The sequence below is a fragment of the Antennarius striatus genome, chromosome 9 (assembly GCF_040054535.1).
Source record: "Antennarius striatus isolate MH-2024 chromosome 9, ASM4005453v1, whole genome shotgun sequence".
Lineage (NCBI taxonomy): Eukaryota > Metazoa > Chordata > Actinopteri > Lophiiformes > Antennariidae > Antennarius > Antennarius striatus.
The window spans coordinates 7,632,501-7,762,500 of record NC_090784.1 but is presented as its reverse complement, the minus strand read 5'-3'; the positions used below and the strand labels follow the sequence as shown (position 1 = coordinate 7,762,500).

General features: G+C 40.2%; 2 protein-coding genes and 1 long non-coding RNA gene across 6 annotated transcripts; 1 reads left to right on the top strand and 2 right to left on the bottom strand.

The window, feature by feature from the left end:
* Positions 1–43,808: 43,808 nt before the first annotated feature.
* Positions 43,809–64,720, bottom strand: LOC137601131 (uncharacterized). The gene is made up of 3 exons (XR_011037034.1): positions 64,566–64,720; positions 55,089–55,141; positions 43,809–46,244 (listed from the first exon to the last, which is right to left on the bottom strand). It is a non-coding gene; the product is annotated as an uncharacterized lncRNA (long non-coding RNA).
* A 7,567-nt stretch (positions 64,721–72,287) lies between these two features.
* LOC137601130 (trafficking kinesin-binding protein 1-like) lies at positions 72,288–105,311 on the top strand. 4 transcript variants are annotated; one of them, XM_068323159.1, is made up of 16 exons: positions 72,288–72,469; positions 80,203–80,397; positions 93,903–93,979; positions 94,779–94,895; positions 95,003–95,103; positions 95,434–95,542; positions 95,932–96,010; positions 96,136–96,266; positions 96,391–96,465; positions 96,738–96,875; positions 96,961–97,037; positions 97,154–97,390; positions 97,591–97,919; positions 99,185–99,655; positions 100,821–100,923; positions 102,195–105,311. In XM_068323159.1, the coding sequence occupies exons 3-16, from the start codon at positions 93,929–93,931 to the stop codon at positions 103,198–103,200; spliced, it is 3,024 nt and encodes a 1,007-aa protein (XP_068179260.1). In that variant the 5' UTR covers positions 72,288–72,469; positions 80,203–80,397; positions 93,903–93,928; the 3' UTR covers positions 103,201–105,311. The 4 variants fall into 4 exon arrangements, with proteins under 4 accessions (XP_068179260.1, XP_068179258.1, XP_068179259.1 ...); XM_068323157.1 differs by lacking the exon at positions 72,288–72,469 and adding an exon at positions 77,353–77,471; XM_068323158.1 differs by lacking the exons at positions 72,288–72,469; positions 80,203–80,397 and adding an exon at positions 84,928–85,647.
* LOC137601902 (piggyBac transposable element-derived protein 4-like) lies at positions 81,508–83,159 on the bottom strand. The gene is made up of 2 exons (XM_068324380.1): positions 82,959–83,159; positions 81,508–82,596 (listed from the first exon to the last, which is right to left on the bottom strand). Exons 1-2 carry the CDS (start codon positions 82,997–82,999, stop codon positions 81,864–81,866), a joined length of 774 nt encoding a protein of 257 aa, XP_068180481.1. The 5' UTR covers positions 83,000–83,159; the 3' UTR covers positions 81,508–81,863.
* Positions 105,312–130,000: the final 24,689 nt, after the last annotated feature.

The following is a 130,000-nucleotide window of genomic DNA, read 5'->3' as shown; positions in this document are numbered from 1 at the left end:
GCTGAGAGTTCATACCTGCAGTGTGGAGCAGATCACAGCATGAATTTGTTTCGGGATGTTGCAAAGTAGTTCCAAGACGGCTGACCTTCCTCTCAGCATTCTCTTCCTCATTCAAGTGGACCAGTGCAGCTTCTGTGAGTACGCTCATCACCACCTCTATTTGACCTGTGGAGAAGAAGAATCACTGGATTACCTTGATGTCATCAGGTAAATAGCTACTTAGATTTAAAATAATCTGAGATTAAACATTGACATGTGACATCACAGCTGATCCTTACACAAGCTCCCTGTCTCCATCAGTATTACTAACTACAAAGTGTGTATCCAAAGACATAGAGGGAGCTGCTGCTGGAAACATCCAATTTGTGTCAATGTGGATAGGTTGTAACCTCTGTCATAGCAAAATGACAGAACAGCGCCTTCATTTAAAAAAAAAAAAAAGAAACTGAAATTGAAGAAACCAGAAATGAGATGAACACCTTTACAGACCCCACTAAGTATACATGAAATGTAATTTATTTTTGTTTAATTATTAAGATATAGATTAACCATACCCACTATGAAGTCTGTTACATATGGAAGTAAGCCTATAGGCTTCTTTTAGTGGGGGGGGGGGAGTAAGTTACAAAAAATATTAATTTGCGAACAAGCTGATTTATGGATTCATTTGAAGTCAGATCATAGAATGTAAGAAATCAAACCAGCCTATTTCTACATTTTCTTTCAACTAAAATTCTCCCACCTACATGTATGTAATATATTAAGTGCAGCATACTCGACTCTGGTAAGAGTAATTGCTTGTAGCTGCAGGCTCTGGTTGAAATCCAAAGCGGATCAATAGCTCTAACACAGGACGGAAAACACTCTCCTTCTCAGGTTGATTAGTATTTCACTGTCACAGATTCACCAAGCAGAAAAAAAAAAACCCCCATGAATTTGACATTTAACTATTTCAGCAACTGGAGATGTGTGAGTTGACTTCATTTATCAACACGCACAACTCCACAGAGCGGCATCACAAATGGACAACACAATTTAGATGCTCGTCTTAAAAATACAATTTGGTCTGTTTGTCCCATACAATAACGTCCCAGGAAGAACATGTAGCTAAGACTTACTGAGTCGTGAATAAATACCTCTAATCGACGTACAAAAGCATGTTCTACTAATGAAATCAACACGACAGGATATTTTCTCTGCTGCTTGAGTCGTGTTGCTGTTATTGAAGGATTCTCTTCCTGAGGTGTTCTCGTCATCTCTGTCCACGCAGACAGATTCAGGCCTGATCAGAGCCACGTGACGCATGTCCAAAGTTAGACTTCTCTCTACACAAAAAGCAAGTGTTAAATAAAAATGAATTAAATAAACCACATTCCTCACTGGGGAGGACTGTGGTGTTATTTTCTGTTCCAATAGATCTTTATTTAGAATGTGGATGTAGCGTGTGGGTTTATTTTTGTGAGTAAAGGTACAACAATGCAGACACTAGAAAGCAATTAAACTAGCCTGCTGTCAGAGGGATGCACTGTTCACTGTCAAGATGCCTTATAACTAAATAAACAGATTGCTCTACTTTGGGCTGTTCAGTCAAACAAAGACCTGTTTTTGCTGTTAATGTGATCTGACAACTCAACTGACTCATACGAAAACTGTTATAGTCGCTCATGGATATGTTCATAATGTTATTCTAATAAGAGCAGCTGCCATCACTATCACATTATCAAATCACACAATAACCCAACCTACAAAAACATCTCTGAACTTCTCCCATATTGATCAATCCAACATGATTTATAGCAGCAAAATTTATCAAAACTAAAATGACTCTGATGTTGTGCTGAAAAAGCATGAAGCATGTACGTGTAAATAAGTTCTTATGAGTGTTCTATACTGGGTAGACATACTGACCGCTAAGACTATAAATGACATTGTCTAACTGGCTGTTAGTTGAGTTGTAGTTTAGTTTTAACTGCATTCACAACACAACAAAACAACACTAAACATTCTACTGACTTTGACATGGTGCTTATTTAAAAAACGGAGCAGCAAAGGATCAAAATATATTCAATCACTCTGCAAAGGTATTTCAAATGATTTCAATTAAAAGTATTTGGATCTTGTCATGGCCAGATGACACTGGCTGTTGACATCCAATCGCAGGCCAGACACACAACTCAGCAGGATTATTTTACGGGATAACCCATGATGAGTCAATGAGAAGACAACATACAGAAACAGTAATATACTCATCGATGTTGCACCACCATTTGGTTATGAAGACCACAGTAATAATAATAATATTCAACCAAGTCAACAACACAAGCGAAGCGGAGCCTGTGCTGATTGGTAAATAGCAGGTAGCTGATTAAATCCCTTGTTGTATGGAGACCCTAACACAACTTCACTCTGCAATTTAGAAATCAGCACATTTTCAAAACACATAGAAACACAACACATACAATATCAACAAGCTTGACCTGTCATGTAAACTCAAATAAAGACTTACAAACCATCAGGGGTTTGGACACATTCTGGGAATGCAAACAGTTCACAAAATATAAAATTGTAAAGAGAAATGTGAGCACTTACAACCTAGGCCCTTTTATTCACAAAACTGAGAACAAATAACATGAAAATGTTTAATGTGTACATTCTAAAGCTATGTTTGCAACTGAGGACCACAGTTATTACCAACGCAGACTGCTTAGAGATGACGTAACCACTGTCGCATTAGGAATATCATCAGTAACATAAAGAAGAAGAAACATAAGGTCCTGCTCCGGCCTCCAGTCAGACTTGACTTCAGATTGTTAAGAAGCAAACTGACCTGAACTCTTCTGATTTTTTCCTCCATGTTGACCTGTGAAAGTGACAGAGGTTTACTGGTGATGTGAGAGCAGAGCAATCTGATCTCAGTGTGTTTGAATTATTATAATATGGTTATGCTCTGTGTGTGTGCATGTGTAACTGAGTAACTGAATTGTTATCAAAAAGGAAAACAAACCTAACTAGTCAAATTTAAAAATGTCGAATATCATTTTAAGACCAGGGGCAATAATCTATGAGTGAAAACATTGGGCCTTTGTCCTATTTTGGAGTAAGACTGTAGGTTTAAAATAGACACCGTATAATGCTTTTCAGAATTGTCTATTTATAAACCATTGCAAATTGAGGTCTGTGGGGAATCAACAGGATGGATGGTTCAGAGCGTGGCAGCATTACAAGAGTAGGAAAGATTTCTGAGAAAAAACTCTCTCCTTAACCGAAAACACAATGAATTGATATAGTTTCTGGTTTAAATTATGGAATTTTATCAGATAATGCAGTTGGTTAACATTCTTTAAACAAAGTGAGCTAGGGCATGGTCTCACCATCCACTTGGCAAAGGTTCTTGGTTAAAAATCTGTGTGCAATAGGATCCATGCTCTATATTGATGTGATTCTACGTATATTTTCAATACAGTACGCCCTCATTCTTTGTGATTAATGCGTTCCAGGAACCACACACGATTAACAAATTCCGCGATTGAGCACCAAACTATTTATCTTGTTATTTACGGTATTTTAAACGTTGATGAACCCTCTCCATACTGATATTAAACCACCTTCTATCTGTATTACCTTCTCCCACACTCTTATCGACTGTTTAAAGCACTTTTGTGTCTCACGTAAGTCCCAGACTCACGGAACATAGCGCACTTCTGGATGCCGTCAGCCAATAGAATGCACGTACGGTATCATGTGACTGCCTACCAAAAATCTGCGAGCGTTGATGCGCGAATGCGCGAGAGCAAACTGTGCATCCATCCACTCAACCAATCTGTCTTTGATGAACTCTACCGCTGAGGGAGGCAATCACTACAGCTTCTGTCTTCAGAGTTCAGCCTTTAGTCTGATGGAACATACAAAAGCACATCCAGCCTGTTAGCAGGAAATCTGTCACTACTGTCTACAGTATTTAGACAGAACCAAAAATAGACTTGCTGGACTTATGACAGGACTTCTTTTTGTCCCTGTGTGTGAAACTATATAATTAATTTACATAACTATCCTGGAAATGCAACACAAACGGTAGAAATATCAAATATTTACTAAAATAATTTATTAAACTAATGATGTGTACTAAAAATAATAATAAGGAAGACAGAGCATTGTGACACCAGTGATGCCACAGGACATTTTTAGTGATCAGACACATATATACTCAATGTGGAAGAAGAATTACAGAATTCCTTACGTACTGTTTTCTATATTTAATGGCTATTTTCGATGCATATTAAAAGAAAGAAGGTAACATTGGCACAGAGGTAGTTCGATTCCTGTGAAACTTTCATATAGGTCAAAAGAAACACCAACGATAGGTGGCGGATAAATCCCGAGAAGTGTTCTGAAGACACGTGGAGCTCCAGACGACAACTAAATTACAGGGACAATCACACCTTAATTTCCTGACAACTTGCTCACAAGTCAGTCGAACAATAAACACGAGTCTTTCTCAAGATCCTGCTCTGAGCGTTTGTGTCTAAATACTCCCGATGCATCTATTTCCTTATGAAAAACACACAGTGTGCTAGTCAGTGTAACGCCTAATGTTTAAACCCTTAGATTCACTGTCACCACAGAAGCTCTTGGGTTCATATCCTTACATAATCATCTTACCACAGGACTTTCTACATTCTGCCTCTACATTTTCATAAATCAAAAGTGAGCCATCTACTCATGTGAGATTATAAGAACTTTGTTTAGAAGTGTCTTTTATTTCTCATTTAAATTAATCCCACCCTCATACTTCTACCTTTACCTTGATCAAACTGTCAAACACTTCAACCTCATACTTTTTACTTCGATAATCTCATCCCTCTGCCCCATCTCCTCACCCACATGCACCACACACTCTCTCTGGGAATCTCATGCTGCCTCCCTATCACCTCTGTGCTAGCTTTTTACTTCCTATTTTGCTTTCCTGGCTCTATCCTCCTCTTCCTTTCTCTTTTTATGTTTTTTTTCTGTTTTTATGTTCTCCCTCCATATCTATGCCTTTTTCTCTTTTTGCTCCCTCTGTCTTCATTCCCCAGGGGGTATTATCTCAGTCGGAGGCAAATCTGCCCATTATAAACCTCATCTCCTCTCTCTCTCTTTCTCTCTCTCTCTCTCTCTCACACACACACACACACACACACACACACACACACACACGCGCGCGCGCGCACACACACACGCACACGCACAAGTAAACAGGGGGATAACCACAAATACATTCACACAAGCACATAAAACACCTTCCTATTCTGCTCTTCTTCACTGTCTATTCCGTTGCTTCCCAACACACACACACACACACACACACACACACACACACACACACACACACACACACACACACACACACACACACACACACACAAACACACCTACACACTCACACACTACCCTTCCCCTCCTCTCTCTGTCACACCTTAAAAAGCCAATTATACACACTTCCTCCCTTCTCCTCTTCTCTTCTCTCCTCCTCTCCCTCTCCCTCCTTTCGTGCTATTGCCACACTGATCTGGAGTGAACTGCAACTAAGAGAAAGACTAAGGGGAGAGAGAAGGATAGAGGAAGACCCCAAAATAGAAGATGGGGAAGAAGATGGGGAGAAGGGAAGAAAAAGGCAAATCGAAATTTTTTTTTTTTAAAAAGGTGAGTAGATGAAGACAATTAAATGGAAAATACACAGTATAGAAGAAAATGGAAGGACAAGAGGAAAAGAACAAGTTCATATAATGAAAAGGGACAGAAAGAAGAAGGAGAGGAGAGATGAGATAGCGTTAATTGCCCGGCGAGTATTAGTGCTGGGCTGACAGTTTCTTGTTGGGAGCAGAGCTGATTGGATGATAATGATGCTGACTACTGAACTGCCATACTGCTGACCCAATGGAACTACAGGGAGAGTAAGGGGTGATGGTGGAGGTGGACTTGGGATGAGGAGGAAAGGAAGAATGACAAAATAATGATTGAAAGAAAGACACAAAAGAAGTTAAAGCGCTAAACAGAAATTGAGAAGTAAGTAGTTTTGGTTTGCATTTTGATTGGCAATGAGAACCGTAATTACTATGTTGAACTGTGGGCCTGGAACACACACACACACACACACACACACACACACACACACACACACACACACACACACACACACACACACACACACACACACACACACACACACACACACACACACACACACACACACACTGTACACTATGGGCCCCATTACTCCGTTCTTCTGGTTAATTCTTCTGGTCTTTAATCACAAACTAACTCTTTGGTGCTGAAATGACATAAAAAGGACCTGGATTCCACTGGAGTCAACTGACTGGAAATTTTAATGCAGCTGAGATTCACCACAGGTAAAGAAAGAAACCCATTGACCTGCCTGTATGCACACACAAACAAGGCCAGATTGTTGACAAAAAAACAAGCATTATATTACAGGGTTGCCAGGCTAGGAAAAAGAAGATGTCAGCAAGTAACATAACAGTAACTAATGCTGGAGGACATCATTCTGACACCCCGGGTCATCGTCAGGAGGGTGTCTGGGATGTAACTCACACATTAATATTACTGTAAGAGACTGTACACAAAAGAAAAAAATAAAGAAGAACATCATTTTTCAAAACGGAACCATTAAATTTGTGTCCCGACTACATGCAGACATACGGCCCCGTGTTGATTTGGTGGCTCCAGGTCCAACATTGTGTCCTCATTCAGCATGTCAGCATTTTGAACAATGAAAACCCAAAGGCGAGCACACAAACCTGAATCCAAAATCAGAAACTTCAGTTCTGTTTCTGTTTATGAAACTATCTTTTAGTTCACCACATATGTCTCATATGCTTTGTAGTAAGACAACTAGGGGTTTTAGGTCTTCAGCTCAATGAAGCCCAACAAGCCCTGAAAGCTCTACCCCTGAAGGCTGCACCACAAATGCATTAAGGGAACCTGATTCTATGTGACAAAGCCAGACTAGCTGTGAAGTTATCCCTGTGGACAAACCCCAGGAGCTGTTCTAAACAGCTTCTATTGGGGCACGATTACAAATCTGTTGCTAGGACACACCACATAGCGTAGAGGGTCAATAGCAGCTTTGTGAGTCACACATCACAGACGTCAACAGAAAAGAATATTAAAAAATTATTTGATTAAAGACTGATTGTTTACATTGATCAACATATTTTTGTGTCAAAATGGACATTTTTGTCCTTTTCCGTACAGCTGTGGACACGGCTGAACAGCCATGAGTGGAGTCAGTTCAATAGAGTGCAGCTATCTTTCCGACGTCATCAAGACAGTTACTTGAAATATTCATTTTCAAATGGTCCTTTTGGTGTTCCTGCAGGACAGTGTTCCACTGTGTGATGTATAACATCTGACAGGTGCTAATTTCCATTGTCAGATGCACAAAGATGTTTCTAAATGTGTTCACTTGGGATACAGAGACAGCAAAGTAATCATGGGATATACTAAGAATTGTTTTCTGCAGCATTTAGCCAGAACATTTTTAAATAAATGAACTCAGTCTACTAGAACATGTTGTAGCTGTTACTTTGATAATAGACTGGCTTTGAAGAGAAACATAGAACAAGACTGTTCCCTCCACTTTTCCTTGTTTCTCTTATTTGTTCAAATCTCCCTTTTCCAGTTCCTTCCCTTCCCTTATTTTTAGTCTTTTCTCTACCTTACAAAACTTCTTCTATAAAAAAGTAATTCCCTTCTCCTCTTTCCTGCCCTCATTTCATTATTTGATCTTCTGTGAGACACACCAGCTCTGCCTGAGGGGTCTGTGAGCATCAGTGTCATCATGTGCAGTCGCCTGAGGCTAAGGACAATGACATCAGTTTACATCTAGAACAACCTGTTTGTCACTGACAGCAACTTCATTCATTTTGATCAGTTTCGAAAAATTTAATGTTAAAATACTTTTGAGGACATCGGTGCATCCACGGGATTGGAGAGGTATCCACAAAACTGTGTAAGGAAAACATTTGACTTCAATCCATTCTACTTACGTACATGTCTGCTTCCTCAGGCACAGCGAACAACCAGTTTGTGAACCACAGTCTAACCAGCGTCCCAAAGTCCTTTCATGTCTGAAACAAAACTACTTCATCATCTAGACAAATACAATTAGGTGAGCTTCTCCGTGACAGGCTGATCACAAATAAAATGTGTAATCAATCCAGATCACAGTGTTTTAGGCGCCATAAATCAATCCAAATGTGAGCAATACTGACAGCATTAATGGATCCTGACATGACTGCTTCAGACTGGAGTAAACAATCAGGAGAGAAGTTAATTAGGCTCTTGGATAAGTGTGTTTAACATTCTGCATCAGCTAGTCAGGGCTGGACAGGCAACTATGCAGAAGACTGATTATTGGGAGTATGTGTTAGTGTGTGTGTGTGTGTGTGTGTGTGTGTGTGTGTGTGTGTGTGTGTGTGCGTTGCGTGCGTGCGTGCGTGCGTGCATGGGTGCGTGTGTGTGTGTGTGTGTGTGTGCAGAAACCCTGAATTGTCTTAAGCTGAAGTGCAGTATTTCACTATAAATAAATTGTACTCTATGTGGTTGTGTTCATTGTGTCTACAAAAAGCGTGAGGTGAAATAAATTGTTCATGGGACACATTGCTATGCCTCGCTGATACCAGATAAGTGTATTTCTGTTGATTCCATATTCTCACTCTGCTAACCTCTTCTCCTCTCTGTGGCTGACCTGCCATTCAATTACACCATCCACCTGATAGTTCAACACCACTCTACTAGTTTACATAAATACATCCACGACAGCTAGAGCCAGTGAGGGAGAAAAAAGGTGAGAAGACACAGAATACAGCTATTAGAAAATACAGTAGAAGCCCAACAACATCCTACAGACTATGGTACATTTTCTCAGCTGACTGTAGGACTATATACAGCAACTGACTGATGCACTCACCAACTCTAATAATAATAATACTGCTACTACTACTGCTATTACTAGTAATAATCAATAATTATAGTAATAATAATAATATTGAATAATAACAATAACTAGGCAGAGACTGCAACATCCTGCGACACTTGTGAATTCAAAATTTTACCCTGACTTACTTTCATAGGTCAGCGTCATTTAACAAAAGGTATAAAAATGAAAATGTGACACTGACCTAGTTTTTCAAGGTCAAGTTTGTGATCCAATTTTCATCCCCTTGCCTCCCTGAATATAACGCCTTTTGTTTCGTCTTTATATCTCATCTGGTTCCTGAGATATGTGCAAAAAATGTTCAAAAGTTGAAATTTGACCTTAACCTAGTTTTTGCAAGGTCACGGTCATCATTTCATTTTCAACCCCTTTGCTGCCCGAGTAATGTGCTTTTTGTTTCATCTTTCTATCTGCAATGGTTTTGAAGATATTTGGTGGACGGACGGACGGATGAACACACACTGACAATTACAATACAGCACCGCTTCGCGGGATTTAATAATAATAATAATAATAATAATAATAATAATAATAATAATAATAATAATAATAATGATTACCGCGTGATTCTCACCAAAATGTGTTAGTAGTTGGTTGGATCTCACCGTGTTTGATCAAACTCAATAGAAGGAGAAAATGATGCATCCATCCATCTATTCATCTTCAATTGCTTATCCGGGGCCGGGTCGCAGGGGAAACAGGCTCAGGAGGGATGCCCATACTTCCCTCTCCCGAGACACGTCCTCCAGCTCTTCCCGAGGCATTCCCAGGCCAGCTGAGAGACATAGTCCCTCCAGCGTGTCCTAGGTCTTCCTCGAGATGTCCTCCCGGTAGGACATGCCCAGAACACCTCCCCAGGGAGGCGCCCAGGAGGCATCCGGAACAGATGCCCGAGCCACCTCAATTGGCTCCGCTCGAGGCGGAGTAGCAGCGGCTCTACTCCGAGCTCCTCCCTGGTGACTGAGCTCCTCACCCTACCTCTAAGGGTGCGCCCAGCCACTCTACGGAGGAAAATCATTTCAGCCGCTTGTACCCGGGATCTTGTCCTTTCGGTCATGACCCAAAGCTCATGACCATAGGTGAGGGTAGGAACATAGATTGACCGGTAAATCGAGAGCTTCGTCTTGCGACTCAGCTCCTTCTTCATCACAACAGACCTATACAGCGAACACATCACTGCAGAAACTGCAACAATCCGTCTATCTATCTGACGTTCCATCCTTCCCTCACTCGTGAACAAGACCCCAAGATACTTAAACTCCACCACTTGGGGCAAAGACTGTCCACTGACCTGAAGAGGGCAAACCACCCTTTTCTGGTTGAGAACCATGGCCTCGGATTTAGAGGTGCTGATCTTCATCCCACACTCAGCTGCAAACCGTCCCAGTGCACGCTGAAGGTCCAGGTTTGATGAGGCCAACAGCACAACATCGTCTGCAAAAAGCAGAGATGAAATCCTTTGGTCCCCAAATCGGACTCCCTCCAGATCCTGGCTGTGCTTAGAAATTGCGTCCATAAAAATTATGAACAGAACTGGTGATAGAGGAACAATAACAGAACCGGTAATAGAGAAAATAATACGCATTGGAACAGAGGTAGATGAGGGTGAGAAATTAATTTAATTTAGAGGTGATTCGTTGCACTGCTCACACAGGTCTGTATTCCCCACAGCACACATGCTGGGCTGTTTCATCTTCATTAGGGTTGGAGTTCTGCTACGACAACCCCTGTCAGGTACCAGTGGAATTAGAGATAGAAGGAAGATGAAAAGAGGAGACTTGGTGAAAAATGGAGTGAGAAGTAGTGAAGAAGGAGAAAGAAGGGCATGGGAAGAACAGGTGAGTGTTAAGGAGAAGATGAGGTGAGAGATTACATTTGGCAAATAGAAAGACTTGAGACTTGAGGTGAGAAGATTTAAACAAAAATAGAACCAGGGCAGAGAAGTGAAGGGAAGTAGGAGATAAAACAATAGTGATTTGAAATAATATGTATGAAAAATATAGAGGACATTTCCTTCTATCTCTGAAATGGGACTGAAGTTAAAAAGTAGATGTCCTTGAGGAAATACCTGGGTCAACAACCTAATTTGTCCTGTAAGTGTGCTTAAACAGTTATGCTGATACCTGGTGATAGCCACTTTTTGTTATACAGAGAAAGTAAAACCTGTTTGATTCTTGTTTGTTCTCCGATCAACATTCATTCATTCATTCTTTCATTCACTCATCCATCCATCCATCCATCCATCCATCCATCCATTCATACAATCATTCATTCATTCGAGAACTGGAGTAGGCTCCACATAGAAGACAAACAACCAGTAATGCATATATTTTTGTAAGGGCAGGTTCTAGGCACCAGTTCTCTGATATAGAATATTTTTGGTGGTGAAAGAATATGTAAAGTTCAGAGAGAAGGTTTGTAGGTTTATAACGGTAATGATATCCATTGATCATACTGATCAATGGATATCATTATCACACTGTTTAGAATCATTGTGTTCTTACTCATAGAAACATAAATACCTACTCCCAAAGGTGTTTTTCCCTTGTAATGAAAAACGAATGCCAAGATCGATGGTCTGTATTTTATACTCTGTACCCTGTAAGTTAGGCCTTCTGTGAAGATGTGGAGGTACACTGTACTGTGTGTGCAGTCCAACTGTGATGTATGGCTTCCCATTAGGTAAGTGACATCCTGACAGACGAGAGGACCATCCAGGCCAGCATTACATGACAAACTGGACCGCCGTTAAACGACCAGCCATACATCAGCAGACAGTGAATAACACACTGTACCCACCAGAGCACATCCTGCCACTATAATGGAGCAAAGATGGATGAGACAAACCATACTATATTAGTCACATACTCTTTTATGAGTGTTGGCCTTATCACAGTAACTACCCCTTGTGAATATCCAAAAACATTGACCTCTGGTCTATTGTCACATCAATTGGCTGTCAACTCTAAAGCCTGTAAAGCCTCATGGACCACACAATGATCACCATGTTTAAGGCCAGCAGGTTCATTTTAATCATCTGTGTATTACAAGGCACTGTAAAGTTCCTCACAAAAGAAGATTACACTGATGACAGACCACAACAACTTCTTTTTTAAATCATCCAAGGACATTTTAAAAATATTTGTCAAGTATTTTTTTATACTAGAAAAGGATTCTACAAGCAGTTACAGACTTTTCGTATGTGAAAACACTGTTGTGTTGTTGACCACAAATGCTTGGAGTGGAAGTGTCTAAATGATTATAGAAATTTGAAGATGTAGTTCTGCAAGGTTCAGTGTATTTAAAACTAATATCTAATGACAATGATGACCGGAGAGAGTTGTTTGGAACAGAGATTGTTTTACAACGGCAATGCGAAAATACTACTTAATTCTTGATTGATAAGCATGTTTGTGTGTGAAAAGGCTACACGCACACATTTGGCAGATAGACATATATATATACAATGAAACATAGATGGACAAACACATGTAATCACACAGCGACATTCTTGGCGAAAGGTCATACTAAATGCAGTTGTTTGAAGGTGTGTCTGGACTGTGATAATGCAGAGAGAAACAGCAGGCTGCCCTTCGCAACATTAATGTCCCCAATTTAACATCTAATTACCGCTCGGCTGGCTTCATAGCCACACTTATCTAACCAAGACCCAGGCAATTTAATTTCTGATTGTATAACTGCACTGATGGAGGGAGAGTTGTGGAGAGAGGGCACCGAGAAAGAGAGAAATGTGGGCTAATGTTAATAAATTACAGATGGTGAAAAAAGAGAATGAGGGAGAGAGAGAAAAAAATGTAAAATATAGTTAATAATGTCAAAAGAGTGAGGAAAAGAGTGAGAGAAAAACAGATGTATAGAGATGAGTGCTGACACCAATTTGAAAAGTTCATGTCAGTCTACTCTTGTCAAGGAAAGATGGGGATGAGGAGAGGTGGAGGAAGAGGATGAGGGAGAGGAGAAGGAGTAATATGACTGATAAGAGAAGTAGGGGCCATATTCAGCTCTGAGGATGAACTTTGAACTCAAGTGGGGTTGGTGGGTATGGAAGGAGAGTGTGAAATTAGTGATAAGAGGTTTGTTGAGTTATTATTGCTAAAGTATACACATTAAGTGGATGAAGTGGGGGAAAGAAAGGTGGAAAGGACAAAACAAGGTTAACCATCACAGTTGTTGTAAATTAATACTTGGGACTGAATGGATGATAAAATGGAGGATCATAAAACTGCGGCTGAGCTAAAGTGTTTGGCCACATCAATGACCTCTATGTGATTCACACATATTGATATTTTTACTGCCTCATGGAGGTGCGCCTCGCCGATAAGATGCAGTTTGTGCAGAGTCTGGTCTGCAAAATACAGTTTGCAGTATGTAGTGAATATGTTGGAATGAAAGTTACCACTGTAGTGATATGTAGGGTTCCAATCAATAAGGTCCGGTGAGAAAAACACTTTTTTACAGAATAGTGAAGGACAGAGAGAGTCAAAGAGGCTCTAGTCACAACAGCTGTGTGTCTGTTTATTTGTAAGATTATTCATTTTGTGTGTTCTCATTCCTGGAGCTGGAAAGTGATTCTGACAAGCTACAAATTCTAAAATGTGGATCACATCTACAACACATCTTCAAATTAGCAACAGGAGGTTATAAAGTTGGGCACCCAGAATATGTGTCACTAATTTTGTATGTCAAGAATGGACACAAACTTCACTGCCGCCTCTGAGTCGAGGTGAATCATGGACAGAAAAGTGTTTCTGCAGAAAATGTTGAGGTTACAGTGAAGCTGATTTTTGATGATTTGGATAAATATTTTCTCTTCTGACAGACAAATTGGGCATTTTTTCCCCTGCGTTTTCATAATTAATAAATTAATTGGTGACTTCTGAGGAAAAATATGTTTTATGAGGTTGTGTGGATTGGAGTTTAGACCTTTAAAATGTTATATGTTCATTTTGATTCAAAATGGAAATTCCCTTCAAGTCTGATCAAATTCCCTCAAGAAGTTCTTGACTTTGGTTCACAAGGCTTGGACATCACACAAACTGCTGGCAACTTGAAAACACATTGCCCCAATCACCTCCTGGTGTGAAGTGCAACAGCTACATTTGTAAGGCACATAAACAAAATATGAAGTCAACGATGTTTAAAATAAAATCAGCAATAATTATGAAAAAAAAAAAGTTGTTTTGGCTTCTTGAGACTCGTGATTCCACAGTTTGATTGATTTATGGCTGAAACAGCTGCTGGTGAGGGAAACACTTTTATGTCTACTTCTCGCTTACAGGAACAAGTTGATGCCTGTTGATTCACCCACTAATACTTTACACCTCTTCTCCTCCTCTCAACTCAATCTCCTCCATCTAAACTCAATGTCCCTGCCTCTCTCATTCTCACTTCCCCCTTCCATCCTTCCTTTCAACACTCCATCCACCTCCTGACTCTCTCATTCTCTCTCTGCAACCCTTTCTCACCTCACATTCTGTCTTTGTCAACAGCTGACAAGAAAAGACAGATGACCAACACTCACTGACAGCAGCTGTCCGAACACATCTATCAAACTATCAAACACACACATCAGTGCATGCATGAGTGAATGCACGCAGGTACACACAGAGAGAGAGACACGCACACACACACACACACACACTCTGGCAGGAGAATAATCTCACGGTTATTCTTGAGATCAGCAGATTCCCTGAGCTTTCAATAGAAGGAAACAAACACATCATTACCTCTTTTCATTTTTATGCTTCTGCAAGACATATTTTTAAATTCCTGAAGAGAAGATTTCTGCAACATTATGCAGTAAGTGAATCCTTCTTTAATGGTAGCAATAATTTTGTCTCAGTGTCACTTATTTGAAGAATCTGCAGTACAATTTTAACAATACTCTTCAGGAGAAGCTGATGTGTCAAGATATATCAGCACGATAACACACCACTTTACACATCTTAGCTGATACAGCACATAATGTCTGTCACTAACTGATTACTAGTGTAGAAAAACACCGGCTTTAAGAGAGGTGAAACAGGTCTTGTGGAATGTAGATTAGCAGCAGAGGTGCAGCCGCTGCAGACCACACATACCTGTGTGTGTGTGTGTGTGTGTGTGTGTGTGTGTGTGTGTGTGTGTGTGTGTGTGTGTGTGTGTGTGTGTGTGTGTGTGTGTGTGTGTGTGTGTGTGTAAGAGAGAGCGAAAGAGACAGTGTGAAGGAAAACAGAAATTACAGAACCAAACTGGAATGGCCTTGACATTGACACACACCACCCAGCACCTGTGTGTGATTCTGTGTGCTCATTAGAACTTTAAAACATTTCAAAACAATGACAAAGTACCAGTTTAATAAAGTGAGAATTGCTTCAATGAACAAACATTTTGTCCATGTACATTTTAGTAACTGTAAAACAAATAATGTGCAGTCAGTTAAAAGATGGAAATGTGTCAAGAACATGTAAATGATATTTATAGATCAGACATACCAGGAATGTCTGAGCCACTTGGTATCGTCTGTGTAATACAGTGTTGTCTGTACTCTGTGGTGTACCAGTATCCAGGGTTACTCTGGAAGGTGAAGTGAGGTCACACACTGTATTGTACTGCAGTGCCCTTACAATGTGTGGCTGTCTCTCTGTGTGTGATTGAAGTGAGCGACGCATTGAGTGTGTGTGTGTGTGTGTGTGTGTGTGTGTGTGTGTGTGTGTGTGTGTGTGTGTGTGTGTGTGTGTGTGTGTGTGTGTGTGTCTTCAGTCATTGATACCAGACATTTGAATGCATGTATTGGACCAGGCTCTGGAGCTTGAAGAGAATTACTGTACACCTAGATATAAACAGGCTGAAGAACATTTGGCTGTCTTATAATTAATAATTAATGCAGTGTTCTCATCAGTTTAAACTGGATCAGATCTGGAGAAGAGGGGGAGGGGAGAGAGTATTATATAGGCGATGGAAAGAAAAGGAAATGTGGCGAGAGGAGCAGAGGATAAAAGTTAAGAAGCAAAAGAGAGAGGTAGGAGAGATGGGAATGTGAGGAAAAATGAGGGTGGAAATAGAGACGAAAAATAACTCATTAGCCAACCATGAGAGAAATCACTTAAAAAGTAGATTAAAAAAGTAATAGTTAGGACTAATAAGAGGTTGTGAATTGAGAACAATAAAACATTTATGTCAACATCTGCTGGTATTTCTGTTAATGATGTGACGTTGATGTGAACACTAGTGAAGACAGTTGCTTCTCACTTGACTGTGTCTGACAAGTACTATGACATGACATGGAACCACAAGAAGCAAGTATCATAAAAACACAAAATACTCTACATGCTCCATGTTAAAATTTTAGCTGTATTGGTAACTTACTATCACATAACTAGCGTCAATAGCAAAACCACTCGCTGAGAAGAAACCACAAGAAAAAAGACCTGATCCCTTGTTCCTACGGTACGACACAAACCGGTCTACAGCTCTAAAATTATTACCTGTTTGAACCAAACATAACTTCACCAAAGAACACGAAGAACATGCATCGTCTGACCAGGCTATTTTAAAAACAGGAGGAGGTGAGCGGGTCATTCATGACCCCATTAAATCTCACACAGGAACATTTTTTTAGCTTCCTTTATCCATGACAGAGTCTGAGATATTCTAATGTCTAATGTCAGATGTGTGATCTTCACTCTCCGATGTAGACTCACGGTTGTTGAGCTATTTTAATCATCACTTTAAGCATTATATATCAGCCTGAAGGTTTCTGCAGTAGCAAGTCTTGCTACTCCAGGGTCTGCTGGTGTTGCAAAATATAAGAATACAGTATAGTGAGCAGAAGTGGCAAATTACAATAAAATCAAGTCTATGATATATTATTATTATTATTATTATTATTATTATTATTATTATTATTAATAAAAAAGATGAAAGGCACCTGAGAAATAAATCAATAAATATACCACTGATTTACAACAGTGCCTATGCATACTTCTTATGGTTTAATTTACACCGCTCTTAATCATTAGGTGGCACTAAAAATTCTTCCAATAAAACGTATTTATCTTTTTCATTCCAACAGAAACAAAAACATCATATAGGAAAACAGATTTACTATCATCAAAATACCCCTTGGCAGCAGAGATTCACAAATGAGGGCTAACATTCCTCAATGTTCCCCCCCTGTCTCTCATTTCCTCTGTCCCATCATCTGCCTTCATTCATCCTTCTCCCGGATCAGAAGCCACAGACAAAACAAAAGCAGGGAAAGAGGGAGAGCAGTGATACAGAAGACAAATCTTTAGCTGTGCAGGCAGTAGTATTTAGGATATTGCATCTGTACAGACAGTAGCATTTTGGATTCTGTATGTATACAGTCGATTAACAGGCATCAATATGTCCCTATTATTGGGGGGGGGGGTTCCCCAACTTGCAAGAGACGTATTGCTGCATATACATGATAAGAAACAAATAGCGTACGAAGTTCATCTGCAAATGATGACTCAGTTCCATGTCAAGAGAGCAGATGGTAGAAAATGACACTGTCAAAACCAGACCGGCAGTAAGACCACCACAGTGGTGAAGTGTTTCATTTTTAAAAATTCAAAATCAACATCAGTGTTGATCAGTGGTTTAATCTGGTCCAATGTTCTTTCCTTTGAGAGAAAAATTACATCAATGAAAGTAATTTCAGACTGTCCTCTGAAAATCTACTTAATATACAACAAATCTTAAAACAGGATGTGTTTTTATGCTGAAAAGAAGATACTGCACTTTATTAATTCAGTAGGCATCAACCACAGAGAACACTGACAGAAGATCAAATTACTATGGAAATGCACTGTTGAATGCTCTCTTTGATCACACACACACACACACACACACACACACACACACACACACACACACACACACACACACACACACACACACACACACACACACAGTGCAGTGTACCTACACTTCTGTTAAAAACCTAATTCAGGGACGAATTTGTAATGCATGAATTTGCATGATTACTTTTATTACCATAAAAACAACACAAATGCTGAGTGAATGTGTGTGAGGTCATTACACTGAAAGCTGGAAAAAGGAAATTACAAAGGATGTTGTCCAGCACTTAATGGTGTGCATATTAATATCAAAGTGTAAACTATGACACGACACCACATGAACCTGTCTCAAATGCTTTCTTACACCTGCTTTTTGTTTAAGAACTCCTAACTAGACGTCATCTGCACTAAAAAAATAGACTCCCAATGTTTACAGTTAATACAGAAATAACAGTATCTCTGTTTGTGTATAAACATATACATATAAAGACAGTTCTCAACATAACACAAGTTGAATTGCTCATAAGTAATTATTTATTGAATTCCAATCTACAGAATAATCGCCATTTGAGGTTATTTAAATGCCGTTACTGTAGTACTGTGATGTAACTTTTACATCTCTACCTCTACTGATTTAGTTTTATCCTCGGGGGGTGTAGAGGATAAGCCAAGCTTTAATCCACTGAAGTATTCCACCACACTGACTTGAATGACGCACTGATGCGCTTCCTGCTACACAACATTTTATGTTTGATTAATAGTAGTAGTAATAATAATAATAATAAAATAATTAATATGCATACCTATGAACATATGCAAACATGATTACTCTGTTTTATTTCCATTATTTTTTAAATGTATTTCATATACTGATTATAATCCCCTCAGGGAAATTAGTGGCACATTCTAGTTAGTTTTGAATCATGCACATACATGTGTGTAAAGGCCCTGAACACACAAACACACACACAGGGGGCCTGTTCGCATGCAATGGTGGAGTGGCGGGCAGCTAATTCGTGGTGCGCCCCAAATGAGAAGCTTGTAAGGGGAAGGGGGGCCTTGCTCGCGGGCCCCTCGGCTCCGGGTGTTGTTTTGGGCGGGAGCGGGAATCGAACCGCCGATCTTGAAACATTGGACGACTCCCTCTACCGCATGCTCTACCACTGAGCCACTGCTGCCCCCCTTTTTTATATTTTTATTTAATTATCTGTTTTGTTGTTTGGTGTTAAACAAAAATTTGACACCAAACAGCAAAACATTCAGAGTTCAACAATAGCATCAGTTAATGCTTCCAGGCAAAAACCTAACCCAAAAACATTGGTTCCTACATCATTTAGATCATCCAGGGGGACAACCTGACAACACAAAAACAACACATAATAAAATAAAATACAGGTAGAGGTTATTTCAAGTTAACTTGAATAAACATTGGTTTAAAAAATACATGGAAAAATAATCAAATTTATTTTATTTTACTCAACTCAAAGTGTTGTCCACTGCAAATCTTGGACTCTTAAAATCACTAGACAAAAATAAAAAGCAAATAATATCATGTTATTGTACAATAAATAAATAAAAACATAATCATATTAAAATAGGTATGAATAGTTTTAAAATGTAGTGTTAAGCGTCACTCACGATTCACGCATTTGTTTTACGTAAGTTTAAGGTAAGATTTTGATTCTTATAATTTCATCCTTGAGGCGAAGAAGAATAAGACTTGAAGGACCTCTCAACCAGTTTTTTAAGGTCATCCAACAACAACCAGAGTCAGCTGTTGATGATGACGATCTACTGTACGCTACTGTGGCATTTAGCATGTGACTTACCTTCAAAACTACTAGCCTTTGCTTTACCGTCCATGATAAACAGCAAAGTATCAAAGGTACGAAGCCTGATGAGCTGAGATGTTCACAGAGAAAACAACAAACGAGAACAAGAGGGGACGAGTGTTGGAGCTGCGTTCAATGAGACAATAAATCATTTGGTTCCATACTTGGTTATTTCCCATCACTGTTTGCTTAACACAGATATTCCTAAAATAGCAATAGTGATTAATTTTTAAGTTGACAAATAATATTTATGCTGAACTGTAAGGAGTAAAGAGGGTTGTGCTTATTCAAAACTTTACTATGAGAGAAGGATGCAGCAATGTAAACTATCTAAAAAAAATGAGTGTGTCCTTGTTGGGCCAGAAATAAAAGTTAATCTAAGCTGGCTGGTGGTAATTAAAGTGTCTTCCTGTGTTATTGACTATTGATACCAACAAGTCTTTGCTCCTTTGCTCTATCCCTCATCTTGTTTCTCTTGTTTCCCTCCACCCTGTCTGCTTCCTGCTGCTCTCCACTTTCATATGTCAATAGTCATTAAATACGATCTCATTGTCACACACACACACACACACACACACACACACACACACACACACACACACACACACACACACACACACACACACACACACACACACACACACACACACACACACACACACAAACACACACACACACACACACACACACACACACACAGAGGAAAACAAAAAGAGAGACATACAGAGATCTGATTAGATTCTGTTGGTTCAATAGTTGATTAGTGTCTTGCCAAATAGTTTATTAGACTGGAAAATGCAACAACACTACTTTTAAACACACCTGCTTGCTTTCTGTTGTAACAAAGAAAACCATAAATCACATCTAATTCTAAATATGTCTCAATAAGTGCAGTCAGTCAATATGTCAGAGCCCCGTAAGACGTAAACAGAATGGAAGTCAGCTAGATATTTGTTTGTATGCGTACTCACAGCACTCTGGTATGGAATGTTGGGAGCATGGTGCTGACTTGGGTGTTAGACAGAGCTGTGTGAACGAACTCCTGACACACTGATGTACTTAATAGAAAGTCAGCATCATTCAGCTCTATTTCATCAGATTCTAGGTAAAAGTAGAGGATGACCCACAGGCTGACCAGGAACCGAAGTCTTAGCGATAGTTGATTTTATTGTCTTTGAGCCAGACACCTAACCCCCTGAGCTTCACCAGAAGCTGTACACTAAGGATGACCCTGCACTCTGCATCTTACCTTGTGCAAAAACATTCGAAATTCACTGCCATATGTGCGTCTTCAAAGGTTGCACTGCATGTATCTGTCTCCTGCTCTTCACCCTTCAAATATTCAATATATATTTGTAAAGCGAAGAATGTCTTTCTGTCTGTCCATATGTGCATCTTGACAGCCTCAATGGGGCTTGGTGGTCAACTAAATGTAGCGAATAACATGCACACAGAACTTTTGAACTTCACCTTAAGAAATAAAATGCAATTGTTTACAATAATTTACTAATTATTACATTAATCAAATAATGCTAATAATAATAATAATAAGAAAAAAACACAAAAAATTCCAACATAAATACAGCCCTACAATACACCATGTGTAGACCCATGCAAAGTGAGGGTTATGGATACAGTAATCTCTACCAATAATGAGACATCAGAAAAACCGATCGATTGAACATTCGTACATTTTGAAAACCCTGCAGTCAGTGTTGAGGTAAAGTAGTTTGGAGGGCTGGTCCTCAAGAACTCTGCAAGAAGCAAAAGTAGAAGCTGAGAAACTGAATAGTACAGCAGTATTATTTTAATGGTTAAAAGTGATTTATGATATAAAATGAAAGTGTCACAAATCCATTTATATGCTAAAAATATAGATTTTTAATAAGTAAATTTGCCTTTCAACTACAGAGCTCTTAATATATTAACTTTGGTCTCTATTTAAACAGTTTAACACATTTACATCACAGTCCCTTGGAAAAGGGCAGAAAAAATAGAGAACTTCTACCCTTTATTCCAGGAAAGCTTAGAAGCTGTATAAAATGTAAATTAAAAACATATTGCAATGTGGCTGACCTGAATACTTCAAGGCTAAACAGTTGCCTTGGTAATGCATGTTCAAATCAGTATTCAAATTAACCAGGGTTTTTTTCTAAGAGGAAAGAAAAGTTGCTTTGGCTGCACTAAAAATGAGGCACTAAAAATGATCGGGAAATTTAGTACCTCTATAGCAGAGCAATCTGTAAACAAGCACACAAAATTAACCAAAAAACACACGATATGAATACACAGCATGCATGTTTGCTTTGTGTGACCCACTGCAGCTGAGAGAAGAGTTCATATCCGCATGTGTCTCTAATGACTCATAAACCAAGTAATAATCGAGTGACTATGTAAATAACAACTGCAACTGCAAGGAAAGTATCACAGCTTGTATGTTTATACCCAACAACCTCCGTCTCTGCCGAACCCCTGCGACCGACTCACCGAACCCCTAGGGTTCGATCGAACCCAGGTTAACAACCACTGTTCTCGATTCTGAAGGTACTGGGCAGATTTCATTCAACCTGGCAACACAAGCTAGCTGAATTCTGATTAGAAAGAACCTCACTAACCTAAAAATAGAACACTGACCCACTGTTGGCCTATGTCATATTATATCCAAATGTATAATTATATATTCATGCATATATTTGAATATAGTTATTTAAGGAAAATGCAATAAAATATAATTAATATTTATCATAAATATTCTCATGATTTCTGGTTATGTTAGACCAGCAGAGAAGGCCTTGCTGGCCCTGACCGCCCACCACTGCTATTTAACCTATTTACAACGTGGTCACAGGTAAACATGTAGATAATAAAGACAGTAACTCACTAAAGCATGAGGCAGGTTTCATTGGAGTCAATAGAAGTGATTTAGTTCTGTGAGACAGAGGGCTGAGCTTACATATCAGTTAAGCACTACAGCATATTATTAATATGCTGTAGTGCACTGCATCCAATAATAGTTGTTTAAATTTTTCTGACCGCCACCAGACACTAGTGTGTAGTGTTTGAATTTTGCAATGGTTATTAATTTTGTTTTTTGAGATACCATTGCTGTCTTAATACTGTCAATGTGGAAAATTGTGGTACAGTTTAACTTTTAAAGTGCAATGAAATTCAAAATATTTGTGCATAATAGTTTCATGTCTTGCCTTCAGTTCATTAAACAATTCTAAAGATTTTTTTAGTGCATGAGTGTGTGTGTTTGTCTGTGTCTCTGCGGTGCACTGGTATCACCCCTCACACCCTCAGTCAGATAGACTCCAGATCCCCGTGACCCGTGACAAAGCGGTTAGAAGATGAATGAAGGACTGTTGGTACAACAAATATTTACCAGCTGTAGTCCAATATGAGCTTTGAACTGTACAATTACTGTTTGAGATCTACAGAGACATAAAAAAAGATTATGTGGACAATCTTGCAGACAATAACAGAAAAACTTGAAATATAGCATTCAAAACACATGTCGTAATCCTGTCCGTGACAAAAGATGCTCCAGCACAAAAGGCACTGTCAGCAAAGTGTGTTTGAGCTTTCTATTCTGTGCTGTAGATGGATGTCTCCACTCGATCACATTCCGTAAAGCAGGTCAGAATTCCTGTAGAAAAAGGAAAGACAAAAAAGGAAGTAACAATAACACATGTGAAGGTTGGGATAATGTGGTTACTGTAGAGCAAAAACACATTTTACTAAAAATACTTTTAAATATATTTTTTTAGCAAAAGACATATTTTAAAACAAAGAGAATCACTGCTAAGAAAAAAATCTGTGTGTGTGTGTGTGTGTGTGTGTGTGTGTGTGTGTGTGTGTGTGTGTGTGTGTGTGTGTGTGTGTGTGTGTGTGTGTGTGTGTGTGTGTGTGTGTGTGTGTGTGTGTGTGTGTGTGTGTGTGTGTGTGTGTGTGTGTGTGTGTTCATACATCACAACTCCTGACAGAAAGAAATATGCATGTATTTCAAAAAAACAAATTGGAGTGGTTACAAAAGTAATATTTACGTGATGTTTAATTTTATCCACTATCCTTTCTCAGTTCACCTGTAAGTTATTGGGATGTTCGTTTCGACAATGGACTAATAGCACTGCTGTGGTGTGTGACTCAGCCATTAATGAAGTGATCCACCATGTTCATGTCATTGTTCAATGAAAGGTTAGGTCCTTCAGTGACAAACAGGCAGTGGTTCTAAAGAGACATTTAATTCTACACTGCAGCAGCACTGACATACAATGTTTATGTTTAGCTTTTAATGAAAAAAAAAAGATACGACTGGAACACAAACAACTATGCAAACAAATAAAACAATTATCTCAAACAATCGTATTTTATTCAACAATCGTTAATTATATTTATGTGGTAGCAAATCACACTAAAATTGAATCAAGGGGCTTTCCAGAGAGAGCAGTTATATACTTTGGTACTGATTTATAGTAACTACAAACTACTACAAAAATAATAATAAAGATATTATGAGCAACAGTAATAATTATAACAACCTACAACACAAATAGACAAAGACTCTGAGGAAGAAGTTCAGTTTTGAGTGAGATATGAGATATAAATGTCTGAAAAGAAAATCTCAATGCATCATGGGAAGTCCCCCAACAGTTTAAACCACATATGTCAAACTCAAGACCCGGGGGGCCAAATGTGGCCCTCCACATCATTTTATGTGGCCCATGAGAGCATTAAAGGTCAGAGTGTCGAAAAATAAATAGGTTAACAGTGTGCTTTGACCAAAACAACCTTTCCCACAGCGCAGTAATTAAACCCATTTTAACTCTGACAAAAACGTGAACAAAGTTAATGTTCTGACTTTTGTTTGATGTTATTTTTCTTTATTCTCTTGCATAGTTTGATCCTTGATTGATGGAGTTTTGTGCATTTTATATCCTGACAAATTGAAAAAGGATTTATGTTATCACACAGCAACAAGCAAACATATTTTATCTATGCAACTGAAACGTTTGTAACTTGAATAAGTAATAAAGTCAGAGCTATTTAACATTAAGGGGTAGTTACATTTATGTTACATTACATTGAGTTACATTTAGTTACATCTGGCCCTTTGAGGACAGCTGTTATGATGATGTGGCCCTCGGTGAAAATGAGTTTGACGCTCCTGGTCTACAATAGCATAGATAAGGACAAGACCAGAGCAGTTATGAAGTTGGTCAAAATGAAATATTTAAGTTTAGTCTTTAATGAAAAGAGGCTGTCTTCCTCCTGGATCAGTGACGACTGAACACAAACCTACACTGAAACAGCTTTTAGTGGTGCTCATGTTCATGACTTCTACACATAACTGACCGTGAGCTGCTCAAAAAAACTAGTTTAATGAAAAATATCTAAATAAAGAAATAACACAATAACATTAACAATAGTTCATATTGATGTGAATATTTTGACAGGATATTAAAAAAAAAGATTCAGGAGACTGGTGGGGAGATGCAGACAGATAGGCCCATGCTTGAGAACATTTTAAGTCTCATCAGATCGCATTCATTGACGGGCAATCAATAACATTATATTAACAAATTCAGTGCAGAGCAGAAAGGTTACTCTGGTAAATGATATTTATTACTGACACGCAAACAATATGCGTACCAACACACACTTGTACAAATTACATGAGTGTAAATGCATGGAGAGATTCAGGGAGGTCATATTTGTTAACCAATATTGATTCTCAGCATTAGAGGAATGCTGCAGAAGCGGGTGGGATTACCAATTCTGTGTTTTACCTCCTAATACTACAAAAGACACACACAGCTGGGTTAATACACATCACCTCTTTATCATTTTATTTCAAAATAGTACAGGTTATTGTACTATTAATCGCTTGATTTAAGATACTCACAATATTCTTAATGCTAAACTTTATTTCCAAACGTATAAGCCCTACAATTTCTTTTTATTCCAGTCTTGCTTAACTTAATGTTCAGTGATTTTTGGATATTTCCTCATTTTCATCTGGTTGTAACTCTGATTTTATCTCTCAAAGCAAAAAAATCTGATATGTGGCTGGGAACTCAGAAAAACTCCAAAACTCAAAAGGAGATTGGAGTCCCACTGAATATGTATTAGTTTATCAATCAAAATAAAATGTGCCTCAAACAAAATCTGGGGCTCTGGGGAAAAAAATGATTCTCTACATTATGGGGACCAAACAGCTAGTCTCTTGGTGAAAATATTATCGAGTTATGAAGACAAGACGATATCTGGGAGCATGTTCTGTATGTCCAATGGGAATTTCTAACTTGCAAAATTGCAACTTCCTGAAATTTTTACTTGCAATCCTAAATTTCCTGTGCAAAGTGCATGCGGGTATTTCACATGCTGTGCATGTAGCATGTTTAAAAGTCTCGTTCATTAATTATTTTTACTTTATATTTGACCAGTGTTTACCTAAACTTTCAATTTAAGTATGAGTGTTAAACAAAACCTGTCCAAATAACTATTTCATTTATATCTGGTTCCATCACCATTTTTTTCGATATTCTATGGCACTTCACTTAGATGGTGCTCACAAATTGTCTTTTAGTTTGCATGATATATTATACAACAGAAATGAAATAAATAATATGAATATCCTTTTATAATTCCACCAGGTATTATGCTAACGAATGCCACCTAATTGTGACAAGACCCCCTTCTTGAAGTCATCTGGAGTTTACAGAAGTTTTTGAAATGAAGTTCAACAAATATTTGAAGGATGAACCAGCCAAAATCTAGACCTGGACAGTGCAACAGCAGAGATATTCCAATGAAAGGCAATGTCATTAAGTAAAGTGATGTTAAGTGGCTTGTTGTATGTGATGTAGCAACTATTTAAATGAAGGTATTGTATTTCACAGCAAGCGTCTTAAGCAATTAAATCGAAGTCCTAATCAAAGTTGACGGAAATGTTTTTCCACCATAACCTTCACTTGTTCCTACTTCATCTCCAAAGACCTTCATACATATTTAACTGCTTCACAAAGACCCCTAACAACCCAGAGCATCTGGGGGTGGGTTATGTCTATAATACTGAAATACCACTGATGGATTTATCTTTGACATCAAAGTCATCATATTCTCCTGGTCTAAAGAACCTCAAACATAATGAATTTAGATTGACTTTTCTGAAAATATTTATCAATATAACCTACAACACAAGTACTGTGTGTCTGTTATGTCAGCTACTCTCTTGTATCTGTGCCTCCAATCACCTCTACACCTGTTTCCTCTCTGATTGCCCATTGCTATCCCTGCTGGACTTGCATTTATTCTTCCTGCCAGTTCTTCCTGACTACTAAATAGAGACAAACTTGTCACCTCTATGTCAGAGCTTTACAACACACACACACACACACACACACGCACACGCACACACACAGAAAGACTGGGGGACCACTTGTAGGTCAGTTGTGTGTGTGTGTGTGTGTGTGTGTGTGTGTGTGTGTGTGTGTGTGTGTGTGTGTGTGTGTGTGTGTGTGTGCCTGCCTCTGTTGAAAGCCATCACATTCCACTCCCAGTGGCAATCTTGACACTTCCTCAGCGAGCCCTGCGCCTGTTTATCTCATACAGACATAAACACACACACACACACACATTAAGACACACATTTTCACGCCACTGAGGAGATAATTAAACACAACGTGTCTGGGTGAGGAGCGTAGGACTGAGGGAAAGACGTGTGTTTGTGTGCGTGATTGAATCATGCCGAGTGCCCGGTGGGAGAGAGACAGGCAGGTCAACTCTGACAGCTCTAACACAGCAAACAGGGTGAGCGAACGAGAGGAGAGAGATGGAGGGAGTGTATGAGAGGGAGAAGGGGACAGATGGGCAGGGAGAAAGAGCTCAAGAGGAAGCTAGAAATGAAAATACCATTCTGTTTTGGAGTCATATGTAAGGAGGTTTGTGGTCCCCTTTGAAAGTAAAAGAAAGTCTTGAAGAATATAATTCTTGGAGACATGCAGTATTATAATTTATATGTTGTATCTACAAGAACCCCAACCATCTACTCCATGTGTTTATTATGTGTAGCAGAAAGTACGTACTTGCAGACTATGACTTTAGAACACATCTATCTACAGTCCTTACACTTGAGAGGTTTTTATTTTAAGCTTATCTCCATTATGTCCTTTATCACAAATTTCCCCACTGTGGGACAATAAAGGTCTATTATTATTATTATTATTATTATTATACACTGCATTGTAAGACATAATGTTCATCAATATTACAAGCCAAAACTTATTGTGTGAATTGTATTACTGCCAAGAAAATATTTTTTGAGTGTGTCCATTGAGAGTAATGAAATTATGTATTCAAAAAAGACTTTTTATAATGAAATATTATTATGAAGAAAGGAAAATAATGTGTTGTGTTGACAGGCCTCCAACTCTAACTGAACATAATCATAGTGCTTCATGGAAAAGATAGTCTAGCACTTCACAGATGTAAGATTTCAGAGAGCAAAAACTCAGATATAAAAAAGCCTTAAAGACAGAGAGAGCAAATAAGAAAACAAAGAGCCAAAGAGAGAGAGAGAGAGAGAGAGAGAGAGAGAGAGAGAGAGAGAGAGAGAGAGAGAGAGAGAGAGAGAGAGAGAGAGAGAGAGAGAGAGAGAGAGAGAACAAACTAAAATACTGACTGGTTACAGATTACCAGGGGAGCTGGCTGTGTGCAGTATATATACATCATGCATATGTATTTGATCACATGTGGGCTATACACATTCAATATTGCATTTCAAATTAGCGAGGGGTGAAATACAGGACAACCCACTAATGAACCATTTGAAGTTTCAGTAAAGTTAGAACATACAGCAGCACACACTGCCTGTCCGGGGTGCATACGTTTACAGTATCTCTCCCACAGCAGCCGTGCTAGTTAACATAGAGGTTACACAGAGTTCCAATGCCTTGTCAACAGCCAAAGGCGGCATTTTTTTTATGAAGAAAGACTCATCTAATAACAGATTACTGTCTAAAGTCAATCTCTGAGTGTCTAATAGAAGATGTAATCTCTGCTTTAAGACCAATCGTACCTTAAAAACATCCAGGCTTGGTGATGTTGTCAATATGTTTATTGTCCACACTTCAATTAAATGTGAAAATTAAACATTTTAACTTTGTTCAAATTTAGCTGCTGTTTTTATGAACCTTGTCAGGAAACACACTGAAGTGGTGAACAGTATATGATGCTTCAACAATCTGACAGTTGTGTCACATGTTGACAGTGTTTTCAGACTTTAACAAGTTGCTCTGGGTGTATTCTTGGAGTAGATATACAACACAGTCAAGGTGTGAAACTGGCATGACTGAACCATTCTTCCTGCCCTGCAAGCGATACAATACACCACCTATTTAATACAAAACATCTAATGCAGGTTAAATGATTTGGTTGTCAGAAGTAAAATTATAATATCTTTCACATTAATATTATAACAAAACAATGAAGCCCCATTTTGGATTTGTTCCACTGCACTTTATAGTGGAGAGAATTTAGGCTAAGCTATAGGTGTGTAAGCAGTAGCTGGGTTGGAGAACAAACTCTAGCTTCAACTAAATAATTAAAGGTGCATCCCAGCCAAACATGGAATTTACAAATGCTATTTGTTTGTTCTCTGGCATTCCGGAAGTCTCTGTGTGAACATGGCCAACTACATTCCAGAGAAACTAATTAGCCAGTGGTCTGACAGGCAGAGTGGAGTGAGCTTCTCAGGTCCAAATATCAGTATGGTCGGTCAGTAGGAGCGTGAGGAGATAGACAATAAAATAAAATAACTGTTAGACCAGAACCTGTAAGAACACGACAAGAACAATGGACTGAAGACCCGCCATGTCATTCTTTTCAGAGCTACTAGGTGACAAAATTCAAGCAACTTTCTAGATTTTGCTCTGTTGGTCAGATTTAGTGAATATCAGTGTTGTAATGTGAGTAGAAAGATATTGTAAGTCTATATTAACAAATATAACTTGTTTATGGTTATTGTGTGTGTGTGTGTGTGCGTGTGCGTGTGCGTGTGTGTGTCCTGTATCGGAAGCATTGCTTTGGCTCTTGTTGCTGTGTCTGAACTCCTAAGACAACGCAGCACCTTCAATACACATTCGTCCAATAAACAGAGAAATCAATATCGTTTCTCTTTGAAAGGTCGTGAATACTTTTGCAAGTCTATCATTTAAAGACTCTATTTCGCGATTCATAAATACATCACCTAAAACAGCAAAATAAATGCCAAATAAATACTATTCAGCATTAGTACAATATATCCATGTAATGAATTCAAATAATAAATAACTGATTTCAATATTTTCCAAAAATTAACCAGAAAAAAATAGTATCAGCTAGAGCCTCGTCAAACTGGAAATAATTCCATTCCACACATAGAAACCAACGTACATGCCTCCAGCTCCTTAGACATCCATGCAATTCAGTAACGGCAACTAGTTGGAAGAATGTTACTGGCCAACATTCACGACCATTATCATTATCACTAACACCATACACGTCTGATTGTGTGTGTGCGTCTGTGTGTGTGAGAATGTGCATGCATGAGTGTTTGTGGGGCGACACCAAGTTAATTAATTTCAAAGCCCAGAAGTGTGTGCCTAGCTGATAAGTCCCTCCCTACTACCCATAATGCTTTGCTAAAGTAGAAGGCTGCAGCACATTCACTCAGCCAATTAGCCCAGATACTGACACACACACACACACACACACACACACACACACACACACACACACACACACACACACACACACACACACACACACACACACACTGTTTCTCACAGACAGACTTCTATGTAAACAAACTCTTAGACTGTCTTTGTGCCAGGGGAGAGAGGGGGGGGGGGGTGAATGCATATCAGTGTATAATTAGAGCAGAGTTGAAGTACTAACTTTGTGTTCTCGTGTTAAATTGGAAATGCTCAATGCAAATAAATTCAGTTCAGAGTCAATTACCAATGCTAGACTCAAGCTTAAAAACCTTCAAATCAATTTTAGCCCCTCTGTCTTACTAAGATTAGCACTTCGTATACACACTAAATGGATGTCTTATGAAAAATTAAGTGAGATATTCCTGACAAATTACTTTATGCACAGTTCAGCATTAGTTCATGAACTTTACTGAAGAAAGAGAGAGGAAGCACAAAGTAAAGAATCTGCATATATTTTGTAGATATGTAGTAGATTTTGTGGAAAAAATTATTTTCCTTCTTCTACGTGTAAGTGGTGAATTTGTTCCTCATGTTGTTTTTATCTTTTGACCCCTCCTCTGTATAAGTTTTCAGGAGAAACATCAATAAAATATATGATAAATAATTATATGGTTGTTTTTGTGTGATTTTCTTGTTGTATTTGTGCTTCATATTCTGCGACACATTCTTGCATTCTTATACAGGTGTGTGAGAGTAAGCCTACTCCATTGTAAGCGATGCGGTGTGTTTGAGTGTCTGAGGCGAGTAGCTGCCGCTGCTGTGAGCAGGTGCTGCTGCACATTGGCCCCCTGCTCCACCCATGGCTTCAAAGATAGCCACAGGGCCACAACTGTCAATCAGTGCCATGAAGACTGCTGGAAACAGTGACAGACACGGGCAGACACTCGTACATGATGTGTATACACAGACGTGATGGGTGCCATTCATTAATGGTTTTCTCATTCCCTTGTAATGTCCTGTTATATTTGAAGTTTCTAATGTTAAGTTGTTCACACCATCAAAGGAGCAACAGCTGCCAAGTAGTACAAATGCTTTTGTATGTTCATATTATTTATTCCATACTCTGTGCTATTAAAAAACAAGTTAATATGTTTAATAGCTCCTTGTCTTTTTAATTTTGTCTATATGTTTGTTTATATCTGATGTCAGATATCTTACGTAAGTCACAAATGTCACAAATTTGTCACAAATTTCCCCACTGTGGGACAATAAAGGTCTTTATTATTATTATTAAGTCTTTGATCATACAGAGACAGCTGTGATTCTGATAGCCTCCACAGTACAGTGAGTGAAGAGGTGTCATAACGCATACAGCATATCTGTCTGTCTGTCTGTCTGTCTGTTCATATAAAACACAGAGTTTTATATGAAATACACCCGATTTTGAAACATAAGCCAACTGTGCACTTGAACAAGTTGAACTTAATTTACGACAGCAAGATGTGGCAAACCCAAACAACACGTCATTAACGGATGCCAGTAGCATTTCTTGCCACACCCATAATAAGCTAAGTGTTAAGCAATTGTATAATTTATTTTCCTGGTCTGACCTCAGACAAACATTAATAGAATCAACTAAAAGACAATCTAGCAAGGACAAATGTTGGACTGGATCAAAAATCGTTCAGCTTTAATTTAAGTTCTTATCATCAACACTGACCGGTACCCATAACTAATAACTGTCATTAGCATGGTTACAGTGTGTAGAGAATATGTAGACTGAATTAAGTTAATGTTCTACTGCAGTAGTGTGCTGTAAGACATGCTACATCTACCCATTCAGGCCACACAGTGGGTAGCCCTGTTGTCTCACAGCAAGAAGGTTCTGGATTCCATTCCCTTCTGTGCGGAGTTTATATGTTCTCTCTGGGTTGTACATTTTCATCTCACCTCCAAAAACATGCAGCTTAGGCAAATTAATCGCACTACATTGTCCATAGGTGTGAGTGTGAGCTAGCTTGATTATTACTTTATTACTTGATTATTGGTTGTTTGCTTTTTGAGTGGCCATGCGATGATCTGGTGTCTCATCCAGGGTGTACCCCGCCTCTCGCCCATAGTCAGCTGAAATAGGCTCCAGAAGACCCTTGGACCTGCAAGGTGGATAGACGGCTGAAGACAAGACAATCGTGTTCGTCTCATCTACAAGATTTTGGATGGATAGTGGATGGATCTACCCACCAAAAGGCAGTGCAAAGTTATAATATTGGATAAATTGGTGAATTTCTTCTATTTGGACAAAACAGTTTGTGTGTGAAAGTGTCTTAACTTGTTCCAGTCTTTCTTTTTCTTGTTTAAAACATACCATTGTGAGTAATAAATTCTATAGTCTAGTCCCAAACACAAAAGTAGTGGTAAAAAATGTCATACATCAGAAGACAGAAATGAACAAAGACCTAATAAAATCACAACTTGACAGCATGATTAGCTCTTAGAGTCACCACAATGCAAGAGGGAGAGAGGCTGCACATGTGTATGTTGTGTGTGTATTTGTAAGTATTTGAGTGTATTTGCTTTTGTGTACACTACTGCATATGTCCCCACATACCTATTCCTCACAAGAGAATAGTTGTTTGTGTTCAGACAATAGGGTTGGGCTAATGAAATCTCTGCCGCTGAGGAAATGAGTTTTTCCAGGAAAGTCATTGTGAAAAAAGGCAGGAAGTAGAACAGAAGTGATTGCCTCTATCAAGTTATTATTGTGTTTCACTGTGTTACATCACTTAGTCTCTACTCTCCCTAGATATGAGATACAATAGAGACTATTTATAAAACACAGTTAAGTGTATTTTTTTAGTTCGTAATAACAGCTGAAACATTAGTTTCACCGTGCTGCAATGCACACATCATCTTCATCATCACCTCAAAATGGATCCAAACGTCCAACTACTCCAGTATTCTGATGCCCATCTGTGGTCTCACTGTGCTTCAAACAATCATAGTTTTGGCAAAATTTGGGTAAATAAACTGCTGACAATGTTTTCCCTTTTCTCAAAGGCTACATCTCTCTATGTATATCCTCAGTATATAAAAAAACAACGTATGTATATTATTTGGATGCACTTCTGACATGACAATTTATTGTTCATTCAGTTGTTCATCAGAGGGGACAGATGTCATTTTCTATTATTTCATAATTGTATCAATGTCAAAAACAAATTTACCTCAAATCTATTGGCCTGAAAATATTCACCCTACAATAGCACATAAGTAATTTGTCTTCTACAGAAACATTTTGTCCAAAACAACATTTTAAGATTGGGAAAAATCTTTATTCTCTCATGGAAGCTTCAGTGGTAAGGCTGTGATCCACAGTTGCTTAATGTTTTACAGAAACATTACAGGTACATTATTTTTAGTCACAAGGGGGACTCATAACTGGTAAGTTAAATAACTATCTATTAATCCAATATAGGACATCACATTGTGAATACAATGCCAAAGGGACTATGTAGCATGGCAAAATGAATTAATTCTCTGGCACCCCTTTGGGAACTGGCAGAATGGTCTGTTCCAGGATTCCCTAGGCCGTGTGGGCCAGCTCACTAATGAGCCCACGGGGGAGCACCCACTGTCTGTGTGTTTAATAGACTGTAGCCCTGCCAGGAACTACACAGAGAAGAAAGAGGGGGATCATAAGAAAGAAAAAAGAGGGGTAAAGTGAGAAAGATATCCTCACATGTGCTCAGAAACTCCATCCTACGGATGCAGACAGAGATATTCAAGAGACAGAGGAAAGTTATTCTTTCTCATATTTTTTTTTTTGCCAGTATGAGAAATAATTTCATCCATGAAACACAGTTATTATATTAAACTTTTTGCCCAAGTTACACCTCACATCCCAAGAAAGTCAAATTTAAAGAATTAAAACTTTTTTTGAAATATCATTCCTAATAATTTGGTGGCTGAGTTGGCTCCATCTAAGTTTTTTACTCTTTGCACAGGAGAGTTTGAAAATAAGGATGAGAGATGTGTTATTCTATGAGGCATAGGTGAAACTACACAATCACAGTATAACTGTATCATTTTTTATCACAACACCAAACTGTTTTGGAAGCACAAGTAAGTCCTTATTCATGAGACTAAATCTACACGAAAGTAAAGTTTTCATCTGCTGTGTACCGAAATAGAAATATTTTACTGTAATTTAGCATTCTAATACTTTTATAACAAGTCCATGAATGTTAACATACTGTATGTATGTTAATATTGACAGACTGATGGTACTAACGTACTAACTTTATCCACTATCTGAATTTATCATGTGATCAATCTGTCATAAATGTGATCAATCTGAGCATGTTAACAGAATTTTCTTTTTTACAGAAGTTTTTGAGATATGATTGCAGAAATGCAGAACTGCAATTAAATATTAATTAAAACTGTGATAGATTTAGATTAGCCTAGCCTCAGCATTATTTTAATGTGCATTCTGGCATTCTGCTATGACATGTGAGTGGAACTACACATTATCACCAAACTTTCTTTCACCTGTGGTTTTGCTGAAATGACATGTGAAAAACATTTGAGCTAAACATCACAGCAGATATCAAAAATTTGCAAAAATACTTTACTCAAAAGTAAAATGGTCAACGTGACTCTTGCTAGCTAGATGGTTAGTTAATAGACTTCAGCCCTGCCAGGAACTACAAAGAGAGAGATTAAAGGTGGAAAAACTCAAGGATGGTGTCATTTAGTTTGTAGAAGTAATACAAACTGATATAAGATGATATCATACAACATTTCTCTGTATTTAACTGCAAAAACAAATGCATGATAATAGTATTTTTTTTTAAATGTGGTAATTTGGTGTGAAATTAGCACTTGTTAAAAATATTTTGAGATTTTTTTTTGCTCAAGTTTCAACAGGATAAAACGACTTTCTTGGAAATGGGATAAATGAAAAATCACCTTTTTCAGTTGCTCAGGGCTGAATCTTTGAATCCCTGACTAATAAAGTTGGACAAACCTCTGTTTTAATATGAAAAGACTTAAAAGGCTAGACCGATAGGAATAATAAAATCCAATCTTCAAATGTCTTTCAGGAGATCAGCGTTTTATCCAAACATGTTTGCACCTGGTCTCTGAGTCTCAAGTAGAAAGAGATATGCATCACAAAAAAACCCCAACATCACATGACTTGATGCTGGATTTGTCTTAATGCCTATGTGCGCCCAAGTGCGTGTGATCACATGTCTGATGTGGTTTCCCTCTGTAATTAAAGCCCCTTAGAAGCCAGTGCACCTGGTTTTGAATGAGCCCCTATGGCAGAAACACAGACACCATCCATCAGCCTCACACATCACATTTAAAACACTAATAAGTCATGCTCAAAGAGAGAGGCAGACTGTCTGATCAGCGGGGTAAAAGACAGACAGTGTGGTGTGAAGGAAGGCGAAGAGATGTCAAGAAAACAGCAACAAGCACAGGAACAAATAGACAAACGGGACAGAATTAACACCTACAGACAGACAAGCACACAGGCACAGCAAAATAAGACACGAATACATCAAATGCTGACATACGTTTGTAGAGGGAGACAGGCCTCAATGGAAATAATAAGCTGTATAGGCATCTAGATATAATCAATCAATCAATCAATGAACCAATCTAGGCAGCTCGCTCTCTCCCCCTCCACAGTCTATTCATTCATCTATCCATGCCTGCATCTGTAACTGTATATTACTGTACAGTGACTGCAGACCACACATACCTGTGTGTGTGTGTGTGTGTGTGTGTGTGTGTGTGTGTGTGTGTGTGTGTGTGTGTGTGTGTGTGTGTGTGTGTGTGTGTGTGTGTGTGTGTGTGTGCGTGTGTGTGTGTGTGTGTTACAGATACAGTTACAGATGCATCTATCCATGCATGCATCTGTAACTGTATATTACTGTACAGTGACTGCAGACCACACATACCTGTATGTGTGTGTGTGTGTGTGTGTGTGTGTGTGTGTGTGTGTGTGTGTGTGTGTGTGTGTGTGTGTGTGTGTGTATTTGTGTCATCAGGGTAAGACCCATTACTGTCTAGTCCTTGTGTGTTCAGTTTGTAGAAGATAGTGATCAATCATTAATAGTCTCACCACTATCGTGTGTGTAAGGGGAATATCTGCCTTCTGCCCCCTGGCTTCGATCACTCTAATACTGTTCACACATCCTTTTTTGCTCCACGTACGTATATATATATATATATACAAACACACGTACACATTTTTCATCATGGGCATCATCTTGTTCAGTCTTATAAATAATTTCCTGAAACTCAGATCTGGCCTGGAAACCTGCCTTTCACTCCTTGCCATCCGATACCCATCTCCAAGTACAACTCTCTTTCTCTCTCTGACTCCCTGCCATCTCGTCTCACCCTCCTACTACACTGACTCTACTCTTTCTCCCTCCTTGTCACTCCCTGCCATCCCCCACTATCGTGTTGGCTCTGTGCCCTCCGAGCTGACCCTTCATCTTGAGCAATGATCCCTCTCTCTAGTGCATTACTTGTAAATCAGGAATTCTCTCAACAGCAGTGGAAGGGGCTGAGGTGATCCAGGGGGTCAGGAAATGCATCAAAACCAAACAGCCTGGAGCGTATTAGACAGGGTCTTAGCGCTCTATCTCAATATTGTCATGCAAACAAGTGAGAGTGGATTTTTTAAGGCCAATATCATAGCAGGGAAAAGTCAATAACTAATTAATAAGCTGACACAGTACTGGGTATTATTAGTAGTATGACTATTATCATTATTATTATTATTATTATTATTATTATTATTATTAATGATACTAGAAATGTTATTATATTTTACCTTATTAAAGTATAAGAAAAACAGGCATTCTCTGTCCCAGTGTCTCCCCAAGCATAGAGTTTTGTTAGCAATTAAGTCAGTCGCTGTTCCCTTCTGACATACACATATGGCATAAAATATTATGCTATCGACTCTCCAACTGAAAACCAAAATGTGCTCGAGCGTTACTGATGTGTTTGGGTTGTCCAGTAAATGATATATATGATTCAGAATATATGCTCATCAAAAACTTTAATACATCCAGAACTAAATATTTGATGATGATAATAATAAAGGCTACATCTGACACCCACTTGAGAGGAGGATTACATGAAAATAGAGATGGAAAACAACATCTCTGACTCATCTCGCTGTTACGGATACAGATGAGTAGCATTAAGATCATTTGCAATATTTTCAGTTAGCTCAAATATTCTTAATCACACTATTATATACGTATATGATAGCTGTGACAGGTCCATGGACAGCTCATTGACCATACCCTGAAAAATTCTCCCTAACAATTGTCTGAAAACCATTAAAATCGTAACATAGGCGCAAATCCAACGAAAAACTACAAACAGTCATGAAGTTTGCCTGTATTTCTAAAAAGTCCAACAGATATGACATTTGCACTCAACAGTATACTGTGACTGAGTGGGTTTATAGTATTGACAGGATTGTGTGCACACATTGCTAACTCCAGAAAATGTAATACCCATGAGAAGAAATTGGACTATTAAAATAACCACCTAACGTAATAATAATAATAACAACAATAATAACAACAACAACAATAATAATAATAATAATAATAATAATAGAAAATATTGCAGTGCAACCACTGGAAAAACAGTCAGTCAGGTAGAGACAGAAACAGAAACAGGGTGAAGAGAGGGAGGAAAAGAGGGTTCGGGGGTGGGGTGGGGGGCTGAAGAAGAAGAAGGCAGGTTGGGTCTGGGGATGAGTGTCTGGTCCCTAAGGCTGTGCATGTGTGAGTGAGTATGTGTGTTTCCATCAACTGACTCTCACAGCTCAATAATGATAAATAAGTCAACCTCCTCTCTCCTCCCCTCAACCCCTTTCCCTTGCTCCTGTCACACATACCCCACTACTACACTCCCAGTGGTAATGAAGCAACAGTAGGTACTAGCTGACAACTGTGCAGACCAGAGTTTCATCTATATTCATTCTGCTGTAGTGGGCCACCACAGCAAGACCCCTTCTACCTCCGAGAGACAGAACAACATGTATCCATCCCCTCCTTTCCCCTACCTGCTTCTATAAGTCTCAACAGCAACCAAAATTATTCCTATCTAGGAATGCACCAACATTGTCTTCATATAGTTTTCTGGATTTTAAGGGCACAGCTTTGTCACTGAAGGTATATGTGTGATGATTTTATATACTTAAAATAACAAAAAGCACAATTCAAATTTTCTTGTGAGAAAGCACAACTATATAAATAAAAAACAAGTGATCAAGCAAAAGAAAGTGAAAGTAAAAAGAATGAACTATGAAGATTTTTGGCTGTGTTTCTGCTCTACTGTACGTCTGTGTCTGGAGGGTCCTAATTGCTGCTGAGGTCAGGCTGCTGAGCAGTAAAGGGTTGTGTTTGATGCAGGTAAGGGTGTGTGTGTGTGTCTGTGTGTGTGTGTGTGTGTGTGTGTGTGTGTGTGTGTGTGTGTGTGTGTGTGTGTGTGTGTGTGTGTGTGTGTGTGTGTGTGTGTGTGTCTGTGTGTGTGTGTGTGTGTGTGTGTGTGTGTGTGTGTGTGTGTCTGTGTGTGTGTGGCTGCTCTGCATGCCCTTGACTTGCAGCTGGCAAACAACGCTTTAGGCCTCCGCAGCTGCCTCATCATTACTGTTCACAGGGATCCCCTGCAACACACACACACACACCCACACACACACATGCACACAGTGTGAGAGACTTAGTCACAGCTACACAGGCACAGACACAAAAACAGACACACGCAGACATACACAGAGACACTCACCCCTTCCCGCAGGCTCCTCATTAAGCCAGTGTAGGCGGCAGCGGGAACGAACCACAGTCCCTCTGGGGAGCCTCTTTTCTCCTCCTGATAGAGAGACACAGAAAAGACAGGGAGAAAGGGTGAGCAGAGAGGGGAGAAGGGGGTAGTGGGAGGTGGGGGCAGATAAGGAGTAGAGTGGGAGTAAGGAGCGAGATAATGTGGAGGAGATGCAAGTAGGGAGGAGTGAGGAAAAGGGCAAAAAAGGGCAAAGTTGGAAGGATAGAAGCAAGCAAGAGGAGCCCTGACATCTTGATTACGCATTGCCATGTGTGTAAACATGCTGTCAAAATTATCTATAATCAGCTGATTTGTTTCACTTCAAAATATTGATTTTTTTACACAAACATTATAGGATGTTTGAATATTAATAAAATAAAATGTCCCATCAATTTAACTTCTCTATGTGTGTCGTTTTGGAACTTTTTTTTTTTTAACTTTATCTTAATCATACTAGTCATGGGTTTAATGTAAGATTCACAAGACTATAAATAATCACTTCCTTCCTCAATAAAATTCCATAAAATACCAATTGCTTATTTTGTGTGACAGTTTTTCTGCTCAAGAAAGTAAGAAAATCCACTCATTCGTGGATTTCAAGTGGAACCAGAAAACTTTAAAGAGTTTTTGCTAATAAATTACACTTGTGATAACAATGCTTCTATTTTTCTAAATAATAAATTACAGTGTATATTCATATTACCCCCTCATATATTCCAGACAAATATTTTACCTTTTTACAAGGCAATGCTCATTTCCTGTGGTACTATGCTAGGCTCTAGGCCATTTCTAACCTTGAGGATAAATACAGCACTGGAGGGTATAGCTAATCATTGTCATTGACTGATGCTGCAAAGAAAGACAAGTAAAATAGATGGTTTCACCTGGGGACACTTAAAGGGCCATTCCATCCCACTAAAAACAGGTTTTTATGAAATAGATGTAAAGTGATTCCAGTCAGTAGGAGCTGTGGTGATACTTGCTGCCACTAATGTGTTTCAAATAACCTCAAATATTCTGTCAAATCCTAGTACAGTAGTTGATGTAGGTTTTCAGTATCAAGTGGTGTAAATAATCACAGATTATAATTAACAAGTTTTCTCCAAGGTGCTGGAAAGGAGGGTCCGTCCGGCAATCGAACCTCAGATTGAGGAGGAACAAGGCACTCAGAGACTGCAACATCCCACGACTTTATCAAATTTTTTGTGCGTTTGGCTTCCTGAAAATGTTGCTTTTAGTTTTGTATTATATCTCATCAGGTTTCAGATATGTGTACCTAAAAAGGTATAAAAGTGAAAATTTGACCTTGACCTAGTTTTTCAAGGTCAAGGTTGTGATCTAATTTTCATCCCCTTGCCTCCCTGAATATAACACCTTTTGTGTCGTCTTTCTATCTTATCCGGTTCCTGAGATTCTGTCCTGGTCGGGGAACAGCGGACCAGCTCTTGACTCTTGCAGGGATCCTGGAGAGGGCTTGGGAGTATGCCCATCCAGTCTACATGGGTTTTGTGGAGGCATACGATTGGAACCCCAGGGATATACTATGGGATGTGCTATGGGAGTATTGGGTGAGAGTTGCGTTCAGGTTCTCTGCAGTAAGTCGGACTTTGTTCCAAGTGGCTATTGGCCTGGAGAAGGCGAACAGCCATTGCACTTTGTCACTAATTCTGTTTGTGATTTTAATGGACAGGATATCGAGGTGTAGTCGTCAGAGTGATGTCCCTTGCCAAAAAAATCAAGCTTTGTCTCGTCTGTCCACAGGACATTCTCCAATAAGTTGTGGCTTGTCAACATGATGTTTGGAAAATTCTAGTTTGTCTTTCTTATGATTTTCCTTCAACAGTGGTGTCCTCCTTGATTGTCTCCCATGAAGTTCATCTTTTCTCAGACAATGACGGATAGTGCGATCTGACATTGATGTACCTTGACCTTGGAGTTCACCTTCAATGTCTCTTGATTGGGGGTCTCCTACTTTTTCAACATGAGAGCTACTTATAAAAGGAACCAGTCAAAATGATCTCCCACAAAAATGCAAAAACATTTATTTATAAATTCATTGAGAATTCTGTTTATACAATTTATGTTGATGTACCTTGAATAACCACATGAGCCTATATTACATAACAACACAATTAACTGTGTACATTTGTCAGTTTACTCTGTTGACTTGCACTAGAGAGCCAGCCTTAAGCACACTTCTAATGGTCATCAGTCGTGGTAGAATAGTATTTGGAATTAATGATCTTTATGTGGGAAAAGGCGAATGAACATAAATAGGTGGAGCTCAATAATGCAGTCAAAAAGGTAGAACATGTCCTCGTGTTGGGGTAATGTTTCTTTTGTGAGCAGTTCCAGAACTGTCCATGAACTCTGTACTTCAGCTTAAGTCAAAATCCTCCACTCTAGAACAGTTCAGGTGAAACAGAGCTGTAGTTTTTAATGTGAATTTATCAACCTGAGCGTTTTCCAGGAAAAGATAGAACATGAATGCAAAAACTAGCATAAGCAAAGAAAAGTCTTGAAACTATTTGTCAAACTCTAACAAACAAAAGTCAATCTCCTCTGTGTAGCATAGACTGTCAGGTTACAAACGGGCCTCCCGTCACATCTCCAGCTCTGACGCCAGGTTTTGGAACTTTTGCCAAATTATAGTCTTGCAGCTTTGAGGAGGGATGTTGCATTTTTCTTTTGAAAGAATTAACTGAGCCAGTCATATTGATAACCATTTTGTCTCTGGTGCAAACAGAACAGGCGTTTCAGTTTCCAACCTGGAAAATGAAACTTGTGTGAGTATGACTGAAATGTATTTAGGAGCCAATAAACAGAACCAAAATAATTATTTTTAGTTAAGGTTCTAACATGGAATTCTCTTGGAGGGCTGTGGTTGATTTTTGACTTAAAATAAAAAAAGGAAAAATATAACCATTATTCTTATTTGAAAAAAAAAAGGGCATTAAACATAGATACCCCTTAATAAGTGTTTTTATTTAGCAGTATAATCTCACCAATATCAATCAATAGAATTGTGTTGATACTATACAAGCAATATTTCAGGAAAAATAAAGGTTTGTGCTTGGGGAACGTGTAATTTAAAAAAATAATTATGAAGTAATAATCATTATCCATTCCTCTTCCAAGCAAAGCCTTACAGTTTACTAACCATAGGGAGTCCAAAATGCTACCAGGTCATATGAGACCAAATCCTTCCAGTGAATTGTAGGTATACCCCAGAAAGCCTCCAAAACAAAGAATCCCTGAAGTATCCTAATCCAATGCCTGAAACACATCAACTGTTTCCTTTCAGCCAGAAGCAGCAGTGGTTCTACTTGGTGCTCCCTCCTATTCAGTTCCTTCCCTGTTATTTAACATTTTGTAGATGGTTGATGTCCAGTCCTGATATATACAAATGCCCTCATTTTTTTGTATTAGCTTATCCTCTCATACGACTTGTTGTTGGTGCCCTAATTGCAAGGACAGCTTGATTTTACAGTGTCTGATTTGAAAGATAATTGTTCCGTTGTTTCACTCTGTTGAATTGTCTTTATGTGGTTCAGAGGATGAAAACTACTGTATTATGTCTATTGATCCTCATGTCTACTTTGTTGTAATTTAATTAGAACTTTGGAGACTCATGGTCATTCTGGCTGAGTATCTGCTCAGAACAGATGTATTACATTGAACTATGTGGCTGTTATTGCTGATGTTGTCACATACAACAAATTAACACAAAACTAATTAATTTCTGAACATATGAATATTCAAAACAAAATTTTGACTAAAATAAGAAGTTAAAGGCTAAACACTGATCCAAACATGTTTTTGTGGCATATAACATGTCACTTACTGGTACTCTAATTTTTATGTGGTACGATAACGTGACATATGTTGAATTGTACTTGAGGTTGATTATTTTGTAAAAGTAGTGATTTTGCCGACAATTTAACCAATTTTGCAAATGCAGTGAATTGCACATTTGTCACATTCACAGTAAAGGTCTGTTCTTAAAAACAAATCGAAATAGAATAACTTAAACTTTCATACTATCAGTTCCTAGTTCAACAAAAGTGTTTCTGTGCTGTTTATCAACTTTCCAGTCTAATCTTGACAATGACGGCATGAATGCAGATGATGAAAATAGACATTATCATCTCACCAAACTTGCCCAACCATCCAGTAATTGAGGGAACTCTTTAAAGAAATATCACCTATCTGCAGGGATACTGTTTGTTTGAATATTGCTGCAACATCTGACTTTCCCAGTTTGGGATCAATAAAGTATATCTTATCTTATCTTCTAGCACTGATGGAGTAAGAACAAATTTTCAAGACAGAAATTAAACGAGCGATAGGTGAGACAAACACACAGCAAACAAATTTGTGCTATTGATTGTCATTGACTGGAAAATACAAATGCCTCGAGATTTTTAGGATGCAATCCTCAGTCCAAAGTCAAATCAGCAGGCAGAATACAAGAAAATATTTTTAGAAGAAGCTTTATTGATCACTACACAGTTATACAATTATACAATCATAGAACAAAATTATGAGGTCAGATTGAGAGTTGGTCGGTTCACTGCACTCTGGGCGCGCTTGCCACTGTTGGCCAACATGACCTAAGGGTCCTTAGACGCATGTTTTTCATGATGTTGCGGGGAAACTGGAACACCTGGAGAAAACACACTCAGACACTGAGAGAACAGGCAAACTCTACACAGAAAGACCATGTTGGAAAGGGTGAGGTTTGAACCCATGACCTTCTTGCTGTGAGGCAACAGTGCTAACCAGTACGCGACCGTGCTGCCGGTTATTTCTAATAATCAATATCATAGCTTAACATAGTCAGTAAGTCAGTAGGGCTCTTGCGAGGCGGTAGGGAGGTGCCCCATTCCTGTGCGTAGAGCCAACCAGATGAAACAGGTTTTTCCAGCACTGGCGGTCTTGTGCCAGGTGCTCTGCATCCTCCACCGCAACTCCCTGTTGTCGGAGGTCACCCGCAATGACATCCAGCCATCGGGTGCCGAGCTTTTCGTCAAGGTCATTTCCAGCCTTCGACCTTCAGGTCAAACTGGAGAATGGCTCTTGCTGAATGATCAGGAGGAAGGCGGATGACCAAACCGGTGGGTGCGACATTGCGCTGCCAAGATGCTCTGGGCTGGCATACGGGCTCTAAGCACTTTGTTGGAAATCCGCTGGGGCCACCTGATGTTTTCAATGGTTCTGAGAGCCCTGCTTTCAAAGCCATCTATACTGGCAGTTACGGTCTTGTTTAAGGGCCTTGTTTCCAAGCTGTAGACCAGGATGGAGAGTAGGGCCGAGTTGTAAATTCGGTGCTTCATCTTGCATGAGATTGTCCGCTGCCGCTAGAGTGGTTTCCAGAGAGACTGCATAGCTGATGCTGCCAGACCTCTTCTGCAGAGAATCTCTGGTTTAAGGTCCGCGTTGTCTGTCATGATGGACCCTAGATATACAAAGCTCTTGACAGGCTCTACAAGTCATTACCAAACTGCAAGGGAGGCGGATCTGGTCCGTCACCAACATGCATGAACTTGGTTTTAATCCAGCTCACTCGGAGGCCAAGCTTCTCTGCCTCTTCGCTATATGCCCAGGGTGTCTCTCAGCTGGCTGTAGGATGTGATGAGAGATGATGGCGTCGTCAGCATACCCCAGGTCAGGTGGTAGATGCAGAGGGATACTCTGGGGACTAGCTCACAGACCCTGGCCATCAGATGATCAACGGTGTAGTTGAAAAGGTCAGGAGCGGCCATGCAGCCCTTGTGAACGCCACTGGAGATGGGAAACCAGTCAGAGTCTCTGCCGTTCATACGGACACAACTCTGCATTGCTCTAGAGCTGCTTGAGCAGGGCAATGATCTTGGATGGTGCTCTAAGGGTCTGTAGGATACTCCAGACTGAGGCATGGCAGGTAGTGTTAAAGGCAGCCTTCAGATCTATGAACCCAATCTATAGATGACGATCTTTGGTGAATTCAAAGGTCTTCTCTATGAGCAGGCAAACTGCGGAGATGTGGTGATTTGTGGAGCGGTTAGGCATGAAGCCAGCCTACTGGAGATGGCGGCGGCTTCTGATGGCTGGGACAGCACTGTTGAGTAAGATCCTGGTGAAGAGCTTGGCCGGGATGGAGAGAAGTGTAATGCCTCTGGTTGCTGCAGAGTAGCCTGTCACCCTTATGTTTCCAGAAGGGTAGGATTACTCCTCTGGTCCAGTCGCTAGGAAGTCTCTCTGTCTCCCACATACTGTATAGTTGAAGGTGTGGGTGAGCCACTCAACGATATTATCACTGCCAGATTTTAGCATCTCAACAGTTACTGCACACATGCTGGGGGCTTTACTGTTTTTTCAGAGTGGTTCCGACTTCCTCAGGTGTGATAGGATCTGTACTGCAGGCGTCACTAGGGAATGTGGTGTTTGCAGCCGCGAGGATGGTGGGATCAGCTGGGGTGGAGCTGTGCTGTAAAAGGAGGCTGAAGTGCTCTTCCAGCGCACGAGGCAGTTTGCTTCAGTTTGAGTCTGTCACCAGGGCTGTCTTGATGCGTGGGCCATTGCAGGCTTGGTGAAGCAGAGTGAAGACACGGCTCATGTAGTTGGTATTGGCCGCGGACTCTAGGTGTCTGAGCAGGGAGGAGTCCAGGCGGGGTTGAGTCTTGGTGTGATGGTTAGCTCTCTCGAGGCCGCTCCAGATGTAGCAGTGGTCGCCTACTGTTGTTTCGCCATTGCCTTGCCATTGTACCCTGCCATTGTGAAGTACAATGGCGGCAGAGCTTGGGACAGCAGAGTGGCAGCTATGGAGCGAAGGAGTGTCTGGACGTTCCATGTGGCGACATCCAGACAGGTCAGGGGCAGGCTGTGGTCCATTATCGTGTTGGTCAGTTGGGTTTCTTTTTCTGGTCAGTTTCATAACAAAGGAGTTTTTCCTGGATGAGTTATCCCTCCGCAGGATGGTCGGCTGGTGGGGCTGCCACCTCACAGCGTGTCGACAAGCTGGGGTCTTTGTCTGGAACATACACTGAACATACAAAACAAATAAACTCATTATAGTTTTTTGTGTGCATAACGATCTGACAGTATGATGCTTAAGGAACTAAGTTACATATGGAACTGCATGGTTTGTGAAAACTAAGAGGATGAAAGAAAGGAGCAGACTGCTATGGCAGTTTTAAAAACTATGCACAAAAATAGACAGATAACTGCAACTTACTGGACCGTTCAAAAACATAACCCATCATCATCATTTGATAAGATTATTAAAGATACACTTTGGGCATGTCAAGCAAATATACAAATTGATAGTTGGTTGACATTAATCATCACCTACAAGGACATTACAAATTAGTGGCCTTGTAATGACATTACAGTATTAGAATGACAGAAATATATAGCTACGACATTCATCCTACTTCATTCTCCAATACGTTGCATGACAGCACTTCTGTCATGATGGTTTGACATAGACTATGCTCTACCACATCCCACGTGCTCCATATTCTTCTGCTTCTGTTGTCTGTGAAGCTGCATATGAAGGCTACATGTGAGAAGACACTCTAAATAAAAGCACGCTTTCTTTTCTTTTTGTCACTTGTAGTGAAATGTTGATTACACCTTTCTGCAGAAATACTTCATCCAAAATTTGTTGACTCTAGGTAAGTGAACAAGACTTATAATTGATCCAGATGTTACTGTCAAGACTGAATGTTCCAGATCATCACACAAATTTAACTATATGCCAAAGATAACGCAAGTACAGTAATCCCTCTTTACTCGCAGTAATGCATTCCAGGACCACACATGAAAAACAAAATATAGAGAAAAACTATTTTATTAAGGTAATTTAAACGTTCATGAACCCTCCCCACACTGATATTAAACCACTTTATATCCGTATTACCTTTTCCCCACACTTATAGACTGTTTGAAGCACTTTTCTATTAAGTAAAAGTGTTTCTTTAATACACGGACGTGTGCTGTGTTCCCCTGAGTCTCAGAACGCAGCGCACACACGGATAGTGTCAGCCAATAGAATGCGTGTACGGTATCACGTGACTACCTACTAAAATCCACAATGTAGTGAAGCCGCGCATCTTGAAGCGTGAATAAGCGAGGGATTACTGTAAATACAAAAAAGAGTTTTTGAACTAAGGTTTTTACTACTAAGGAGAAAAAATTTTAAACTTACATGTCCCTGTATGAAAAATGTTCCCCCCAACCGGCAAAATTAACTGGGGAAAAATGGTCTGTTCTAAGAAGAAAACCATTGCTAAGCAAGAAAGACTATGAAAGCTGAAGTTAAACTGTTTCGGAGATGTGTGACCCGTTGTGTCTGCTCTAAACACCACATTACAGAAAAGGATCATCATACCAACAGTAAAACATGGTGTTGGTGGTAGTGTGATTGTCTAGGGCTGTGTTGCTGCTTTAGAACCTGGAAGACGTACTGTGACAAACAGAACCGTGAATTCTACTGTCTACCAAAAGAACTACCAAAAGGCCCTGAAGCAGGACAGTGATGACAAACACACCAGGAAGTCCACCTCTAAAGGGCTGCAGAAAAACAATATGAAGACTTTGGAGTGGCCTAGTCTAAGTCCTGACCTGAACCATTCTAGGATGCTGTGGCATGACCTTAAAAAGTTTGTTCATGCTTGAAAACCCACCAATGTGGCTGAATTACAACAATTCTGCGAGGATGAGTCAGCCAAAATTCCTCCCAGCACTGTAAAGACCTCACCGCTATGCTTGATCACAATCATTGTTGCTGTTAAGGTGTGCTCCGTCCAGTTATTAGGTTTAGAAGGCAATCCCTTTTTCAGACAGGGTCATGTAGGTTTACATTTTGTTTTAAATTAATAATAGAAACCTTCAATTAAAAATGTATTTTTTGTGTTTAATCTTGACTATCGTTTAAATTTGTTTGATGATCTGAAATATTTAAGTATGACAAACATGGAAAAAATAAGAAATCAGGAAGGGGGCACTGCGATTGACTGGTGGTGCTTCCAGAGTGTACCCCGTCTCGCGCATAGTCAGATGGGTTAGGCTCTGGCAACACCCAAGCCCTACAAAGTGGAAAAGCAGCTGTAGATGAGACGATTATGACTGTCTTATCTACAAGAAAATGGGTAGATGGATAGACGGAAGGATGCAAATTCTTTTTTCACATTGTATGATCCTGTAATATTGAGAGTCGCAAAACTCCTATGTGCTTTAAATGTATTGATTTCTCTTGTGCTTTTAATTACATCCAGCTTCATATTGTCAAGAAAAAGACTAGCATGATTCCAAAACATTAACCCTGAACTCATTAGTTGGTTAATGGACTTTTTAAATGGAAGGTTACATTGCATGAGGATCAATAGTGATGCTCTTGTCTCCTCTAGTGGATCACCCAAGGGGTGCAGCCTCTTGCTATTTTTATTTGTGTTGCATATACATAAGTGCCACAACAAGATGATAGCTATCTTATCTGTCTGAAAAAGATTAATTTGTGTCCACCTCAGCACAACTGACTCTTACTGTGATCCTTTTGTGGCAGAATTTAAAAAAGGGTGCCATCACTACTGGATATCAATACGCTGGACGCCAGGGAGAATTGTCACAGAAAAACTTCAAAGCTCTTTCCTATTTTGACTGATGACAAAATCAATAATCATCAAACCTTTTGTGGTGAAAATCATCATAAATTCAGTTTTGTGATTCAAGTGGAGGCTGCAAACAAAAAAGCCTATCAGAGTTTGCAGCTTATCATTACAATCAGAGTTTGAACATTGACACAACTTTTCAGATAACATCTTCATGGTCTTCTGGTTACAGGGTGCTGTCAAGATTGCTGGTACAGAGCTAACTAATTTAGGCAATCTACATAAAGAAAGGATTTGGTATCAGGCTCAGTCATTCATTACTTGTATTCTGGCAAGTAATGAATAACTGAGCGTAGACACACTCAAGTTTGTATGTGTTTTTCTTGAGCGGTACACACTGTCAGCCACATTTGCAGGACAGACGTAAACATTCATTTACGCCAGTTGCCATGGCCTTTTAATTCTTTTTTGCTGTGATTTTGATGTAATTGTTTGGAGATATCAATTTTTTTCTCCAACCCTATTAGCCATACTTTGTAATTCTTGTGTGATCATTATTCTTTGTCTGATGCTTGTATGGATACTGCTGACAACACAACAAATTGCCTCTGGGAGATGATAAAGATTTTTTTGAACCTTGACCTTGAACCTGTTGATTATTGTATTATTATTTTTGTACAACATGCTCTTGCAGGAGCTGAAAAATCAGTTTACTCAGAGCTTTAATGTGACACTGATGAAATTTTCCATAGCTACAGGAGAGTATTAAGTATACCCGGGCAGGGTGATTGATTTTTGAAGGTTTTCCAGCAGACGTGTAAACAAAATCTCACATTTAATCGACTTGCCAGGCTAGAGGTTAACCAGAAATAAATTGAGATCAGCTTTTTAAATAAAGTCAAATGACGTCTCCAGCAGTCTTGTAATTTTCAGAGGTGCCAGAGGTTTCCATTTAATTTAGTAGGCATGCGAATTTAAAGTCCATTACCTAATAGCTGAGAACTCACTTTAATTTGTTTAATTTAACATGACATTTCATACTGAAGTAATAAAACGGCTGTTGACATTTCTTGTGTCTGGTGTGTGTTAATGCAATCGTATTGGACTTATGAACTTCCTAACTTTGAAAGAAATCAGCAATTCCACTTATATAGATTAAAAAGCAACTCACTGGCATTGTGACTTATGTGATATGTACAGTGATACCTCTACTTAGGAATGTCTCTACGAAATTTTCTACTTACGAAATTTCTCAGCAGAAAAAAATTACCTCTACTTACGAAAGAAATTTCGACTTACGTAATGTAAAAACACAGTATCGGCTGACACTCGATCTCCCACAGGTTCCTGAACGCAACATTCTCATAGCTGCTCTGCCATTGGCTATTACCTATTACGTATCTTCCTGGCATCCCATTGGCTAACAGGGATGCCACTCCACCTTTGTGTGGAGCTAGATGGGTGCTTATGGAGTGTTCGGCATTAGTTTTGCGCAAATACAGTAACTTTTTGAGTACGTATTTGCTATGGACCCCAAGAAAGTGATGAAGAGGAAAAGAAAAGACGAAGAAAAAAGTTTTTCTGTCCATACAAACAAAGTAAGAGATCATAGAAAAGCATGAGAAAGGGATGCGTTTGGTTGATCTCGCCAAAGAATATGGCCGTAATGTATCTACAGTCACCACGTTATTAAAACAAAAGGAAGTTTAAGGAGTTTAAGGCATCGCGTGGTTGGTTGGAGAAGTTCAAAAGGAGGACTGGAATTCACTCCGTTGTTCGGCATCGTGAGATAGGAGCGCATGAACCAGAGAGGGCAAAAAAACAATGAGGACAGCTGTTAAAGATAAATGATCGTCATTATTATTCTTAACTCTATTCTTTGTTTTTTACGTTATGCACAACTCTCATTTATTGTGTAATAATCTAATCGTAACATGTATTTGTTACATGTTTTGATGCATTTTTATGCTTTATAAAACATTTATGTCGGAATTTTTTTGGGCTTGGAACAGATTAGGGCATTTCCATGGAAAACGCATCTCTGCTTATGTAATTTTCTACTTACGTAATTTCTTCCGGAACAAATCAATTTCGTAAGTAGAGGTACCACTGTACCACAAAAACACAATACTATGCACTGATATGCTATAAGACTGATTTCTACACTACTTGCAAAGAAAGTGTGAGCAACTTCATTGTTTTTTGAAGTTATGATTCAAAAAGTTGAGCAAGAGTAAGATGATATAAAAACATGAATCCAATTGTTTTCTGGCTATCTGACTGTACCTCCCTCAATGCCAATCAAAAAAACCTGAAAGACTTGGGATTGAACTTCGAATGATGTTTGTGGGTCCTTGACCCCAGCTGATGAGAGTTGGCAGACACACCTTCCACCCAAACATTAAAGTCGGGGTACCATTTAATCTCTGTGCTGTATTTCACACACACACACACACACACACACACACACACACACACACACACACACACACACACACACACACACACACACACACACACACACACACACAGAACTGTGCAGCCACTTCTGACACCAACATCATTTTGCGATCGCACAGCTGCAATGGGCTTGATCACAGATATTGTAAAGTTTCAACAGCTGTGGAGAAAATCACTACATTACAATTAGCACCAAACTGAGAGATAGAGGTGCCCTATCATTCTTAAAGGACTGTGCTTTGAGAATCATTAAGTGTAATAGCAGTGATTTCTAGCATCTTGGGTGATCTACTAAAATAACGGCAGGTCTAAAGGACTGTTAAAAAGGGAGGCAGTGGTGCAAAATGGAGTTGGCACATTCGCCAAGCATTTAGTGGACATTTTTTGTTCTTCGACATTGTGAGACAGGGCAGTTTTCATCAGTGTGGTTTACATCTTTTGAACTGCAAGAAGTTTTCAGAGATAAATCTTTTACAAGAATACAAGAATAACAATTACGTTGAAGATTGTTGTGTCTCGGTACAGGTTTTTACCACTGAGCACTCTTTAATTACTGGGACTAAAGATTTTTTTAGTTCACAATAGGGATGGATATATAAATTTTAAAAAAAAATTAAAACTACAAAACCAGTTTCAGTCATTGCAAACATAATACATTTGAGAAATTTTTCTTTCTGTTCAAAATACTGTACGTGTTTTATTACATATAATTAAAGAACATTACCTGTAATTGATATTAACAGATCATTTAATCATGACTGATTAAAAGCATTGGATGTGCAACATTCATCAAAACGTGTTGTGTCTAATTTCATGTCAGCAGAAAAAGTAAGCAAAGCAGCTCAAAGCATGGTGCTAGAGTGCTCGGTCCAGCCTATAGACTCTCTTGGCTCCTTCTGGTTTACCAAATGTTCTGAAGCATGAGCTGCTTAGTTCTGGTGTTTTAATGTAACAGACCCAAGCTCAATGTGGAACATCAGAAGGAGGGAGAAAATATGGCGCTGCAAACATGACATATGGTAGAGGCCATGGCTGCAGTACTTATTATAAGATCAATAAAGTTGTTTTTACAATGAGTGGAGTTCTCGCCAGCACTTCTCTCCAGCTTTCAGCACAGACATTGGTCTATAATGAAGATGGCAGAAAGCTTAAAAGTCTCGATTTTTGTAGTGAAACATGTCACAAATCAGCTTATATATTTTACTTTCTTTTCCTAGAATCCCCTATATAACAATCTACTGAAATCTAATTCAACATACAGTATATACACATATAACACTGTCTGGTCTGAAACAATCTTCTTAAAGACAAGACAACTCCAGTCATCTTGTCCACAGCCACTTTGCGGCAAGAAATGCAAAAGTCAAGAACGCACGTGAGTTATGTCTTTAATCCATGAACAAGATCCGGTCTAAGCTGATGTTGTATCCATCCGATAACTAGCAATGGTGTCCCGAAGCATGACTTGTATCTCAAATTTTTGCTCATGTCAAATACATATGGCCAGAGCAATGGTTCATATCTCAACAAAAGTCGTATGTTGAGCAGCCTATATCTCAAGGTACAACTTTACTCCTTAAACAGTAGTCCTTTAGTATACATAGCTCCTATCCCTGAACCTCACCTTCACCAAATTGGTGACACTGTAATAGTTCCAAGAGCTGGTGTGACTATAAAAACATTTCGCTGTCCCATCTCAGTTAACAACACTTAGAGATTCAAGAAGTATCCAAAGCTGTTTAAATCAGTCCGCTGTACTTAATTTAAACAAGTCCAAGGCAAAGTAAGGCAAAGACATAAGTTTGTAAACCTCCAATTTTTGACAAGCAAAAATACAAGGGCAGAAGAATTCAGATGGAGACAGAAAACCAATGAGTACAATCACAGATAACACACGGGGCAGATGGGTGAGGAATCTATCAGACAGAGAACTCACCCAAACAGAGAAGAACATCCTCACCAAAGGATTGAACTTTGCCATCACCCCACAGGACTTACCTGGTGTGGCCCTCATTAGTCAAAGTCAGCCATTTAAAAAAACAACCTTTCTGCAACAGAAGCAGAGGAACTAAGGCTAAAGGCAGCAGCAGCCCTTTCTGAAGCCAAGGTCCCCCCTTCCAACCTCTCCACCCGGGAACGGAAGGCAGTGACAGCGCTGAGTAAGGACCAGAACATCACCATCCTACAACTCTCACAATAATTGAGAGTTGTACATAATGTAAAAAACAAAGATTAAAGAATAAAAATTATGGTCATTTATGTTTTAACTGCTGTTCTCATTGTTTTTTGCCCTCTTTGGTTCATGCGCTACTTGCCTCAAGATGCTGAACAACAAAGTGAATTCCAGTCATAATTTTGAACTTCTCCAACAACCCACGCGATGCCTTAAACTCCTTAAACTTCCTTTTGTTTTAATAACGTGGCAATTGTAGATACATTATGGCCATATTCTTTGGCGAGATTAACCAAACGCATCCGTTTTTCATACTTTTCTATTTGTTTCTTGCTTTGTTTGTATGGACAAAAAAACTATTTTCTTCTTCATTTCTTTTCCTCTTTTCTCCATCACTTTCTTGGGGTCCATAGTGAATACTCTAAAAGTTAATAAATTCACGTAAAACTATCAGAACACTGCATGGGTCGAGGACCGAATGACGAGGACGCTGCATAGACACCTACCTAGCCACACATAGAGGTCCCCCTAGCCAATGGGATGCCAGGATGCAAGGTAATAGCCAATGGCAGAGCAGCTATAAGGATGTTGCGTTCAGGAACCTTTGGGAGCTGCAAGTAGCAGCCCATACAGTATTTTTACCTTTCGTATCCTGAAAATTCTTTCTTAACTAGAGGCAATACTTTCCTGTTGAGGCCTTTCAAAACTTTTCGTAACTTGGAAATTTCATATGAAGATACGTTCGTAAGTAGAGGTACCACTGCATGTGGTAGTCCTGAACATGGCAGATTACCACAGTAAGGTAATGTCTCTACTCAGCGACAGCAACATCTATGAGATCCTGAAGCAAGATCCAACCAGCAGCTACAAAAACAAGTTTGTGGACTGCTTACAGAAGGAAGAAACTATCAACCACCTGTAAACTATCGCCTGTACCCTGGGGAAGCCATCCCATGAATACATGGCCCCCCAAAATTCATAAAGAAGGAGCCCCCTTCAGACCTATTATCACCAGTATCAACTTGGTCACATATAACATCACCAAGCATGTTGCCACCAACTTGGCCCCTCTAGAGGGGAATAACCCCTACCATATACAAAAATCCATGGACTTTGTTTAAAAGGTAAGAGGACTGAGATTGGATACAGATGAGACCATGGTATCCTATGACATCACCTCCCTATTCACATTTGTTCACAAAACGGAAGCGGTGGAAGCAGTAAGGCAGCTGCTTTCATAGGACAACATCCTCAGTGACAGAACAAACATCTATCCCGACCAGATCTGCCAACTTTTGGACCTCTGCCTGAACACCACCTATTTCCAGTACAGAGGGAACTTCTAAGGGCAGGAACACGGATGTGCCATGGGCTCGCTGGTGTCTCCTATTGTAGCCAATTCGAACATAGAAGAAGTAGAATACAGGGCCCTGACCTCATTAAACGAAGCAACACCAAGTCACTGGTTCCGGTACATGGATGACACATGGGTCAAAATCAAACACATCAACTTCAGCAACATCAAGTTCACCAGAGAGGATGTAAAGGACAAGTTTCCCCTTTTTTGATTGTGAGGTCTGTATAAAACATGACAGAAGTCTGAGTGTTAGGGTATACAGGAAACAAACAGACAGACCAGTACCTGCTTTTGACTCTCACCATCCACTGGAGTGGAAGCTTGGTGTTATCAGGACCCTGAAAAACAAGGTTGACAAGTTACCAACCAGAACCCAAGATAGCTAAAAGAACACGAACACCTGAAAAGTCACTGAAAACTTGTGGACATCTTGACTGGACCTTTGTGAAGGCTCAGACAAGATCCAGAAAGGAGAAATGCCCAGTCGGGACAAAAGAGAAGGAGAGCAAGTATAAATGCATTGTGATCCCATATGTCTTTGTAGGTTCTCAGTTATCCAGGTCATGGTTGTCCAAAGCTGTTTAAATACATCCACAGGACTCTAAGAAAGTTCTTGAAGACGTATGGCCTCTCATCAAAGAGACTTCTTCAGTTCTAAAGGTGGCTGTTCATGTCCCGTTAAAACCCGTCTGGCTTCTCAACAATTGTCGAATGGGGTGTCACAGGGGGGTCGTTGAAATCCATATCAGTTCTGCTACATTAAAATCTCATATCTCCATAAGTAGAAATTTCATTAACCTGTCACTCTGTAAATAAAGCAGGCGACGTACCTGCTTTTCACCTTTTTCACTGGTGGCTCATCTCTGATCACCTCTTTCCTTCTCAAAGGAAAGTTGCACGTTGCACATCTTAAATATGTTGTTAACTTAGCTTCACCAGCCATTAAACTGTTAAAAATGCACCAAAGTCATCATATAATCTACAACTTACAAGCAGGAAACCGATGAAAGCAGTGTGCAGATAGGTGACAACATCCAGCATGTAACATAAAGCAGACAAAGAAATAAATTGAAGGATTCACCAATTGGCTGAACAATTGAACAGGGTGTGGCTGACTCCAGTTGTCTGCGCATGTGCATTTTTACATCAGAGCATCACCTTGTGGTGAACTACTACAACAAGTGGATATGACAGCAGAAATGTTATGCCAACTTTATCTTTGGTTTTCACCACTAAGAATCATTTTTGTTTTGTAAGTTTCCTGAAGTTATAATTAGTATTCTAGAGAAATTTTAGTCTATTTAACTAAATAATACAAGTAAAAAAAAACAAAAAAAACAAAACGTTTTTACAATGTAAGTGCACCGAATCAGCTGGGATCAAGAGGAATTGTGTTTCACATTCTGACGTCAATTTTGATTAAATAATTAAAAGTGCTGATTGAGTTCTGAAGACGTGGTTACAGTGACAGCAAAGTAGTCTAAGGAAGGACAACAGCTAAACTGGCAGCTGGTTCTGGGAGGAAAGTCTTACCTGTGTTGTTCGATCCCACAGAAGAGACACTTTATTACAACACATAATGCACAGCACTTTCAGAGGTCTTGTGGAGTCCGTATACTGATAGACCAGAGGTGTTTTTGTGGCAAAGGGGGATCTCAAATTAAGCAGATGGTTATTCTGTTACGACTGATCGGTTTATATCTACTGTGTTATACAGACACCCTGACCAATCAAGAAAATTATAGAGGTAAAAAAAACTGAACTAAACCGATTGCTGAACTGGCTTGTTTACCAGAATGTTTCTGGGTCACTGTCCTGCCACATTCTTCTGAATTTGACGTACCATATTTAATCACACCCCACTACCAGTAAAGACAAACACCATAACATGAAGAATTACCATATCAAGTACCAATGCAATGGATGAAGCAAAGAAAAGAAACACACATCTTCATTAAACTACTGGAATGATTTTGTTTTGTTTATACTCAGCCAAGAAAAACTTGACATGTAAAAGCAGGCAGCAACAAATGAGGAGAGAGGATTGCATGAGACACCAATAGAACAGTAAAATTGACTGGGGGGAGAGGTAATGTATCAAAAATAAAAAAAGGATGAAGAAAAAAGGTGTAGGGGAAGGATACAGTCGCCACACAAAATTAGGAGTAAAGGAGAACGAACAAAAGCAAAGTGAGATATGAGCTGTATCACCAACAGTCTCACAGTAAAATCATTAAAATGCAAATAGATTAGATTACATGGTGACAAACACATTCATTCATTCATTGTGTATACATATTCATGAGTAGGAAAATAAACATGTTCAGAACATTAAGAATATGCACATACACAATATTAATTCATGTAATCATACGGCCTTGTAAGTTATACAAGACACACTCAAATGAGCAAACACAGAAGTACATGCACAAGCAGAAATGCTGGATGGTTGGATATTTCCTGATATTAGCATTACTGCCACGCCCCCACCTATGATCTGATGCAAGTACTGCCTCATGCTTCTCTCCACTTCTCCATTTTCTCTTTAGCTGCTCTCATACTTTACAAGGAATTGTTTTTCTCCTGACTTGTCTTTTGCTTCACTTTGAATTTCCCCAACAATATGCATCACACAATCTAGTATCCACCCAGTATCTTTGTCCCGGCCCTGTCTTTCTTTCTCATCAGTGTGTACTGATAATAGTTTGCATGCTTTGATTCTAGAGTCCTTCCTCTTTTCAAGTTGAGTAGTAATTTTCAGTTTATTTTTGCCCAGGAATCGATGTATATCCTGTTATTCCCAGGGAACACTTGGAAAGAGGAAACCTTATTAGAATATTTGAAGGAATGTAAACTCATGTGTTGTAAGGCTATTAATTAGTTTGTGAATAGCACACATCGGCTGCCTCTTCCTTCATTATTGCTTCATGTTCTCCATCTCACTCCCTTCCTGAGCTAAACCCACTGACAGCGTAAATGGCTGGTGTTTGAAATTGGTCGTTCAGCTGCTTTCAAGCAGAGGGTGCTGAAATGCACATTGTGCAGTGAGCCAAAGAAAACACACACAAACACCACATATATCCAAACCACATTATCATCACGCCAACCTCAACATTCCGCTCAGATCAAATAATTCAAATGAATGCAGACAAGAATATATATGCACTTCATTAACACTCCTACAGTGTAACGCGAAAGAAACAGATGTCCCAAAACAGTACACTGGAACCTCCAAAGGTTGTGTGAGCAAATACTGTATTACTTCACTTAAAACAGTAAGGTGTGTAAAAAATGCATTAACAAAGAAGGATGCAGAGTAATTACAAAGTAGGAACTGGAACATGACGCATTATGTCTCAGAAGTGAGACAAAAGACTGGTATGTAAAGGATGAGTTATGAATGCACTCAGAGGAATTCCTCTTACCTTCTAGAAGCCAGCATTTCACCTCAACATGTTTACAGGATCATTTTAATGTTTACATACCAGGTCCCCACTTTTTATATGGTGTAGCCTAAATTACTAATGGTACAAGTTATTTTGGAACTGGTCCAGTGATGACTACAGTCATCAGTCGTGACTCGGTCAGGGATGTGAGCTGGGCTACAACACCTCACAATAAAACACCGTGAAAGGTTACCATACCAGCAGCTCACATGTGCACTGGGGTGTGCAGCTTCCTGTTACATGAATCTGATGGTTTTCATCAGAGTGGTACAGTGGATGTTTCTAGTGAAACAAAAGGGGTCACACCATTTAACTAAAATGTCCATATCTGCAGGAATCCTTTCCATGATGTTATCGGATTCTTTGAATAAAAATATAAGCCTGTTACTGGCATAGAAAATGAATTTGTCATGGCAGTACAGTGAAACACACAGCAATAATTATGTTGCAGCGGATCATGTTGTGCTACCTGCTGAGCCCAATGTATGAAACAGGTCCAAATGTTTTTGTGAAAATTATGCAATCAGAATACTTAAACAAAAATTGGGAGAAAGTTTTAAAGTGGCAAAATAACCTGTTAACTTTCTACATGAGTGTTTCAGCTTTTTAGTCAGATATCATGAGACCTACCCTTGCAGTGCTTATCCATGTTATTCTGTGTCTCACCGTTTGTTAAACGCGAAATGATGACAATAATTGCACGTTTTGATTGTACAAAGAAAATGTGCATCTTGCAATTAAACTATTGATATATCAAACCCCTAATTCAAACAAGCTGGCAGACACCTTTAATAAACAGTGAATTTTTCTGTTTGCTTAAACTTGGAAGAATCTATGCTCAATTGTAGATTTTGACCTGTTTTGTATTATTTACACAACACAGTGGTCATGTGTCTCATCTTTCCTTGCAAGATGTATTCAAAACTTTTTCTAGTACTCTCTCTCTGGAGTCACTGCCCTCTCAGTGTGTGCTTTTTAAGACTTTGGAACATATCAGGACTCCACTTTTTTATTATACACCCTGAACAGTGGAAGCTTTAAACCAGTGTAGATAAAGAAAACTTTGCAACTGCTGCTTAACTGGATAGGAAATCATATCTAGTTTGTTTCAAAACATCTCTGATAGAAGGAGAAACTAAACATTAGTAACATTAACCTTTAGATTATAACAATGATATAAATGTGAAACATACCAAAAAGATAGGAGAGGACAGGCAGTATAGGGAAATCATAAAAAAAGCCATCTGATTTTTTTGGGGGGGCATGGAGTGAGGTGATTGAGCTGATCGAAGTATATAGCAGTTGCCATGGTAACTAAGCCCAGCCCTGACACTCCAATCAGCAGGACTGCAGCAGGAGAACCCCTGCTGAGGTGGTTACACACACGGACACGCACACACAAGGACACGCACACACACAGACACGCACACGCACACACACACACACACACACACACACACACACACAGGGAAACAACAACAGAGAACCAAAAAAAAAAATGGCTAGATTCCCTGGACCCCTGCTGAGTACACACACAAACGTATCTCAAAGAAGCTCATGCATGCACATAACACACACACACACACACACACACACACACACACACACACACACACACACACACACCCTGTTGAGGCCAGTAGATAGTTGGACACACACTTTGTCATACACACAGCAGATCAGATGACACACAATGACACAAAGAAACAAACGTACAGCTTTGTCCTTTTCTTAGCAATTTGTCATCCTATGGAAGCTGCAGGGAGGTAAGGAGGGTAGTGGGAAAAAAAGCTCCACCATTTGTCTTAAACAGCAAGCCCACCGAAAAAAAGAAAAAAAAACAACACTGCTAGTCGGCCATTTTGTAAATCACCGTGACGACTCAGTAGCAGGAAAGTGTCAGAACAAGTGGAGGGTGAGAAACGAACCAGACACACCAGAAAGGAGAGCAGACTTGTGATCAGAAATAGCTGGTGTGGAATTCAGTCAAAATAAACGGGTGTGATCAAGCATGTGGAGAAACAAAAGGTAAGTATATGTGGTAAAAATAAAAAAGGGAGAAAGAAAAGGAGTGATTAGTTCGGCAGGATGAAAGATTCAAATGCTGGAGAGAGGATTGAGATTTTACCTCCATGAAAAAATAACTTTTACTTTGAATTAGTTCAGCATTACTTTGAAAGAGGATGTGCTGAGGAGGACTCAGGAAGTTGCTGAGTACCTCTGAGAAAATATGTTTGTCCTTTTAATGTAGCAGTTTTTTAAAAATATTTATTTCACTGATAGTTTCCTGCACACACGTACACAATTTGGAAATGGTAGTTTGTGTTATCACAGAATACTTATTTGTTATACTAACAAATATTTCTGTTATTTTATCTATTTATTTTCTACTTTGTCCTATTTGTATTAATTATGAAAACCAAATTAATGAATCACCTCTGTAAAATTAAAAACAATCAAAACGCAAAAACGTGAAGCCTCTAAAAAGATCAGAAAATTTAATTACCGCCTCTTATTAACAATTTATCACTGAATTTATCTGAGATGATTTCATTTTATTAATGTTGAAACTATTCTGCATTCATTATGGATATTTTGTTCATCCATCCTGGAAGATGATTCAGTATTCTGCTTAACTGAGGTTTCTGAGGGTTTCTGGGGAGCACATTGAGGTGAAGAGCCGCGGAACATTGACATAACTGTGCAAAACAAAGTTCATCATATTGTTACTAGTATATAATTAACAATTAAATATTACATCTGTAAAAAAAATTAAACATTTAAATTTTAAAACGAAAAGGTAGACTCTGTTATTATCTAAATTACAAATACAGTATGTTCCAGTAATATTGCCACCACTTAGTCTTACTGTAAATAGTCACACTAAAACTCTTTATCTAGTTCATTTGAGATTCCATAAACAGTGAAAGTCTTTTTAGATTTTTGTTTCTGGACAAGAGTTTGATGATCAATACTTAGACTTAGTTTATATGTGAGTGAAGTATTTCAGATCTCGAAAGCTCTTGTGGGACTTTTGCATCTTGTAGGCTTTTTATGCCATCTCCTGGTCAGTATTAGAATTATAACAGGCTGACAGAACAGCTATGAAGTGGACATAATATTAAATCCCAAACACATTTTGATGGGAAAATATTTACCTCTCTAGTTTGTTTAGATATTTCTTGTAACACAACCGATAAACAAACAATACAAGCATAACCTTGAGCTGATAAATGTATAACACTACTTCATTAACATTACTTGAAAGTAAGTAAGAAAAAAGAATAAAAAAGAAACTATATATCATTGTTCTTATGCTTTGTGCCATCCTAAAGCGGAAATGTGTGGTTATGTTTGCTGATATAATGCTTGGTGGGCTCCTGCTGGTATGTACTGCCACTCTGAGGTAAACATTGGTACTGCTGGTCTAATTCTGAAAACTGAAAGTTTTTAGAATTAGTCTTTGTGCTGTTCAAGAGCCGAAGAAAGCTGTGAGATCAATAAATATGTTTACTTATTTGACACGTGTGCATTCAACATTCTCACAAGCTAACGGAAACAGGATGTGTGTGTGTGTGTGTGTGTGTGTGTGTGTGTGTGTGTGTGTTTGTGTGTGTGTGTGTGTGTGTGTGTGTGTAAATAACCTTTTAAAACAACACTTGTATAATACTAATACAATACTGTATTATACTGCATCCTTCTTTGAAAAATATTTTCAAATACAGTATATACGTATACACCTAGACGAACAGTGTGGATACTAGTACATATTAGGAACTAATTTTTGGTTTCTTTCTTCAGCAAAAAAGAAAACATGTATGAAACTCTCAGCATCCCTCACTGTGGGTGCACAACATTACATGTTGTCAGACTGTGGAAGTTTGCTGCAAACTGTAATACAACAGTGTTATCCACTACACCACCACACCACCAACGTACTAAAGTAAAATGCTTCACATTCCCAAAATGCAAAAACATATCTGTGGAAAAATGCGATCTGTGGAAAAATTAAAACTGAATTATGTTCCAAAAACCATCAACTGTGGCAGATTTTACTCACAGAATGAGCCTGAATTCAACTTGTAACAATCAAAAACTTAAGTACTTGATAGACAAGAATAAGACAATATTCATGAATACTTGAGATCTACTCCTAAAAGTCCAACTTGTAACCACTGAGACAGAAAAAAGCAAAAAGGCACCACTTAACAGTTTTCTGTGTATAAAGTTTTGTGAAAAGACATTTCAGTTCTGCTCCTGACACAAATCAGGACATCTATCATCCACCTCACAATAATGAGGAGCAGTAGTTAAATCCCTGGATAAAACCCTGTCAAAATAAAACACAGATACAAGTCAGTGACCTGGGCAAATCAGGCAAACAAGTTGATTTCAATACCCCATACTGCACTGAACTCAGGACCTGAACAAGAATTTTGTCCTCATGACAACACAAAACCATGAGCTCTGATACTTTATCTGGAAGGAAAAGTAGTCAGATTTCTGAGAATGTTATTACACAGATGGTTGAGATGTATGTCAAGTAAAAGCCTCTCAGGTGAAACATGCACATAGTCAATTTTGTCAGGGCTGAGACTTGTACAATAACCTGTAGAACAGTTCTAGGGGCTGTTCGACAGAACAATACAGCACTGATAACGCCTAATGCCAATTACCTCTGTACTTGTGGAATGTTCAAAGTGTTCCACATCTTTCTGGTTCTTTTTGTTTGTTTGTTTGCTTGTTTGATTTTTTGGTTTCAATTAAAATGTGTTGTTGGCATTAGAATAGGAGTAAATTGATATATTTTTTTTATTTTTGTGGAGTTTTACATGTGTAAAAGGTTTGTCAATTTTTTTCAAAAATTCTGTTGAACGTTTCAAACAGCATCCCAGCTGTTTCAAAAAACCATGGCAGGGAACCAGTGGCATGTTGGGAATGACTTAGTGGGATGCAGTGTGTGTGTCACTGCTGGTTCCATTTAGTCTGGATTGGTCTTCTACTTTTTGTAAATCCAAGGAACAATTCACAGACAACGTGACGATGTCAGCTTCAGCAGTAGTCCCTCTGACAGCTGGCTGACAATCATTGTTTTTGTCACATGACCTGTGAGGCTTTAGGCTTTTCTGTGATGAAATTTATTTCTAGGAAATCATGCAGGCTGATGTCTATGGAGCAAAAATAGTACAAAATCTTAAACTACAACTCAATTGAGGGTAAAAAACAAAAATTCCTAATGAGAATTGCTTTGATTAAACTTTTTGGTAACATTGAAAAATGTTGAAGAAGCTACAATAAATTAATGTATTATTCTTTCATAAGCACAGCTGTCTACAGAAAACTGTCTCCTATCAGCACAACTCAACTTAACAGACAACCTCATCACAGACATCGTCTTCTTCTCGTGTTCTTCTTTACTTTCCACTTCAGATTCCTCCGTTGGTACATGTGCCCAGAAAAATATGGTCTACCAACTCTCCCCAGTCCATCCGAAAGAACAACCAGAATGTGTGTCCATTTACAAAGATACCCCAAGAGTTTAAATTAAAAAACCCTGAATATGACCAAACTGGTACAAAAAGTGTAAAAATGCCTAAAATGCATACAAAACAAGAACATAGAGCCGTTGTGGAATGCACATCTATAGGTCCCGATACAAAGCATTACTGACATTTAAATGAATTTTGTTCTGCAGTATCTTCATGTACTGTACATACAGAACGGTATTCCTTTTAAATTCACCATGTAACCCACTCCTTATGAATACACCTCTGATCCAGGTTTCGTAAGGAGCTGAGGGAGAGAGCTGTAATAACCACACATGAAAGCACACAGACCACATACATTTTGAACGGTTTCTTTTTACTAAAACAAATAGAAAATAACAGCAGGAAAATTACATATTAAAATACATATTACCAAAACAAAATTGGGCCCCTTCAAAATAATAAATCTTCTTTTCGATCACTTTTAAATCTACTTTCCGTAGACTTTTAAATGTTTTAAGAGTTTCTGAGACAGAGTGAACTCCGTCTACTTGTGGGTGACAGTCCAGGTGACTGGCACCACCCTACCCCACGTGGAGCACTTGATGAACCCCGTTAGTCCAGGTCAAATCATGGTGGGAGACTCGCCATTAATAGAACTGGATCCCGAACTAGTTCTCTCTCTATCCTTAAGACCTGACCTGTTTGGTTTTTTAACAAACAGGACTTTAAAATGTACTCTAACCAAGTTGTTCAATAGTTAAACTCGTACAATAAATTGCGTAGCATCGCACACACAATTAGCACGTTAAAACGTGTTGCTAGCTTACCGAGATATATTGTAGCAAGTCACAGGGACTTCCTCAAATCACGGTGTCTTCTAGAGTGTTCAAATATCTTGCACGTTTATTGGAAAAACCTGCAAAAATAAGTTTTAAAGTTTTTCAAAGCTGCAACAACTTGTGCTCCGCTTGTCAAGAGCGCCTCACGTCACTCTCATCCGATCGCACAGGTTGATCTGTCAATCATGTCCACTCGTAGGCGGGACCTAACCAATAAAATGTAATGATTGGCTTATCGGATCTCTCTATTTTTAACCCTTTATTGTCACTGGGTTACACACCAAATTTGGACATTTTTGATTTGAGCTGAAATGCATCTATCACGACACACCAAGACATTTAGCGTGCCTGTCAGGTAGAATACCCGCTTCTATTGTACTCTCGATTGATCTAGATTGGATTGTCCTTCATTTATTGATAAGGGTCGAGAGAGACTGCATCTTTATTATCACATTATCAATTTGCTGTCTGCTGACCCCTCCAAATGGTTTACCCTGTCCATGTACATGTCCACGCAACAGACGCGCGTAAGAATGAATAACAGTAAACAATAGTCGAAACACAAAAAAAGCTCCGGGAAAAAATATTTATAACGGAAAAAATAAACTTTTTGAATACGATGCCATTTACAAGCAGTGATCTTAAAATCTATTCTTAAAATAAAGTTATATTCTTGATGAAAATTTCTAGGTTCCAGGTTTTGTTTGTTTTTCACACTAAACCAACCCACGTGTCGATCTGTCCACGAAGTAACTGAGAAACGTCCAGTGTTTCACAGCCATTAGTTTTTCTATTACCTGGCAATGAACAACACTGTCTATAATTAGTCTTTATTATGAACACTTTGGTGAAACATTGAATCAGCATAACTTTTATGTAATTTTTTTCTAACATTCTTGAAAAATAAAACCCCAGGATATGTTAAAGTTGAACAAAGGCTGTCAAAAAGTTATCAAATAAAGGTGTTGTGTGTCGCTAAAAACAATAAAACTTCCGATCACTGGATGGAGAAAGACCAGGAACCGCGTACAACGGGTCCTGTCGTGTTCGTCATGAAACTTCCCAAGTCGTGATGTTACAGAGAATTACCACGACAGACGCTTCCTGTGAGCGCGTCTCATCGTACAAAATAAAATGTCAAATACAAATGTCAAATAAAAAGTCAAATACAAATGTGTTAAAGATGAATTGTAGGGTGTCACGGGCGGTCGGATAAAAAAAAAGTTGTCCTTCTTTAGGCTTTCTGTGCATCATACAAACATGTTTTTTTACAAACTACCAAACGCCAAAACTGTAATACATTCATCAGCTAAACAGATGTGGCAAGAGATGTTTGAATATAAAGTAAAATACACTAAAGTTGAAAGACACTAAAAAAAAAAATCCATGTGTTGATTTACAATTTAATTCGTGTAGTTTATGTCCTAACATTCCTATTTTTCTCATTTCTAAATTACAAGCATGTATAAAATCCATATTTAAAACTAGAGCCTAAAACACTTGAGCCGCTGCCTGCAGACATGTCGATCCTCACTCTGTGCTGTTATCTGTGGTCTTCCAGGATGTTTGCACACTATTCCCTTATTGCAAGTGCAATGTAAAACTGTTGCACATGTAAGAATGTGTGACGTGATCTCCACCTTGTGGATGTCGTCTGGTGGACTGTCCTATCGTCAGCAATCCATTTGCACCGTCCCGGTTGTCCTGTTCCAAGTATAATTGTCATTTTATTCCCAATCTTTTGTGTCTTTTTGTTGGGTGGGTTTTATTTTACTAAGGAGTGAACATTTGGGTTTAGGTAAATAAAATAGATTTCACATTACATGTGTATTAAAATCAATCCGTTTAAAATAATTAGGGTACATTTTGGAACCCTTTTATTGATGGAAACAAAATGTAAACGCTAATGCCTTTTATTTTGAAATGACGCAAACTAGATGCACTTCCGCTCTCCTCTGTTCTGACTCGTTGCCTTCACTCTGACTGGTTTCAGCTCAGCCGCTCTGTTTCCATCAAGCTCTGAAACCGACGAGTTATTTTGAAGAGGCAAGAAGAAAAAAAACATCTCTAATGAACTTGTCTGTCCACTTTTTAGTTGTTGTGTTTCCTGACAGACTTTAACTTGTGTCACCAGTGGAGTGTCGCGGTTTGAATCCTCCTGCTCGTCACTCTGGGCTTTGTTGCGCTGACCGATCCGTTAATCGTCGTCAAAACAAGAGAAAACCGGATTATTTCCCATCTTCAGATGAATCGACGCGCTAAAATAAGTGGTAAGAAACTCTTTTTAGTTGGAGAAAGTGTCCGTGGAGAGTTTGTGGATCGTGATTCCCGCTGCTGCAGGTGCAGCCAGACACGGTTTGGTGAATCCGGTTCGACGCTGATCCGGATTCACCAGACTTTCATTGTTTCTGACCCAAGTCGTGTCGATGTGTTTGAGATCTGCTGACTGGTTTGTTCCCTCAGCGCCTCAACAGATTGCTGATGTGGTTTTGCATTAAATGCATCCCGGTGGTGTGATCTGATAAGAAGTCCCCCACAGAGTCACAGCTGCGTGTCACAGCACCTCTTGAAAGGATTGAGTCAGGTTTGAGTCAGGTTTGAGTAATCCTGTCTCAGGAAATCTGGCTCCAGTCGGTCAAAGTGACTTAAGCCCCCTCAGCCTCCTTCAGATAGGTGACTGTGTTCAGTGTCTTTAACATTGTTTAAAAAACTATTCTTTCAAATAATCACATTAGAAATAAAATAATAAACGTCACACTGTGGATATTAGAGTTGCTTCATGACTTGAGTTCGTCCATGCTATTTTTACATCGCTTCGTGCATCATAGCTTTGTGTTTGCACATTATTAATAATTTCTTATTTATTAATGTCATAAACTCAAAAAGTTTATCACATATATTTAGATTTCACTTTTTTCAGTTTACACACCGATAAATTGATACACAATGAGTCAGTCAGGCAGGTCCAAGCAGGCTTGCCAAGTTTGACTGAGATGTAGATTGTATTAAAGCGGTTGCAATATAATATCACAGCCTCGTCGTGAAGGGCAACCATCGGTCAGTTTGGTTTATATACTGTATATATATTTAATTTTTTTGCTCCTCCTCAGCTGCTCTGCTGGGGAGGAGCATTTATTACCCAGTGTGGTGAAGCTAAATAAGGTTCCAGTGGGTTCTGCCAGCTATCAGCACATGACCCGTGGAGGGCCTGTGTGTCGCCTCACTGCTCACACACACGGAGAACCACACTGTAAACTCAGAGACCTGAGAACGTTCACTGAACCGGGATCTGATCCAAGCAGATCACTTTACAGGACAGAAACATCAGGTGACAGATGGGCTGTGGGGGTGTTTGGGTTGATGTGACCTCTCTGTCTCGCCCTGTATACACATACACACACACACATACACACACACACACACACACACACACACACACACACACACACACACACACACACACACACACACACACACACACACACACAAACGTACTGTGGAAGCCTGTAGCACATGGAGAGTCATTTATCGTAGCTGGACATGTGACATTAATGTGTTTATAAATCTGCAGCACCCTGTTTCAATGATTCAGAATGAACTCTACTGAATAGTATAAACTCATTTAACATTTTTATGTACTAAACAAGGAAGTAAAAGCGTTCTGCAGTACTCTGCCAACACACACACACTTTCATATCAGCATGCTAGAGACCGATGACCTTGTGTTTTGCCAGTGCTGTCTTTGAAATGACAGAGGCCCTCTTAGTCTTATTGATAGTTAAGATTTTGTTAAATTAAGAATCAAAATATAAAACAACCACATAGACTGATAATAAAAAATATTTCTCTAAACAAACTGCAAGAAGGAGGGTAATATTTTAGCGTGTGTGTTCAATTAATGAAGGGTGGGAGTATTACTGAGTTTTCATGACTCATACTGAATTTACTGCTGTTTATATCAACAAGATTAATAACAGACCCAAAATGCAGTGTGGAACTGGAAAGAAGTTTTACAAACATTGCATTTTGGTACAGATTAGGTAGACATGTTATTGCAAACCTGCTTACATGTTATACTTAGTTCAATAAAACAGTTATAAATTGAATAGATTTCTTTATCAGACTGATTGAATATATATTTGTACGTTTATGTTAATAGCTAGTGTGTTTTTGTTGTTGTTGTTGTTGTTGTTTAGTTTTTCATTGTTTAAACTTCATTCATAGTGACATCGGTGGGTTTTGGAGTATAGCTCAACCTGGGAAAGGTTTTGTATGTGAAGTAACGTTATGGATGACTTAACACTGTTAAATCCAGTGGTCATTTTTATGCCGTTCACCGCTGTTAATGTTTAAATGTTGTTTAAAAAAAATGGTAAACATGGAAGCAGTCGAGTTATTTTTAGTGTCAGAGTTATGATTAACTGAACTGAGTATGATGATGACTCGTGTGTGTGTGTGTGTGTGTGTGTGTGTGTGTGTGTGTGTGTGTGTGGAGGTCATTGTGGTTCATATTGGAGTGTGTCACACTCATGAATCTCTAATGTACGATGTTCCATAGCTGGATCTGACTGCAGCGGGTCATTTGCCATGTGAATCAGAGTCAGTCTCTTCAGTTTTCAAACAGACCTTACTGTCTAACAGTTACGAAAACCTTTTCCTTCACCGGTGCACATTTAGTCAGGTCGTGTTCAGATCTCACATTACATGAACACATTTCAAAGATTTTCTCAAAGATGTCTCATTTTCTTTTGCTGATCACATGACTTGTTAGTCTATGAAATACAACTTCTCTCTTTGCTTCTCCTACCCTTTTGAGTGAACGGGTGTCTTAGCTATCATCAGCATCACTTTACTTTTCTTATGAAGTAAAGTGAGAATTTTTAGGGTTTTCAAAATTTTAAGTGAGATTCTAAGAAATTGAGAAAACTTTATCAAATAAATGTTTTATGATATAAAATTGTTTATGAGAAATATTTTTTGTTGCTCTCAGTTCTTTTTCGATTGTAAGAGATCAAAATTTCCTGGTTATAAATTGTTAGTCAAGTGATATATTACTAGCTTCTCAATAAATGCATATATATATAAACACACACATCCACATGTTGTCAGTGCTTGTAGTAGTGAGTGAACACACAGTTGGTGGAGGTGCTTGGTTCTATTTCATTGGTGCACACACACACACACACACACACACACACACACACACACACACACACACTATGGGCAAGTATAGCATGAAACTAAATACAACTTTATATTTTGTGGTGTGTTTATCATTGTAATGTTCTATCATATAAGAACAGAATGTTAAAATGTTTTTAAAAAAATGCATGTACAGTATCAGTTGTATCTATCTCCAGACAAACAGGATATTGGTTTATTGATCAGATCCATTGATTGGATCCAAAGTGGCTGACATGGATGTCTGCAGCTCCGATGGACCTTCAGTAGCATCTGGTTAAGTTTAATTCTTACATAAGCAAAATAGCTATAGTTTATTAGCAAAAGCTGTTCACTGTAATTTATTAATTTATTATTATGGGTAACGTAGACTGAGTGTGTTATATTGTAAATATATATGTTCAGTATTTTCATTTGCCCCCATGTTTAGCTTTGTTAATATCAGGAACATATGACAGACAACACGTGTTGGCATGAATGAATCCAATTAATATGCTGTACCTTCTGTCTACATATTATAAAGCTGTCCTGGACAAATGATGATGCTAGGATGGCAGCATTTAAGAGCAATCAGTGGTTACAGTGTTGTCCTGATGTCGGTCAGGTTCTAGTGGTCAAGTTAGGCGACCATTTTCCAGCCGTTGGAGATTAAAGCTGAGCAGTTTATCAGGGATACAGGAACTGTTTTTTTAATACATGTTGGAGCTGATCTCAGAAAAACAACATTCAGAGGAAGTTGCTGATGGATACAGATAAGCCTGAGATCCAGTTTTAGTTGGTCTTTCAAGTGGATGACCATCAGTATGTCCTTGTCCATTCCATTAAACACACACATAGACAGACACACTAAATGGACAGAAAGTAGTAGAGCTTTAAATGATCAGCCGTGAATGTAAGGAAAGCCCCTCCAGCAAGGTCGGAACACTACTCCTCTCTCACTGCTTTAGTGCATTAGTAATTTATTGACTTTAGTACAGTAGACACACTACTGCTGATTATTAATACTGACCTCTTCCTCAAGATGAATAGTTAGAATCTACAAACGTCCTGTGGATTAATTATTAGACATTTAACATCATGTTGAAGAGAAAACATTTAACAGTTTACTGGTGAACATGAGAGGCCCTCAGTAGACTTACCTCCAACATTTGCAAAACCATCAAACTTGTTCATTTTTATCTTGTCTATGTTCAACCTTTCCACTAATTTTTGTGGAATTCTATTTTATATTTTTTATTTAATTAAGGAAAATGTTGGAAAACTATCTCGCAGTCTTAAGGGAATGAATGAAAGATTCCTGGATCCAGCTCTCTGTCCACTTTTCCACCAAATTACTGGAAACTTTTTCCACCAATACCCCAATGATCCACCCAGTTGTGTGATGAATAATCTCCTTAATGCCTATATTGGGTGAACCGTACTGGACTGGCTTTATGATCCAGAGGTTCAGTAATAATTCAGCCCCACAACACTAACTCCACCAAGCTAGGCTTCAGTTTTTCATGAACAAAAGGGTTGGTTTCAGGTTGTTACTGATAAACGTTTCAATGTTGAAAGTCTGGTTTCCTGTAAGATTGAATGTTTTTGGTTTCTGCTGTTATTTCCACATCGCTGTGGTTTAAACATCAAAACAGTCAGGCGTAACTGATTAACAGCAGGCATTGACAAATCAGCAACCGGACTTACTTAATCACTGTTGACGGTCTCCTCAACGCCACGCTGAGACTAATGGGTAACGGACTAACAGAATCAGAATCCTTTAATATATATCAGAGTAGAATGCGGTGGAAAAAGAGGATGATGAGAACAGAGAGATGAGAGCAGATGAAGAGAAGAGAAAGAAAGATGGTGTCAACACAGTGGAGGGTGTGGTTCAGCTAAATCACAGCTGTGGTTTTGAACGCATCAAGTAACTTTTCTTGAAGGCTGTGTGTCTTCCTCTGCCCCCCACCCACAGTGAACAATAATACATGTAGTTAAATCCCGAGTTGATTGAACTACCACTAGGGATTCCACTGCAACAGTGAGAGATATAAATATCACTGTTAACTGTAATGACACATGACTCTACTGTCACATGTCAAACGAACAGAGGTTAGATAACAGGACTCTTTGAGATCATTTATTACGGGGCTGTTGGACTGGGTAGTAAAAGTTTATGTGCCTCATAAACTGATTAATATGAAGTTGTGTATATAATTATCTATAAATACATCTGTTCACCCTTGTGAGAAAAAGAATGACATTTGTAAATTAGGATTCCTGCTACTAAATACAGTAGCATGTGTGTGTGTGTTTGGATATATTTATAAAACTACAGTAATCCAATGTTGTCCTTCTGTCTTTCCTGTCTCTTCCAGACATGCAGTGAATAAACTGCCTTCATGTGTGGAGGTTCTGGTTCTTCGGTTCCACGTATCCTGTGCCTGAGACGTTTGGAGCAGATAGTTTGTGTTGCAGTGAGGTCGTCTTTCCGTGTGGACTAGTCCAGACTTCGTCCATGGCTGGTCTTGTTTTGTATCAGTAACCATCCTGTGCCAAGCTGGAACCCCCCACTTTGCCTCCCTACACACGCTCCTCTGCCCCACCCACCAGACGCACAGCTTGGCTTCGTAACGCTGGACTCCAGTCGGTCCATGAAGAAGACGAGTATGCTAGTGAAGAAGATGCACTGCAGGAGTTCACCTTCAGAGATGCAGAGACCATCACTGGTAATGTTATGTTAACACAGGTAGACCTAACCTACTGGAATCCTATTGGCTGTGGTGGATTAGCAGGATATGCCTACGTATGTAATCCATAAATACTCTTAAGTATAACTTAAGTAAAGTAAGAGTTTAGATAAACCTCATAAGGGTTCTGCAGCAGTTTTGAGACGTTGCTTTTGAATTTCCTCTCAGTCTGAGGAAGATGGTGTGTGAATCATGTGGGGCTGTGAGAAACCGTCCCCCCACTGTGACCCTGTTCTCATGTCACATCCTGTCAGTGAAGCAGCTCCTTGGGACTTCAGGCCCGTTTTGAAACCAGCTGGGTGAAGGGGCTCCCAGCGGACTCCTATTTCCCTCCTTTCCCTTTCTCTTCCTCCACACTCTTCCACGTCTCCAAGGAGCGCTGGTGTCACTACTCCAGTGGTCACATTAAGCTCCGCCGGGGGCCGCGTCCCATATCATGTCTGTCTCTGAACAAGTCTGTCTCTACCTCGTCTCTGGGAGACGCTTTTAAGAACATCATTACATGAAAGATAAATGAGTATTGATTCAAATTGGTTTATTTTGGGGGGGGGGGGTTATTTGTTGTTTTTGGCAGTGCTAATCACAGTCCAGACTGTCCCTAGTGGGAAACAATGATTAACAAATATTTTTTCCATCGTTTACAATGAGACAGAGCTCAGATTGCAGCGCTACAGTGTTAGTTACACCAAGCGATGACGTTCAGTAAAATGTGTCTCCAGTTCTCTTCATGAAGTTACCTGGAAAACAGAGAAACTCTGGAAGAAGTGGAACTTCAGCAAAGCTGTTTTATATGGAGAGATCAGATCTGGTTTAGTGAAGCTACTTACAAAAAAAGTAGGTAAACTCTCTGCAGAAAACAAATTATAAAATATAGAAGCAGCAAATCTCAACGGAAAATCAAAAAAAAAATACCCTATGACCCTTTTGAGACCAACGGGAAACCGTCCTGTTGTCTTATTAATCAGTTTTGTAAAACATCTTATTTGTAAATTGTATCTAAAACAGGCCTGAAATACCTTTTTAGATATATGAGCCTTATATTTTTGGTACATATGGTGTGATGGTTTTTTGCTTACTGAATAGAGGTTGTCTGTATGAAACATGAGCAGGCTAATCCAACAGGCTAATGTGAAATCCTTTGCTTTTATGTCCAATTTATGTTTTTCAGGTAGAAATTTTTGTAAAAGTGTAACTAAAATATAAATGTAGATGACAAACGAATAAAAAGTCAAAAATACAGCAGCTGATTTGTGCAGTAGCGCTCAGCCACTGACTTCTCAGGAGCCTAGGCCCCTGAGGAACATGGGAGGGGTCCCTGTGGGGGGGGCGGGTTGGCTGCATTCAGCCTGGCTAAAAGAGCCACATCCTGAGCACAGAACCTGCCAGAGAAAAGCTCCTTCCACCAACAAGCTTCAGGAAAAGGCCCTTCCTGTGATTTAACCTTTCCACCCATAACAATGATCTCACTTCCTTCTATTATTAGTGAAAGTCTCTTAATCAACCACCCCATAATGTATCAGCGTAACTTATCTGCTGTTTCTAATGGGCTACTGTAGAGGTGGAGAAACCCAAGCACACACAGGAAGTTATAAGGTTACACCCTGGAAAGGTCCAACATGTACACAGACTAATATGGATATTCAGTCGTCGGTTCCCCTGATGAGGGAAATCCATAGAGGTCATAACAGAAGATAGTCTCTCAGTACCTCTGCTGACCCTCTTGGAATGATCTTGGGCATACTTTTATTTTACTTTTTATTTAGCTGTTGTGTATAGTTTTAGTATGATTGATAGCTCAGAACTTCAATGTAAAAATGTAACCTTCCGGTTTGAGGTTTACTTCAGCAACAAGAAACGACTTCAGTAGAGTCAGTCTGTAAATGTTGTTTCTGCTGTAACTTTCTGAGCAATAATGAGTTGAGAGAACTTTTTTATGGTCAATTTATTTATGGCTTCCAGCTTGACTGTTTATAGGTCAGCAGGTGTTGGGCAAAGTCAAAGAAATATCTTGGTGACCCTCTGGGCTGTTACAACAGGCCTGAAAAGCATAATTAATAGTTTTTGGCTCCACTTTAGCTGGCACTGTGTCACATGTCAAAGAAGTATTGAACATTTTAAATAACATTTATTACATAATGCAGCCTGACTGGTTTTAAAGTCTGTAAACATTGATTGATACACAGCTGTATTTTTTCTTCAAAAATTGCCTATGGTTAGAGAGTTAATGATTTTATCGTGATCATATACCTGACCGCATCCAGGGTTGTTTTATGACATGACATTTTCCAAGTATCATATCAGGAACAACAGCTGTCATTGCCTCTACACACAGACAAACACATTACTGGCTGTCAAACAGCTGCATTTATTATTTGGATAAGTCGATTACAGATATTGTTATGTATATCTCTGCTGATATCTCCATCTGACATTTGGACTAGTGAGAATGTGATTCTGACTAGTAAAAATGACATTTTAATATCTGTAATCTTGATTCCATGATAGTCGGGTTTGGTAACGCAATGTTAAAGCCCTGTTTATTTGAATTGTGGATTGATTTTTCACACTCACTGTGGGGAAAATGACAACACTATAGTCGCTGCTTCACGTGGCCTTTTCTTCTGTTCATTGCTTTGATTTTAAGTTCTTAAGGTGTCTCAGTCTCTGTAAATATTTTTATTGTGAAGTATTGAATGTAAAAAATACTTTCTTCATTTTATTTTTGTATTTTTCATGAGAAACCAAAACAAGAACAAACTGAAAACATGTCAGAGCAGCAACCAGCTGTATAACTCCTGTGTTTAGCAAAGATGCGGTGAGACGAGGTTTTACCTGCTCTGGTCCAGAGTCTCCGGGCTGCAGTCAGTCCATAGGACAGGCAAGGAGTTCAGGCAGGGCTGCCGTCTGCTGGTGGAATCGGGTCACTACAACTAACTAACGAGTCAGTTGACTATTTCTTTGCTTTGTTCTGTAACGGATTCTCATTCTGCTTTATATGCAGTCTTGCATTCCCTCTCTCTCTCGTTCTCTCTCTTTCTCTCACTGCTCACTGCGTTAAGTTCATTCTCTGTGGTTAAAGAGTTGAGTAACTGATATTATGGGATGTTCTTTGAGGGAGATCACAAACCAAGTGACAGCCGAAGAGGAGGCTGAGAGCTTGAGTAATTTTATGTGAGGGAACAACAGAGTAAAATCCACACTGTGGATCACTGACGGTGATCCTGTCATGTCAGAACATCTACTGTAGGGTGACATTGTTGGTTCTTATTCACATCATAACACACAGCAGAGACACAGCCGACATGTTTGCGACTTTAATTGAGGACAGTGGTCATTTCTGCAGGATTTGGATGACCTTGTGTTGGTCTGATGTCTTGTTTTTGTGTCAGTTTGCTGCGGTGGAGTCACCATTATTTCACCATCATCAGACAAACACAGGAGTCTCCAGTTGTTTCTTGTCTTGTTTATCAGGTTCACCCATCAGGGCCATGCAGTGGCCGGTGTTGGAATGTAACATTGCATGTTGATGCAAACACGTCTGGTCATGTCTGGACCTCGATGAGAAGTTGTTTCCTGCTCTGGTTCTACCCTTCAGAACCGGTTCTCTTATTTTGTCTCAGTTAAACGTTCACATTTTCTGTCATGTTGTGTTTTTGTAAATAATTGAACAACACTTAGACCATTATTGCATTGTGTTTTCAGTCAAACATCTTGACCGAAGCGTCACGTGTGCAGGCGTAGAGCCTTGGAATCTCCTCCTGATCTTAGCTGCTGTAACCCAACCAGCAGAGCTGTCATGTCTGACAGTTTGCATTTTAATGGTTTACAGTTTGCGTGGACCGCTGAGGTCTACTTACGGACCGACACAGAGCTGCACGAACATGGCTAGTTAAAAGAAGACCAACGTGAAACAAGTTTTAAGATTGAATTACGTTTCTGTTTGGCTGTTCTGATGGAAGTGGGCTGGTTTAACCGTACATCCAGTCTGACCCTCAGGGATTAGTGGTGACTGATCATACAGGATAACACATTAGTGAGGAGCAACATAAACACATGTTAGACTGTGGTATTTACAGTGATGGTGACACCTGAACACATCTGGTTCTAATTGTTAGTGTGTTTAGTTACGACTAACCCTTTTATTCACTCATTTATGTACAGTATTTTGTTATTTTATTAGTGCTATAAGGTCTGTGAATGTTCTTTTCGGCTTCTTCCTAAATAATAATCCAAGATATCCAGATATGATATTGAATAACTGTCAGTGAGGTTATTTGGTATTCTTATTATTTCTCTGGATTACTTCCATCAGAATTCAGGTGATTGGTAGAGTTTTTATCCATCAAATTTGTCTCAGAGTTGTCAATAAGCCGATGTAAGCATTGAAGTTTTTCACCATTTATTATTTTGTATCATGTTTATACATAATCAGCATTTGATTCTGGCTCCTAAATAAATTAGATTTTCTAAGGTGAATGATGTGAGATCTTTTAAAGACCAGCTTTTATAGTTCTCTAATATTGCATAAAAACAGTTGTGACAGGTCACAGGCTGAACATCCCATAATGAGCACTGTGTGTCGGCTCAACCCGCTTCACGGCGGAGGAGCTCCAGGCCTGAAAGGGAAGACAGTCCGCATCCAGCTGGACTTGTTGCCTGTCAGAGAGGGAGGGGTGGTCGTGGAGGGTAGGGGGTGGGGGGCGGTTATGTGTGGGGGGGGGCGTGTGAGCGTTGTCACTGGTATGTCAGGCATGACGAACCACTTTGGCTCACGTCTCTTCTCTTTACTCCTCCCCCCTCCTCCCAGTCGCTGACACCCGTCCTCTAACTCTTAGCGCCCTCGCTCCTGTTCTTCCTGTCTCCCTCCCTCCCGCACTGTGACTTCTGTGTTCCTCCTTGCGCCCTTGCCCCGTCCCAATCCGGTGGACCGTATGATTGGAGGGCAGGAGGGTTTCTGGTCGCAGGGCTCCAGGCACCATGAGTGAGTACGCCCTGCACAGCGTGGATTTCTGCCCCGTCAGACGCTCTCTGGTCGGGTTCATGACTGCCTGGCTGACATCTGGATAGTGTTTCTGTGACTGCCTCTGTCTCTGTATCTTCCTCCTGTCTGTCTTTCAGTCTGTCTTCCTGTCTGTCTGCGAGTCAGCTGATTATTCTTCACACACAAAAGGTTTCCATTCAACAGTCTAAGAATAGATTATAAACTTCTAAAGTTGTCTTGTCTACTACAGTCAACATGCTGGTTCTTTATCTGGTGGTATTATTGTTTCAGCTTTTACACTTAGATTTGTCCCACACTGATGGATAATAATCCTGAAAATGCATCCATTCTAACCACCAACCAGCCGACATGCTGGGTTTGAATGCAGCCTGTGTGTTCGACTCCCCTCCTCCTGAATGCTGACCTGACTGTTTTGTTAAAGGTGTGTAATGTTAGTACTTCTTTGTGTTTACTGTGTAACCAGACCTCAGTTGGGAATCTTTCTGTACATTTGACGTCTGTTTTGACTGGTTTACTGCTCAGTGAGCGGAGCCTCCTCTTCCACTTGAACTTGATGTTTCCTGCTGCAATAGCTGCTGCTGCTCCTGCTGGTATGAGGCCAGGCTGGGACCCGTCAGCCAGAGGGCTATATTTACATTTGAATGGTGGACTTGAACTGGGACAAGTACAACTATGTTCATTGACCCCCAAATCAAGAGTAGAAAAGCTCAGTAAATTCAAAACCCTGGTCTCGGTGGTTCTATATTTTTTGTCTGATAACAAGACTTAGAATAACAAGAATAACGAGAATTATAATTAGATTTAAATACGTACTGCTTTGTCTCACCTACAACAACAATGTCTGGTTACGGCATGAATAATATCCCATTAAGTAACAAAGAGCTCAAGTTGTGAAATGAAAATATGTAGTCAATTAATAGTTAATGTAAAATCTGTAAAGTGGACAAATAAGTTAACAAAAATGTAAATACTATAAGCACTATGTAAAGGAAGAACCGACTTTGAAATGAACGAAATCTTATTCCTTTTACTGGTTCTTCTCCGTTCTGATACAGCGTCTATTTTTAATTGTCAAAGTATTTCTGTTCTCAATATATTATTGTTCGTAAAGAATAATAATTAAATCATTACTATCACAGTGATATTGATTGACCCCTAATTTATCCAAGACCCCTATTACATGTAAAATACTTGTTATATTACTCTTTACCAAAGGCCTAGATACAACACACGTAGGTAAACAACTGTGTGTGTGTGTGTGTATGTGTGAGTGTGTTTTTTGTGCGTGTGCGTGTGCGTGTGTGTACAGTCAGTCATTCAGTCAGTGAGAGACAGTATTGTTAGAGACAGTCAGGAACAGGGAGGCAGAGTGAAGACTTTTTTCATCTACGTGTTATTTCCCATCTCTGCAGATTCTAGAACTGTTGTACGTTACTGTGAGAAACTAAACAGAAAGTAAAAGAATTGATGCTGCTTCTTTAATCAAGTAACACTGAAAATTTAAAGGATTTCAAATGTATTAAAATATTAATAAAAATATAACCCTTTCTACTCTTTTCATTTGTAGAAACTTAATTAAAACTCATTACCGTACATATTTTATAATAGTAGTATAATATTAATTTAATGACTTCGGAGCTTCATTCCAACGTCTACTGTATTATTACCATTCAGAGGCAAAGAATGTAGTGAGCAGGAATGACAGGATGCTGAACGGATGCAGAGAAACACACATAGAAAAGATTCTTCACTGGCATCAAACTTTTGTTTGTGGTCGAGCCTCTTGCATGTTTCCTGTTACATAAAAGGAAAGCTAAAAGTACAGAGTCTGCTTTGAAAGTATGAGGGGTTAAGATGAATTAATGAATGCAGGTTCTGGGTTTTTTAATCCACCCGGGAATTAACATGTCAGAAACTGTTGGATCATTTGTCTCATTATTTTGTCTGTAGTTACACTTGCATCAATGTATTTGATCCTTTCATTTGCGTGTCTCCTTCATGCCATTTATGTTTTGTAAATAGACCATAACTCAAAAACAGTTTCACATCTTTTCACAGAACTGTCCACACCCAACAGCCAAGTACAGAACTGTGGCGGTGGTGCCTTTTGCTAGTTAGGGACTTTTGCTATTTTTAATTTTTCCATTTCCAAAACCACTGGTTTAACCTACACACTTCCTGTCTTCCTGGACGTAACAGAAATATTCTTCCCAAAACTCGAAAAAAATATCTCCAATTTACCAGAGATATAGCTGTAGATGTTTTACTTATGATTTTTCTGTTTCCTCTAACTTAAATAAATTCTTTCTGTGAACGGCTTCTTTGGTGGGAGATCCTCAGCATCCTGTTTTTGTGTTTTTACATCAAATTAAACATATCATGTAATTAAATGTGAGGGTCTGAAGTCGCTCTGAGATAATTACTGAATCACAGTCAGGTACACATGAGAAACTAAATTCAAAAGAATTTATCTCTCTCACACAAACACACACACAGAGGAGGTACAGAGAGTGCTCCTGCCCACTAGAGGGCATCACATGCTTTCACTTTTTGCTCAAATGGACTGATGAAATTCTTTATTAGGCTACATAACAAAATCTAAATAATTAAATGTGGTAATTTTGGTAGCTGCTCACAACTATATTACCTTTGTTATTCTTATCTGTCAGGACTGAAAACAAATCACATCCTCCTGTCTGTCTCTTTGCAGATGTGTGTAACAGCACTGATTTGCCAGAGCTTGAGATCATCAGTTTGTTGGAGGAGCAGCTGCCAGTCTACAAGCTGAGGGCCGACACTATCTTCGGCTACGAGCGAGATGACTGGTTGCACACGCCACTGGTGGGTCCCGCCGCCGCCCTCGACCTGACTGCTGAACAGACAGAGGAGACCCTCAAGTACTTCTGTGAGTTCAGCTTCTTCGGAACACGGTGTTGATTATTCTAAGACTTAATTTGACCTCCAATTGGAGACATACAAGTGTATTAAAGCCTTGTGATCCTACATCAGAGGAAGAGGATTGGTCCAGTTGTGTGTTACTGCTTTCTTTAGTGTTATAACCCTGTTGTAACCCTTAGAAATCTTAGAGAGAAAGAGAGAGAGAGAGAGAGAGAAGGACATCAGACTGTACTGATCAGAACAGCTGGTCACAGTTGCCACAACAAACAGAGGGACGGTTTTCTCTCATTCAGTCTGTGTTTTCGTTCCTCCTTCTGTTGAACATGTACGCACGTGACTTCCCTTATCATGCTGAGAGCTGGCCAGGAGTTAAACCACCTCTACACACACTTGGCTCACATAAAACATGCGCGCACGCACACACACACACACACACACACACACACACACACACACACACACACACACACACACACACACACTATACACACTTTTTAACTATAAATAATTCAGTTCTAATTCATGGCTGCTTGTACTGTGACTTAGGTTAAAGACTACTTTCCAAAAATAGATCAAGCATCTTATAAATAGGCATAAGTGAGAATTGGAGCTGAGCTCTGATGCTGACGAGATCACGTTGGTCTTGACATTGAGCCACCAGGCTAAGAGACAATGACAAGGTCACCTTCCATTAGGAGAGGCCGCCTGCAAGGGGTGTTTTCTAAATATTCTCTTCACAGTGTTTTACAATATTCTCCTCCTCCCTGGAGTTGTGTTGGTCATTATTCCATCATACAGAAAGCAGAATACCGACACCATGTAGATCAGTATTTTTCAGCTACATACCCAAATAGTAAATCATGGGTTTCTCCATATAGACATTATATTATAGTGACCTTATATGACATCCTATACATTAGCAATAAGAGTAGAAATTCATCCCAATCTGTTGTCGTCAGCTATTGCATCCTCACTGTGTTAACTCATTGACTGCCAGACACTTTCAGCGCGGACAGCTCCCCAGTGCCAGAGATTTTGAGCATTTTCACTGAATTTTGAAGGCCCACCAAATATTCATTTTTTAGGCTACATAAATATTCCACATATCACCCGAAACTTTAGACTGTCTTCTTTCATCAGAAAAAAAAATTTTGTTTCTAGCATCTATGTGTGTTTAGTTATTGCCCGTAGAACACAGGGTGGTTTCAGCAAAAACAGCTGATTTTGACCAGAAAACGGAGATAATGACGTTTTACTGCAGAGAAGCAAATTCAAGCAAAACTCCAACATCAAACTTCTGAAAATACTTTTACTTATTGAAACAATGCAAACAACATTAGAAAAAACATTTTTGATGAACAAATGATTTTATAACAATTTTGAAAATTAGACAAAACATAACAAAGTACATTCATCTCACTGTCAACTGTCAGAACCATTTACAGGTGAGTGTGTGTGGGTGTGTGGGTGTAATCAATTATATTTCTTTTGAGTGTGATAAACAGTGAAGCATTCTCCTGCATGCAGGGGAATACGACATGCCTTGCACCACATCCTGGTCTCACTCCTCCCACCCCTTCTAGCACACACCCGACATTTCCTTGAGGGATGTGCTTTCTTTGTGGTGGCCCTCAAACGTTCCAGCTTGTGCCTGGACATCAGGCCATCGAGTCTGCCTTCTGGGTCTCTGTTTCTGACTGACCTGGTTTGCAGCACGTCTTCGACCTCCATCTCCTCGCCTTCCTCATGTGACACGTACCCCTTTTCAGTCCAGGACCTGGCAATATCCTTCATGAAATCAAGGTGCGATTTCTTGATCCCTGGGTTCCTGGACCTGAACAACACATAGGCATTGTACACACAAATCTGGAACAAATACGCGACAAACTTTTTTGTCCAGTTTTGAGTTTTCCTGATGAAGGGGTAGTACGCAATGTTCTGGTCTAGTTTGTCCACCCCATTCATGCAGGAATTGTACTGAACCACACACTCCGGTTTGAGCTGTGCCACTTTTTCCCGCAGACCCTTCTGCCACACCTCCACCCTCTGCATCCTGTCGTTGTGGCAGGTTGTTATCATCCTCACCAGGCGCTTGTCCTGCCAGGCCAAGACCAGTACCCGGCCGTTGTGTCGCACCACCTTCCCCTCCTCACCCAAGTCTGTCTTTGACGGCTCCCTGATGATCTGTGGTTCGCCACGGTTTTTCCTGAGGGTTCCACAAACATTGGTCTTTTTTTTACACAACTGCTCACACAGTTTTACAGAATTATAAAAATTGTCCATGAATATTGTGTACCCCTGCTCGGTCAGGCGGTCAAGGAGGGAGAACACAATGTCTGGGAGTGTGCTCGGCTGGCCAACATAAGGCAACATATTGTAACAATAGCCAGTCCGCGAGTCACACAAAATATAAGATTTTATGCCATATTTGACTGGCTTCTGAGGGTTGTAAACCCTGAAGTTCAGGCGTCCACGCCACTGCAACATCCCCTCATCAATGCAAATGTTTTCATGGGGCTGATACAGCTCTTTGAATTTGGAAATAATTGAATCAAGGACAGGACGCACTTTATAAAGTTTATCTCCAGCATCCTGTGAGGCATTGTCATTGAAGTGGAGAAACTTCCCAATTAGCTGGAACCTGTTGCGTGGCATGGTGTTGTTGAAGTATGGAATGGCTTCCATTGGATCCTCACTCCAGTACATGCTGACGCTGGGCTTCTTTATGTAGCCGGTGAGGAACGTAAGACCCAAGTACTTTTTGAGCTCTGGAACGTTCATCGGTTTCCACACCCTCTCTCTGGAGTGTGGCAGAGCTTCAGGATGTGCCTGTATAAACTGCCGTGCATACAGGTTGGTCTGAGACACAATGTGACCCAGCAGCTCGTCAGTCAGAAACAGCTGCATGAAGTCAACCGGCTGGTCTGAATCCAGGTCTGCAGCCGCATTCTGGGGACCAGGGGTTGCCACGAATGGGAACTTAGTGGGTTTCCAGCCATCATGACCCCAAACACCTGCATCCACCTCCAGTGATTGGCGTCTCCTCGCACCTCTCCCTCTAGCAGGTGCACGTCCTCTACTCGTGTTAGGGACTGTAAAATATAGAAATATACAATTTTACACTATATATATATATGCATGCTTGAAATAAGTAGGATATCATTTTACACAACATATATATATATTATATACACACATGCCTGAAATAAGTACCATTCTACAAAACATACACACACACACACACATATTATACATATATACACACACATGCCTGAAATAAGTACCATTCTACAAAACACACACACACACACACACATATTATACATATATACACACACTTGCCTGAAATAAGTACCATTCTACACAAAAGAGTAATACATTCATGGATGGGGAACAACTTATGCGGGATGGAGGGCCGACACGTGATTTTTACATCATGTAACAAAGTAGCAAAATAGTTACCTTTGCTCCTCAGATCCTCCGTGGGCTCCCAGGGGTCTGGGGAGGACTCCCTGCTGCTTTCTGACGGAATCCACTCAGATGACGAGTCCGGGTCCGGTTCAGAGTCAGAACCGTCACCGGACAGACGCAGCGGAGAACCCTCCGCAGCGGCGCTCCCACGTGGGACGCCGCCGAACTGCGGGGCCCCCCCGCTACAACCCGCCACGCTTTCCTCGCCTCCGATCCGGTCTTCAATCTCCTTGGGTGCATCTCCTGCACCCCGATCCTTACCGCTGTCGCTCATTTCCACAGCAGCTACACTGCCAGACAAGCTCTGTGCCAGTGTGAGCTGCTTGAACCTGCCTCCTCCACATGCTTTCGCCTTGCGCTTCGCCATTTTGCTCTCCACTACTGCCCCAACACCGACGCTTCTTCGTCGTTTTATCTGGTGATCTAGGGTGTCAAACACTGCCCCCGACCGGAATAAATGGAATACAAGGCTGAAAATCACACAGAATGTGCGAAACGCTTTGATCTAACGTTCCCTATAAAAAACGCCTAAGACGAAATATGACGTCTTTGGCACTCAACGTTTGGATTCTATAAGACGAAATATGACGTCTTTGGCACTCTGTGAGTTAAACAAGTGAACTTAGTGTGGCTGCTTTGGCTTGTTGGCATTAAAATGTCACTTACATATCATAAACATGTTATTTAAGCCAGCAGACTCTCTGTAAGGAGTACATTTTTCCATTAGCTTGATCGCTGTTGGTCTCTGCAATCATTACAGTGTTATAAGAGTGCTTCATCTTCTCATAGTGTGAATCATAGCTTCTGATGCTATGAAACTGGCTAACATTGAATGTGACTCTTCCAGTCATTACACTCTCTCTCACGCAGTGTTAATTTGCTAATTTCATCATTCCCATGCTTTACTTCGGGCTGCCACGTCATCTCTGCCAACACTGCACTGCTATCCTGCTAGGCCTCGGAGTCTGAGCCCGTTGCTATAGGAACCACACAGAAGGACAAAGTAGAGGAGAGGAGGGGGAGTTTCTTGAATACAAATGGAGCGGCAGCAGTCCAGTGACACTGCTCCTTCTGATTGGCTGTTGGCATCCTCTAACCACCTCTTCTCCACTGTGTCATCATTTCTGCTGCAAAACTCGTGACTGCTGCTACTGCTGGCTCGCTCACACGGGCTGCATCTCTGTGTTTACTGAGACACTGGTGGAGATGCTGAGGTCCTTGTGCAGAGTTAAAGCTGGCACTGAGCAAGGAATGTTACCCAAGAGGAGACAGTGATCATAACGTGAGTTCAGAGACACTGGGTCAGTGGGCAGGAGTGCAGGAAGATAGACTGACGAGAATCTATAAATGGCTGGAGAGAAGAGGAACTGGTCCATTTTTACAGACTGATGAAGATGGAAGATTCCAACTGGCATATATGCTGAAACGCTGAACAATCAACAATGGAAAGGACAATAAAGTGACAGTGGTTTTTTTCCTCCCTGCTGATAATCGGTGACACAAACAGTGGCTCAGCAGGATAACCAGCAGAAATGGAATTCCACCCAATGTGGAGTACAATAAGCTTACGGGTGGACTGACTAACCGAGCATCATCGACTATTTTTGAGCATGCCTGGATGTTTGATTTGCCGTGGATGTAATATCTAACTATGCAGGGGCTTTGGAAAGGATACAGCTACTTGTCAGATCAGTGAGGATGAAGAGACGAGGCCAAAGCAGGGCCCAAAGATTCGTTAAGACAGACTACTATGAACTGGACTGGTGCTATGAGGAGTGCACTGATGGTAAGAAAAGAGTCTCATTGACTTTTCTGCCGAGACACCTGGATCTTGAATAGTTGATAGTCTAGCAGCTATGCAAGGAACTTGCATAGCTGCTAGACTACGCAAAATGCACTAAAAGTTCCAAAGATGACACAAGTTGTCTGCAGGCTGCACAGTGGAATCAATGGGGCTAAAATACCAACTCCCTTAATCCAACCTCACCTACAAAATTGTACTTTTTACCATTCGCTCCCTTTCAGATTTCATTAACATATCATCATCTGTGATTACATCCCTCACATGTTTTGTGACGTTGGGTAGCCACTGGCCAGGTTTCATAATGTGTCACTGGCTGATGCAGTCAAAGGGGAGAGGTAGGACTCAGATGGATTGGCCAATACTAAACAGGGATGATGGAAAATGCATTTATTGTCCAAGAAGGCAATTTCTACAGTCAGGATAGTAACAGTAAAGCTGTAGCTACAGCAGACAGTGGCTGTTGCAAACACTGACTGTTATAAGTGACCTGGAAAGAGGAAAAACTGAAGACCTGAAGAAACCTACAGACGTTACAGGTGTCAGAAACAGAAGCTTTATTATTGTCATTTACATGGAATTGTACTAAACAAGGAGGTAGAATGAAAGGTTCATCCTGAAAGAGTAAATTTGGAATCAAGACCATTTCTGTGTAGAGTTTGTGTGTTCTTCCCGTGTCTGCATCGGTTCTTTCCGGGTTCTGCGGTTTCCTCGCCCCACTAAAAACCTGCTAATTAGGTGAAATTGGTCACATCGTAGGTTTGAGTGAGTGGGTGCAACATTTCCTAATGCTAGCTTGTCTTGTAGGAATTCCTGCGTAGATAATGATCTGACAGATTGATTGGTGGGTGACTGATGATTTCTGATCACGTGTCATGTGATGAGCTGCAGCATGTTGGAGCAATGGTTGAGTTACTAGCATCCTGAAGTTACTCCCTTCATGCATCATTCGAGCTCCATCTGCACCTCTCCAATTTATGAATGTGACACCTGTGTTTGTCTGAAGCATGATGGGAGAGAATGCTGTCTACAGAGGTTTCTGTGTGCATTATTTTGCATGTGTGTCAGGGTTGCTCTGCATAAATTGTTGCATAACAGTTTGAATAAGCTCAGCATCTCCCCAGTGTAAAATGTGGAGATTAAAAGCCTGCAGGATTTTTCAGCCATGACAACTACACAAGGATAGGTTTGCTGTTTGACACCAATGTCATAATGTTCAAACAAGCAAAAGAAAGAGGAGGTGTCCTCTTTGATAAATCTCTTGCTGGAGTGCAGGAGCAGAAATACATATCAGCTGGTTGGGTGTTATTCTGAGAAACTGTAGGGGAAGGATGTGAAAGGAGGTAGGCTTATATGTAGTCCTGATGATGTACGTGCTGCTCATAGACACTCGTCTGGAGCGGTCTGAAAGATGTTTGTTGCCACTTTTAGATGCTGGATGGATGGATGGATGGATGGAGCAGGGTTGTAAACATATAATTGTCTAAATGGATCTTTTTAAAACTCCTTTTAAAATTTAGTAGTTTCCTTGAAACAAAGACTAACTGTGAACTGAGAAGAAAAGACTGTGAATCAAACGGAGTGTAAAGAGTGAATGTGACCGGAAAAGCAATGGGAACGCTGCTGAACTCACGGCTCTGAGTTGTGTTCTTTGTTTCCTAAATTGCATCCAAAGGACCATTGAATGGCGTTACTCAAGCATGTAGGCTGGGACTAAGCAGCCATCAGTTTTCCAGACCAATTACTATCATTTCAACACTGGAGGAGTGACTAATGAGCAGAAAATTTCACTGCTTTTATGTGGTGTGTTTTTATTTATAGGGATTGTCTTTATTTGTAGGGATTGTCTTCCGCAGGTGATCACTCTGACCGGTTACACAGGTGAATATCCAGGGTACAGACATCGAGGTGGTGTCCTCTTACAAGTACCTGGGTGTTCACCTGAACAATAAACTGGACTGGAGTACCAACACTCACTGTCTCTATAAAAAGGGTCAGAGCAGACTCTATCTGCTCAGGAGGCTGAGGTCTTTTGGAGTGCGGGGGCCACTCCTGAAGACTTTCTATGACACAGTAGTAGCCTATTTATTTTTTATGGGGTAGTCTGCTGGGGGAACAGCATCACTGCGGGCAACAGGAAGAGACTGGACAGGCTGATTAGGAAGACGGGTTCTGTCCTAGAATGCTCCCTGGACTCAGTGGAGGTGGTGGTGGAGAGGAGGATGACAGCCAAGCTGACATTGATGATGAAGAACCACTCCCACCCTCTGCAGGGCACACTAAGATCACTGGGGAGCTCCTTCAGTGATAGGTTGCTTCACCCGAGATGCGTGAAGCATCGCTATCGCAGGTCTTTCCTTCCCACGGCCGTCAGACTGTATAACCAGCAATCGTCCCAGCAGACCACTCAGCGAACACCACATTCAAAATCTGGATGACCAATGTAATCTGCAATTCTGTAGTTTGTAGTGTATAGATTTGCAGTGTAAATAGAAAATGTAAATTTTTGACAATGTATGTTAATATGTTTACCATATGTGAATATGTATATTTCATATGTTGCATATATTAATATGTATATATATTATTTAAGTATTTATGTATGACACACACACCCCCACCCCCCGCTGCCACGATCGCACAAATTTCCCCACTGTGGGACAACAATAAAGGATTATTATTATTATTATTATTATTATTATTATTATTATTACTAGGTCTGTTCCAATGGACTTCCAATGCATCACCTTGTTTAGTTATTCTAAATATGTCACACAAACACACATGTATATATTAATTTTAATAACCCCCTTATCCTCCTCCATTAAATATTATATGCAGTCAGAGGGACGTGGAGACAGTTTACCAGCCAAAGATCACATAGCTGTGATCTTTAACCAGCCAAAGATCATAGGTGTGTGATCTTTGGCTGGTAAACTCCAGGTAGAAGCAGACCTGTTTGTAAAATAGTGGAAGATGCTATTCTGATACACCTATGGGTAAAGAAGGGACAAAATGCAACCCCTTTCCACCCTGTACCTCGTGTGTACAGGGTGTTAAATGGTCCAGATTTTGGACCATTTAACCAGGACATATTTGGAATACCCTAAAGGCATTTCGATCATGGACTGCAACCTGTCTCTCAGATAGGCCACTTGGGTTCTGAAGAGTTCACAATTCCGATCATTCTTGAAGCAGGACAGGTTAAGCCATGTGGTTGTCTTGTGATTAAAACAATGCACCAAATATGTCTGGGATTCAGTCAAACATCCACTTCCTGATTTTCTCTGCCTGAGGACTGAAGTCAGTGTAAGAGGTGATACGAGCTTTGTTTGATAGAGGACAAATGTTTTAGTTTATATTCTGTTTATCTGGCTGTAATTGCACTGTGTCTTGAATTTATTGTCTCCAATGGTATAGCTATTCATTCCTTTATGGCTCACTGTCCATTCACGTAAGAAACTGTGACTGGCCCCACCTTGGAAATTGGTGCAGGTCTGCTGTTGTTCATTCTGTCCTAATGTCACCATAGAGGCTGAACAAGACTGTACCAAGTTATTCACTCTTATCAGGTGGGAGCGATCATTTTCATTGGAGTTAAACTCTGACTTGGAAACGGGTGTCTCTCTGCTCTGATTGGCTCCTCTTTGTGCCAGTCTGAACTATCAAACCCTTTATAAAGAACAAAATAAATGATGTATCTGTTGTGTTAAATCTGTTTTCAACAGTTACATGACTTCTAATAAATTACGGACAGCCTTTCTTACAGTTTGAGCACCTTCCCCCCTGTCTGTGGTAAAGTAGAGTAGTCCATCCGTTCAAATGAGCTTGGGAGGAGTCAGGTTGTGTTGTTTTCTCACGGAGCAACCACAGGGGACACTTTACACACTCACTTCAAGATACTTTACTGGGCTGGCATTATTTTGGAGATGAGACACAAACACTTACAGACTTTGTCAATCATGTGCTTCAGGTGGACACACTCTACAGCCAGACTATCCTCTTCACAAACACTTTGCTAGAGGTGTTCTTTCACATCTCAGCACAAGCAGACTAATCATTCATATTTGATAAAACTCAGATTTAGCTGCCTGCGTGCAGCACAGGTCAGGGGCATGGCGCTGCACCTGATCACTTTGTGGTTTAGTGTGTAACACCAGTATCAGAGAGAAGGATGGAGCTGATAGCTGCCGGCATCAGGGCTGAGCAGTCCAACCAGACAGACGAAGACAAGGAATATGTTCGTCTGGCTAGTTGTGGAAGTATGGAGCAGGAGGAAGATGAAGAAGAGGAGGAGGAGGTTGTTGCAGAATATGTTTGTCTTCCCGGGCATGGAAGTACAGAGCAGGAGGATGAGGAGGAGATGGATGAAGAGCAACAAGTTCTGTGTGAAGGTACTCCTGTTCTTCTATGTCTCATCTACAGGTTGGCTTGCTCCGTGTAGTTTAGGTGTGATTATGTGGATCCTGATTATTGGTTATTGGTTATACATTATTGGATATTTGTGTATTTCAAATGAAGTGTTTTTTGTCTTGGTTATATTTGATTATGTATGAAGTATTATCTGTAGACCAGTGAAATGAGTCACTGTTCATTAACAGCATTTTATAGAACCTATTCAGATTGATTTCAACCAGCATCAGTGCAGTTCGTATTCAGCGATACACCCTGACTGTACATGGTGTAATATTTTACCAGCTTCATGCAGGCTGTGTTGGGATCACTTTAAAAACAGGCCCTCCTCTCTGTCTATTGTTTTGGTGTGTTTGCGTGTTGTTGCTGACATTGTGCGTTGTCCGTTGCCCAGCAGTAAAAAGTCTGTTGATGTGGGCGGAACTCCAGACAATTGGCCCTACGGCTTCAAGGAGACAGACAGACTTCCATCTAATGATCCTTGATGACCTTAAGTAACATTTATCTCATGTGTGAAGGCAGGACCCATGGAAAACTACACCTGATGAGGGACGAGAGCGAGACTGTCTCAAGTTGCCTCCTCTCTGTGTCAAAACCAGTAAAACCCTGTGATCACCTTCTGATATTGAGTTACTCCTCTTTTTAAACAACCCAGGTTAGACCTGCCTCTAGTGTGTGCTTTCATATTTTCCTCCACCACCAATTAATGACCAAGGTTGATCATATGCAAATCTATTGAACCAGCAAGAATCTGACCTCAACCAAAGAGCAGAAAGTTTTGTTGTTTTGTTTGGCATTGGAGTATGACTGGAAAATTACTCAGCTGGTAAAGTTTGTTAAATATGACATCCATGTTACAATAAACCTACATGCTTTTCTATAGAAATCAATCTCACACACACACACACACACACACGCACACAGATAAACAGCCTTCACCTTCTATCAAGTGTAGGCAGAGCAGTCATGTCTATCACCATGGCAACAGTCCGTGTGTAGACACACATATCTTGGCTGTCATCATGTGTTCATCTCTCTGTATCACGCTGTGCCTTTCCATTATTGTCTTCCCTGGTGAAGCTTTAGGTGTGTCGGTGTCTCACTGTGACTCATTTTTATTACAGATTATCACTGAAATGTTTGGAGCAGGAAAATAAACCGGTAAACCTTTACCACCAATATCTCTCGCCTGCAGTTGGTTTTGAACATGCTAGCAGGCTGTCCTTACGGTTGTTGGTCCACTGATTTGATCCAGACTAGATTATCGGATGGATTTCTACTCATGGTTTCCAGAGGATAAATCTGCTAGGTGTGGATGAGCTCAAGGGTTTCCCTCTATTGCCACCAATGGACCAAACTGTCTGATAATGGATGCCAGTCATGAAACTATTCTTCACTAAATGTTAGCCAGGTGACGCCTTGTGTATGCAAATATGTTGTTTGCATTGGCCCTCTCTGTTTTGCATTCAGTGAATATTTACAGTGACATTTTCCAAACTTAAAGGGACAGTGAAGTTTTATGTGATGTATGTTATTCATCATAATGAAAAATAGAAGAAAAAAATAAATTTTATATGTGTAGCATCATCCTTTTGGTCAGAAAAGCTTCAAATCTGCACCACAGCAGCTTCCGCATTCAGTGGTCACGTGGGCATCACTGGCGCCCAACATGGCTTGGCTTCTATAGGAAACAATGCAAGCCACGACGCAATAACTCTATAAATATAATGGTTACCTGCGCGGTGAACGGTTGTGTCAACAGAACATCAAGAAAACACACACAAAAAAGGGGCTATCATTCTTTAGGATATTAATTCCACACTGTACGACAGTAACGAAAGGCGGCTAGCTCAATGCTAACAATCGGAAAATCCCATTGACGGGCTAGCGCGTTAGCATCGGTAGCGCGATTAACTTTTCCATACACACAGTAAACCATCTAGCGACTCACCCCAGGTGTCTTCATCTGAATCACATTCTGACAGAGATATCCAACTAGTTACAATGTCCCGTTTAGGTTTACTGTGTGTATGGAAAAGGTAATCGCGCTACCGATGCTAACGCGCTAGCCCATCAATGGGATTTTCCACATTATGTTAGCATTGAGCTAGCCGCCATTCGTTACTGGTGCACTGTGTTGGATTAATAACAACTTAAATAACAAGTTTATATTAACATGTCTTGTATTTATGAATGCATAAGGATTAGGGCCTGACATGCTGTTTTAGTCTATCACTTTTGTTTACGTTTCGTGAGTGCCATAATCCTGTGGTAATCTGGTCATAAAATCATTTATACAATACTTCTAGTAACTCCAGACGTTAATTAATTAACTAAACCTTAAAAATTCAGAATAAATACTATGGGTTGTCCAAAAAGATCTTACCTTCAAATCTCTTTGGAAATCCTCCGAAGTAAAGTGCTCATGGCTCATCCTCTGATCCTGGGTCATATTGACCCGGTTTATCCGTGCTCTCCATCTCCTTCCTTAGCTTCCCAGAAGCTAAAGAAGAATAGGTCTTTGTCTTTGTGTTATCTGTATGTTCTGTGGACACAACCGTTCACCGCGCAGGTAACCATTATATTTATAGAGTTAATTGCGTCGTGGATTGCATTGTTTCTTACGGCTGCCAAACCATGTTGGGTGCCAGTGACGTATGATGCCCACGTGACTACTGAATGCAGCAGCTGCTGCGGCGCTGATTTTAAACTTTTCTGACCAAAAGGATCTTCTTCTCCTTTTGGCTTTCCCCTTCAGGAGTCTCCACAGCGAATCAGTTGCCTCCATCTAACCCTGTCTTCTGCATCCTCTTCTCTCACACCAACTACCTTCATGTCCTCTTTCACTACATCCATAAACCTCCTCTTGGGTCTTCTTCTAGAGGATGATGATACACATACATTTATTTTTTCTTCTATTTTTCCTAATGATGAACAACATATAAGTCACTTAAAATGAACTTTACTGTCCCTTTAACTGGAATAAGTAATTGTTTCTGTTGAGGCTACAAGAGTTAAATTTATCTGTGATGTTGTGTGTGATTTGTTATCATGTCCCCCAGCATCACACTTTCAAACAGTGTGACATCAAACACCTCCGCTCGCCAACGACAGTGTTAAAAGTGACTAACAAGACTGTTCAAAAACTAACACGCTTATAATAAGTTGATATCCACACCAAGGAATTTCACCTATATTTGTACTGTAGAAACAAAGCTCCATAAAATCTCACACAGATATGGCAACAAACAGAACCACAGTGAAAATCATTGTTGGAAACAACACAAAATGATTTATGGAATCGTAACAACACCCATTATGGGTGTGAAGCACTGATTGATAAAAGCTGATTGATCATCAATCAGGTTTGATAATCAACATGTTATCATGTGGCTGAATCAGCTGATCTAGGGTGTGGCACACATTCACTGCTTATCTATTATTAGTCACTGGTCATATCAGTTGATTAATAGGTGGGTCTGTATGCATACATTAGATGTATGCTATCAAAACATCACTCATGAACAACAGAAAAAGGATTTAAAAAAAAGTGTTTTCATGCCAGTTGTTTTATCTTTTAAATGCAGAGGCACTGTTATAAAAACAGTGACAATCATTTCTTCAATCAACTGAATTCTCTCTTTAGAATTTGTATTCATGGTTTATAAATAAGACACAGCAACACCCTTTTCTGCCACATGCAGTCTGAGCAGTGACTGAAAACAGTGAAGAAGAGCTGGAGTTGCTCCTGATTTTGTGTTCCATTATTCAGTGAACTTTTCTACCAGGACTTTTCTTTTGAGACTTTTTCCTCTCCGTCTGTGCAGTGCTGTGTGCTGATAGAGTGGGCCAGATGACGAAGACATACAGCGACATCGATGCTGTCAGTCGACTGCTGGAGGAGGTGAGACAATTTCACATCAGTTAAAGCTATAAAATACAGAGGACTGAAGCACGAGCAGACTGATATTACGTCTGATAGTCTGAACACAGGTTGCCTCATGTTTTTCCTGACAGAGCAGGTTTAATGGAAATCCATCATGGAATGACTTCCTGCAGCTGACATTCAAATCGAGTTCATCCACCGATAAACTGAGAATGGCACAGGATCATTACTAAACGAATCATAAACTTTAGCAGCCAAAGACTCAACCATTTATTGACCAAACATGGCTTTCAAGCAGTCATACCATCAGCAAACTGACTGGCGATCTGTCTTCACCATGTGACAAATTATTTTACTGAAGCCCACAAGGCTTTAATTTTAGTCACAACACTTTAATATTTACTGTGCAGTTGAGCAGCGTGCAGCTCTTTTAAGACCAGTAATAGCCCCATTGATATTCATTCAGCTGTGGCTGATATTTATTTGTACTGATTTATAATGGGTTCATAATGATAGTTCAATGTTGAGAGTTTTCTGCAGTTGTTATTGGATATGAGAAGCTAACACGAATGCAATGATGCCACAATTATCATTCTATTATCTATTTCTATATTGATTAAGTCACATGACTTTTCCATCCAACACAAAATAAAGGCATCAGTATCAGTTAAATACACAGTAGCATTGTCTGAGGACTGGTAGCCCGGCTCCGTTCCAGTCACAATAACAAAGCAAATGAGCGCATTATTCATTTAAAGTCTGTGACAGCTTCAGCGGATTTGCTATGAAAACACCAGAACCTCATCTTTTTTTGCAGAAAGAACGTGACTTGGAGTTAGCGGCTCGCATCGGACAGTCGCTGCTGAAAAAGAACAAAGCCCTGAGTGAGAGGAACGAGTTCCTGGAGGATCAGTCGGATCACGTACGAGAGGAGGTACGTGACAACTCTGTTTAAATGTAACAGTCTGTTATCATTTGTTTGGACATGTGAAGTCATTGTCAGGGTCTCAGTGGGGTTTTTTGGGTTTTTTTCACCATCAGTTGTCTCAGTTGCGACACGACTTGTCCATGAAGGATGAGCTGTTACAGTTCTACACCAATGCTGCTGAAGAGAGTGAGGGGGAGTCCACCACCACAACACCGTAATGTCCCACTCATCTCCTGTCCTCCCCTTACACATCAATCTGCAGAAATTATTTTGCAACCCAGCTTTAGCTTTGGTCATCTTTTAAAACGCTCTCGTGCTCAGTGTTCATGAGCTTTTTTATCAGCTAAATAATAAAACTTCCTAAAAAAAAAAAAGCTGATTTATCACCGGTACTCTAATGGGTCTCTATTGTGTTTAAATGTCAGTTATATACTGTATTAATAATAAATATGGATGAACTAATTCTCTTGAAACACAATTCACACTTCTATAACATAGTAGTGGATAACTGATTGACCTGTTTCTCTCTGGTGTGTGTTTGCAGTGTGCGTCCCACTGAACCCAGTGTGTCAGCTCCAGTCTTTTTCCCCCTGGACTCCCTTCAGAAGAAACTCAAAGATCTGGAGGAAGAAAACAAAAGCCTGCGTTCTGAGGTAGTCTCACACGAGCAGGCAAATGATGCATACATGTTATTGTATGCTTGTAAACTATTAAATCAATGCAAGTTTACAATTAACATTTTAAATCGCAATTTGCAAATAAAAAAATAATAATAGAAAATTAATGTAAAAATAAAGAAAAAGAAAAAATAATACAAAATCAATGAACATCAAAAATGAACAATATCAGACTCAGGACAATGATCATCAAAGGGAACTGGTTTTGTTTTTAGATGTAATGTCTATTCAATTCAGTTTATTGGAATTTATTTCTTGTTGTAATGTCTTAAAGTGGGAGCAAAGCCTTCCTATATCAATATATAATGGGGTGAATTATAATGTTTACAATATTTAGAATTGATCTGATGATTTGATTTCTTCAGGCCAGTCACTTAGAGACAGAAACCATCTCCTATGAGGAAAAAGAGCAGCAGCTGGTGAATGACTGTGTCAAAGAACTGCGTGAGTACCGAGCTGACTGGTGTCATATCCGGAGTATATCATGTCAAAACATTCAACCGCTACCTTTCTCTGTGAACACAAAAGCCTTTTGTCTGTCTTTAACAAAAACTTGTTGCTGCTTCCAGGTAATTCCAACCTGCAGATATCCTCTCTGTCTGAGGAGCTGGCCAGGAAGAGTGACGATGCCTCCAGACAGCAGGAGGAGATCACACACCTCCTCTCCAAGATAGTGGACCTGCAGAAGAAGGCCAAACTGGTACAAACAGCTGCTGCCATCTCTCCTATTGATGTCAAACATCTACCGTGTATTTTCCTTATTAACATTTTAGCAGAAACATGGTCTTCATATCGCTTTCCTCTTTTGTCTGGTGTGTTTGTAGTATGCTGTGGAGAACGAGGAGCTGACTCAGCATTTGGGTGCAGCCAAGGATGCCCAGCGACAGCTCACAGCTGAGGTTAGACAATCTAGTGACCACGGCCTCTCCACTGTTTCCACTGTGGTAGCATTCACCAACACGTTTGTGACTAGAGGAGATATTAGCTCAGAGGCTCTCAATTTTTTTCCATTAAGCTCTGGAAGCGCCACTGCCACCTGCTGTAGAAGATGTGCAATTACATTTTAGTCTATCTCACATTATCACAGTTTTACTGGATTGTGATTATACATATATATTGTAGTACCAGATTTGTCATTTTTTCCTCTACTCTTTCTCTTATTGTCGTCCAGCTGCGAGAGATACAAGATAAATATGCAGAATGCATGGAGATGCTTCATGAGGCTCAGGAGGAGCTGAAGAACCTGAGGAATAAAACCTTACCTCTCAGCACGCAGAGGCGTTTCCATTCTCTAGGTCTTTTCCCAATGGTGAGCTCATGATCACAGCAGCATCACAGATGATCCAAGGTCCCAGCATTTCCAACATCATTTAACATTTCTTCTTCCTCTGCAGGATTCTCTGGCAGCAGAGATAGAAGGCACCATGAGGAAGGAGCTCCAAATGGATGATCCAGATGTAGAAGAGCAGAGGTATGAGGCTTCAGATAAAACACACGTAGAGAAGTATCTCCATGGTTTGCTTCAATGTAATAGTGAAATGTTTCATGTTGGATGCACTGAAATGATTTTTCATCACTTTTGTTCAGATTGCAGCCAAAGCGAGTGTTCCAGACAGTCAAAAACCTGAACCTAATGCGTCAGCAGCGTTCCTCACTGGCCCCCTCCCCCCTCAACATCCCCGGCTCCAATCAGACCTCATGCCTCACCTCAGGGCGCTCGAGCAGAGTGGGAACACCCTGCTCCAACTCTGTGTATGGCAGTGAGATGGGGAGTGGGAACATCCTGGACAACAGGACGAGCAGCATCATGGGGTCAGACGATGGGTATGGATGAATCCACGCTGCCACTCATATTTTACACTTTTTGATGCAGATTTTGATGAAGGATTTTATGCATCTGATTTTCAGTCACTTTCTTTAAAATTTCTTCTAACAAGACGGCCAATCAAAAATCACAAAATAACAGAAAGACTTGAATATTTTCAGTGACACCCATCAATTTTCAACCTTATGCCTGTTTCCAGCTCAGAGGATTCCAACAAGTGGCCTCCTGGTACTCCAGGGACCCCCGGCAGCAGGGACCTGGAGGCAGCCCTGCGGCGTCTGTCTCTCCGCCGTGACAACTACCTCTCAGAAAAACGCTTCTTTGAGGAAGAGAGGGAGAGGAAGCTGGCTTACCTGGCAAAAGAGGATGAAAAAGGCTGCAGGGGGAGTAGCGGAAGCCCAGGAACGCCAACTGAGAGCCTGCTGTCGCTGTGCTCACATCCCTCCCTGGGAAGCATCTGGTCAGGATATGCATTCACAGCCAGATCCTACCTGCCGGAGAAGCTGCAAATTGTGAAGCCCCTAGAAGGTGAATATTCCTCACAGAGACACAAGTCTGCTTATCCTCAGAATGCAGAGCACACTGAAAACAACCCGTAACAGCAACACAATTCAAGCCAGACAAATTTTATATTTCTACTTTGACGAGTGAAACCCAATCACAGAACCGCTGTAGAACCCTTCTGAGCACAAGTATCATTTATGATTTTTCATAAGCAATGTCCATCCAGAATGTGGCTCAGAGCTTCAGAGGATCATGTAGAGACCCTGCTGGTGGTGCTGGAGCAACAGGGGGGGCAATTTAAATCTACAGCAGTCCTTTTACTGCAGACATACACAACCTCGCTGCTCGGTGAAGTATAGAATGGCTGTCTCAATATCGTTATAAAGCAGTGAGCATGATCTCTGTTTAATAGGGTCTATCATCCTATAATCATTTATTTCCATAATGAATTGGTTTTGAGATAAAATTGTCTACCTGAAGTTTAACATTGAATGCCCCCCCACTCACACACACACGAACACACCTCACCAAAAAAGAAAATTTTTAAACAGTGTGACCTCCAGTTTGATTTTTTTATCAACAAGTAGTCACAGATGTATTTCCTATCTTGCGGCTCCACCCAGTGTTGAACACTCAACCATGTCTTGACGTTTCTTGTTGCTTTTCAGGTCAAATGTTATTTGGGAAATTTATTTGTATGACAGCTTGATCATTAAATATTTCTGTCACACAAACATGTCACACAAGCTTTTGAGAGTATTCCTCACCATGAAGGAGTGAGTGCTCATCCCACATTAATGCACATTTGTTATTTTCTTTTCTTCTTTCTTCTTTTTTGTCTTCAGCCTTCAGTATTCTCTGTTCAGAGCCTCTTCATTAAAACCACACTAATTTTCCCACCTTCCTTCCTCTCATTCGTTTTGTGTTCTTTTTGTGTTTGTGTACTGACATCGTTCAAAGAGAGGAGGTGCCACATTTCCGCTTTAAAATACAGTCCAGTTTAAGACAACAATGATGAAGTTGTTCTTAAATGGCCACATTTGGTTCTTTACCATCAGCATTTCTAGACTATTTTTTTTATTTGACTGCCATTTCTAGATGTCCAGTTGTACAGTTTTTTTTACAGATATCACAGATATTTCTATTAAAAATATGAAATGTAAATTTAAATTTATAGTTCATAGAAATATAAGAGAAATATAGCAATTCGATCAAATGCCAAATGTCTTTTTTTTTTTTTCACAGAGCAGCAGACAAGATTATCTAACCCCTTTCTGCTGTTTTTCCAGGCTCTGCTACCCTCCATGCATGGCAGCAGTTGGCTCAACCCCACATGGGTGCTCTGCTGGACCATCGGCCTGGCGTGGTCACAAAGGGCTTCCGTACCTTAACGGACGAACAGGAACAGGAAGACAACTGGCAACTGGACCAACCAGAAGAGGACGAGCTGTCATGTGACTCATTCACCGGGCTGCCAGGAGAGAGCTCTGCTCCCCAGGATCTGACTCGCTCTACCTCCCCTTCACCTGTCTGCTGCAACCAAAATGGACCTGTTGATGATAATAACGAATCAGAAACATCGCAAGGAGAAACGTGCAAAGCTGGAGATGCAATTCACCGGACAGAAGGGCATATTATAAACGCACCGCTTTCCTTCAGCACACCCTCCCCTTCTTCATCTCCTCTCCGCTCCTCTTCAGAGATGAATGGACATGTGGACCTGAAGGAGCTCCAGGCCTTACATGCTGCCTCCATGCCTGGTGAGGGAGTTCTTAGCTGAGGTCACTGCATCCACCATCCCATGTATCCCTGCAGCATGGGTAGAACAGGGATGGGGAAGGGGGGGTGGCTTAAGAAGAGGGGTTTGTGAGGTAAATGGGGGAGGGCATTCACAAGACATTCCACAACCCAGTGTGTGACGCCCCATCCTGCATGTGCCGTGTGCGCAACACCCACCCGGCCCTACGGCATCCTGTGTGTGCAGCCATCCACCTCCAGCACAGAGTACATGTATTTATTTGTTCATTCATTCACATCTTCCCTCTCTGTCCACACCTCCTGACACTGGGGTGTGTCATTTCAACCAGTGATGCTTATTTTTTAATTCCTCAGTGATTCCTGTTCCCTGCTACGTCTTCAGGGTGTCTTTTCCTATTCTAGTGTCGTTCTAATCATCTCAGGCTCACTGATGACCAGCAACTGTGTTTTCTTTTATCAAATTAAATTCCTGTCTCAACACATGTTAATCTGGACTGTATTTCTTCTAACAGTCAGCATTGACACTGAAATGCCAGCGTACCATGCAGACATTCTGGGTAACGGTTATGTTCAGTAACTACGTTACTGGTATCGAGCTGGTGTATTCAGTAACTGACTGAGAACACATGAGGCATCATCCAGGCAATAAAAGATTTAACGAAAAACGTTTCCACTGCTCCAAATTTATCACCGCTGACATGTAGATGAGATGATCTATTTGATTAAATAGATGAAAACTAACCTTCTGGCTAATTCTGGCTTTTTTTAACCATGTATAATCATGTGTCTATAAAATTGCATTGTCCCCTTCAAATAAACTAAATTGAGACTTACTACTGCTTTGGTCCACACATATAGTCAAGTTTTGAAGAGATACAGACTAAATTGTTGAGAGAGGGTGAATCAGTGATTCCATTCTTGACTGAAGTGAATCTAAAACAATTGGTCCATTTCTGCTTCAAACTTTCTGGACACATCATCGTCTCTCCTGCATGTTCAACTAAGAATCTGATTGATGCCGCCTTCCCTTTTCCTTTCCTTATCTCTCTGTCATCATACTGTTTTTTTTGCTGCAGATCACTGTGTTCTGTGTTTTTTCCCAGTCTTACTTGGTACGTTTGGACTCTCATTTTGAGCCCTCTCCTTTATTCTGTTTGTCTTCTCTAGTTAATTTCCCAGGAAAGTGTGTGTCCCACACCAGCTCTACATACACCTTCACCACCTGCAGGATTCTCCACCCGTCTGATCAGCTGACCTCTGTGTCCCACAGGTAGATATGTTAAATGTCTGACTGGTTTTCATCACAGTTGTACTGTACTCCATTTTAAACTGTACGTAGCAAAATATTCTATACATTGGTGTGTAGATATAAATGTTTTGTACTCCTCAGGGTACAAAAACAGTACCATAACTAAAGTAGCTGTTCTTGGTGAAGAAGCAGCTTGCCTTCATTAGATTCATTAGAGGAACGACTCTGTTGATACCACAGCACACGGCTGACTTCGTACTCTCTAAGCCACTACCTTCTGATTGGCCTCGGCAGGTCAAGTGATGAGGAAGATGAGATGGAGCTGTATCATATGGTTGTCATGGCTGAAGTAGAGCAGACTCATTGAGTGCACCCACTCAGGTGCAACTGGGTGAGGCGATGCATGGGAGTGTATTCCTAAAGACTGTGGGTGTGTGCAAAAACAAATAACATCAGCAGTGTGCCTGTCAATACAGTATGTTCCTAATCCACCAATCAGCTACTGACAACTCTGTGACTCTAATCACTGATCAAATCCAAGTCTGTCTGGTTTTGAGCAGAATAGTGCAGATAATAAGGGAACAACGGGGCCGTGCCCCCCTTGGAGGGCACACCCCTCTATTTGAGGGGGTGAAACTACCATTTCATTTTTCATTGATGAAGAGAATAAAGTGTAATTGTACATCTGCTCCAGTAGGTGGTAGTATTTGCTGTCACATCTACAAGTAATGTACCAATAACTGTAAGTCATGAAGCGTGCGCAATGAGTATTTACTACTCTCTTATGGTATAGTGTTTTTTTCACCGAGCATGTACGTGCATACACACACACACACAAGCACACACACACTGCATGGAAGAAAGTGGGGTTTTCTTCTTTCTACGGGGGGCTTAACTAAAAACAACTGAGGAGCACGGCTTTAGGGCATCTGCAGATCTACCAGACTGCATCTACTGTGGGAAAACTGAATAACTCAGCAGCAGAGTCTTGACAAACCCTCACAGAAGACAGCAGCAGCTATCTGAAGCTCAAACTAAACCACTCACAGCATCCTGTTAATGACATTTAGCATTTTGCTTCGACTCTAAGGGCTTTGCGATACCTTTACGTTAGACCACTTGGCCCACATGACCCAGGATCAGATGGAGACCAGGTGGTGACACCTCAATAGATTTTCACGCTTGTGTTGTTGTGTACGGTGTAGCTGTAAGCCTTCATGTTCCTATAACTAGTGTTCTTGTCTTTCTGTCCCTGCATCCGTTTTCTTCCTCCTGTCTTTTCCTTCATGCAGTCCAGTAGCATCTATTCAGAATATTTCCTGCGTTGGCACCACTCCTCCCACTTCTACCCCCATACCCTTCTCTGCACCACCTACACCTTCCTACACCCCCTGCTGCACCCCGCGCCGCCTCTCCCTTTCTCTGTCTCTAGCCGAGTCCTCCACCAATCTGAGGGACTCCACAAAGACCACCAGCACGTCTCTGGGCCTGGTGCGCCTCCTGCTGGAGCGTGGGATTTCTGCTTCGGTGTACGACCCCCGCAGCTGGGACCGCGGATTGGACGCTAGTGGAGCTTCAACTCCCGTGAGAGGAGAAAGCACGCAGTGGAGCCATGGGAAACAAGAGGAGGTGGAACCCCCGCCGCTGAAAAAACGTCCTGACACCCTCGTCCTCCAGCCGTCCACCCCACCCAACTCCCCTCTTTCCAAATGCTCCACCACTCGTCCAGTTTTCCAGTTCAGCCCTTCCGGCGATGACGCCCCGTTTCACGACGCCTTCCTCGCTTCCAAACCGGCTCGTACCATCCTGAGGGAGGTGCTGGGGGAGGCAGAGAGGGATCGAGGGGGGAAAACAGATGAAGACAGCCAGACAGAAATGCTGAAGCTGAGACTTGTGGACAAACTGAAATGTTTCCGCACGCTCCCCCCCCATGCTGCTTCAGTTTCACCTGGGAGTACGCTGTTAGCGCCCTTCGGGTCTACTGGACTGGGGAACAGCGCACTGGGTGGGGGGCTTCCAGGCTTGAATGCGGGGCTGAGAAGGAATCGAAGCTACCCTGCCATGGTTGGGGCCAGTATGGCCATGAAAGACCCAGGAGGCCCCCCCAGCACGGAGATACTCATACCGCATACGATGCAAACTACACAAACCCAACAAGCAAATCACACACAGGTCACGAAGGCCACACACACCCCACAGACATTACACACACTGGAAACGGTCACCCCACAGACCGTCACACACAGACACACACGACCAAACGGTGGACCGAACCATTCAGCAAGAAACAGCCAATGAGACTCTGACGTGACTGGAGATGGTTGATGTGTTACATGTGAGGTCTCACATAAAGATGCATTTACAAAGCCAAATACCATATATGGACATCAGTGTCAGAGCTGACTCATGATGTTGGAGTACGTTGCCTTCAGTGTCCGTTGTAACTGTGTGTTGCGTAAGATGTACCTGCAGCATACATTAAAGTGTGTTAAAGTGCAGTCTGGTGAAGGAACTGCAGAGCATTCCCACAACTGTCTCGTCACTATGGAAGAGTACTCTACAGGCCTGAATGTAAGACGATTATTTATGCAGTTTGTTTAGGAATAAACAGCTGACTTATATTCCTTTTAGACATAATACAGGAGCATTTGTAGCCTTGATGTTAATATTTATCTCCACATAGTATGTTTATCAAACACGTATGTCTGGTCTAAGCTGGAGGATCCCCTGAACAAAGTTTCCCATCAAAGACAACCAGGTAGGGATCAACAACACAGAAGGAGACTAATTTACTAGCTTTACTTAAGTATAAACAAATTAACATATTTTGTCACTAATTGTTATTTCTGATCAGGCGTGTCATCACATTCAATTTGAGAATGTTGTTTCCTTCAGAGAGCAAAACGTGGTCATCTTATACTCAGGCCTCTGGTATTTTTTTTTTTTAGCTGCAACCTTGTCTGAATCTGCTTTATATTTCAATGAAGTGAAATGAAATCCACTGTTTTTCTTCTATCTGTGATTCTGCATCGTTAAAATAATCTGGATTGTGGATTTATTGCATCTTTTACTGGTTTGTGCCTAAATATAACTGATACTCTATCTTACTGGAGTGTCGTTCACTTTGTTTGATAAATGCATTATTTTTATGCAGCAGAGGGAGTCAATTAGAATAATTGCACAAATTAATGCTTTGCATCTGAACAGACTGAGTGTCTCCACACATGCTCATTTGTGCCTGTGCATTCACTGCCCTTTGTTTTCATCACCTAATGAGTCCGGGTGAAGCATCTATTTCATATGGGATGATTAACCTCTTTCTTTGTTTGCGTCTCCTATTGGATCTGGGGATGCATCGCTCTCATTTGGAACATGTACCACATAAAGTCAGACCAGGTCCTGCCATACAGACACCTGCTAAAACACTGTGACAGCAGAAAACCAGAGGCATAGCTGCAGGAAACCAGTGCTGTGTGTTCTGCCTCAATCCGGAAAGAGGCACGACATCCCAAAGGTCAAAGCACCTCGAATCGAAACCAAAGTCCAGTCTTGCGCAGAGTGTGTGGTACCGCAGCGACACAGAGTTTAAGTCATTTTGCACAAATGTACTTTTTACTCCATGATGCCAGTCAAAAATAAGAAAATGCCATCCTGGCATTTATTTTGTCAACTCGTGTCTGTGGGTAGAAAAATGACAGTTTGTCTGTTTTTTGAATGTAACTAAAAGCAACTCGAAATGTCAAAATGTTGGATTTTACTACTGATTGTTTTTGAAAGGATGTTTTTAGTGCCAGAGAAAATTAGACACCCATCAGACATCAGAAACACCTCTATCCAGTGAAGTGATGTCACCGGTTAGACTCCTACAGCGGTGAGATGCTGGATTGAAGGTTTTAATGAGAGATTAATAGTTCTAAAATATATTTATTGAACACATGAGTGTGTTAGAGGTATGCATAATAATGTCTGAAGGACTGTTATTAGGATGTTATGAAGACTGAATGCTAAACATATTCTTGGCCTTACAGAAACATTTCCATTTTAAACCAGTTGTAGACTTTGGAGAAAGAAATCAGTCAGACAACAATTCAAGTATTCAAGACTGAAGGCTTACGGTGTGTGTTTGTGTGTGAAGCTGAATGTAAGTTATTAAACAGTAATATAGGGCCATGTATTAATGTACAGTATGTTGATTTAAGTTGATCAGCTTGTGTTAACCTGACATTGTAAATGTGTGAGACATATAACAATACGGTCACTTTGACCCGACACATTTACTGTTATAGTAGAACAAAAACAGGGAATTAAGTTCAATGTTTTCAATGAGGAGGAAAATATACCTTCTGTTCAGGGACTGAAATGTTCTATTCTACAGAACGGTCTGTACTGTCAATAAAAAAATGCATTAAGACTGCCTCATTTACTTTATTACTGTATGCTTTCGTACATTTGCTTCAAGGCGGTTCTTACGGCCTTCCCTGAGGTCTGGCACAAGTTTTCCACCTGGAATACACCGAATACAGCTAAACGGCTCTTAGTGAGAGGGATGCTGGAAAATGGTATACAGTGCTGTACTACTGATAAGAGTACCAGGACGTATAACGTTGAGTTGTGACCTGATCTTTAAATGCTTGAGGTGGAGGTTAAGTCAGTTTTGTCACTACACACTTCTTCACCATTCACAGCACTGGTTTCCCTTTGGACTGCGTGTCTAAGTGGGAAAAGGGAGGAATCTTCTCAATTCATCACCAATCATTGCATTTTGACACTCCTAGTTGTTGACCACAGCAACAATGACTGAGAAGTAGGAGGTTCAAATTTGCTTTAATATATTCCTTTTGTCTTCTTTTATTCTTTTATTAATTTTTCATTTATTTTTTGCTTTCTAGCCTTCAGCCTAAACTTGTGGGCTGTTACCACAGGAAAGAGCGTTACTATTAAAACACCTTCACAAAAAACGAAGGCCTGTTTCCACTACGTGCAAAGATCATTATTTATTGTGTTACGATTGTTTTAAATTTGATTTTGCCAGAAGCGATTACGATTTTAAGCACTAAAGACAAAAATCATGTCATTTTCCACCAAAGGGAAAATTGTAGATGCTGAACTCCTCAGCGTCACAGATGAGTGAAAGATTTCAGCGCAAATCCTTCACTACTTTTCCACTGGCTGCTAGAGGCTGTCAATTATTTGAGATAGTTTTCAATCTCCATTGATTTTCATGCATTTTCTGCCCGAATTGTGATGTTAATAACAACCCCTTATTTTAATTCTCTTATCCCTTCTAAGTAGTATTTTATTTATTCATTCCTTTCTTGCCTTCTTTTGAAATATCTCAGTCCATAATTATAATATATTGAAGAGTTTGTTTTAAATGTCTTTTTTTTTTGCCGCTCCATCCGTCCCAGTTCCAATGTTGTTCCACAGGGAGGCAGTGTGTCTCAGACAACAGACTGGGCAAACACAGAACAAGTTGAGCCCAAAGCCTGGAAATGGAAAGAGAGCTGATCGGTATTTATAATGTTGGTCTAAGCAAAGCGAGATGTTTTCCTCCTGGCCTCAGGGTGAGGCTCAGCAGATCATCCTGTCTTTTCACCAGGCTGTCTCACCAATCACACTCACACCTGCCATTTTTAGTTCACCTTCTCTCAAGCTCCCTTGAAAACTAGCATTGCTGTAACAAAGCAGATAAGATGCATTAAAGACACAAAACAAATACAGACCTTTGGAAAGAAGAGACACAATGATGGGGGAGCAGCAGAGTCAACATGAAGCTCTCGACTGGATGATGAACTGGAGAGAGGGCAGATGGGTACTGCAGTACTATCGTCTATTTGTGGGATGTTTTTTGCTGCTTAGTGGAGGATTGGCAGGTGTGTGTCGTCCTACAGTGGAAATGAGAACATTCTGGACAGTTGAGTCAGTCGGGACAGAAATTAAAGACGGGTAGGATAAATGGGACATGAAGGAAACAGTTTTTTCCCCCTGTCATGTCTTGGTCAGCGTGTCTAGTGATATTTATATTTTAAATCTGTTGTGTGAAGAGCTTTGGACAGATGGTGCAACAAGGATGAATCAGCTTTTGATATTAAATCTGCAGTCCATGTTACTCCACAGGTTGCTGACAACTAAAATGATCTAAAATAAAGTAAGTCTCCATGTACACCAGAGCTACTTCTGGAGCTGTTCATGCTTCAAAGCCTGGATTACCCAACAGGCTCTTGAGCACGGACAGAAGATCTACTTCGGTGAGCGGATGCAAAATCATATCCTCAAGAGGTGAAGCATGACGGGCTGCAGAGCCTTCAGCAAGTCTTTGCACGGTGACCAAAAAGAAGAGATTTCTTGCTTTTGCAAATCAATGCAGACACTGCCAAAATCCTTTACCACGGCCCCTGGAGATGAACGCGTGCTACAGTTTTGGTGATACGTCATCATCAAGATCAGACTTAGAGCACTTGGGTTTGTGTTATAGCCATGCAAAGGACATATTTAGTTTCCAACAGGGCTGGAGGCTTTCAGAGTGCATGTTACTCACCAGGCTCGTGGGGGGGAGCGAATCCACCGTGAACGTCATTCAGGGACTCCTGCAGGAGACGCCTGGACCTTACCTGAACACTCAGCTACCACTGATGTCAGAGAGACACTGTAGTTATATCTGCTGTTCTAAGAAGGATTCTGCATCTTCACAGTCACTGAACACGCTTTTGATTGGCCAAATTCACATATTTCTGTGGGAATTCAAAATGGGATTATGTGGGGGCTTTTCTGGTTCTTCTTTTTGTCTTTTAGCAGTTTTCAATAATGATGAAACAAACAGGAGATTCATTCTCCTTTTCTTCTCTCGGCCACATACAAACACACTCACATACATAGAGGTGCACAGACGCATGCACTCACACAAACATGCACGCACACACACACACACACACACACACACACACACACACACACACACACACACACACACACACACACACACTGTAGGGTTTAAAGTGCAGCCATTAGAGGTTTTCTTGTCCAGAGTAAACAAATTAAACATATGTTCGCTGGACATCCGGAAGTAATAAATCTAAGTGAGTGTTTCTTTGTGTAATGATGATGATTTAGCGTGAGTGAATCATTTATTCATAGATGTAACTCTGTTTTACCCACAGTGACTGTCAACATCTCACTTAAAACTCCAACACCTTATTCTTAGCTTGTCACCAGGCGCTTGTGTGTGTATCAAAATCTGATCAAATGACTTTGAGGTTCACATAATTTATTAAATATTTAGGTGTCATGTAGAAGCTTTCGTTTAAATCTTAATCGATTTAAGTCACATATTTCTAATCATCATTAAATCATATGTTATCTTTGTGTGTCTCTAGAGTGTAGATTAACACATCAGGGAGAATTTGTCACACTAACAATAAATTTGAACATTTTAAAGATGGTTCTTCCTGAACTGAATGGTAATGTCATTGATTGTTCCCCTTCCTGCTGCCTGTCGTCCATCTGCTGGTAGGGATGATAGTGTGTGCTTTGAACCTAGTAGTATTTGGTCATCAATGATCTTAATGATTAAAACTTACAAAAAATAGTTGAGCTCAAGCCCAATTCACTAAATACAGCTGACTCTGTGCTGAAAAAGCACGTTAAGCGTTTAGTAAGTTACAATTCTGTATGTCCACAAACACGTATTTACCTTAACCATTCAGAACTACAGGGCCGATATTCAATCTCATATTATTTTGATAAACAATTGCTTCAACTATTTCAATTTACTGTGTAAATACAGACATCATCCAATGCAGTCATTAATGTAATTTATATTCATACTAGCATAGTGTGGACATGAATCTATCTTAGTTTGTAAGTTTTCAGCAGCTGGCAAAAGTCTTATTTTTTATTTCCCTTTGGCAGCCAATTTCATAGATAGATAGATAGACAGACAGATAGATAGATAGATAGATAGATAGATAGATAGATAGATAGATAGATAGATAGATAGATAGATAGATAGATAGATAGATAGATAGATAGATAGATAGATAGATAGATAGATAGATAGATAGATAGATAGACTTTATTTATTAATGAATAAATACTGGATATAAAAAAAAGAAACACTGACACCAAAGGACATAACACAAGACATACACTACACTAGCAGACACATGTAGCATTAACAGGATATATACTATATTATCACTAAAATATAAACAGTATAAAATTGAATAAAATAAAATAACAAATAAAAATAAAAAGTGCAAGTGATAATTAGCAGGAGGCCCACATGGTGGGTAAGGTACACCCTTCTTACAATGTAAGGCGTCACTATCTTATATCACAACTATCTCATATCACAACATATAATATCTGGTTCATCCTCCATTCAACCGCGTGCAGACCTCGCCTCCTCCCCCCTGCTCCTCCTGAGAGAGTCATTGTACCCCCTGATGGCACGGGGCACGAAGGAGGACCTCAGCCTCTCTGTGGAGGTGCTGTGTGACAGCATTCTGCCGCTGAAGGTGTTCCTCTGCTGGGAGAAGGTGGTGTGTAGGGGGTGCCTGGTGTTGTTCATGATGGCCCTGACTTTAGACATGGTCCTGCTCCCCAGAACTGTCTCCACAGAGTCCAGACTCAGCCCGACCACTGAGCCCGCTCTGCGGATGAGCCTGTTAAGACGATCCATATCTCTTTTCCTGGCCCCCCACCCCAACACACAATGGCGTATGACAGCACAGTGGAGACTACAGACTGATAGAACATGAGAAGGAGCTTAGGACAGATGTTGAAGGAGGCCAGCCTCCTCAGGAAGTACATCCTGCTCTGCCCCTTCTTGTACACGCAGTCTGAGTTGAGTGACCAGTCCAGTCTGCTGTCTAGCTGCAGTCCCAGGTACTTACAGTATAGTTTACCCACCACTTCCACCTCACTGCCCTCGATGATCACTGGCTGTGGAGAGGGGGGTGCCCGCCAGAAATCCAGCACCATCCCCTTCGTCTTGGAGATGTTGAGCTGGAGCTGGTTCTGTTGGCACCACTCCACGAAGTCAGCCCCCAATGCCCTGTACTCCCCCTCATCACCCTCCCGGATACATGCCACAATTGCAGTGTCATCGGAATACTTCTGTATGTGGCATGTATCCGAGTTGTGCTTGAAGTCCGAGGTGTAGAGAATGAAGAGAATGGGGGAGAGCATGGTCCCCTGTGGCGCCCCCGTGCTGCTGGTCACCATAGAAGACAAACAGTCCCCCATACGGATGTAATGGGGTCTGTCCGTTAGGTAGTCCGTGATCCTGCTCACGAGGTAGGGGTCCACAGCCATGGAGGTCAGTTTATCCTGCAGGTAAAGTCAAAGAAGAGCACCCTGACGGCATAGCCCCCGGCGTCCAGGTAGGAGAGCACACGGTGGAGGAGGTACAAGACAGCGTTGTCAACCCCAACCTTGGCCTGATAGGTGAACTGGAGAGGGTCCATAGCACCTTGCACCTGTGGACGCATGAGTTCCAGGACCAGTCGCTCTAGGGTCTTCATTATATGGGAGGTAAGAGCTTAGTAGGGCGTCTTTTCTTGGGTACAGGGACGATGCAGGAGGTCTTCCACAGTGACGGGACCCTCCCCAGCTGCAGACTGAGGTTGAACAATCGCTGCAGGGGGTAGGAAGGTGCAGTCCCCTAGTTTCGAAGCACAGGCTCGGAGCAGTCTTGGGGAGACCTTACAGGAGGAGCGAACATCAGTGGAGCGGTCCGCAGGGCCGTAAGAGGCCTGGGACGAGGAGCCGGGAGTGGTGGGGGAGCTGAACCGATTGAAAAAGCTGTTTAGTTCATTCGCTCGTTCAATATTCCCCTCCACAGTGCTGCACCCTTTCCCGTGTCCGGTGATGGTTCTCATCCCATTCCAGACCTCCTGCACCTGGTTGCGCCCCAGCTGCTTCTCCAGCTTCGTCCCGTATGCCTCCTTGGCCTTCCTCAGGCAGAGTCTCACTTCCTGCTGGGCCTTCCTCATCTCCTCCTCGTTCTTGCTCCTGAAGGCCCGCTTCTTTCTGTTCAGGACAGCCTTGACTTCCTTTGTTACCCAGGGTTTTGTTGTTGGAGTAGAACCTGACTGTCCTGACAGGGGACACGGTGTCCACACAGAAGTTCATGTAATCTGTAAAACCCTGAGCTGCCCCCTCAATGTCCTCCCCATGGGAGTCCACGATAACATCCCAGTCTGTGGTCTGGAAGCAGTCCCTCAGCATTTCCTCTGCTTCCAGGGACCAGCTCCTGACCTGCCGTGTTGTTGCTGGCAGCCGTCTCACCAGCGGGATGTAGGTGGGCTGTAGGTACACTAGGTTATCATCCGATTTACCTAGTGGAGGGAGGGGGGTGGCGGTGTATGCCTCCTTAGCATTAGTGTAGACCAGATCCATGGTTCTGTTCTTCCCTGTGGGACAGTCTACACACTGGACCATTGTGGGGAGAGATGAGTCCAAGGTGACGTGGTTAAAGTCACCGGTAATAATGACGAGCGCCTCCGGGTGCCGGGTCCGAAGACCAGAGGTGGTCGTACATATGGAGCAGATTATGGAGAATTATTATGAATATCCTGCAGAACATAATAAATTATTTATTTTAACTGCAGCAAGAAAATTGTTTAATTCACAGCCATGAAGTATCCTGAATAGTGATAATGATTTTAGATGAAATTCTGTAGAAGATACAGGGGTTAGAAAAGTTCAGGAAGGTTAATCCAGCTGCACAAAAACAACAACTAGCAGAGAAAAATAACTGAACACAGCAGCAGAAAAACAGGCTGATGCTCCCACCAGATATGTTTATATCTGTGCAGAAACACACAGAACATCTATTATCTCAAGAGGTTTAAATTGTTTAACTGGCTTGTAATCAGGATATAATTGTTTGTACATTCTCTGTTAATGAAACGTAAGCTTGAGTTTAATATTTCGATTGTGTGGAACAGATGAATCCAAATGTACACATTTATCCATCTCAGTTCCGTTGAATATCTAATTGGGCATGTTTATCTTTACTGTTGTCCTGTTTAATCAGCTCTGCCCAACAGGTTGTGTTTTCACCCATGTCTGTTGGTTTGTTTTTCTGTCAGCAGGATTATCCAAAAACTATGAACTGATTTCCCCAAAGATTTGTGAAGGCATTGGTCAGACAAATGCCCATTAAATTTTTCCACAGACTGGATAGGGTGTTGGATAAATTTTTAAATTTTCCTTAGCCTTGTGAATAATAAATAAACTAGGATGTCAAAATTCTAGAATATTTATAATAATCTGTATTTGCTGGAAGTGATTGATGGGCTGATCTTCTTCTTTTTTTACCTTGAGAAATTTTTAGTCAAGGCAGAGCTTTTTATTAACTGTTTACTATACTATACTAGATAGGAATCCTGTACCACTGTCATCCTGACTAACAGTGTAGGCAGGTGCAGTAATATGTTGCATTTGTGTCAGGCAGTAAAACCACAAACAAAGGAACCAGATAGCAGCAGTTTATCTAATGAGAACGTTCGTATGAAGGATGACCCGGCACCTAGGTCTAGCTTTTGTGGGTTTTTGTGGGGCAACAACCAGAGAGGATGGGCTAAATAGTTCACTGGAGGCCAGTAAATAAAACCACAAAGCCTGATATGGCAACAGACTGGAAAAGACAGATCGACGAGGAGAGACACCCCCCGGCCAGAGGGGTCATTAATGGGACAGCCACAGGACAACAGAGACCCTTCAATGATAAAAAAGGAGTGACAAATGTCTCCTCTGGGTGCACATTATGAGTTGTTTTGTGTGTCATGCTCTTATTTTCGTATGACAACACAAAGGGACTTTTATCATGTTCGACTTTGCCAGACCGGATTCATTAAATTGCAGTTAAATCCAGAGACAGACTCGTCTCCTCCAAAACAAAACAAGCATAAAGTTTGGCAACGTGAGTCCCCATTAGCTCCAGTATTAAAATGAAATATGAAACTGTTGGAATCCTCGTTATTTAGGATTATTTCTTTTAGTGTATTGAATACATTTAGATTTACAGTACTGACGATCTGCCATCTGTCGTTATAGGTGACCTTCGGTAGCTTTCCACTGTGTTACCACAGTGGTGAGCTCCTGTCTAAAGCTCTCTGAGGGAGACACATCCCAACAAGAGGACACATCAGTCGAACAAACATATAATATTGATATTTTCAAGCGAGTTTGAGGAGAATACATCACTTGGTGTTATTATATTAACTCACCTCAAGGATCAGTTTGATGGATCCTGCAGTACGTCCATGTTTTAAAGGAAAGTCATCACAAAATACTGTTGTATGATTACAATATTTCTCACATTTTAATGTAACTACCTCAATGTTGTGATTGTTTGAGACAGAATGAACATAATAATCTTCATTTATTCCATTAGCTGCAGGTCATGAAGCAACAACTAAATGAGAGCTAATGACACTTTAGTTTGGCCTCTGGGTGTTAAATGTATGAGGCAGGTCTTCTTCATCACCACTCCAACCCCGCTGCACTTATTACAGTTTCATTCTGACATTTTTATTTACATTAGATTATTAGAATTTGCAAGGAGGTAAATTGCATCAAGTCAAATTAAATAATATTACATTTCTGTCAGTGTGCCTGGGAAACAAACATTAGCTGAGTGCAGATGCCTTCAGCCTAAGCAGGGTTGTTTTCCACCTGATGACTTCCAGAAAAACCAACAATAATATGACTGTTCTAGAAATAAATGCCACCTAAAAACTTAAACTTAAATCACGAGTGATACGTGGTAGATATTGGAAGTAAAACAGGATTACTGTATATGTTTTTTATTCTCATTTATTGTATAATAATGTTATTATGTGGTCTTAACGGCTTCCTAGTGAGTAATAATAGGTCAAACGCTGAGTCGGGTGAAATGACGTAAACTTGATTGTTATTTTTCTGTATATTTTTTAAATCAATGTCTAATTGAGAATGACTGAACTTGAAGTGACCTGTACTTGTATTTTATTAGTGGGTAGCGCTGTCGCCTCACAACACGGCTGGTCCAAGTTTGAGTCCCGCTCTGTGCGGAGTTCGCATGTTCTCCCCGTGTCTGCGTGGGTTCTCCCCGGGTTCTCCGACTTCCTCCCACCTCCAAAAACATGCGCTTCAGGTTGATTGGCCGGTCCCAAATTGCCCATAGGAATGATAGTGTGTGTGTGTGCATTGTTGTCCGTCTTTGTGTGTAGCTCCGCGGTGCACTGGCGTTGTGCCCAGAGTGTCCCCCGCCTCACGCCCTATGTCAGCTGAGTTAGGCTCCAGCTGCCCGTGACCTACCACTGCGGATGAAATGGTAGAAAATGAATGAATGAATGAATGAATGAATGAATGTTTTTTTTGTTCTGCGGTGCACTGGCGTCGTGCCTAGAGTGTCATCTTGGTCACGTCCCCAGTCGACTGGGGTAGGCTCCAGCACCAAATGATTAGCTGATGCTAACACTGAACGCTGAACTCTGAATGTTTTTCTATTTGATGTTAATTATTGATTGCATTAACTGTGAAACATAATGGAAATAAAACAGAATACGTAGTCAAATATAAAGTGTCATGTCGGACTTTTGATTTCCTGGAAGTACATCAGCATGTCATCCACATAAGTGTGGTGGAATACCTCAGTGGATTAAACCTAGAGGGTTAGCCTTTACAACCCCAAGGATGAAATTAATTCAGCAGAGGTAGAGATGTTAAAGTTACTTTAAAGTTCTACAGTACTAATACTACTATTTTGTTTTTTAATTATTTTTATGTGAGTACGGCATGGTGGGGCGGAGGATAGCACTATAGTCCCAATCTGTGCAGAGTTTGCATGTTCCCCCCATGTCTGCATGGGTTCTCTCCAGGTTCTCCGGCTTCCTCCCACCTCTAAAATCATACACTTCAGGTTAATTGGCCGGATTCAAATTGCCTGTGGGTGTGAGCGTGTGCATACGTGTTTCTCCACGATAGCGGAAGAAGCAGGTACTGAAGAAGAATGGATCTTATTTTTATGTCCTGTAATTGTTTCTGTAAGTCTTCGGGAATAGTACTTTCATATTTAGAGAAGTAATGACATTTAAATGACCTCAAATGACGATTATAGTTTTCAAATTTGGTGTCTCAGAAAATTAGAATATTGTTGAAAGGTCCAATATTGAAGACACATGGTGCCACACTTTAGTCAGATAATTAAATAAACACATCTACAATGGTCTCTCAGTCTAGTTATTTAGGCGACACAATCATGGATAAGACTGCTGACCTGACAGTTGTCCAAAGGACAACCACTGACACCTTGCACAAGGAGGGCAACACACAAAAGGTCGTTGATTAACAGGCTGGCAGTTCAAAGCTCTGTGTTCAAGCAGATTGATAGAGAGACAAAAGGAAGGAAAAGATGAAGTATAAAGCAGTGGGAATAACCGCACCCTGAAGAGGATTTTCAAACGAAACTCATTTTAAAATGTGGGGAAGATCCACTGGTCTATAAGGACGTTTTTTGAAGATGTTTCAACTCTCATCCAAGAGGCTTCTACCATTCTGGTGGTGATAATTACTGTATTATTACATTTTACTGGTGGTGAAAAGATGCAGCTTTGTTATATTTAAAGTTTGAGATCTTAAAGCTTAAGTTCTTAAGGTTCCATTTACGCCCATCATATTATTGTTAGTTTTCCTGGAAGTCATGAGGTGGAAAACAACCCTGCTTAGGCTGAAGGCATCAGCACTCAGCTAATGTTTGTTTACCAGGAACACTGAATTACTGAAATAAATGAACTTTTTCATGATATTCAAATTAGATGACCTGCACCTGTACACATGACTGCAAAGGAGCATTCGTTTGCTGTTGCTGTTTTCACAATATGAGCGGCAATACAACACTCTGTGTGTGTGTGTGTGTGTGTGTGTGTGTGTGTGTGTGTGTGTGTGTGTGTGTGTGTGTGTGTGTGTGTGTGTGTGTGTGTGTGTGTGTGTCTGTGTGTCTGTGTGTCCTTATTTACAGGGGTCCTTATTTACAGGGATAAATTTTCTACCAGAGGCTTAATAAACTTCCTGCCTTTGTCTTCATGGGTTTCCTTCGTGTTCTTTCTCTTATCTAAAAGCATAACCTTTCATTGCTCGTCCTAAAGTCAGTCTTTATAATTATTATTAGGAAGCACCTCAGTTCTAAAATGTAATCTTCATATAAACTGAGCTGAAGGTAACCCAAAAATTTTTAGACCATGAAATCCATTTCTCTGAAAACGGAACGTTTCTTAAATCAACGCCTTTGGCTTTGAGGACTTACTGATGGTATTTTCATTATTTTCAGGTCTGAAAGACTAATGTTTAATTAATGGCCTAGATCATCAAGCCCTGACTAACCCCAATGGCACAGGGTGAGCAAAAAAGTGCACATAACAAAGCTGAAAGTACTTGAAACTAAAATACAGCAAATAACACACTTGAACTGAGCACTTTGAAGCAGGGGGAAGATGGATATTTTTTATTGACTCATACGGCCGCATTTCTGTTTTACCAGACAAGAAGAGGATGGCATGCCTCTGACGCATGATGGTACATTATCATAATCTATGGCAGCTTCATTGAGGGTTCAAATACAGAAAAAGGACCAAATTTGAGTTGTAGCGTCAGGTGGACATGTGGATCACTGCATTCAGAGTTTAGTCCTCACCAAGCTTCAGTTTTTACTTCATGATTTCTAAATGTTAACTTTTAACAAAGGAGCAAATCTGAGATAAAGACCTTTATTTTGGACCAGTATGATGTAAACAGCTTCTATTTATGTGTAGTAGTCTTATTTATTCAGGAATGTGACTGATGACATTTCCAGTTCAAGGTTATATTTAGCTGTCTCTGATCGTATCACCTGCGTCATGAGAAGAAAGTAGAGCAGGATGACATGACATGAAGTAGGAGATGTCACATTTATTTATTTATTTATTTATTTATTTATTTATTTATTTATTTATTTATTTATTTATTTATTTATTTGTTTGTTTGTTTGTTTGTTTGTTTGTTTGTTTGTTTGTTTGTTTATTTATTTATTTATTTATTTTAAATCTGTCTGTGTGACAGAGCTGATGTTTGTCTGAATCAAGACAAACCTCTTACCCGTAGCCAGCTGGAATAGGCTCCAGCAACACCCATGACCCACTAGGTAGATAAGCAGCTGAAAATGATCGATCGATCGATCGATCAATCAATCATTCAATCAATCAATCCATCAATCCATCAATCAATCAATCAAACCAATTTTTATATGTATATCTCTTTAGTATACAGGCAGGACATCCTCTGTCCTTAGGAGTAACAATTCCCATGAAAAACCAAAGAGGGATACAAAATGAAGAGGACAAAGCAGTTCAACAAAATCACACATAATGTAGAGAAAGTCACAGAAGACCAGGAGGTGATGATCACGATGAACTCCGCCTCCTCCAGAGGGATGGAGTGATGGAATGGTGTCATCGACATCCAAACCTGCAGACGAAAAAACTACCTGAAGAGGGGAGAGACAGAGAGGAGAGAAAAAAAAACAGAATCAGTGGACATCGAATAATATGACATATTAAAAATAAATGAATATTATAGCACTGTTTGAAGAACAATAATACTACTCAGTGTATAAAGGAAGTCCCCCAGCAGCCTGAACCTTTGGCAGTCTGAACCTATGGCAGTCTGAACCTATGGCAGTCTAAACTCTTGGCAGCATAACTAAGAGCTGGTTCTGATCCCCCCAAATCAGCGAGAGCGAGTGAGTCACATTGTGAGGGTGAGTTAGTGAAGGTTAACCAGAGGGATGAGTGACAGGGCACTACCCTAAAACTGTTCTATACATGGTTGGATTCTTTTAAATGTCAGAATGTTTAGGTTTGTTTTAAGACATGTTTAATTTCCTGTACTTATGAGTAAACATTCATCTCCACATCCCACAATAACCTCACTAGCAGTCACGTAATCATTGTGCTGTTATGACGACAGGACTGCCAGCTCAGATTGATGTCATTATGAAAGCAGGTACTCAGACCTGATTAAACTTGTAGTCTAATCAACTACAATGTACATGATGCACATCCTTCTCTAACACTGAAGAATTCAGAGGAGAATTTAAATTATTTTGTGAAACGTAATCTACTAGATAATCATTGAAGTAATCCTCAGACTTGTCTTTAAAAATTAAAATTTGCATTCTATTAGTGGCCAGTCACTGCTAGCTCAGTTTCATGGGGATGTGATTATCCCACCAGACACAAATGTGATGTGGCTTTGTTTGTGTCTGAGATTCTGTGACAAAATAACCGTAAATATCAGTAATTTTAATATGAAGTCAACATAAATAACAGAAATGTCATTGGAAGGATAAGAACAATTTTGCTTTCATAAATGGAAGGTTAAATAGTGAATAGAAGCAGCTGAATTCAAGGACCAGGATTCTGACTAATGACTGAACCCATTATTTCCACTAAGGTTAATCTTTAAATACCTCAGTAAAACTGACAAATCTATATTGTGAGAGTGCAACCTGAAAATCCACTCACAATAAAATTAAGTTTTAAAATGAAACTTTATTTATTGCATACTGTATTTATTGCAGCATCAACAACACATTTTATCATTTTTAAACTTGGAAAATTAATTGAGGCCTTTTAAATTAGTCAATACATAGTATGTGTATCACATTCAATAAATCATTAAATAAACCTGACTGACTAATAATAATGACAGTGTGATATTTTGTTGCATAGGCCATCTACACTTAATATACTAATAACTAAAGCTTGTTGGCTTCCTTATCTGTCCTCTCTGACTGTTTACATATCAGATCCAGCTGATGTCGCACTTTGTACCACATTTTATACATTTATACCACATTTTATGTGTCAGTCATTTTTGCGTTTTATGGATCCTATTTTCCGTAGATTTATCTTAACGTCTTTACGACTGTTTGCAATTGCCAACAACAGAAGAGGAGTGAAAAAAGATGGATGGAAAGATACAGAGAAAGAGCTGCATGTGTGGTAAAAATATGTGAAAGCAGCCCATTTCTGGTTCCTTACATGTTCAGTTTGGGACTTAAACAAATGACCAGCACACAGATGAATATAACCTAGAGAGAACAACCTGAAGTCAAGTTAGTGTCAGAACACTGTACAAGCAATACTCAGCCACTGTTTACCTCTTGAAGACCTTATGACAAATTGAGGAGGGAATAACATGACCCTGCCCAGAGGAAGCCCGGCGCCCACGTCTAGAACAAGGCCTGGGTGGAGGGCCACAGGGCCTGGCCAGGCTCAGCCCGAAATGGCAACGTGGACTTTCCCCATCCCTGTGGACCCACCACCCGCAGGACAGACCAACGAGGTCTGCTGCGCTGTAACAGTGAAGACAGGGGGGCACAATGAACCAGACTCGGGGAGCAGAAGCTGGCTTTGGGAACCTGGAATGTCACCTCACTGGCGGGAGAGGAACTGGAGCTTGTGTTGAAGGAGGAGCCTTACCAGTTGGATCTGGAGTTGCTTACCTCCACGCACAGCCTCGGTTCTGGATCCAAACTCCTGCACAGGGGTTGGACCTTGTTCTTCTCTGGAGTTGCAATGATGGAGACACCTGGAAGGGCGTGATTGGGAGGAATAGCGTCCCTGATCTAAACCCCAGCGGCGTTATGTTGTTGGACTTCTGTTTTAGTCCCGGATTGTTCATAACTATCACCATGTTCAAACACAAGGACACTCATAAGTTACCTGGTACGACAGCATCCTGAGTCGGAGGTCAATGATTGATCGTATCATTGGACCTTCGACCGTGTGTTTTGGACACTCAGGTGAAGAGAGGGGCAGAGCTGTCAACTGATCACCACCTGGTGGTGAGTTGGATCCGTTGGCGGGGGAAACCTTTGGATAGACCTGGTAAGCCCAAATGAGTAGTGCGGGTCAACTGGGAACTGCTGGAGGAAAACTCTGTCCGCGAGGCCAACAATTCACACTCCCAAAGGTGCTTCGCTCGCTTCCTTGTGGAGGCTGGGAACATTGATCCTGAATGGTCAATGTTCAAGTCTTCCATTGCTCAAGCTGCAGCTGAGAGCTGTGGTCTCAAAGTCTTGGCTGCCTCAAGGGGCGGTAACCCTCAAACCCCGCGGTGGACCCCGATAGTTAGGGAAGCTGTCCGTCTGAAGAAAGGGTTTCAGTGTCATATTGTTCCTGGGGATTCCTGAAGCAGTTGCAGGGAACCAACAGGCCAGAAGAACTGCAGCCCCAGCAGTGATGGAGGGAAAATAGAGGGTGTGGGAGGAGTTTGGAGAGAACATGGAGAAGGACTTTCAAACGGCACCAAAGTTGTTCTGTCCAACACCTCAGGAGGGGGAAACGGGGGACCATCCAAGCTGTATACGGCAAGGACAGAACACTGTTGACCTTGACTAAAGAGGTTGTCAGTCGGTGGAAGAAATACTTTGAGGAACTCCTAAATCCAACTACCACAACTGACCAGTCCTCTGTTGCAGAGGCAGAGCTGGAGGATGATGGGGGATTCGCATCATTCTCTCTGGGTGATGTCATTGAATCTGGGACAGTACCGAAAAAGTGACAGACTGAAGTAGTGGCTCCCCTTTTGAAAACAGGGACCACAGGGTGTGTGCCAACTAGAGAGACATCAGACTTCTCAGCCTCCCTGGGAAAGTTTACTCCAAGGTATTGGAGTAAACTTTGATTGTCAAACCTCAGATTGAGGAGGAACAATGTGGGTTCCGTCCCAGTTGTAGAAGAATGGACCAGCTCTTTACTCTTACAGGGATCCTGGAGAGGGCTTGGTAATACGCCCATCCAGTTTACATGTGTTTTGTGGACTTGGAGAAGACGTACGATTGGGTCCCCAGGGATATAGTGTGGGAGGTACTGTGGGAGTGTGGGGTGAGGGGGCCTCTCCTCAGGGCCATCCAATCCCTGTACGCCCTAAGTGAGAGCTGCGTTCAAATTGTCGGCAGTAAGTCAGACTTGTTCCCAGTGGCTGTTGGCCTTTGCCAAGGTTGTGCTTTATCACCAGTTCTGGTTGTGATTTTCATGGACAGGATATCGAGGCGTAGTCATGGTGAGGAAGGTTTACAGTTTGGGCTGAGGATTGCATCGCTGCTTTTTGCAGATGATGTGGTCCTGTTTGCATCATTGGCTTGTGACGTATGGCAAATAAGTAAACACAAAAAAATATTTATTGTGTTAGGAACAGTACATTTTCCCCTAAGTATGAAAAACCTAAAGTCAGATATTTCCCCTCCGATCCAAGATTATTGTTTGTGGTGTTACAGAGAGGCCAGGAGAGAACTCCAAAGAAGCTGGTCCATCAAAGGATGGAACAGCAAAGACTGACTTATAATGTTCACCACCCAAAGGGTGTGTGAGCTGTCATAGTGTATGTGTACGTGTGTGTGTGTGTGTGTGTGTGTGTGTGTGTGTGTGTGTGTGTGTGTGTGTGTGTGTGTGTGTGTGTGTGTGTGTGTGTGTGTGTGTGTGTGTGTGTGTGTGTGTGTGTGTTCTACTTACAGCGTGACATCATGCTCTACGTAAGCCAGTCAGCTCCATGCTGACGCCAACACACTGGCCCTCCAGCCTTACACCAAGCCATTAACATCCACACTCCACAGCACTGAAGCACAGACATCTAAATGCACGCTGATATACAGGAGGTGGACTCATAGAGACATATGAAAGTGACTCACAAATAAAGCACACTGACATTCTGCTGCCAGTTTATTGTTCTGTGTGCTCACAGTGTTTGTAGGCACAAGATGCTGCTTTGCTAATCAGGACTGTTTAAATCATGAGTGCTGTTTGTTTCCCTCAGTCTCAGTCCTCCTCTGCAGATCTGTAAGAGTGGTGATGCTGGCTGTGGACTTATGTAATAATGCAGCAGCTACAACATATTGTGTATTATGTTTGGAAAGTTTTAATTCTTGTACTTTATACATATAAGCACTTACACACACTCACAAGCACACACACAAACACACACATACACACACACAGTCAAGCCTCTTGATTTGCAGATGAGTGCATTAATCAAGCAGGGTCCTCGATGAAACGCTGGGGGGATCGGCAGACTCACTGCTCACAAGTTCCTCCCACTTAAACTGCCCTGATATCAAAGAATTTGCATTTTCAAAGGTCAAATAAATCATGATATAGTCAATTAAAAATATAATTTTGAAGACATACAAAGAGATCTAGGAGAGAAAACTTCCTCATTAGCATTAGCAAAGATCACAAGCTGTGTAATCTTCCCAGCATGGGTGCACAGAAGTATTTATTTAGAGTCTGAAACAATGATGTCACATCGAGCTGATCCCTGTGGTTCTCTGCTCTGTGTGAATGCTGGGACTTGTTGTTCAAGTGCAAGTCAAAGAAAAAAATAACTCAAAAAGAACAAACAAAGGAGTCACAAACACCATGGAAACAACTACTGACTGATTACAGTTTTTACAGTGCATTCGAAATTTGCTTCTGTCAAAGGAACGAGATTATATTAGTATACCAACATTATTAAATATGTCAGTGCTTTTATATGTGCATTGAGAACACCATAAAGTGAGTGCAGTACAGCTACAAATAATGTTTTTCATCATCTATTAGTCTATTCCTTTTTCTAATTCGTTGACCACTAAAAAATAGAGATATTACAATAGCATTTATTTGTCTTTTTACCTCTACCAAAATAATTTACTTTTTTTCTATTAGCAGGGTTACTCAGAAAGCTTGAATTGATAAAACCTTTTTTTTTTTCTTTTTTTACAAGAGAGTGGCAATAGATTTAATTAAAGCCAGCATGAATTAATCCTGTTCCACTTCAACAGATTCAGTGGAACACAGTCCTTCAATGTGGAGGAAAATTGTAACCCTAATCAAGAGCAACAAAAGTACAATTTAGATTCAATTCAATGCAGTTATTTTAATGGATTGTATTGACGAGTAATTATTTATCAACTAACCAAACAAGACACTCTTTATTTCCATGCTAGAGAACAGTCTCATAGCTGTACTATGCTCAAACTCTTACAGCTTCACATAAAAATAAAAATACATAATCCAGAAATGTTCGAATATATTGCACATAACTAGATCTTAAACATATGCAGTGTGTGTTTTTCTTAAATCTGTTCCATAGGTGTGGAACATTTTTACATTTGTTCAGCAGGCAGAGGCCGATGTGTATTGGTTTTTGTACAATCTCTTATCAAACACAGAGATGTGTTGTACTGACGTTCAAAGGGCCTCGTGTGGATATTACACGTCTCTTACACCTGCTCCGGTCCGAGCACTGTAGGGTAAAGCTGCAAATAATTGTCCATATATTTATTCAGTATCATTTGTGTGGCGGAATCACTTATTCATCCTCCAGTACTGTATGATACTGGACTTATCCACATTGAGATTTCAATAAATAATTCTGTGTTGTATCCATTTTGTCTTGGAGAAATTTGTGTTTGAAAGTGAAATAGAATCGATTTTCCACTTTTCAGGTTATATAGTTATATCTCCGGCATGCGACGGAAGTGGGCATATACATGTCTGATATCGATTTTCCATGCGTGGTTGTCATTAATGAAAAGTTCACCAGTGTTAAATATGATTTATGATCCCACGTTTACAACTAATGACTCTTACGCATCACGAGGCTCAGCATTTTTACCGGAAACCATTATGGTAATAATCATAGGAGACAGCAGGTAGTGTGTGCGTGTGTGTGTATGTGTGCGTGTGTGTGTATGTGTGCATGTGTGTGTGTGTGTGTTATTTTCAGCAGAGCAGTACATAGGATTATAGATGGGGCTCATTATACATAAGTACAAATAAGAGAGTAAAGATGTGCTATGTTATTAATAGTGATTAATCTGTGTGTGTGTGTGTGTGTGTGTGTGTGTGTGTGTGTGTGTGTGTGTGTGTGTGTGTGTGTGTGTGTGTGTGTGTGTGTGTGTGTGTGTGTGTGTGTGTGTGTGTGTGTGTGTGTGTGTGTGTGTGTGTGTGTGTGTGTGTGTGTGTGTGTGTGTGTGTGTGTGTGTCCTCCACTAAGGGACATCCACTAAGGGACCCCTGCCTGACCATCAGAATATCACTGATTATTCTGTGATTCCCAGTCAGGTTCTTGCTGTCGTTTGAATACTCAGATTTCCATTCAGAGAGCAGTTTAAACCTCCACATGATCAACAACACCAGATACTGTGTAATGAACGCTTCCATCGACTGTCAGAGTGCAGTCGATGGTGAAAACATGATTAATTTGCAGAGAAAACCCGGTGAAACATTTTGCTTTCTTCACTGAAGATCTGACTCATTAACCCAGGTAGTATTACTGGATTAAAGCTGCTCCTCTGTCCAGTTTTCAACACACTTAAACAACAGCATGTGACTTGTGAAACGACATCCTGCGTTGCTTTTGCTCCGTCATTCAGCTATGTACAGTTTGGTGAAACAACCCAAATACATGTAGAGTATAAACAGGGATGTGATTTGCGGAGAGAGGAAACCGTTTCCTTCAGTGGATGCTCTACAGTAAGGTCACCTCTGACAGAGTTCCCTCTATCCACTTTGTTAATGACTACAACTGTCATCACGAGCCGCTGATGAGAAACATGGTTCAGAGAAACAAAAAACAGTCCCCCGTTTGCTGTATAGACACTCCTAATAGCATATAAATGGAGATTAATTCAATTTTTCACTTGTTTTCAGTGTAGAAATAGCAGATTTCCCGCTATAGTGATTCTGCACATCCTGCTACATTATGCAAAGCCTTACTTGTCTTTTTTTTCCTACTTGGTCTGAAGTAAGACTACAGCTCCAGCACAATTAAAGCTATTCTCACTGACTTGGATTATGGTAACCGATTAAATAAGATTAAATGTTTAATCCCCTCACGGGATTTACAGATTGAAACTATACAGCTAATCAGCCTATATGTCTAAACTCTGCAGAGACCAGGAATTATGACGTTACAGAATCAATTAGTTATGCCTTCGGTGATGAATGGACTGCATGGCATGACGTGTCATTAGTTCCACACTCTTAGATGAGGATTACATGTGGGTGGAATTAAAAACTAAGCAGACGAGACTCAATAAATAAGTTTAAAGTTAAGTTTGACTTAACTGATGCTCGGTGACACCTGATCATTGAATCTATGCTCATCGTGTTTTTATGTCTGTGTCAGTTAGGTTTTGCACTAAAGTGGCAAGTAGTTATAACCTGTTATAAACTTTGCAGTATCATTTAACTGATAAAACAAAGTGAGGCGATTCTTGGTTTAAATGAAGATGATGTAGAAGGACGTGTCTGTTGAGAGTTAGTGAACCCTCTTGGTCATCTTTACACAGAATGAGACGAAGCCCTCCCTGACGTGATTAGATCACAAGAACCGAAGCAAAAAAGCAGTAACTATTAGAGGGATGGAATTATCCAGTGAGCAGGATGATTATTATAAGTAGACAGAGAAACATGAACCAATGGGTGAATGGATGATGAGGTCTAAAGATTAGTTCCACACACAAATCAGTCGAGCAACTCAACAGCTTAATAAGATAAGTTTTTACGGGAGGGCTGTGAACTTTCAGCTTAAAATTTACGTGTGAATGGAGGAAAATAATGATGTTAGAAAACTAAAAATATTTAAAAGATATGAAAACACATACATTAGAACAGGAATTTAAACTAGAGCTTCATTTCTGTCCTAAATTGTGATCACAGGTTGATGTATTTGTCTTTTCATATGAAAGAAAAATTACATTACATTAATATTCCGCCTTGTCAGGCACCAACAGAATTATGACTAATCACTATTTACTAGATAAAAGACTCCTAATGATTTCTGTGCAAAGACAATATAGCCTGATAACAGCTCTATGGTTGCTAATGGAGACTTGCAATATATCACGGGAAATGGCAGGTGGTCAGAGCAGAATGGTGAAGAAAAAAATCTTAATGGAGAGGTGGATTTGCTTAAGAGAAGTACAGAAACTTCTAATGTCCTCGTTTGGCTGGCTTGTTTATCCATTATTTCGCTGAGCTATGATTCATTAGAAACATTAGATTTCCTTAAATTTTCGAAGGTCATCCCTGTTTGTCTACAAACGAGGCTTGAACGCGGTGTGGAGATAAGGTGAGGTGAAAGCTGCTAGTGCGTATTCTCTGTTGCTTCCATTTTTATTTATTATTCTTTACAAATTCCAGCACTGATATTGTACACAGATTCTATCATTCAAAACCTTGACTATACTCCTTTTTAATCTTCGTCTTTCAACCTCCCTGCTGCTTATCTCCTAATCTAAACCAGTTATCACTAATTGATCACTGATTAACAAATGTCCAAGAGTGTTCCATGTTTTCCAGCATGAACATTTCGGTGGCCTTCCAGTTCACAAGCATCATTCAAGTGATATTAAAGTTGAGAAAGATTGTTAGCAGCGGAGCGATTGCAGCAGCATGTTGTGCCTCATAAATGACTCTCGCTGTCTGACTGCTTTTGTCTTCTTAATGAACAACAAGTGACTCTGCAGAATGACTCCGATCCAATTAAACCTCCCTCCTCACTCTTCCTCCTCAAGCCTCCCCAATCATCCATCCCACCAATCAGAATCTGAGCCTTGTGGCTCCTGTCTTCTGGATTACTAGCAATCCTTCTTGTCAACTGTGTACAATTAAAAAAAAACTGTAAAGAAAAATAAAAGACCTGTGTACAACAAGTTGCATTGGACGTGTAATTAAGTTTACATTTAAATGAGTTGAACAGCAGAGATGAGGGTCAAATACAGTTTTAGAAACATTCCAGCTGAAAATCTGAATCCCACAAATAGAAAAGAATAGAAAGCCTTTATTGTCACTATACATGTTATAATGAGATGTCTGAAGATCAAATCCACCAAGGCGTGACAGAAATATGTAAATTGTCATGTTTCTGGTGGTTTAAATTTGAGTCCAGAGAGGTTAATATTTATCGTCTCTCGACTTCTTTCTTTTTCTTCTTAGTTTCAAAGGAAGTGGTTTAGACCAAAGGATATGTACGTACTGTAAAATGTTATTTTTAGAAGACTAGCCTCTTATGATTATTAAGAGAATTCAAAGATTTTTTAACAAGCAGGTTATAAAACTGGTGTTTGCTTTGCTATGACTGTAAAAATGTTCCATTAGAGACATAAATGAAGACGAGCTCTTCGTCCTTTAGTCTAGTTAAAGGGGAAAGTAAGTTTTTGCCTGCATAGAAGATGGAGAAATGTTCCCCTTGCTCCTTCTGACACTTTCATTCTTTATTCTCTTTACTGGTCTTTGGTGGTTTCTTTTTCAGAGCAGCCAGCGTCTCCTTCCTTCAAATACTGATTTGTTGATTACCATAGTGACAGTAGAAGGTTTCAAGCTTGTGAAATATTTTTTTAAATAAATTAATTGATTAGAATGATGAATCATTAGATGACTGATATTTAAAATGTGAAAAAGTAATAAAATACAGATACACAGAATACTGTAGATGAGCAGCTCCAATCACCCTTTAGGAAAATGAATCTACAACCAGGAGTTTTTGACCTTAGCTTCTCACCACAACTAGTGCATTTTTAAATCATATTTTAATTAAAAAAGGCTTCGAGGGACAGATAAATAAATTTATCTAAGTGGGTTTATTTGTACATTTGGAGAGAGACCCACCTGCTCTTTTCTCACTTTGTGTCATGGTAGGTTATTGATCTCCAGAAAGTAGCTTCATTTTTAAAATGCAGAGAAATTACATCAATTTTCTATAATTCTAAGAAAGACAATGAGTAAGTGTGTTTCCTTAATGATAAACTATCTTCATTAAAGTGCATGTCCAAATGCTGTAATGAAATTGTCCTGAAGCAGAAGCTAAGTAAGCTTGAAGAGCACTTCTACGTCAGCAGACATCTATATAGAGAGGATATATGATAAGTGATGAATGACACAGATGAGAGAACAGATCACTGAGACATATTTGAGCTGCTTGTCCAGCTGTTCTCTGTTGAACTACATAGAGAACAGTTAAACAAAGGCTGTTGATCCAGTGATTCACATGCAGTCGTCATGCATGCTTTAAGATGATTGATGTTCCAAACCCACAAAAACGACAGCAGTTTGTGTAGCTGGAATGCAAAGTCTACAGCGCTTATTAGCCAGTCTCTTGTGGTTACACAATGATCACTGTGTGTGTGTGTGTGTGTGTGTGCGTGCGTGCGTGCGTGCGTGTGTGTGTGTGCGTGTGTGCATGCGTGTACATAATACAGTAAAAACAGTATAAAAGTAGTGCTGCCTATAACAACACTGTTGACGTTACATAAGACAGACAGCTCTGCGGACAGGACAGTAAACACTGCAGTGGATTGTATAATCTGTTTAATTGTGATAGATGTGTGTGCAGAACATACATTTGACGTGTTTTCCTCATCTCCAAGGAGCTCAACGTGCTTTACTTTAAAGAATTTACACACACCAACAGCAGAACATAAAATAAAAAACAGAACATGAGAGAAAACATGATAAAAGATACTATATTTAAGATAAAGTTGATAAAGATTGAAAAAAAGAATGAAACTAAAATAATGTTCCAAATAATCTTTAAATTTATGTTGGGCCAGAATGGTGTACAGGAGCTACTGTACACTAGTAGTTGTACATGATCCAGTTACATAGTACTGTACTGTACATGAACTATGTAACAAAAAGTGAAAGTCAACAGACTGACAGTGCAGAAGGGCAGTAGGGCAAGAGAAAATGCAACTAACTTTCATGCATGTCTGTAATGCATGTAAGTAATAGTAGTTAGATGTCGCCATACAGGCATCCATGCAGCTGTAATTGTGCCTTGAATTTAGCAACTGCTTGATGGGAAACACGTATGGAAGGCAATAACCCCAGTCGTCTAACTTTAACCATACCGACATTGACTCTATCTGGCCTATCTGCCACTCTGTCTCTTTTTCTCTTACCCTGTTCTTATCTTCCTTTCATTTCTTTTCCACCCAACCTGTCAAGGCGGATGGCCGCCCAAAATATTCTAGGTCCTGCCCGGAGTTTCTTCCTCATCGAGGGAGTTTTTCCCCGCCACTGTCGCTTATGCTTGCTCTGGAAGGTTCAGTTTGGTTTCTCTGTCTGTTAAAGTGGTTTGAAATGTCTGTTGCCATGATATAAATAAAACTTGATTGATTGATTGATTGATTGATTGAACACAAATCCAGAAATCCAAGCGACATTCACAAAAACCCAATCTTTTCTATCACAAGCTATCACCTCAAAACCAGTTCAAAACTAAACGAGTTCAGATCATACACTCGGCAAGTAAAAATATATTCACCACAGGCATTATACTAGAAGGTTTAACATCCAGGGCAAGTATTAAACAGAAAATGTTCATTATAAATGTTTTTTGCAAGAAATTATTGTATTCATGCAACACTTTCATGGCCAAAAATCAAAGAAAAGCACAATATTCCACTATGAAAGTCACTGAGATTCAGTCTCCAGCATGTTGTCTTTGTGTGAGGTCCAACCAGAGCACTTCACAAAATGTGTTCACAGAGTCTTTCCATGGAATCCACTTCAAACACTCCCTGTAAATAAATAATCCACCACAATATTACAGAAAGACAGACTAATGCAATAGTATGATTACAGTTTGCCCTCCAGATTTACATACATTACAATATAGTAGTTTACAAGACTATAAAAAACAACAACTGTAACTACTATCCTACAGTAACATTGAATAGTACTGAAGGGTCAGTGCTGAATGTGTGTGTACGTCACACTTACTTACACATCTTAGATATCTTAGATCTTTGACTATTGTGGAGTTGCACTCAAGGGGTTTTCTGCACATTTGTTTTATGCATTTTGTTTTTTTAAGTCTTTTGTGTTGGAGGACACGGTTGGAGACAGACTGCTGATTCAAAGCTGACATCATCTTCAGTCACTTTCATTATTTTGAAGGATCGTGTCAACAATGAGTGCTTGTTGTTGTGAAGAGAAAAAGAGCAGTCCTTCCACCCTTTTTTGCTCTTTCAATTATACGAAAGTGCAATTAGGAACATATACAGACAGTAAAAGTAGTA

Bases quoted from the DNA above. Each gene is read 5' to 3' on its own strand.
- LOC137601902 (XM_068324380.1), bottom strand. From the start codon at position 82,999: ATGACAATGCCTCACAGGATGCTGGAGATAAACTTTATAAA. The intron at 82,597-82,958 runs GTGCGTCCTGTC...TGGAACCCTCAG, and splicing joins CTGGAGATAAACTTTATAAA to GAAAAACCGTGGCGAACCAC.
- LOC137601130 (XM_068323156.1), top strand. From the start codon at position 89,837: ATGGAGCTGATAGCTGCCGGCATCAGGGCTGAGCAGTCCAACCAGACA. The intron at 94,896-95,002 runs GTACGTGACAAC...TTTCACCATCAG, and splicing joins CGGATCACGTACGAGAGGAG to TTGTCTCAGTTGCGACACGA. The intron at 97,920-99,184 runs GTGAATATTCCT...CTGTTTTTCCAG, and splicing joins AATTGTGAAGCCCCTAGAAG to GCTCTGCTACCCTCCATGCA.